We start from the raw sequence: 144179 nt of genomic DNA on the forward strand, positions 1-144179 counted from the left end.
GTTGCCATCTTGTTGCTCTGAGATCCGTTAAAAAATATGAAAGGAAAAATCATTGATGCCATATGTTTGCATGAAGAAGATAGACATAATGTCTTTCTAACTAAATTCTATTGTGTGTTGTAGGAAAAGTGACAAAATGTTTTTCCAAATAAACATTGCCACTACTTATTAAGTAGAGAGACATAGATACTAGTGTTGGCACCTTAGTCTGCGATAATCACTTGAGAGAGGGGGGATGTATTAGATGTTGGAAATTCATTAGTTGGTTGAGCATTTATAATAGTAGGACGCTCAGTGAGCTCCTTAGAATCAGAATCAGAAATTCCATATTTCTTAACCCTTTTCAAATGTGATAGTATATCATCCAAGAGAAAAAGAACATTCTTAAGAATGTGCTTGATATCCTCTTGACCTGCAAATTTTTTGTAATTGTCTACTTTCTTATGTCGAAGAACCAAAAGAGAAAGAGGGTATCCAACTATTCATGCACTATAATAGAGTGTAGAAAATGTGGTCTCCTCTTTCTAAATCTCCCAAGATTGGGAATCCATTTAAGGTCTTCAATTCTCACCTCTCAATCAGAGAAATAAGGCGTGTTGTCGAACTCTTTAGATTCAAGATGTAGAATCTACTTTTTGATCTCCAGAGGAACCAAATCAAGCAAATTTGCAACCGAATTCCAACCAAATAATTGTCTACATTGAGAAGTAGAGCTATTGGCACCCCCTCATCAACTCCCCATACTGTGTCTGTTAAAATTGGCAACCAGGGCAAAAATTCATGTGGGTCATCTTATTCATGGTTGATAATATTTTTATTATATTCCTCTCGTCAAGAGGTGTAGGATTGATATAACGATCATCCGATTCCGATAAGTATTCATGGAGATATGAATTTATTTTGATTATGGAATTATTATCAAGCCGACCTACAACTCATGTAGGCTCAGAAGCCCAACAGTCGCATCTATTCAAAGACCAACGTTGTGTATAAATATAGGAGGACTTTTCCTCATTTGGAATCACTCATCTCATCACATCTCCCTCTCTCTATTACACAGAAAAGAGTATCTTCTCTACTGCGCAGAAAAGGGTCTCTCCCTCACATGTTTGAAGTCGTAAGCTGCCGAAACTGACTCTGCAACTACCGAAGTAAAGATTGACCTGCGTGGACTAGAAGATCTCCTCATCTAAACTTCGTTGTAGGTTCATCTGAACCTCCTCTGAAAGCTGCAACTTTTGGTGGTGGAATCAAGTCAATCCGACGGACGGTTTGCAAGATATCGACTGCCCTACTTTGAAGCTGGAAGCTGCCGAAACTAAAGCTGCAACTGCAGAAGTAAATATTGACCTGCGTGGACTAGAATATCTCCTCATCTGAACTACGCTGCAGGTTCATCTAAACCTCCTCTAAAAGCCACAACTTTTGGTGGTAGAATCAAGTCAATCCGACGGGCAGTTTGCAAGATATCCACTGCCCTAGTTTGAAGCTAGAAGTTGTCGAAACTGAAGCTGCAACTGCAGAAGTAAAGTTTGACATGCGTGGACTAGAAGATCTCTTCATCTGAACTGCGTTCTAGGTTCATTTGAACCTCCTCTAGAAGCCGTAAATTTTGGTGGTGGAATCAAGCCGATCCGACGATCGGTTTGTGAGATATCGTCTACCCTAGTAGGATGATGAAGCCGCTAATGCTGATGCTGCTGATCTAGGGTTTGCTATTGCTGATATGAATCAGATTTATTGTACTATTTATCTCTGTTGAATTATTGAAGATAAAATAATATTTGATCAAAGGGTTTCCCCACACATTGTGGGGTTTGTCCCTGGCTAGCTGCCACATCTTGTATCTCTTGTTTTGGCTTGTTTTCTGTCGATCGTTTAATGTTCTATCTGCACTTTACTTTATGTACATGTGATTGCTAATCTTTGGAATATAATAAGAAAAAGAATTAAACTGTTATAAGCATAGAACATACCATAATCGAACAATGTCAAGGTGGCATAGTAAAAAAGAGGAGCGTATAAAAAAAGTGACATGACCAACAAAAAGACAAATTAGAAAATGCCCTAAGTTTTAAACCCTTGACCTGTGGATAAGTATGTCGTCACAAATGTACAGTAATTGGCTTTTATGGATGATAGATTGCAAACTATAAACCCAAATGACTATTGAAAGAGTAACACCAAAAGTTTTCAAAACACGACCTGAGCGATAGATATACCAAAATCTTGGACCCTTAGAGTAAAGACTCAACGTTTTTATGGGGATGACAAATTACGATAGGGTGCTCTTGGATACCCCTCATAGAATACGTAACATGTATGTATTAAAGTTGCAGAATGCCATGAACTAGAGACAAGTATTGGAAACAACACATAGACCTCAACCAACATGGACAAAGACCAAAAACATTAAACCACAAAACCCCCAATTGCCCTATTAAAATGTAGGAGTAAGAAACATTACTAAAACCATTTGAAAAAAAATTGAGGATACCATACCCCATAGACCAAGATAGGAAAATTAAATGATATACTTGGAGAATCAGTTTCTTCGAGTGTCAAGGAAGATAGAACCATGACCAATTCAAAGACAAGTTGTGTGGTAGTGTTGCTCAAAAAATGTTGTGGGCAAAAACCAACTTTCGCTCAAAAACATGGCGACTCGACAATTTAAAACGAGATGGATTCAAATAACCCCAATGCACAATGTATACCATGACAGAGGAATGTAATCGGTAAGGTGGGTAGCTCTTCTCTCCATCACCCCCAGTCACATCCTACCTTTTCCACCTTGTGGCCGATCCAATTCATTTATAATTGAATGACCAGAGAGAATGATGCGAGGTGGGAAAACTGTTTACCAGCTAGAGTAGGACTAGGAAATGACAAGTGTTGGTCCCGACATGCTTCTTAAGAAAAACATTCCTCACCTGTTGCAACCTTCCATTAATGATCTTAATTCATACATCAGCCAATTCCTTGGATGAAAGAGCCAAACCTACCATGTATACACCACCCATTATTACAGAGGAAACTAGGAATGCAATGAAAGGAATGTGATGCAAACTTCCACCAATCTCGCCCATTTATGAGGAAGCCACGTTGGTTGGTAGTCAAGAGGGAGATAATAGTTGCCTACTACCCCAAACAAAATGGAACTTCAAAAATAAAGAATAGAATTATAATGGAATATTTCGAAGTCATGATTCATGATCAAGAATTGTTTATGTTTCTTTGGGGAGAAGTTGGCAAGATTGTTTCCTACATTCAAATCCAGTGCCCACATCGATTTTTTTATTACAAGACTCCTAAAGAAATATTTACATGTGAGAGACCAAATGTTTAACATTTAATAATCTTTGGTTGTCCTATTTATGTTCATGTGCCCAAAGAGAAAAGGAAAAAATTGGAACCATCCAGAAAGAAGGGAACCTTTGTTGGTTACAGTGAGAATTCAAAGGTATTTAGGTTCTATATTCTAGGGAAACGATATATTGAGACTTAGAGGAATGGTATATTTGATGAGGATGTTTCATTCTTGAAGTCTAAGGGTTCACACTTGGATTTTGATGATGAATTACAAACTACTCCAAAGAATGTGAAACCAAGACCCCAAGAAACCCAATCTATGAATGAAGCCCCACTTGAAGAATAAATTGATCATGAACCTATTGAATCTAAAAAATATCATGTAGCTTAGGCAAGAAACATAATTGCATGGTTAAAGAAAACATTGAAGGAAGTGTAAGTAGAAAAATTTTCTCTAGTTCAACCATGTGCTCATATTCCCATAAGTATATGAATTTGTTCTAAATCTGATGGTGATACTATTCATAATACGGCCTTCTCAAACAGCGTTTTACAACAATGATGATTGAAAGTTTCTAGGTCATGGGTTATATTTCCGAAGGGCTTATGACCATCGAGGGATGTCGAAGGCATACATAAGAGCATTCTGGTAGTAAGGAGGAACACTAACGACGAATAGTCATTGTTTTAATGTGAACCTCATTCATATGGTGTTCATGGTAATTTTCACATGTGCTAGATGGATGTCTCAATAATAATTCATACATCAAATGTGATAGTCACTATTAATATCACGTATTTCCTTGCTATATATACCTTCACCTTACCCAACCTTTTATTTATTAGTCATGCCCCCTATTGAAGTTAGGGTAAGGTCCTTAACTAAAGAACTTCCTTTTTTTAAATAACCTAGGGCTTTATCAATAAGTTTGCAAAAATTATTCTTGATTATTATCAATATGTATCACAAAAACCGAATAAGGTCTTCAATGGCCGAGTGTGTACATCTTGAAATTTACAATAGTCACATATCTCTAAACTCGCAACAACCAAAATATTTACAAAACCATATACATTCCTATAGCAGTTACATTGTGTTTACATACACATATATGAATAATTATAGGAAACTAGGGAAGTACTTACAGTGACCCTATAAATGCAAGGTTGTTAGGACAATGTTCACATTATATATAAGAATGTACTATGACCAATACCATTAGCATGAAATCTGAATATTTTTGCAAGATGACAAAGTTCATTACAACAATATTATTCCCCTTGAGTAAGCGATCTTTATAGAAGGTAGAAAATCTTAATGGGATCATCCTTGAACACTAATTCCATTCACTCTCTAAAAATGAATAAGAAACTTTTAATATCAATCAAGCTAGATATGTCTAAGCTATATTACTAGTTGAATTGGCATTTCATTGAAATAATTTTATAGTCAGAGTAGATAAGGCCACAATCCATGATCAGGATCTTCTTATGATGTTATAGGCGGAGACATGTAAGACAACTATATACTTGTAGAACATGGGTCCTTACAGGGTGGTGTAGGACGTGACTCCTGAGGAGGATTTTACAAGAGTGAAACTAGAGGTGAGTAATCTGTGCATCTTCGGTAGTCTAGAATATGTGCACATTCCTTCAAATAAGAGGACTAAACTGGATCCCTCATAAAAGAGGGGAATTTTTTTTGGATACAACGAAACTTCAAAGGCCTATAGGGTCTACATTCTAGGATAGAGGAATATAGTGGTGAGGAGGGATGTCATATTTGAGGAGTGTGGGAATTTAGGAGGTCACATGGGCCAAATCTAGTAATGGTAGAGAATCAAGAGAAAGAGGCTTCGAAGGCTGAGGAGAGACTAGCAACACTAGAAACAGAGATGTAATTTTTCTATCAGGAAGAGGAGAAAGAGGTTCCTTCAAGATCTACCAGGAGAAGGATGAGATTGGCCAAGAAAATTTTTAAAGATGTTAAGGAGCATGTGGAGGTACTTGGAAGCACTTTTAGTGAGAGTATACCACCAACCAGATTTTCCAATTATTTGGACTTGATAAGAAACATCAGTGATTTTGATCCTTCTACCTTTAATGAGGCAACAGACGAGAAAGTTTAGAGGTATTCCATGTTGGATAGTATAGTTCCATCATGAGGAATGATGTTTGAAATATTGTATCAATGCATACAGAGAAGTCATTGATCACTTCTCAGTGGATCTACAAGATCAATCATGTAGTAGATGGTTGTACTGAGAAGTACAAATCAAGGTTCATGGTGAGAGGGTTCTCTCATAAGGAGGGAGTAGACTATGATGAGACATTTTCTCTTGTCACTAGATATGCATCTATCAATCAATGGAGGATACATTAGATGGATGTGAAGGTTTCCTTCCTCAATAGGTTGATGGAGGAATGGGTGTATGTTTAGCAAACTCAGGGATTTAACGTGCATGGGAGGGAGTCCCATGTATGAAAATTGAAGAAGGCCTTGTACAAAATAAGTATTAACCTCAAGAATTGTATTCCAAGATTTATGGGTACCTACTTGGATTGGACTTCACAAAGAGTGAGGTGGACTCAAACTTGTACTATGCACTTGTTGAGGGTGAGTCGTTCATCTTGGTCCTCTACATTGAAAATTTCTTCTTGAAAATATTCAAGAAGCTCAGAGGGATGTGAAAGGAGAACCACGCTTCAAAATTATAGATGAAGGAAAAGGGATTGATGCATTATTTATTAGGATTAGAGGTGTGGCAATAGCGAGGAGATATTTTCCTTAGGTAGGTAAAGTACACAGTTGAGATTTCAAGAAGATTCAAGATGGAGGATTGTAGGCCGATGTCTACACTTATGACCACCAACTTGAGAAAGCTAAGTGCTTCTAAGGGTGAGTTAGTGGATCCCACCTTGTACAAATAGTTGATCAATTCCTTGGTGTGTCTCGTCAACACTAAAATGTATATTTGTTTGGTTATTAAAACATTCAATAATTTCATGGTGGAACCAAGGAGATTTCATTGGATGGGAACAAATCATGTGCTCAAGTATATCCATGTAAAAGTGGAGTCTTGACTGATGTATGTCATAGTTCATGGAGTGGAGTTGCAATGTGTTACAAATTTAGATTGGGTAGGGAGTGCAATGGACATGAAGAGTACTTCAAGTCATTTTTCAGCTTGGGATCAACTATGATTTTGTGGTATAGCAAGAAGCGACACCAAGTGGTAATTATCTCAACATAGGTTGAGTACATGACAACGAGTTTGGTGAGTTGTGAATCCATATGGATTCACAAGATGCTCACAAGATTATTTGGTCTTGATATCATGCCCAAAGTGATTCACTGTGACAGAGTTGCATTGAGCTCACTTAAAATCTATTGTTTCATGATAGATATAAGCATATAAGGATCATATACCACTTCATTAGAGATAAGGTCTAGGGAGGTGCTATGAAAGTTTAGTACATCTCCACAGAAGAGCAGGTAGCAGATATTCTCACCAAGCCTATAGTGAAGGGAAAATTTGTGTTTTACAAAGACAAGTTGGGGGTGGTGGAGAATCATGTCCTTGCTAGGATTTAATGTTGATTTTGTAGTCTCATAAGGTCTTATACATTATCTTGGTGTATCAGCCCATCGAAGATATTTGATTGCATCTCTACATGATTACTTGATGGAGTATGTGACTTTATGATTTTTTTCCTAAGGATAACTTAGGAGGAGTACATTAATTAATTAAATTAATTAGTGGATTATTAGGTCAAATTTATAATGATAAATAATAAAATTATTTAAGTGATTTAGATATAATCTCAACCAATTATTTTCTCACAATAATCGATAATTTCTAATATTTTTAAAAAGCATTGATTTGGAAGCTTAGTGTGAGTATTTAGATACATCAAAACATGTTTCTAAAAACATAAACAAAATATACAAATACTCTTCGACCATTTCTAATGTTTTATGAATATTTTCTCTAAACATAATGGAGAGATTTCAAAATTTTCCCATTTACACTCTCCAAAATTTACCTAGCAAAAAGAAAATTGCACAATATTCTTTTAACCTTTGTGTTACCCATTTGGAAGTTGATCCACCTCATTTTTATTTTGGCTATCTTGCAATCCTCTAGTTAACAATGTGAGAAGAAATGTTGAATATGACACATATTTCAACGTGAATGTGTTGTGGTCATGTTTCCACACCCATAGGGGAATAAGAAGATATATAGTCACAAACTCTATATAACAACTATCTCCAAACTATCAAAACAGAATTAACAACAAGTATCTCCAAATTATCAAAAGAGAATTGTTAAATATTATTGGTAAGAAAATAAAATAAATTATCACAAACAAAATAAAATTACTAAATAAGTTTACACAGATAGAATTTTCCAGTAATATCTTCATACAAATACTATCAAATTAATATTAACTATCTCCAAATTATAAAAAGAGAATTGTTAAATATTATTTGTAAAAATATAAAATAAAATATCACAAACAAATACAATTATTGAATAAGTTTACTTGAGTTCAAAGAGAATTGTGCAATAATATCTTCATACAAACGCTAAATTAGTTTAAAACAACTATCTCCAAATTATCAAAAGAGAAATGTTAAATATTATTTGTAAAAACATGAAATGAAGTATCACAAATAAATACAATTAATAAATAAGTTCCAGGCAGTTCAAGAGAATTGTCCAATACTATCTTCATGCAAATAGAATTGTTAAGTATTTTTTCAAATATTAAAAAAGAGATACACATACTAATGAAATTTACAATAACTATTCTCCATAAAAATACTCAAAAACATTATCTACATACAAATACTTTTTTTTATCTTTATACATAGAGTACGTAACTTTCTAGCAGCTATTTCTGAATTACTGAAAGAAATAAAGTGTAACAAACCAATACAAACACTCATGAGTTTTTAAGAGTTAATGAGAAACATATAAAAATACCATTGAAATTTAGAACAGCTAAAATAAAATTGTGAAATACTATATAGGAATATTAAAAAATAAATACAAATACTATTTAAATTTAATTAAAATATATATATTAACTATTATCTCGATACAAATACTAAATGAATTTGCAATAGCTATCTCTAGATTACCTAAAAGATAAATCATCACAAACAAATATAAATACTGATGTACAGATGACTTTACAGCCCTTAAATGAGAATTGTTAACTATTATGTGGCACAAATAACTAATGAGTTCAGCAAAAGAGAATTGTCGTAAATGAAAAAAATGCACTATGTATGTATTACACGAGCATGAAGATGACAAAACACAACCAACTGAAAATAGTTCATGATTGATGAACACAATGAGACACAGAATAACTGAGCTATTGGAGCTTGCCCCCCTAATTATGTTTTCCTCCCTGCAAACAATCCAATAGAGATCCATGTGACATGATCTCGAATTCCTTCTACTTCAACTGCACTTTCATGTGTTCAAGCTCAAGTTTCCTCTTTTCATTTTCCAACTCCAGCCTCTTCAACTCTATGTCGTTACTGCTATACATTATCTTCCACTTAAACCGCTCCCTTTCAAGCTTAAGTGCGTGGTCTAAACCTCCACTTTCTGCTTTTTCACCTCGAGCAGTTACATTTGTATCCATCGTGGTCTTGCATTATCATCTTCAACATCTTCTCCGTCTTCATAATTCATTTCCCCACTTGCCTCATCATTCTCTCTTCCCTTAGAAGCCAATGACGACATACCAGAATCTGCCCCGATATGTAGCTTGGAATAAGAACACATTTCTTAATAGAATAAGTGCTTGGAATGTAGAAATTTGATCACATCCTTCTTTGTCCCCTCACAAATATGATCCATAGAATCAATGAGACTAGGATTACCAACAACCTTTGATGTGTGTGTGCCAAGCACATCATTCAGCGCCTTATACTTCTCAATGAGGTCATTAAACTTATCTTGGCATTGATGAGGAGAAATGTGAAATCCCTTCTCCTTCATTATTTTAGAAATATATTTCCACTTGGCCTTCATCACGAGAGCATGAGACTTGTTCCTATTTCATTCCTCAATCACATAACAAACCACTTCAATCAGAAGCTTCACCATGTGAAGTCTCCATTTCATACGTGACGAATGGTCATCACTTTCATCTTCATTTGTGAAACTGAGACTCTGACATTGATGCAGATCTTGTTGTTGTTGGTTCTCCTGTTGTGAAGGGGAACCCAAGTCCTGCATCCCCTCTACAGAAGCTATCATATTCCCATCCCATCCATTACACTTTCTTGCTGATGTCGCTGATGCTCTTGTGAAGAGGGACACAAGTCCTCCAACCCTTCTACAGAAGATGTTATATTCCAAACTATCACACCTCCTTCCATCCACTCTACTATGTTTTCTTACTAATCTTAGAGGTACGATGTAGAGTCTCACCTCTTCCCTTGTACCTACTAGATTTGTATTACAGTTTACCCAGAACCGATGGCAATCCTCTACTCTAACAAACAAAGATAAGCTACTATGTCAATACCACAGTAAACAACATAGTTCAAAACATATGTACGCTCCAACTTTCTTAACATAGTTCAAAACATATGTACGCTCCAACTTTCTTATAGTTCAAAACTTGTGTATAATAACTGAAATTTTACACACTAAGCAACATACCACTCCAAGATTCTTATAATTCAAAATATGTACATATAAACACTCAAATTTATGTGCTCAGGTAAAATCTATATGCAATCAGATATCCCTAAATCAGAAACCAATTAGGTATAAGCTAAAAAATTAGGCAAGATAGTAATCCAAAAGCTTCAATAGTTCCCAATTTACTTCATTTCATGCTTCTCATTTCACGGGATCTTAGGACATGTGGATGGTTTTCAATACAAAAAATAGAAATCATAAATAAATTACCCACATCAATTAGTACAACAGCTAACCCACACAATTTTAACCTTCATTTATTTCATTCAGGGCTTTGGGTTCTGTCTCGAGATTGCTCCTCTTTCTCCTATTTTTATTTCTTTCTTGGTTTTGGTTTTTTTCAATAGATTTATCTCTTGTTTCTAGTCTTTTTATGGGGTTTTGCTCTGTTATACTTAGCCCCCTAGTAGATATAGTGATTTCTACCACGTAAAATCTCTTGATAAGGTTATAATGGTGCGATACCAAACCTTGTTGCACAGGGGCATAAAATTGGGACTCTCTACACATTAAATTCAAAGATACAAAATTCTAATATTGTTGTTGTGAAGAAGCAGTTTACAAAATATTTATGGTGCAAAAGGCTTGGGCACATGACTGAAAGAGGACTGGAAATTCTTGCTAAGAAAAAACTCTTTTGTGGTATAAAAGGTAAATAATTTAAATTTTGTGAACATTGTGTTATGGGTAAACAAAAGAGGGTGTCATTTATGAGAGATGGTCATAAAATATATACACAAACATTATTTCTAGTATATTATAATGTTTGTGGTCCAACCAATATAAAACTTTTAGGAGGTGTTGTTTATTTTGTTACTTTTATTGATGACCCATCGAAAAATGTGTGAGTTTTCCCTATTAAAAGCAAGGATCAATTTTTGAAAAAATTTCAGAAGTTTCATATGGTTGTTGAAAAATAAGTAATAAATTATTGAGATGTATTAGAAAAGATAATGGTGAGAAATATTTCCCCATTTCTTTAGAAGAATATTGTAGAAAACATGGCATAAATAATGTAAACACAGTTCGTGGTACTCCACAACAAAATGAAACAACTTAGAGAATGAATTAAACAATAATGGAGAAGGTGAGAAGTATGCTTTCAAATTTTGGTTTGCCTAAATACTTTTGGGCAGAGGTTGTGGGAACAACTTGCTACTTAATAAATCGATCTCCCACAATTTCATTAGATAGTGGTTTTCCTAAAAAGGTATGCACTGGTAAAGATTTATGTTATGCTCATTTGAAAATATTTGGTTGTGAAGAATATGTGCATATTCATATAGAATAAAGATTGAAGTTGGATGAAAAGTCATTAAAATCCATTTTCTTAGGATACACTGATAATGAGTTAGGTTACACGTTATGTGATCCTTTGAAAAAAAAAGTTATTTGAAGGAGGGATGTTATTTGTAATAAAGAAAAAATGTTTAAAACCAACCACAAATATGTGGAGGAGAAAATAATTATTGAAATTCCAAAACAACACGAAAATCAACCACCATTACAAGAAGACACAATAAAAGATAATGAGTAACCATTGCAACAAAATGAAAGTGAGGAACAATAAGGAGAAGAACATGAAGAACATCAAAATAAAAAACTACATATTAGAACCCTTTAAGTATAAAATAGTCATAAAAAGAATTTGAAGGAATATTTTTAAGGTTTAAATTGGATTTGAAAGGTTCACAATTTTTTTATTTTCCTATATTTACAAATTAAAAATAAAATATTATTTTCTATCTTAGGATGAAGAACAATTTTGTCCCTAGGGGAGTCGAGCCATTTGCAATAACTATAACATGAAGCCTTTGTGAAGTACTCCTAATTAGTAGCCTTGTGAACAGTGAATTGGCGAACACATGGGTTCGCCGAGAGATTTAATGGTAGTTGTATGATTGGCCATAATTGTAATATGAAGTATTTTCTAAAATATCCTTGACTAGCCTTGTGGGCACTGTATTGGGGTACACATTGGTTTACTTAGAGGTTTAGTGGCAGCTATACAAATCGACTTCTATGAGCCAAACCCAATTAAATATTCCTCTACTTATAATTTAGCAAAATAGATACACAAGAGTTGAATCTATCTTAAAGAGGACCTACTCCTCTAACCTTATCACTTATTAGATGAGAATATAAGTTGGAAAAACATTTCAAAACTATTTGTATGAAGAAACACTACAACAAACTAAAGGAATTGACTATTTTCTTCTAATTTTTAGTTTATTAATCCTTATTCGACATATTGAATGTGATATTTAGTTAATAGCTCTATATACAAATCAATAACTTCTTTTAACCAACCACAGGTTATGATCGAGCATAGGCATAATGTTTTACTAACGATCGGTTGATCGATCGAGCTGCTTTATTCCTAGTGAATTGGTAGCATAACGCCATGGAAAATTTTGTAGAGATGAGGCTAGTATTTTGATTCAGAGAGTATGCTATGGTAGATATGGATAGGAATAGTGTTCTCTATGGTCCATTTTAATCCCATAGATGTAAAATCGTAAGTGAAACAAACAGTGCCCATTATGTAGGTGCTCATGTAAAATGGGGAACAATGTTCTCAGAAAAAAGTGTGCCTTTTCCTATAATTCAGGATTTGGGTACTTATGGTATCACACAAAATGGTTCCTGAATCCATAAAATAAGTATCTAAAGCAACATCAATTAAGGGTACCCATTGTTCTGAGAACTTCTAGGTATTAGAGTAACCAAATAGTCTACACATCATAGCAACTATATAACAGTATGGTTCAACAATGGAAGCGATAGTGTACATACCGTATCCTCACACTTGTGTTTGTTGGGATCCCTTCTCCATCCTTTGATGACGTGTCACTCATCTTTCTTTTCCTTCATGAATTTCTCCATAAATTTCTTGTTGTATTTCTTCTCGGGCGGTGTTAGCTGGTACATCTTGGACAAATCATTATTGGTGAATGAGGAAATGACTGTGTTTCACTTGGTCGTGAAATTTTTATATGCAATATTTAAATGGTCCATGACCCATTTAATCATATTTGTATAGAGAAGGATGTTAGGTCAGGTTGCAATAGTTTGAAGGAACAAATTAGCAACTTCGTTATATGTAGTTTCAGAAATAGGGAGAGAATCCTCGGCTATAAGGGTTTTCCATATGACCCTAGGTTCTTCATCTTCAAAGATCTTATAAATAGCCTCCCAAGAAGAGCTTCTACCATCACGGCTGCAAGTTGTATTTGAGAATAGAGTAAACATTTGAGTAGCCTCAGGTGGATGAGCGATTGGATATTCTTGAGCAACGAGTTTATTCATGGATTTAGTTTCCCTAGACATTTCTCATGAGTTTTTCTTATCGAGATTGGCCTGCAAAGAGAAATACAAGAATAAGCAAAAACTTTCTAAATGAAGAATTACTTAGAGCAAATAACCAATTTCATATGAATCTCTCTTTTATGAGAAAAATATTATGATATCGTTTCATAATAATGAAATCATTTACAACTTTGAAAATCATAAATTTATTACATTTGGACATTAAATGCTAAAAGGTGGATTCACATGGGATTTTGTACACGTCATCATATTATTGGAGAAATCTTATGGTTGTATCATTGAAACATGTGATATTCGCATCCTCTAATAAGCTTTTAGATTGTCACTGCTAAAACTATAACTACATGCGAGAAGAGATATCTGAGGTCTTGTATGTGAGGTTTGATATCGTTGGTGGGAAAGGGTAACAACAGATTGGAAGTACTCATATGAATGTTCTGATATAAGTAACGGAAAGTTTATGAGAGATTAGAGGTTGGGGAATATGAGAGATCGATGATCGGAGTATCGGAGATCTATGGGTATGGCAGTATGAGAGAAGTCACATATGAGAGGATGAGCCAGAAGGGATATCTGAGATGAGCGGATCTACAGATCAAGAAATCAGAGATGAGTGATATGAGCATCATATTGGAAACTCCAATATTTATAATCTCTCATCAAGCTACGTGGCAATCTTATGGGGTAGGGCCTTTATTATTATTTTCACAAGGAAGGGCTTTATCACTTTTTAGCTTAAAACATTTGAAAACTTCAATGGGGGAAGGTTTAATGGAAAATTATCCTAAAAGGACATGTTACAATGTTCCCATAAAGTTCTTTCGATTATAGATTCTAAATGAAATCCAATGGGTAGCTTATTCACAAATATGTCTTATGGGCCTAAGCTCCTATATAAAGGTTCTTATAAGGGATATTTCGCATTTAGTCAAGCTTTTTGGAAAAATAAAACTAAAATTATCTTATTTTATTGAAACTTGAAAGATTTTATCCTACATTTAAAAGGGTCCCCATTATTTATTAGTTCTATTAACCTTAATAGAGAGTTGTTGAATAGTACCAGAGACTAGAAGTTAAACCCTAATATTTTCTTCCACTATAAGATCTTTGAGAGCCCAAAATCCACATAAAACATTATTATATGAACACTTTGAATACACAGGAACTTAGCTATTAATAACCCAAAAACTATGGTCGGATTAGAGGGGCATTGCCCGAAGGTTCAATAGAGATAACTCTCAACAAGAATTGTGAAACATATAAAATAACAATAATATTTGAGTCTAATCACCAATCAATCCAAATTATAAAATATCCATGTATCCATGTGCGTTAAGTAAATAAATTGGGGTGTGGATATCACAACACAAAATAATTAGTAAATTATTCAATAATTGTTCATAAATTATTCAATGTGGAAATTATTAATAAGGAAGCAATGGAAACCTTCTAAGTGTTAAGTATAGCAAAATTATAATCTTGAGAGTATGAGTTAGGACTAAATTCTTGTGAGAAGGAAATATTTTTGTTTTTTACTTGGATAATTTAAAGGATGGGAGAGGTTACAAGTGGTATCATAGTTGAATGTTTCAACATTGTGACATGATTAAGGGAAAATGGTAACAAACTATGTTGTGTTCCCTAAGGTGAGAACTAGCACTGAACCACAAATGAGAAATCAAATAAACTTCAATGTCAAACAATGGGGTGATGAAAAATGAAGAATCCCATCACAAGTACATTGAAAAAGAAAAAAAAAATTAAGAAAGTTAAGTTAACAAAATACTAATTGAATTGTTGTTGGTGTAGCCTTAACTATGAGAACTGATATGTTGGTGCCTAAGAGAGCAGACAACTCTCCAGATGACTTAAGTATTAACACATGTTAATTAGTAATAGTGAATATAAAGGAATTTATGATTTGTGGCATTAACGAAATATATGGCTAAACAAAGCAGGAGAAACATGTGTAAATGAAGTACAATATTAGATTCCATACTGATAAACCATGAAACATCAGATGGTTATGTTAAGATGGCTAGGTAAAGAGAGAATGTGGGGTATTGAACATAGAATAACACTGAAACGTTTATGGTTATTTGCATGATGAGTATTTGTTTCCAGTTGCAAGACTCTCTAGTTAAATCACAAAGAATTACGATTCTATACATAGATTATAAAATTAATAATCATAATGAGATTGTAAACTAAAATCTGGTATGGATTGTTGAAAAAGAAGACAAATATGAGAAGTGGGCCAACCTTATCATTGGTGGCAAGTAAATTATATTTAATTTATTATACCAAATACATTGGGAAGCAATTACTTTATTGATATAGACTACCTCCATGCACACACATTGGATTTTGATGAAGAACATAACCGAGGCACTAAATTAGGGAAAAATTTCATAGTAAAATAAATTTTAACAAAAGAGTGATCCTACCAGAAAAGGGAATGAGACTATAACAATGTTGTGAAACAATCAGTGCTCTACAAGATATTGAAAACCTTGTAATACATAAGGCAAGAATATATGGTGTATTGGTGTATTAAGGAAAATATTTGACTATACCTAATGATAACTTTGCCAAATATTGAATGGGGCTATATAGCACTTATGATTTCAAAATGAATGAGTTAATTGCAATTATCTTAGCAAGAATGGTTGGAATCCCTTTTACCAAATTAAGACTTAGCTAATAAAATGGAAAACATAGACAGTGGTGACAAAAAAAAATTATATACAAAAAAATAATTACGTAGAAGTAAGTCCAATACAGTGATAATCAACCGGTATGAGTGAGAACAATTTTCATGACTGATGATAATAAAAAAGTAGAAGAATTAATGAACTTTTCCACTCAAAAGCCTCTTCATTCATGAAGAGAGTCACAATAATAATTAGGGACAGTGGAATAAATAGTGCAAAACATCAACATAAGGTTGCAAAAGGTAAGTAACTAAGAATTGTTTGTTTTTTTGTTTTTTTAAAGAAAAAAAACAAAATGGAGGCAAGAGGTGATAACTATTGTATACCCCTCAATGGAAGGATCCTAGTCTCATAAAAGAGTGACCTGAGTAGTGTATTTGAGATTTTTTTGTTTTGGTTGGAAGTGACATAATAATAATATTTGGGTCACTCCAAGACACCCAATAAGAATGGACATATTGTAGAATAATGTTGTTTACCCTCAAAACATATTAAATTTATAATATTAATAGAGCATGTTGGCTTTGTGGGGCCTGACCCAAGTTCAGCGTTAGTCAACCAAACAAATCCCTACACTACTGGCCCTTTCGGCATCAGCCCGCGAAACGCCGACTGAAGTCTCACCCGAAGCAGTATGGGGGGATGCTAGAACTAAGTTTCTGCACCATCAGATGGTCGTGATGTCGGTTTGTTCCCTCTACCCCTACTTTAGAGCAGGTCGCTAAGCCTTAGGGTTCTGTCAATTTACCCTTTATTCCACCCTTCAGTACCTCCGCGAAGGTGTACAATTGACCTTTGCGCAGCCCTAACCCATGGTCCAAGTACTTTCGCGCAGCTATGACAATGTATTGTATAGGTTACCAAGTGTCTTACTTATCTTACTAATCAATCATAGTTAGCGCCGCGTAAACTGATATCCTTACTTGCGCTCAATTAACTAATACAATTACATATATTCACACATCAAATAAGCATTATAAATTAAACCCAAAACGCAATATTGCATTATAAATAAGCAATATAAATTAAACCCAAAACGCAATATATTCACACATCAAATAAGCATTATAAATTAAACCCAAAACCCAAAATACCCAATGGGCAAGTTTGGGGCAATTGGGGCGAAAAAGCCCAAAGTTTTTGATGTGTCCCTCAATAAAAGAGAAAACCCCCTCAAGAAAATCTATAAATAAAAGAGGATAAGAATTACTTGAGCATCATTGGATTGGATCATTTTGTCCCTATTTTTCTGTGAGTCTGAGGTTCTGAGGGTTGAGTACCCCATTTTCCCATGGACTAATTTCAGTGGAGGTGATCCCACCCTACCTAGTCACCATCCTTTATTATCTGCTTCTTTGTTCTGGCACAAGTTTTGGATCCATTTTGGCCAGTATTTTGGTTTGTTTTGGTAATAGGGTTTATTAAGCTAAGGAGCCACGAAGTACATTTGATTGAAACTAGCCATCTCGTTGAGGCAAGGCTTTCTTGTGATAGCCAAAATCTCTGAGATCAGTAGGGTGATTTTTTTGTGCTAGCTACAACCCCCTCTGAGGTAAATCTGGAACGAACTGTCTAAAGTTAATTTTCTAAGACAAGACCAAATTCTTGTGGCCAAACCCTCGTGGAAACCTATCTAAAGCATGTTCCCAATACCTCAAGGCCAGATGAACTTTTTGTGACTAATCCCTAAGCAAGTTGAGGTTTTTGGTAAGGCAAATCCATACATTTGAAGCTAGATGTCACTCTATGAGGTTAAATTTGGAGCAGATTGAAGTTTTTGAAACTCAAACACTCGCAAAGTCGTTTTGTGGTAGAAAATACCCACTTTGGTGGAAGGTCGAAATAATCATAAGCCTCCAAATCAATTCATAGGTTCGGGTTTGGGGAATGGAAGTCACTTCAATGATTTTCTGAGAGTTCAAGGGTTTGATTGAGCCCTTTTAGCTAGACTGAGACCTACACAAAGGATAGAAGCCTATTGATGCTAATAAAACAAATGTCGAGGCAAGTTGATACTCTTGAAGCAAACGCAGGAAAAATCAGAGCAGTTGTGAGCGAGTTTGACATCGAATAACCTCTCAACACTCTCGTTGTTCCTTCGGGTAACACATGCCCCATTCTAAGTCACAGTTGAAATTGCAAACAACATTTGTAGCAAACTAAAGCTCGTTATGAAGCTAGTCTCTTTGGTTAAATTGATATAGTTCGGTCAATTTTTGGATTATTTGACTATGTTGAATTCCTGAATTAGTTTAAAAGTTTATAGAACCAAGTTGGATGAATTGAATTTCATCTCAACAAGTGGACTGTGTTATGTCATTACTATTGAATAATTGTACATTTGAATGGTAGTATGGTGTTATATGAATTGTCGTGTTGTTGAATAGGCATGATTTTATTCATAATGGTTACAATGGTGTTGGAGTAATTATTTCATTTTGAACAGTAAAAGAGTCTATTGAAAAACCCTAGTTGCCTAAAGAAACCCTAGATCAAAATTCCCTAGCTTACTACAATATTACAAGTTGAGACACAATTGTTGAGGCAGCAATTTTCTCAAGAACGAGAGGCTCAATTGGACTAAGGAGAAGTGAGAAGAATTGCAATGACAAATTTCAAGAGAAAATTTTGGGGAAGCCAAGGCAAGGAAAGAGAGAGACGTAGTTGGGGAGGCTGAATTATTGGAGGGCCAAACTATCCATATGCCAAATTTCTCGAGTGCGCAAGTGTCGTACAAGAGAAAAGAGGGGACGAATCGTTGGTCAGGGAAGCTAAATTTTCTAGAGGTCAAATTTCTTCAGTAGTGCCAATTTCCAGGCGCCAATTTCTTTGAGCTAATTGCTGGTGATGGAAGCTAAATTTTCTAGAGGCAAAATTTCTTCAGTAGTGCCAATTTTCAGGGACCGATTTCTTTGAGCTCGATCTTTCACAGTGGCACTGAATTCCAGGTTCCCAACAGTTGTATTTTTGTATGTATCTTGTATGGGTCTAGGCCCAAATTTTCCTGAGAAATTTAATATGAAGGAAAATTGTGTCAAGCACAAATTTGCTGTAGTAGTGGAATTGATCTTCCCACTTTATTTCTGTTGCATTTTATTCCTGAAAGTTGATATACCAGTGTGTTTGTTTTATCAGCGATTTAAAAAATGTTTGACATAAATATTTTCTGGATTTTTAATAAAAATGTTGAAGTAAATTAATTCAAATCTGGTATAAAAGAATTAACACCAATGAAAAAACAAAACAAAAGAATATGTTTCCAAGAAAGCTAAGTTGTATCTCAAAATGTGGATAGAAGAAAATTAGTAAAGGCAAAGGAGATAATGGATGTGACAGAAAAATGATTCTCAAGATGAAGCAGACATTAGTAGGCTTTGGAGTATCTCACTTTACAATGACAATTAATTTCGGAGAAGTAATCAAGGTGATAAAGCACTTGTCTTCTCAAAAGTTTATGCAAAATCTGATCTTCATCTGTGGGAAAAGTCTACGCAGACCTCATGTATTAAATTAAAAAGGTGTGGAATCTTACAGGCTTTTACTCAGTCCAAGACTCTTGGAGATGAGTCAGCTGAAGATGGAGAAACATCGAACTAAGATGGAGAAACATCGAACTACAGCAAGAATAACCCTCAAGATGAAACAGACATTACTAGGCTTTGGTGTCTCTCTACGAAATCACTCAATTTCCTAGAAGTTATCAAGGTAGTGTAGCAATTGTCAAAAAAATTATGCAAAATCTGAGCTTCTTCATCTGTGAGAAAGGTCTGCGCAGATCTTACGTAGTAAGTTAAAAAAGTGAGGAGACTTCCACACTTTTACTCAGTCCAAAACTCTTGATGATGAGTCAGCTAAAGATGGAGAAACATTAAACTGCAACAATACTAAGCTGACCAGCAGCAAAGAGCACCATGCAAACAATAAAGGAAATACAATGATATGTCCAAAACACAACTCAAAAATTCAATGAACTTGTGTTTTATGAAGTCCTTGTTATTAAGCTATCAACACCAGACTAAAGAGGACTACACAACCAGAGTAGAATTAGCAAAGAGGACACAAGAGAAATATGAAAAATCGATTAAAAATGGCAATTTTGTAATGCTTCGTGAGTATTTCAGGCTTTGGACATAAATTATATAAGTTTCTTGTCTGTCAAGAATAAGGAGGAGAAAATTCAAATATATGCAGGTATAAAATAAATAATTTGACAGTAATAAAGAGCTTCAATGACAGATATATGATTATAGATTAGACAATAGAAGCATAACATAAAGCATAACATTGAACAAATGGAAAATAAACAACAAAATCCACCACATTTTTTTCTGAAAATACATAAACATCCATAACTGTTCAAGCAAGTCAGAGACCTTGTATATTAAAAAACTTGAATTATAAAAACAACACACACTTCCAACCATGAAAGAAGTTCTTTCTTTCATTGCTAGTCCCTTAAAAATTCAGCCACTACAACCTAGACAGCAAAATTTTAAATCCAGCAAACACCATCAGGAAGAGAAGATTGACTTTAAGATAGCCTTACAAATTTTAACAGGTCGGGAGTTCAATGCCCTTGCTAGGAAACTAAAAACACACTTCGGATCCTATATATGCAGAGAGATGCTACTTCATTTGCTACCTTGCTTTTAACAGATACTAGTTCAGAATCACTGAAATGAAACTGCATTTTCTCATCTCCACAAAGTATCTTATTTTTTTTGCTTGGTAAGAGAATAAAGCTCTTAAATGAGCAAGAGAACAGAAACAAAACATTTTGACTGAATCTGCATGGCTAATCTGCATCATCAACTGAATGCAGTAATGCGACAACCAAAAGAAATTAAAAGTAGTGCAAGAAAGAAACGTGACACATATGAACCGTCTTTCAACCCAAAATAACCCACAAATGAAATGATTCATGATCCCTGAGGGCATTGCCTCCCAAACTGCAAGGCTCTAGCCAATATCGACATTCTAATTTTTTGCAATTTTCAGTGGTTGGGCAGGCTGTGTAGAATTTTCTCATTTTTCCCTGAATTACAAGTTATGTCTTTCGATATTTCAGACAAAAAAAATCATTATCAGTATGGATTGAAAGGACAATGCATACCCATACAATGTTGCTTAAGTAGCCTGCCCCAGAATTTGGCCCTTACATTATTGCTATAGAAAACTTGATGTCGGATAAGGGTTGAGAGAGCAATGCATAGCATTCAAACCAATGTTGCACTAATCGTTATCGGGATAATATCGGCGCGAGGAAAAAATCAGAAAAAATCGTACTAATCGGGAAAAAATCGTTTGGTACAAAAATATTCATTTTTTTCAATTTTTTTAATATCTAAACCATCTACAACATAAAATAAATACATTGACACATAAATATGATAAAAGAACTAATATATAAGATGTTTAATATCATTTCTAGTGCTAAAATCACACGTAACAATGAATCATGCCCTGAATAGTAAGTCTGACTCCTGAATCCCAACTCAACCTCAAAATATCAACAAAATATATAATAATGTATCTCATATCATGAGTCATAATGTCATATACAATGAAATGAACCAAATAACTAAAGTCTAATACTACTGATTTCCTTTGCCCCTCTAGATGTAGATGTCAATGGAGTTGGCAGGCCGCAGTAGACTATGGAGTCTGTTGTGCTCTAGAAGCTGAAGAACTAGGAGCTACAGGAAGTAGACCACGTCCTCTACTTGTGACAGGGGTAGTTTGGGTCACCTCCTCCTCCTCAGAACAAAACAAAAAAAAAAAAAAAAAAATCCCAAAAAATCTCAATTTTTTCAAAAAAAATGGGCAAAAAAACTTTTTATCCGATTACTATGCTCGATTTTATCGTTTAGTTGAAATAATCGCGATTAAGCGATATAATCGCGATTATTTCCCGATTAGTGCAACACTGATTCAAACTAAATATTTTATAGATTACTTACAATTAAAGATGAAAACAAACCTAACTTCACCAAGTAAAGATTAAATAAATCACAGAACCTGTCCCCAAAGTACGAATCAGTTTCTCCAACCAGCAAAAGAACTAGTGCTTTCAGTCCCACAGAGGTTTATATGTCATGACAGAAAATAAGTGATAGCATACCTATCTGAACTTCATGGATTAAAAAGCATAGGCAAAGGAAGATTTTACTTTAGCCTAGTTCTACGGTTCATGGAGTTAAAGAGAATAGGCAGAGGATTTAATACCATTGCCAATTGGTCTAACAACGCCTGATGGGTAACTGGCAAGTTCAGTCCGTACATGCTTAAAATGTTTGTTACGTTTAAATGAGAATATTTGAATATTATTTCCTCAAAATCAGAAAATGCTTTGCATCACTGAAATATAAAGTTTCTTTTGAATTAGTGATCGGAGAATCCATAGTTTGAACATCTTTATACCAACGTTTCAAATCCCAAGTGGGATCCATCATCAAGGTTGAAGAATGATGATAAAAGAAGAGCAATAAGGCAGAATAAATACTAATGAGGAAGAAGTTTAAGGAAGAACACAGACCAAATTCAAAGTCGGTGATTTATCAGAATAAGAAATGTTTAAGCCTACCATGAAGTTAGAAAGCAATAAAAGCCCACAGGATTTTCTCAACAGGTTGTCACCAATGTTGCTGGGAATTTAGCTAGTTCCATGCCAGCTGGCAGCAGGTGCCTAGTTTAAATTCCCAAGGTGAGGCGCATTAGTCAACGCCAACAGGTTTACTAGGGATGTTATCCACAAATGTGGGGAAGTATCCGCTGGGTTTCCCTGCAAGGTTTTCCTTTGAAAAAAAATTGAAAGCAATGAAGCTCGTCAAAGCATGCTCTCAGTGAAAAAAACATACAACAAGATTGTATATAAAAAACAGAACCAGCAATATTATAGTAAATACCACTGTGGAAAAAGTCCCAATAACATCAGGAATTCACAATTTATTAAACTCGCCAACGTTATCGGCCAAGTTCTTCACAATTTTTTCAAAAATGAAAAACTCGGGATAAAATCAGGAGTTTATCCAAAAACTCGTGAGTGAGGTGCCGAGCCACGTACAAGTTAAGAAAATGGCGACTTTTCCACTCATTTTGCACTCTAACCTTTGTGAGTTGTGCCTATGGAGAGAGGAGGTGTTGGTCACTTCCCAAGAGGAGGAGATTTACCAGTTTTGTTTAGTGGATTTGGAGGGGCAGAGGAACTGACTGATTAGTTTATGAAATGTAGATGACTCATGATCATGATATATATTTATTATATCTTTTGTTGATATTTTGACTCTTGAGACTAAGTCAGGACTCGAGATTCAGGACTCGATTCACTGTTGATATGTGATGTAGCACTAGACTTCTTATGCATCTTATATATTAGTTTTACTTTCATATAATGCATTTATCTGATGTTGTAGATACTTTAGATGCTAAACAAATTTTTAAAAATGAATATTTTTATACTTTTTAAATTTTGCCAAGTCTTAACTTTTTGCCTATTTTTTCAAAAACCTCCCTACTTCCCTACTTTAACGACTTTTTCAACTTCCAGACCCTTGCCGATTTATTCCTGAGGTCGACATTTTCCACATTGGTATATACCATAATAAAAGTAGATTGAAAAGCATAGAAAACACAAAACTGGAAAGGTTAAACACAATCAAAATATATTTAAATTAACTTGTACAGAGGCAGAATTCCTTTCAATCAAAAGATAGCCCGTGAATAGGAAAATATTGACATACTTAATGCCCCAGAATTCCACAGGCATGGTTACGCCTAATTTATATGGCTTTGATGTCTAAATAATCTCTAAGGTGTTCTACCTTAGAGATTAGGTTGACCTGTCTCCCTATTTAACCTTCTTGCTAGATCTGTTTCTTCATCGTGTCCTGAAGATGAACCACACTTGTTGGTTCGAAACGCATCGACCAAAATCTTCAATGTGACCTCTTCCGAAAAATATTTTATACATTATGTTCTACCTTTCTTAAATTTTATATAAAAAGGTTGGCCTTCCAACAGTTCTCACTTTTTTAGTAATAAGAATTATAACAAAAAAATGCATTCATCTTACTATAACAGCGAAGGATATAGCAGTTCACATGAATATATTTAAAATTAACTGGAACCAGCTACTGATTAGCTGGAGGGGCTTCTTGAGCCTGTAGGTCCTGCCACTGCTGTGGAGTTATTGCCTTCTTTATGGAAAGGGCATGAATTTCTTTTAATTCTTCTGCAAGTGCTGAATTTACCATACGATGCCGCTCAAGCAGTTTCTTCCCTTCAAATTGGGCCGAAACTACCTCAATTGAAAAGCTTGCACCACATCTGATAAAGTCACAAGTGATAAAAAAGGCATTCCATAGCTTAATCCGACTTAAAATACTTTTGAGCATACAAATGAAAAAAGATATGTTTATTTTATTGAACGAAAAAAGTCATTAAATATATGGTAGATGCTCAAGCCACAGCAGGGAAATCACATATCCAAGGTTCAGGAAAGTTACCCTCCAGATGTATCGATCACATTCTGCACCATACAAAATATATAATATGTAGTGAGTGGCATTAGAAAAGCTCGTGAGCATAATAATAATTAAAAAAAAAAATCTGCAATATTTTTTATCTCTTCATTTCCATTAATTATGAGCAGACAGAAAGGAGTTTTCAGTCGAGAGAGAAGGCTAGGGAAACCATAGAAGCTTTCTCTGACTTTAATTCTCAATAACTTGGGGACCTGGAATTCTAAACAGATTCAGAAAAATGCAAAGCAAAGCCACATGAGAATGTTAAATTTACTACATAATTCAGCATCAAACAAAATCAATAAAAAACCCATATTGTAATGCTTGGCAGGTACTCGACGCAGGATTCACAGTGGCAGAAATCATTTTGGATAACAATCCGAAATGCCAATATTTTATTGCCTAGGCCAATGGAGATGGATCTAAAGAAAGAGAAACCACAAAACTGGCCATTTCAGCCAGACAAATAATGCACAAACACAAGTGAAAGGCAAAAATTTGCTTCACAGCACACAGTATCTGGACATGGCCAGGATAAAATTAGCTTTTAGCACCACAAAATTAAATTACAGCACAAGAAAGCTTTTGGTCTTTGCCACACATCACAAATAAAAAAACAAGTATGTAGACTGACAACAACTTGGTAGCTCAATCGAAAGAATGGAGGGAGAGGACACAGAACATCCTTCCTGGTCCTCACCAGCTGATCCCAAAGATATGGAATCAATAATATTTTTTAAGGCAGTTATTGTGTGAGGCAATGGAGATGGATCTAAAGCAAGCAAAGCAAGTGTTGTGAACATCGTGATTAAGTCGCGATTTTTTCACCAAAACGATTTAATCACCGATTTTTTTGGCGATTTTTTATTTGCAAAAAATGCGAAAGAAATAACCAAAAAAAAAAAAAAAAAACGTGATTTTTTTATAAAAATCGCGATCCGATCTTGTTAAATTATGGTATGTTCTATGCTTAGAGCCACATTAACATACAAGTAAAATGCTGATAGAACATAAATAAAATCAACAGAAGACAAGCCAAGACAAGAGACACAAGATGTGGCGGCTAGCCAAGGACAAACCCCAATGCGGGGAAACCCTTTGATAAATTCTTCTATATTCTTCAATAATTCAGCACAGAGAGAGAGAGAGAGTACAATATCTCAAATCTGTGATTTACTACAGCAGCAGCATAATTCAAATCAGCAAGGTCAAAGCTGGTCAAACAGCTCACCTAAGACATCCTAGGAGAATTCGGCCTCCAACAGCAAGTATATGCAGCCCAAAACAGCCCTCGGTCAACAGTCAAACAACAGTCAATGAAAGTCACTGCCTGCAGTCAGCCCTAACCAGTCAACACTGGTCAACGCTGGTCAACATTATCCCCAAAACAGAAATCCACAGTCAAGATCTGGTTAACGCATCACCCAGCAGTTCAGTCAACAGTCAACAGTCCTGCAGCTCGGTCAAACTTCAGTCAACACAGTCAATGTTTGCCCTAACAGAAAATCCGTCCTCTTCTTTGCACGTGTGAGAGATCAGCTGCTCCTACGCTTGCCCAATCAGATTAGGAGAGAGAAGATGATGAGATGAGTGATGGTGAAATGAGACACAATGTCTCCTTTTATATGCAACGTTGAGGTTTAGCTGGGGGTGTGCAACACAATTTAACTTGCTAGCCGACCTTGACAAATTGTCAAGAAATACAAATAAATTCATATCTCCATGAATACATGTCGGAATCGGATGATCGTTAGATCAATCCTACACCTCTCGACGAGAGGAATCCAAGAAAAATATCAGCTGCCATAAATAAGATGACCCACATGGAGTTTGGCCCTAGTTGCCAATTTTAACACTCCCTCTCAACTAGGGAGAACTCCATCTGCTAATCCATCTGTCCGTCAGTACTATCTCTGCCATCAAATGCATTGCCTTGCACTGCTCTACTCTGCTGAACTATGAAGAAGAAATGATCGAGAATGTATCATACCATCCTCTACTGACCCGAAGTCAATCCCAGATAAAAGAGAGTGCCCAATAGCGCTCTTACTAACCCGAAGTCAATCCCAATGAAGAGAGTGTGTCATACCACTCTTACTAACCCAAAGTCAGTTCCAAAAAGAGAGTGAGCTATATCACTCTTACTGACCCGAAGTCCGTTCCAATTGATCCCTGATCAATGTCATCCTAGCATAGGGAGTACGGTAGATACACGATACATCCATCGATACTACTATGGTCCCTATCCTCATTTCCCTACTCATTGGCCAAATGAGAGCTACTTCCCATGAGTCCCAGACTGCATGGGTAGGATGTCTCAGCAGGAGAAGGATGAACCACTCATCCTGCCCACATGTCGCCACAGGGTATCACAGGGGAAGGCTAAACCATTCACCCTGCACACAACACACCACTAGGGGAGGGTGAGTCACCCTGTGGTCGCTCGTCGCTCCAAGAAGTACCCCAAGCCCCCCGGAGCTCCCAAAGCTCAAAGTATGCATCATAGAAGACCCTCATAAGAGGGTCTCTCAACAACTCCTAGTCGTTCTCGGAAAGTCAAGAATTTGACCTTTCCCAAGGGTTTCGTCAAAATGTCAGCAACCTGCTCATATGTCCCAATATGATGGAGCCTTATTGCTCCTTATTGTACCATATCTCGGATAAAGTGGTACCTGATATCAATGTGCTTGGAGCAATCATGAAATATGGGATTCTCTGATAAACGAATGCCACTCTATTTGTCGCAGAGGATCACGATAGTATCCAACGTGTGTCCAAACAGCTCATTGAAGAGCTTCCTCAACCAGACAGCCTCACAGGAGACCATACTCACAGCAATATACTCTGCCTCAGTAGTGCTCAAAGCCACTGACTTCTGCTTCCTGCTCATCCAGGAGATCGAGGCAAAACCCAAAGAGAAACAGCACTCGAAAGTGTTCTTTCGGTCCACCACACTTCCTGCCCAATCAACATCGAAATATCCATGTAGCCTCACATCCCAAGTAGTGTATCTCAAGTTTCAATCCATGAGTGATTGTGCCCCGAAGATATCTCAGAAGATTCTTAGCACCAATCCAATGTGAGTGATGAGGCTCAACTATATATTGGCTCAACGTGTTGACTGCAAAACATATATCTGGACGAGAGTTCACCAAGAACATCAATGCTCCTATGAGTTGATAGTACTTAGAAGCATTTCCCAAAGCAAGTCTGACAACACTACCGCATAACTTCTTGAAGTTAAGCTCCATCGGGGTAGTCACGGGCTTGCAGTCCACCATACCGAATCTCTCTAATATCTTCACCACGTATTTTCCTTGAGATAGGAAAAATTCTCATGGTTTTTGCCCGACTTCCCGCCCTAGGAAATAGTGCATTAGTCCTAGGTCCTTCGTCTCAAATTCGAAAGCCAACTCCCTCTTACATTTGTGAATGAGAGGGTCTACACCTATCAAAAAGAGGTCATCAACATACAACACCAGTATGAGAGGCTTATCATCCTCAACCTTAAAGTAAAGGTTTGGATCAGCTTCACTCCTAGTGAATCCTAACTTCATCAGGTAGCTATCGATCCTCTCATACCAAGCTCAGGGTGCTTGCTTCAGCCCATAGAGAGCTTTCTTTAACCTGCACATGTGAGATTCTCGATTATGAATCTCAAACCCCTCGGGTTGTTCCACATAGACTTCCTCTTTAACCGAACCATGCAAGAATGCGGTCTTGACATCCGTCTGATGTAGGTTCCATCCTTGCGAAGCAGCAAGGGCTATGATCGAGCAGATGGTGGTGTATCGGGCAACAGGTGCAAATATCTCGTCATAATCTACACCTTCCTTTTAAGAGAAGCCTCGAGCAACAAAGCGAGCCTTATATTTTTTAACACTCCCAAGCTCCATGCTTTATTTTGTAAAGCCATTTTGAGGTGACAACCGTTTTGTCCTGGGGTCTAGGGACCACATCCCAGAAATCATTCTTCATGATGGACTCGTATTCCTCATTCATAGCATCCTTCCATACTTGATGCTTCACGGCTTCTTTGAACGATGAAGGCTCATTTTGAATAATGGTGCTCATAATAGTCAAGTATCCTTGATACCTGGTCCGCTTCCTACTTTCACGAAAAGTTCCCCTACGGGAAATATGTCCCTCGGCATCATCAAGTGTCCCCCTAAGCCATGAAGGCCTCTTCCTAGAAGAGAAAGGCTCTTGCGCAGGGGGATCAATAGGAGCCATAGGTTCTTCCACATCGGGCATCGTCTCATCTTCCTTCTCATCCGGTTTACTAGTGTCGGCTTCTTTATCTTTCCTTAGAATAGGAAGATTGCCAACCTTGCTAAGAGCCATATCTTCGTCAAAGGTGACATTATCACTTATCTCGACTTCCCTTTGACCAACCATATAGATTCTATAGCCCTTGCAAGTTTCACTATAGCCCACGAAGATACCCTTTTTACCAAATGCACCAAATTTGCTTCTTTTCTCTTTCGGCACATGAAAATATACGGGACTTCCAAAGATTCTAAAATGAGACACATCAGGTTTCTTACCAGTGAACATCTCTTCGGGAGTCTTGGATTCCAATGCTTGATGAGAACATTGGTTTTGAACATATACGGTGGTATTCGCAGCTTTGGCCCATAGAAACTTCCGAAGCCTTTGATTGCGAAGCATGGCACGAACAACTTCCACAATCATACGATTCTTCCTTTCCGCCACATCATTCTGCTCAGGAGTGTATGGTGTTGTGGTCTCCCTCTTAATGCCAACCTCTTTGCAAAAGTCAGGGAACTCACTGGATTCATACTCAGTCCTGTTATCAGTCCTTAAGATCTTGATCCTCTTCTCAGTTTGATTCTCGATCAATGCTTTGAAGTGACGGAACCAGGAGAACACTTCATCCTTCTTTTTCAAGAAGTATATCCAAGTCTTGTGAGAATAGTCATCTGTAAAAGTGAGATAATATAAATATCCTCCCAAAGAGTTCACGAGCATCATACCAGATATGTCGGAGTGAACCAATTTCAAAATGTCAGAGGTCTTGCTATGGCTTGAGGGGATGGTCCCCTTTTGAGCTTTCCTTCGACACATCCCGAACATACATCTTCATGCTCTATTTTAAATTCAGGCATCCTTGTCATCATCTGTCTCACATCGGGTAGAGCCTTATAATGAAGGCAGGCAAACCTCCAGTGCCATAGTTCAGACTGTAGAGTTGTGTCGCAAGATATGACTCCCAACGAACTTCCTCCAACTTGATATAAAGAGTCAACCTGAAACCCAAGAGTGAAAGCATCTTTAAAATTCTTTTTCCACACACATACCTTGCCATCAATGAAGGCCACCTTGTAGCCTTTGTCTTCCATTGCCGAAATGGACACCAAGTTCTTCTTGAGATCAGGTACATATAAGACTTCTTGTAAATGGATCGTGTTACCCTAATTTAATTGAAGAGTAACATTCCCTACACCCTTTACGAGATAGGTGGAATTGTCACTAAGAATAATCTCCAAGTTTGTCTCCTTCTCTACCAGTTTAGAGAGAGATTCCTTGTAACCAATGAAATGCCTTGATGCACCACTATCAATAAGCCAATTGCCCAACGAGTCCAAAGGAGAGGTAGTGGCGAGGGCCGATATTTGATAATATTCATCTTGCTTATTGTAAACAACATTTGATTCATACCTGGAGTTCCTTGCTTTCTTGGAGGGTTGACCACTTCCTTGATTTCCGACATTCCTTTTTCCTTTACCATTGAACCTGCCATTCCTTTGATTGTGGTTGGAGTTGCCCCGGGAGTGATTTTGATCATTGTCATGAGATGTGTCCTTCCTATTTGGACACTCCCTCGCATAGTGGCCAAATTTATTGCAAGCGAAGCATCTTCCTTTTCTTCCACCCTTCGATCCGACCTTTCCTTTGAATTTAGACCCAGAATTATTTCTCCTTTTAGCATGAGAGGAGAAAGCAATGGGGTTGCCTTTGCTTGAAGGCATTTCTTGCTCTACCATCCTTGTCTCTTCTTGAATGCATCTCGCCATCAATTCCTCAAATCTCGAAATTCGATCATTGTTGAGAAGAGTGGTTCTAAATTCAGATGGGAGCCCTCCAAGAGTAGTGATAGTTAGTTCCCTGTTAGCAATGAATTCTCCAATTGATAGGAGATCATTCTTGATCTCAGTGATCCTTAAGAAGTAGGATTGAATATCCTCGTCCTTGCCCTTCTTAATATCCTTCAACTTATTTTTGAGGAGCAAAACTTGATTTGCATCACTAACTTTAAACAAGCTTACCAGTCTATCATAGATCTCCTTAGAGGTGTTCAGCTTGGCAACGTAGAACACAGAAGTTTCAGAAGTTTGTCAATTGAGTCCCGGGTGACTTCTTTGCTTTGACTTCACCCTTAGTGTACTTGTTCCTTGCAGCAGCCAGTGCATTTGATGGAGGCTCCGTAATTCTGCCTCTCCAATAGTCCAACACTTCTTGCTCTTCCAATGTCAGATCAAGAGACATCTTCTATCCGTGATAGTCAGACTTCTCAGGAGCTTGTCTTCGGTGAGGAAGTGTGATGAGGAACCCATGAAGCCTTTTGACTTTTTCCAACTGTCTTCACCTCAGCTCTGATACCATGTTAAATTATGGTATGTTCTATGCTTAAAGCAATTTAATTCAATTCTTCTTATTAGCCCAATGGCAATTCTCAGTATAGCAATCACATTAACATACAATTAAAATGTTGATAGAACATAAATAAAATCGACAGAAGACAAGCCAAGACAAGAGACACAAGATGTGGCAGCTAGCCAGGGACAAACCCCAATGCGGGGAAACCCTTTGATCAATTCTTCTATATTCTTCAACAATTCAGCACACACACAGAGTACAATATCACAAAGCTGTGATTTACAACAGCAGCAGCATAATTCAAATCAGCGAGGTCAAAGCTAGTCAAACACCTCACCAATGACCTTAAGACATCCTAGGAGAACTCGGCCTCCAACAGCAAGTATATGCAGCCCAAAACAACCCTTGGTCAACAGTCAAACAACAGTGAACAGAAGTCACAGCCTGCAGTCAGCCCTAATTAGTCAACGTTATACCCAAAACAAAAATCTGTCATCAAGATCTGGTCAACACAAGGTCAATGCATCACCGAGCAGCTCGGTCAACAGTCAACAGTCCTACAGCTCAGTCAAACTTTAGTCAACGCAGTCAACATTTGCCCTAACAGAAAATCCGCCCTCTTCTTTGTACGTGTGAGAGATCAGTTGCTCCTACTCTTGCCCAATCAGATTAGGAGAGAGAAGATGATGAGATGAGTGATGGTGAAACAAGACACAATGTCTCCTTTTATATGCAACGTTGAGGTTTAACTGGGGGTGCGCAACACAATTTAACTTGTTGGCCGACCTTGACAAATTGTCAAGAAATACAAATGAATTCATATCTCCATGAATACATGTCGGAATCGGATGATCGTTAGATCAATCCTAAACCTCTAGACGAGAGGAATCCAAGAAAAATATCAGTTGCCATAAGTAAGATGACCCACATGGAGTTTGACCCTGCTTGCCAATTTTAACACTCCCTCAAAACGGCTCCAGAAGTTCAGGACCTGAAAACCTGCCAAAAATAGTAGAATGTGCTATAATTAAGGAAACCGAAAAACTGAAAGAGACAATGTTGGGGGTCCAAGTGGAATAGGTGGGTGACCACCAATATCCACCTGGATCATTCCTCCCACCTTAGGAAGCAATGGTGCCCATTGCGTTGAGTGCCTCCATGAGATGGGGAAACTTTTGCTGAACTTGGTCCCTGGTGAGTTGTTATGCAATCTCTTATGTGTCCAATAATGGTAGGAAGCATGGTCGAGGGCGGTCCACATTGAACACTCAGTGCAAGCCAAGGAATGGGGGAATGTTGTGCTCCAAAGCATTGTTTCCCATAGCTTTGGTAATGGTGTAAGGACCATATCGGAGTGGTCTGAGTTTCTGATGGTCTGAGTTTTTTAAGGGCTCCTGTAAGGCATTCTTTCTACAAATGTAACCAGACTTGATCGCCCACCTGAAATTTGTGTGGCCCTTGATGTTGATCATGTCGGTATTTGTACTTGGCATTTTCCACAATGGAGCGGCGATATATCGGCCCGTTGGGTAGAGGTGCTCCGGGAGTCAGATCGAATGAATGCTTGACCTGACAGTGCAACGGTACCCCTGTGGGTGAGGAGAAGATGTCCTTGTATTCTTTCATGACCATATCCACCTGCTTCTGCTACGTGGAGGAACCCTTCCCGGGGGCCATGGATGTGGCTACGATCTTCCCCTTACTTTGAGAGCGAACCAGAAAGAAAATAAATTTCCTAGTCTGGGAGATGATCTTACTACATTTCTTGGCACAGGGCAAAGAGGTGGTAGTAGGTGGGGCTACCTCTAGTATCCTGTATAACGTATCACCCAAGGAAATAATCACAGAGCGAGGTCTAGACTCATATATAGCATGTCGCTTCCACAAGTATGGTTGTCCTAATAATACATCACAAACGTCGAGAAGAGCAACATCACATAATACCTCATCTGTGAAGGGCTTGATGCTATAGGGAAGGCGACACTGCTAGCTGACTCGGAGATCTCGTCCTTGGTGAAGCCACCCGATGTTATATGGCTGCGGGTGTGGAATGGTTTGTAGGCCCAGCCGCTTCACGACCTCTCCTGAAATGAGGCTCTTTTGGTTACACTGTCGACAATGAATTGCAGCAGCGAACCCTTGTCCCACATTTGTGAGTGGAAAAAGACACTCCCCCTCCTCTGGATCGTCAAGCTCATTCTTCTGGATCTTGGCGATGGCAACAATGATGTTGGGCTCCGCATCAATAATCTGCTTCTCTTTGTCATTCCTCTTGTCGGGTTCTGACTCAAGGTCGGAACATGCATCTGATTCTGAAGCCTTCAATTCAGCCACCAGCGACTGCTTGGTCTGACTCTCACCTGTGTTGTGAGTTGGGCTCTTATGGAACTCACACCACTTTTTTGTGTCCTTCTTGACTTCGTGGTTGTGTTCTTTTCTTGCAGCTTCGACGAGTTGTCCTCAGTAACCCCACCTTGGCTTTGTCCTTTGTTCTTCGAATTCGCAGATCCAAAGTCTCGCTTCTTTTGTTTAAACTTCTGCTCGATCTTGACAGTGTATCGGTATGCCATGCCAAATGAGGAGATGTCCAGGAACTCCATCTCGTCCTGGATGAACCTGTGTAGGCAGCCGCGGTATTTCAGTACCAAATGCCACTCTGAATCCTCGATACCCAACTTTGTGCGAACAGTATGAAAAATATTGGTAAACTCCAGCACGTCTTGGTCCCTTCCCTGCCGCAGCGTGGTCCACTTTATGTATTTATCCTCATAGCTTCCGACAGGATAGTACTGCTCCTTGATGGCATCCCGGAATGAATTCCAAGTGAGTGCGGCTGAAAACAGTGAGGTCGTACTTTCATCCTTCTGCTCGCAGTAGGTTTCCCATCATTCCTTGAAATGGAGGGCTGCTTTGAGAAGAGCGAAAATAATCTTTTTCTGGCTAGAAAAATCATGAACAGAAAAATACCCTTCTAGCAACTTTAACCATTTATCTACAACATCTGGCATCTATCTGACCCTCGAATATGGGGATTTCAAAGTTAACTTGTACCTTAAAGGGCGTAGCGTTTCCAGAGAAGCTATTAGATGTGTCGCCCCTTGGTAGCCGCTGAAAGATCTGGGCAAAGTTATCCATCATCGCATTCCTTTGTCGCTCGAGGGCTTCTTCGAGCAAGATTTTGATAGGATCTCCTGCCCCCTCGTCTTTCTTTTCATCTGCCATGGAGGTCGTCGCAATTTGCGAGGCTAATCTTGCAAAGGTTCAACTAGATCGAGCCCTAACTCCTTATATCTCAACCTCGTTGGGGACATGCAAAGAAAAACAGAGAAAGAGCAGAGTGCTCTAATATCATTGATCCGGATTTAAACAAGAACGCAACAAATTACAGATATAACCATAAATACAGAGATGCAGCAGAAATAACACTTCATTGATTAATATCAAATAATGAAATATGCTTACAAACAATATGGAACAAGACTAGCTCGACGATGGTAGCTTATCTCTGAGAAGAGATGTGGTGACTACATGCCTCTGAACTGCATTACAATGAGGCTCAAGGGCCTTTTATTATTGAACAATAAGAACAACCCTAAACAACCAAAACCCTAACCCTAGGAGATGTAACACCAAGAGTTTATGGGTCTCGTTGGGGTTAGTTGGGCAGCCAACTTCTCGAGGTCGTGAGTTGGTCATATTATCTCTGCTTGACGCGCATGATACCCTGTTGGAAAGATCTCTCCGAGGACTACGTTGGAAAAAACGTCGTTTAGGGCTTCAAAACGACTCCGAAAGTTTAGGACCCGAAAAACTACTAAAAATAGTAAATTGTGCTACAATTAAGGAAACTGAAAAACTGAAAGAAAAAATGGTGGTGGTCCAAGTGGAGTTGGCAGGTGGCCACCAATATCCACCTGGATCATTGTTGATGCATCTACACATATCAAAGATGCACAATTATTATGTGATTTTTTGGATGTGTTTATTCTGGAGGTGGGTCTAGAACATGTTGTCCAAGTCATAATGGACAATGCTGCAAATTATGTTGTCGCTGGCAAGATGCTTATGGAAAGGCATCCTACCTTATTTTGGACACTTCGTGTTGCACACTGCATTGATTTGATGTTGGAGAACATAGGAAAAATTCCTTTTGTCAAGGATATTGTTGACTCATCAAAAAGCATTACAAATTTATATATAATCATGCATTTGTGCTTCATTTGATGAGAACATTCACCAACAAGAAGGAGTTGGTGCGCCCTACCATTACACGGTTTGCCACCAGTTTCATATTTCTTCAATCCCTCTTGAATTCTATGTGGGACCTGAAGAGAATGTTTCTTTCACACGAGTGGCGTGCTTTGGCATTTAGCCACAAACTAGAGGGAGAGACCATATGCAGATTAGTTTCATACCAGGAAAACTTCTCGGCGGGAGTGCAGGAGGTGGGCAGCGTTATTGAACCTTTCGTAAAGGTTCTTCGATTAGTTGATGGTGACAAGCCCGCAATGGGCTACTTGTATGAGGCAATGGACAGAGCCAAAGAATCCATTCAAACCTACTATGATGATAAGGGAGTTGGGGGGTTTCAGAAACAACTCCTCCTATGGGAAGTGATTGATGAACAATGGAACAACACACTCTATCGTCCCATTCATGCTACAGGGATCGACCTGAACCCCGCATTTGCGTACTCTTGTGGGTTCTTATTTGATGCTGAGGTCATAGATGGATTCTTCACCTGTGTTCAGAGGACTGTGCCATCTCCAGCAGTACGTGAAGAAATCTCCAAAGAAATGGAGATATACAAGATGGTAGGTGGCACATTTAGCTTTGACATGGTTGTGGTTGATAGGAAGACTAAAATCCAAGGTATGTTTTAGTTTGTTTCAAATTTCATTCTCTTTAAGTTCATAACTTCACACTTTGCTTCAACTTCCAAATTTCATTTTTTTCTTATGTTTATCTTATTTGTAACTTTGTTGTAAATGCATGGTGGAGAAGCTATGGTGGCAGAGTACCCCATCTACAAAGGCTTTCCATTTGAGTGCTCAGCCAAACATGTAGCTCCGTAGGATGCGAGCGCAACTGGAGTGTATTTGGAAAAATACACACCAAGAAGCGCAACAGGTTAAAACTTAAAATATTCCAAATTTCCAATTAATTTTTTGAGTTCATTAAATAATATTTTTTTTATAATTATTATTTTATGACCCTTGTACAAGTTGGAGTCCCAGCGACTTAATGACATGGTCTACGTCTACTACAATCTTCGATTGTGGGTGAGGAAACTTGAGAGGACACTTGATGTGAAGGCCATCTCATTGGATGGAATTGACACCACTCTTGCATGAAGGGTTAACACCGAGAGGCCTTTCATGGAGTCTATCGCTAATTGGTTAAAGCAGGAGGTAGTGGAGGGGGTAGAGGAGGAGGAGCAACAAGAGGAGGTGACACCACCTACCTCGACTACCCTTGTCACCAGTAGAGGAAGTGGTCTACCTCATGTACCTCCTAGTTCTTCAGCTTCTAGAGCACAGCAGAGTCCACTGCCAACTCCACTGCCATCTACATCTAGAGGGAAAGCTATTGCATTTTCTTGCAAGAGGGGCAGAGGAAATTAGTATTATTAGTTATTTGGTCCATTTCATTGTATATGACATTATGACTCATGATATTAGATGCATTATTATATTTTTTGTTTATATTTTGAGGCTGAGTTGGGACTCGGGACTTACTATTCAGGACATGATTCACTGTTATGTGCGATGAAGCACTAGAAATGATATTACACATCTTATATATTAGTTCTTTTATCATATTTATGTGTTAATGCATTTATTTTATGTTGTAGATGCTTTAGATATTAAAAAATTGAAAAAAAAATAAATATTTTTGTATTTGCCGATTTTTTCCCTATTTTTACCGATTTTTCCCCTCGTCGATTTAATCTCGATGGCGATGTTGAGCAAAACCACAAAAATGGCCATTCCAACCTGAAAAATAATGCATAAACACAAGAGTGAAAGGCAAAAAATTGCTTCACACCACCCAGTATTTGTAGAAATAATTTGAAATTTGCAACCATTAAAGAAACCACACTGAAATCAATAGACACAAATTTCTTCTATTAAATTCTACGGAAGGAATCCTTGACAATAGAAACACATGCAATCATTCAATCACAATGCACAAAGGTTTTATTGGGGAACCCAACTGGGAAAAACCCCTCCTTTGTTTGTATTATATCAAATAAGCACAATGATTAATTACAATGACTGCTTCAATGCTTGAAGCTAATTCTGCACTACAATTCTGATCTCCTCCTGAGTTTGCTCTGCCCAATACTTAGGCAAAATAAGCCTCCTGCTTCCTCCTATTTCCTTGCACAATTCCTGCTCCTAAAGAATAGGGGAGCTCCTATTTATTTGAACATTTCCCAAGAGAAATGGCTCACCTGCTACATGCAAACACTGTACACTCATTAGTATACAATGATAATTACAATGTGGCTTTTCTCTCCAATTTCACTAGGCAATTCAAATGAAATGCATAACTAAGGTTATTTTTAGTAAATTGACTAGTTAACTGAGAGTTAGTTGACTTTACAACAGTTACAACTACTCACATGAACTCATACTGACTCTATTCTAGACAAGAGCTCAGATAACTGACTTTCACTAAAGATAACACCTCTAGACAACTAGATCTTAGCCACCAACTTTCACACAACTCTACTTCTAGCCTACAAACTTGAATTGACTGATTTAACTGAGTGATTTGGCCATGTCACTCTTGCTAATTGCCTAACAACTCATCCTGCTTGAAGTTGAATTCGAATTTCCTCATTTGACTAAGGCACAAGTCAAATAAAGTTTTTCTTGCTACAATTTAACACTCCCTCTTAGAAAGAAAAGGGTTTTGAACAACCCCAATCCTGCTCCAGTCGAACTCGAACTTGCCTCTTGACAAAGCCTTTGTCAAGATGTCTGCCTCCTGCTCCTCTATAGAAATGTATTATAACATAACAATCCTCCTCTGCACACAATCTCTCAGGTGATGGTACTTGATGTCTATATGCTTGGACCTATCATGAAACACTGGATTTTCAAAGAGTTTTATACAACTTTGATTATCACAGTGGATCAATGTAGGCTCCATCCCATGACTAAAGAGACCAACCAGGATCTTCCTCATCCAAATAACCTCACATGTTGCTTGACTAGCAGCCATATACTCGGCCTCTGCTGAGCTAAGTGCTACAGATCTTTGTTTCCTGCTGTACCAAGAAACTGTTGTTGACCCAACACTGAAGACTACTCCCGATGTGCTCTTCCTATCTGAGGGACTCCCTACCCAATCTACATCTGTGAAGCCTTGGAGCTTCACTCCATCAATCTGCCTGTACCATAAACCAAAGTATGTTGTGCCTCTGAGGTATCTTAGAACATGTTTTGTTACTTTCCAGTGAAGCTTGGTAGGCTCCACCATGAACTGACTAAGTTGGTTCACTGCAAAACAAATATCGGGCCTTGTGTTCACCAAGTACATCAAGGACCCCACCAACTGTCTGTAGATAGTGCCATCTACTACCTCTCCTATAGAATCATCCTCTTTCCTCTAGTTAGTACCTAGAGGAGTATCCATGGGTTTGCAATCCTGCATATGGAATCTCTGAAGGATTTCAGAGGTGTACTTCCCCTGTCCAACAAATATCTCTCCATCTCCCTGCCACACCTCCAAGCCAAGGAAGTAGTGCATCAAACCCATATCCTTCATCTCGAACTCTCTTGCAAGGTCCTCCTTGCAAGACTGGATCAACCTATCATCTCCTGTCAGTATCAAATCATCCACATAGAGAACTAAGATGAGCAGACTGCCATCTACCATAATGTAGTAGAGATTGGCATATGCTTCACTCTTAGTGAAGCCCAATCCACTGAGATAAGAATCTATGTGAGTGTACCAAGCACAAGGTGTCTGCTTGAGACCATAGAGGACTCCCTTGAGCCTACACATGTGTCTCCCTACTAAAGGTCTCGAACCTTTCAGGTTGTCTTAACATCCATTTGGTGGATTCTCCACCCCAACTGCGTTGTTAATGTTAATATGGTCCTGATAGATGAGTATCTTGCCACAGGGGAAAATGTCTCCTCATAATCAATCCCCTCCACCTATGAGAAGCCTTTGGCCACAAATTTGGCCTTGTACTTCTCAATACTGCCATCAATTGCATGTTTCACCTTATACAACCACTTGGAACCAACCACTGACTTGTTCTCAGGTCTGCATACCACCTCCCAAACATTGTTCTTCATGATGGAGTTATACTCCTCCACGATAGCATCTATCCACACCTGCTGGGAAACAGCCTCTTCAAAGGAAGATGGCTCAGAATCTATCAATTTTGTCATGAGTGCCTTATATCCTGTATATTTGTTTAATGATCTCCTTTGTCTACGTAAGGAGCTAGGAGGTCCAACCTACTCCTAGGCTTCCTACACCAACCTGCAAACCATCCTGGTCCTCTTTCTCCCTTCTCTAAAAGGCTTTGTGTGAGTGGGTGCCTCCACTCGACCTGCTCTCTACTCCTCCACATGTGGCTACTCCACATCATCCTCAAGTTCCCTTGCCTTTGAGCTAGAAGCTCCTCCTCTAGTGGTATGCTTAGCTCTCGCTCTAGAGAGCTCATCATGGCTTTCTCCTCACAATGCTCCTCATAATAGTCATCCTGAGTGAGGACATGTACACCCGGTAAATATGAGGTGTCCCAGTATAGCCCACAAAGATCCCCCTCTCTGCAGCGGGCTCAAACTTTTTCCTGTTGTAGGAATTTATAGGGTAAGTTCCTCAGACAGAACACCAAATGGCACCGCATACACCAGTATTTTTGACGTGGTTAAAACCCTCAAAGAGGGAAACAGTCCACGACCTGAGCCAACGCGACCACTTCAGGCAATTTAAAAGAAATAAAATTTACATAAGCTTCTCTCATGAACGGTCACCCTACAAATGGCCCTCCATGCTCTTTAAATAAAGATCATGGACCAATCGGGTGTTAAGCCACGGATCAAGTGTCGATAATACCGAGGAGAGAATGAACTGTCGGATCACTTCATGTCTAGAACATATCGTGACCGTCGGGTTGTAAGTTACAAATGTACATAATAAAGAAACACACTTTACCTAACTCTACACTAGACCAAGTTATACTTAACTATTTCCTATGTGTCGGAATATCCTAACATCCCCCCTTAAGAACAACTTGGGATAGGATTGAAGGATGTACAAATATGACACAATAGGAGAAGGAAGGAGGCATTAGAGCATATTCCCCCTTAGTGACAACCTCCTGAACTCCAACCATAAATCGAAGTTTAGTAAACTTCGCCTCTGTGAGAGCCTTTGTAAAGATGTTTGCAACTTGATCATCGGTTGAACAATATTGCACTTCAAGAACATGGTCATGAATGAGCTCTCTAATGAAGTGCATGTGTAGTTCAATATGTTTGTTGCGCTGATGTTGGACTGGATCTTTGCATAGTTGAATGGCACTTTGATTATCACACCAAAGTGTAGTCGAATGTTGTTGCTGAAAACCAAACTCTGACAGGATCTGACGAAGCCACGGGGCTTCCTTACTAGCTTCTACGACGCCACGATACTCTGCTTCTGCTAAAGAAAGAGAAATGGCACTTTGTTTCTTGTAAGCCCATGTAATAGGTCTAGAACTAAGAGTGAAGACATAACATGCAGCAGACTTCCGATCATCAGGGTCACCAGCCCAATCGGAATCAGTGAAACCAACCAATAGAGGAGATGCATCTGCACTGTAGTGAATCCCAAACTGAACTGTACCTCGAACATAACGATGTATTCTTTTAGCTGCTTTCCAATGACTTTCATGTGGATTTTGCATAAATTGGGCAATAAGGCCAACAGCAAAGGAAAGGTCAGGACGGGTATGGGTCAGATACAAAAGTTTTCCTACAAGTTGACGGTATAAGGCAGCATCAACTTCAAGGGAAGTACAAGTGACTGAAAGTTTGGCTCCAAACTGAAAGGGAGAAGGGGCTGGCTTACAGTCTTCCATGTGAAAGTGGTGTAGAAGATCACAAGCATACTTGGACTGAGAAAGGAAAATACCTTCCTTGGATTGCAAGACTTGAAGACCAAGAAAATAATGCAAATGTCCTAAGTCTGTCATTTCAAACTTCTTTTTAAGGTTGTACTTCACCTGGTTTATAAGGTTGGGATCACTCCCAATAAGGATAAGATCATCAACATAAAGGACAAGAATGATAAGAGACTTGCCCACTTTCTTGGTGTAGACATTAATGTGAGAATGACACCTAGAAAAGCCAGTATCTAAAAAAAAGTTATCCATTTTGGCATACCAAGCCCGAGGGGCTTGCTTGAAACCATAAAGGGATTTCTTAAGCTGACATACAAGATTGGAGTCTGTTTGTATAAAGCCAGTAGGTTGTTCCATATAGATTTATTCATGCAAGTCCCCATGCAAGAAAGCAAATTTAACATCCATCTGATGGACTTCCCATTTGAATGAGGCAGCAAGGGAAAGAACAAGGCTGATAGAGTTCATTTTGGCAACAGGGGAGAAGGTTTCAGTATAGTCAATGCCTTCAACTTGTGAAAAACCCTTAGCAACAAAACGAGTTTTATGTTTATCAACTTTTCCATCTGGTCCATACTTGGTTCTATAAACCCATTTGCATCTAACAAGTTTTCGTCCCTTTGGAAAAGCAACAAGATCCCATGTATCATTTGCCAATAATGAACGATATTCTTCATTCATAGTTGCGTCCCAATTTAGATGGCATGAAGCTTCTGCAAAGGTGTCAAGATCATAATTCGCTAAAGCTTGAGCCAGTAAAGAAGAGGCTCTAGCGAACTGAGAACGTGTACGTCGCTAATCTGTAGGATCACCTGCAAGAGCACCTGCTGCATCCCTAGTAGCACGGACCCATTTTGGAAGCTAAGGAGCTGAAGGAGGATCCTATGAAGGTGGGGGAGGATTATCATCCTCGTTGTCATCATCTGAAGAAGACATATTTTCAGAAGTAGAAAGGATAGAGAGAGGTGGCACATCCGCCGAACTAGGCTCGTAAGCCGATATATTTTCAACAAACTTTACATCTCTTCTAATGATAACATTTTTGGACTTCAGTGAAATAAGCCTATATCCTTTGACATCTCCATAATACCCAACAAAAATACATTTTTCACTCTTAGGTTCTAAAGCTTTATGTTTCTCATCTGGAATATGGGCCCATGCTTCACTTCCAAAAACACAAAAGTGACTTACATCTGGTTTAATTGAGCTCCATACTTCTTCTGGAGTGATATTCTTTAAAACCTTAGTAGGAGTGCGATTTACTATGTAATTTGCACAAAATTGCTTCTGCCCAAAAATTAAGACTAAGTCCTTTAGATTGAAGCATACAATTAGCTATTTCCTTTAAGGTGTGATTCTTTCTTTTAGATACCCATTTTGTTGTGGAGTATATGGAACAGTATGTTGCATTTGAATTCCATTCTCAGTGCAAAAGTTGATAAATTTGTTATTAACATATTCTCCGCCATTATCAGATCTTAGCTTAAGAATTTGATGTCCATATTGTTTTTCAACAAAGGCCTTAAAGGCCAAGAACATGTTAAATACTTCACTCCTAAGTTTTAAGAAGTATACCCAAGTGCATCTGGAGAAATCATCAATGAAAGTTAAGAAATACTTGTAGCCAGAGAATGAAACAACTAGAAGTGGACCACATAAATCACTATGCACAAGTTGTAAAGGGGTTGAGGCATGCCAAGAGGCACGTTTTCCAAAACTATTATGATGATGTTTTTCGAGTACACATCTGGAACAAACTCCATCTCTGTAAGATACCATAGGAAGACCTGTCACCGTATTTTTTTTACATAGATTTTGAAGGGAGCGACAGTTTAAGTGACAAAATCGCTCATGCCAAAGTTTGCTCACTTCATCATTATGAGCAACAAATACCGAGGGAAGAGTTGATGACCCAAAGTTGTTAAACTTATACAACCTTGTAGAATCATCAGCGATGCCAGTAGCTAAAATCTGTTTAGGATCTCTTAGGTCCTTCATTACAACATCGTGAGGTGAAAATTCAACAGTTTTACCTTCACCTGAATGAATTATCTGATATACAGATAGAAGGTTGCAGGATAAGGTTGGAACACATAATACATCACTAAATTGACCATTGTCTAGATGAACAGTTCCAATCCCTACAAGTTACAACACTAAGAGATCTATCATCACCAACATATATATTTTTGGTGTTACAATCATTTAAAGTATAAAACATGGCTTTGTTTTTGGCCATGTGATAAGAAACTCCAGAATCAATGAGACACTCATGAGAATGAGAAGAAGAAGACACATTTAGTGCATAACCAGACCGAGATGCTTGACAACCACATGCAGAAAGTGTTATTCATGAAGATGAAGTTGAAGTTGAAGTTGAAAAGTGCTCCAAATGGATGTTATGCTTCTTCATTGTTGCTTCCAAGGCTTCCATCTTCTTAAAGCATTTGGATTCTAAGTGGCCATTTCGATTACAAAAGTGGCAATGTCTATCAGTCTTCTTCCCTTTGTTTTTATTTGCCTTATCATTTTGTTGAAATGATTTTTCATTTTGAGATTGAAATTGATTAGGACCCTTGTTTGGTTTAGGACCATTCTTTTTAGGATACTGCTTCTTAGGATTCTTTGAATTTGATTGTTGCTGGGCGGCTAAGGCTTTCTTAGAAGAGTTTCCAAGATTAAGAAGACCAAGATGTAAGAGTTTTTCTTGTTCTCTTATTAAAGAATCACAAAAGGAATCAAAATAGGCGGACTTGTAGTCTTGTCCTTAAGAAATAAAGACTTCTCTAATAGAATGGAAGGTGGAAACAAACACAGAGTAGGCTGGTCCCAACTTAGTAAGAATGGAATAGATAAAGCTACCATCTTTTTTCTTAACTTAACACCTTCCAAGAGAAATCTAAGGGTCTTGAACTTGGACAAAAAATATTCAATGGAAGAAAAATTATTGGGGTCCAATGTAAGTAACTCATTTTCGAATTGATGGGCTCTAATTACATTTTTAATTCCAAAAACTTTAGTAAGCTATTTCATTGCTTCATTATGGGTATCAAGTTCTACGATATGGAATCTAAGGTCTGGAGAAATAAACATCCCTATCAACCCACGTGCTTGATCTTTCTTATATCATTAGGTTTAGTTTCTTGGCCTAAGGCTATTCTGTAAAGACTTTTACTTCTAAGTAAATCCACAATGTAGAACCACCATTGGAAGTAGTTGGTGCTGTCAAGAATAACTTGACATGAACTTTCCATTTTAACAGAAACTGAAGTTGTAGATGTTGAAACTAAGTGTTCCAATGGAAAGATCTCGAAAAAGTAGGCTGATTAAAAAAAACAGCTCTGAAAACGGCTTCCGGATGAAGAAGTTATGACTTTTTGAAGAAAAGTTGTTGAAGATGCCGACAAAGTGCGTGAATGTGCGAAAGTGAATGATAATGTTATACTTGAAAAAAAATCTCCCCCTTCCAAACTTAATCTATTTAGCTCACTTTAAAAAAAAAAAATTATGTGACCCACTTTTATAAATAAGTGAAAATCACTTTTACAATGGTACTTTATGAACTACTCACTAAATTGTAACTTAAATAAAAGATAAAGAGACTTTAGAATTATAAGTCACTCACTTTTTATAATGGGTGAGAACACTTTTACTTGAAGTAACTTTAAAACATAAGTTACATGTGATTTTGAAAAAAGCAACTCAACAAAAAGAAAGACTTGAACCCAAGACCTCTATTCTCATAAAGTAACTTCGGACCAAGTGAGCTAGTTTAAAAGGTTAGTAATCTTTGGAAAAGAGGAAGGGGTTTTTTTTTTTTTTTACTCACTGAAGCTTTGGAGTGTGTGCTTACTTGAAAAAGCTCTTTTTTCCTACAAAACAAAAAACCAAACAACCCAACACGGACATGCAAAAAAAACGAACCTTATGGCTTGAAGTTAGCTTTCACCGGAAACTATATCTTTTTCTCAATATTTCTGATTTTTCGACATCACACTAAGGTGCAGTGGAATACGCATGAGAAAAATTCTTCCTTTTTGTTTCTGATTTGCCTAGATCGCACAGAGTCGCGGGGCAATAAGCATACACAGAAATGAAAGGTATAGATACGGTAATAAAAAACAATGAACTGAATAAACCGAAATAAACAGAGAGATGAATAACTAAAACTGCAAATAAAGATTGTATACCTCCAAATCTTAAAAATGACGTAGCTAGGGCTACGGAAACCTTTTCACGTGAAACGAAAGGGGTTCCTCACTAGAACAGATGCTCCTAACACAATAGAGCAGTCCTCTCGGCCCGAAAGCAATCAGAAACAACATATCTATGAAACGACAGTCGAATGCAGTTGTATCGGCTTCGGATTTGGATCACCAACGAATGCGGCCCTCAAATAGCTCTGATACCATGTAAGAATTTACAAGGTAAGTTCCTCGGACAGAACACCAAAGGACACCGCTCACAAACAGATCACAGATCAATACACTAGTATTCTTGACGTGGTTAAAACCCTCAAAAAGGGAAACAGTCCACAGCCTGAGCCAACACAGCCACTTCAGGCAATTTATTAATAAAAGAAATAAAATTTACATAAGCTTCTCTCATGAACGGTCATCCTACAAATGACCCTCCATGCTCTTTAAATAGAGATCATGGACCAATCAAGTGTTAAGCCACAGATCAAGTGTCGGTAATACCGAGGAGAGAATGAACCGTCGGATCACTTCATGTCTAGAACATATCACGATCGACAGATTGTAAGTTACAAATGTACATAGTAAAGAAACACACTTTACCTAACCCTACACTAGACCAAGTTATACTTAACTATTTCCTATGTGTCGGAATATCCTAACACCTGCTATATTATGAGACATTCGGCTTCCTCCCAGAGAAAGCCTCTTCAAGTGTAATCATTCCAAGAATCTTGTGAGGGCTCTTGTTCTGCAAACAAACAATTGTATTGCAAGCTTCTACCCACAGGAATAGTGGCAATCCCTAGTCATGCAACATTGCTCTAGCAGCTCCTACAATACTTCTATATTTCCTCTCTGCGATGCCATATTGTTGTGGGTTGTAAGGTGCAATCAACTCCCTTCTAATACCCTCCTTGGCATATAATTCTTTGAAGGCATTATATACATACTCTCCTTCATTATCACTTCTCAAGGATTTAATTTTCTTTCCAATCTCATTTTCAATTAAGGCTTTAAATTCAACAAACTTTGAATAAACCTCATCTTTTTTCTTCATAAAATAGATCCAACGGTTGCAGGAAAAATCATCTATGAAGATCACATAATACCCATTCTTTGCAGTTGAAACTATGGAAAATGGTCCACACATATCTGAGTGAACTCACTCCAAGATGGCTCCAGTTCTGCTATCTCGACCCTGAAAGGAGGATTTAACATATTTTCCAAAGTGCATCCCTTGCAAACATCATGTTGATTCAAGAGTGCATTTTGGAATTCTAGTGGTGATCTCTTACATTACTTTCAAAGCTCCATGGTGTAGGTGACCCAAGCACCTATGCCAAAACTCTCCAACATCTCGGCCATATGCCAAAACTCTCCAACATCTCGGCCATGAACATGTTCTACCTTGCTACTCAATGCAACACATGCATCAACCTCCAGCTTGTAGAGATTTGTAATCCTAACACCAATTTGTTTAACTTGTCTAGTAGCAACATGCTTCAAATAGGCCTTCCCTCTACTGAACACCACATCATATCCTCTATCTTCAAGTACAACTACGGAAACTAGATTTTTCTTCAAACCAAACACATACATTACATACTTTAGGTGAAGATGGGAGCTTGACTCCCTCTCAAAGATGATAGTGTCAATCCCTTTAGTACTATATCTCCCATCATCTCCAAGCTCTATGTGTAATTGTAGGTCCTTCTCCTCTAAGTTGTTGAAGAACTCCTAATTTCTTGTCATATGAAATGAAGCACTAGAGTTTAGGTACCATACACTACCTCGAATTGTGATGTGAGAGCATCTCCTCCTGCTGTTGTTGCAGGCTTCTTACTGGATTTCTTGTGTGGACACTTGGTTGCATAATGTTCATACTCATGGCAGAGAAAGCCTTTAATTTTGTTGAGGTAATTCTTCTTGCGATGGTTCTGGCTAGATTTTGCCTTGTCTTGGGCCTTCTTGCCTTTGGGTTTCTTTCCTTTGCCTGCTAAAGCAAAGTTCTCTTCCTCATCAGTTCTGGATGAGACTCCATCTCTAGTGTTTCAACTTTCTTCTAATCTCATCCTACACCAAGTTAGACCAAAGCCTCTCCCAATCAGGGAGCTTGTCTCATCCATTAACTAAATCCTGATAGTTGTGTCAGGATTTTGGAAGACCAAGGAGTACTAAGCTCACAAGTTCAGATGGTGGCACAGTCTCTCCAATTCCTCCGAGCCCATCTCTCACCTGAGTGAATCTGGATAGGCACTGAACAATAGTTTCATTTTTACTCATTTGAATGTTCTTGAGCTTATCTTTCAACGCCAACTTCTTGGCATCACTGTTGTTTTTGAATAGCTCTATGAGGGTTTTCCACATTGGATAAGCAGTCTTCTTGCCATGCAAATTCAAAACCACATGGTCTCTGACTCCCTCCAAGATAATCCTCCTGGATTTTGCAGTACCTTTCTTCCACTAGCTAGCTAATGTGCATTTGATGTTGTTGGTTTTGATATATCAAATTGTGTGTACTCTAATACTCCATTGTCATCTGGCACAACTTCCATTTTGTCTTTCCAAGCACAGAAATTTGAAGTTCCCTCCAATGCATACTCAAGCCTCAATCCATTGAAGGCCATTGTTTCTGCACTGAAGAAATACCTGCACCATAATCTTTGTTATTCGAAATTTCTTTAGAGATGATCAGGAACCTATTTCTATGTAATTTTCAATAGCTCTGATACCATGTAAAAATAACTCGAAATTTGCAGCTACTAAAGAAATCACATTGAAATCAATAGACACAAATTTCTTCTACGAAATTCTGGGGAAGGAACACTGACAATAAAAACACATGCAATCATTCAATCACAATGCACAAAGTTTTTATTGGGGAACCCAACTGGGAAAAATCCCTCCTCTATTTGTATTATATCAGATGAGAACAATGATCAATTACAATCACTACTTCAATGCTTGAAGCTCAATCTGCAATGCAACTTTGATCTCCTCTGAGTCTGCTCTGCCCAATACTTAGGCAAAATAGGCCTCCTGCTTCTTCCTATTTCGTTGCACAATTCCTGCTCCTAAAGGATATGGAAGCTCCTATTTGCTTGCACAATTCCCAAGAGAAATGGCTCACCTGCTACATGCAAACACAGTACACTCACTAGTATATAACGATAATTACAATGTGTCTTTTCTCTCCAACTTCACTAGGCAATTCAAATTGCGTGCATGACTAGGGCTATTTTTAGTAAATTGACTAGTTGACTAAGAGTTAATTGAGTTTACAATAGTTACAACTACTCAGTTGAACTCATACTAACTCTATTCTAGACTAGAGCTCAGATAATTGACTTTGACTAAAGATAACACCTCTAAACAACTAGATCTTAGCCACCAACTTGCACACAACTCTACTTCTAGCCCACAAACTCGAATTGACTGACTTAACGGAGTGATTTTGCTATGTCACTCCTGCTAACTATCTGACAACTCATCCTGCTTGAAGTTGAATTCCAATTTCCTCATTTGACTAAGGCACAAGTCAAATGAAGCATTTTCTTGCTACAATTTAACAGTATCTAGCCATGACCAAAATAAAATTAGCTTTTAGCATCTCAAAATTAAATTACAGCACAAGAAAGCTTTTGGTCTTTGCCACCCATCACAAATAAAAAGACAAGTTTGTACACTGACAACAACTTGGTAGTTCAATTTGTCAAAGAAAGGAAGGAGAGGACACAGAACATCCTTCCTTGTTCTCACAAGCTGATCCCAAAGATATGAAATCAATAATATTTTTTAAGGCAGTTATTGCGCAAGACAATGGAGATGGATCTAAAGAAAGCAAAACCACAAAAATGGCCATTCCAGCCTGACAAATAATGCATACACAAGTGTGAAATGCAAAAAACTACTTCACACCACCCAGTATCTAGATATGGCCAGGATAAAATTAGCTTTTAGCACCTCAAAATTAAATTACAGCACAAGAAAGTTGTTGGTCTTTGCCACCCATCACAAATACAAAACAAGTTTGTAGACTGACAACAACTTAGTAGTTCAACCTATGAAAGAAAGGAGGGAGAGCACTGTTAATTTTAGGTATGTTCTATGCTTAGAGCAATTTATTTCAATTTTCACAGTTAGCTCAATATCTTTTCCAAATTAGCAATCACATCAGCATTAAAGTAAACTGCAGATAGAACATAACATAAATCACAGAAGACAAGCCAAGACAAGAGGACACATGATGTGGCGCTAGCCAAGGACAAACCCAATGTGGGGAAACCCTTAATCAATTCTTCTTTTATGTTCTTCAATAGTTCAGCACTGAGAGAGAGAGGGAGTACATTTACAACAAAAGTCAACACTTTGACTTATCTAGATAAGAGGATAGATCATCTCTAAGAAGATGATACAAGAGATCAGTTGAAGACATGTTGCTTGATTCTCCAAGGTGACTCCTTCACCTATCATTTTTTTGCATCTCGTCATTATGTTGCACCTCACCGTGTTGCACCCATCATCACAATGTTGGACCTCATGACCATGTTGTACACATCATACTGCTGCACCTTATGCTGCACTGTTGTCCCATGTTGTCATACAGCATGTCTCATGTGCTTTCAGCACCATGTTTGCCACTGCTATCCTTGTTGTCCATACTTGCCATGCTGCACCATACTTGCCATGTTGTCCATGCTTGCCATGCTGCACCATGCTTGTTATGTTGTCCATGCTTCACCATGCTTGTTGCTGTCCATGCTTGCCATGCTGCACCATGCTTGCCATGATGTCCATGCTTGATGGTGTCCCATGTACCTTTGTTGCCATGTCACAGTTGTCCCATGTATCTATACAACACTATGTACCTTTTTGTCCCATGCATCTATACAACGCTATGTACCTTGTTGTCCCATGCATCTATACAGCACTATGTACCTTGTTGTCTTGACTCCTATTTACTTTGCTGCACTAGTTAGGTGTTGTCCCACTTGTGCCACTGCTGCACAATTGTCATAAATGTCTTATGTCATTGGGTTGTCCCATCAAAGTTGTCGTCCCAACATGTTGTTGTCCCATTGTCCTATTTGTGAGTGACACTGCAGCTCCTATGTGGCAGTATCCAACACCTCTGTATTGTTGTTCATGGACAAAATTGGATCACTGGTTAGGGGCCCCTCCTGTAACCTACATGAGTCCAACAATCAGCCCATAACTCACCTTGAATTATGTGGCCTCCCTTTCTTTACAAGGTAGGTGACCTCGTTGTTTGAAGAGACACCTACAGCTCTATGTAGAGGGTTGTTTTGACCATCAAAACAATACTTACAGGCATGCGGCTTTCACACGGACCTTGCTACCTCTTCAAGTGGTCACAAGGGTGACCTTAATGTCCCTTCTCCTTCGCTGAAGTAGGCCTTGGATCGTTGCCTTCTAGCCCAGCTCCTAGGCCTTCCTAACAGCAGCTCAGTCCTCCAAAAGACCCATGACTTTGCGGCTAGGACCTATTATGGCAACATATATCCTTGACTAAGGCTAGGTTACCCTTGACATAGCGTAGGTTAGGGCTGCCTTAGGATAGTGTTAGGGTTGCCTTCCATCTGCGTCTAGGGTTGCCTTCCATCTACGTCTAGGGTTGCCTTCTATCTGCGTCTAGGGCAACCTCTTTTCCTCCAACGTCTAGGGCTTCCACTCCTAGATTTCTCTTCCACTAAAACCCAAGACAAGTGGAGAGAAATCAAGATACAAGTATGTGTAGAAATTACTATCAATTGTGAGGTATATTTGGTTGTTGGGCGACCTTGATGAATTGTCTTATAACACAAATAAATTCATAACTCCATGAATACTTATCGAAATCAGATGATCTTTAGACCAATTCTACACCTCTCGATGAGAGGGATCCAAGAAAAATAGCAGTTCTCATAAATAAAATGACCCACATGGAATTTGGCCCTAGTTTCCAATTTTAACACTCCCTCTCAACTAGGGAGAACTCCATCCGTTGATCCATATGTCTGACTATACTATCTCTGCCATTAGTGCCCTGCACTGATCTGCTCTGCTCTACTGAGCTCTGTTCTGCTCTGCTGAACCATGAAGAAGAAGAATTGATTGAGAATGTCTCATACCATTCTCTACTGACCCGAAGTCAATTTTATTGATCCCAGATCAAGATCACAAGAGAGTCTCAAACCACTCATATTGATCCCAAATCAATGGAGGTCATCCTAGCATAGGGAGTAGAGTAGATACAACGATGCGTCCATTGATAGTACTACTATGGTCCCTAACCCCATTTCCCTACTCATTGGCCAGATGAGAGGTACTTCCCATGAGTCTCAGACTGCATGGGTAGGATGCCTCGACAAGAGAACGATTCATCCTATCCCTAAGTCACCTCGGGGTATCACAAGGGAACGTTGAGCCATTCACCCTGTACACAGTGCACCATTAGGGGAGGGTGAGTCGCCCTATGGTCGCGTGTTGCTCCAATAGTACCCCAAGCCCCCCAAAGCTCCCAGAGCTCAATGCATGCAACATGCAAGACCCTCATAAGAAGGTCTCTCAACAACTCCAAGTCGTTCGGGAAAGTCACGAATTTGACCTTTCCCCGAGGCTTTGACAGAATGTCTGCGACCTGTACATCAATCTCAATGCGATGGAGCCTTCTCGCCCATCGATGTACCATATCCCAGATAAGGTAGTATTTGATGTCTATATGCTGGAGTAATCATAGAATACAGGATTCCTCAACAATCGAATCCCCCCTAGTTGACACAAAAGATCACAGTGGTATCCATCATGTGTACAAACAGCTCACTGAAAAGCTTCCACAACCAGGCAGCTTCACACGAGGTCATACTCATAGCTATGTATTCAGTCTCAGCGGTGCTCAAAGCAACCGTCTTTTGCTTCATGCTCATGCAAGATATCGAGCAGAACCTAAAGAGAATCAGCACTCAGAAGTGCTCTTACGATCCTCCACACTGCCTGCCTAGTCAGTATTCGAATAATCATGCAGCTTCACATTTCCGGCAGTGTACCTCAATCCATGAGAGATTGTGCCCTGGAGATATCTCAAATAATTCTTGGCACCAATCCAGTGAGGCTCAACCATATATGAGCTCATCATGCTAACTGCAAAACATATATCTGGACGAGAGTTCACCAAGAACATCAATGCTAGTATGAGTTTGTGAAAGTTAAGCTCCATCGAGGTAGTCGCAGGCTTGCTGTTCACCATTCCAAATCCGGAATCTAACTCCCTCTTACTTCTGCAAATGAGAGGGTTTGCACCTGACAGAAATAGGCCGTCCTCAGAAGGTGTCGGTATGAGAGGTTTATCATCCACAACCTTCGAGCAATGGTTTGGATCAGCTTCACTCCTAGTGAATCTTAGCTTCATCAGATAGCTATCAATCCTCTCATACTACACCCGGGGTGTTTTGCTTCAAGCCATAGAGGGCTTTCTTCCACTTGCATAAATGAGATTCCTGATCATGAATCTCAAGCCCCTCGGGTTGTTCCAAACCTGTGGACCTGCTACATGAGGGAAATGGTCCCCTAACAAGATTTTCCTTCGGTACATCTCAGACATGTACCTTCATGATATTTTTGAATTGAGGCATCCCTGTCACCATCTGACTCACATGGTGTAGGGCCCCATAATAAGTAGACCTCCAGTGTTATAGATGAGATGTGACAGCTGAAATGGTCCCCAATGGACCATCCTGCAACTTGATACAACCCTGAACTCAAAAGCATCTATGAAAAAATCCATTTTCAAATACGTACCTTTCCATCGATGAATGCCACCCTGAAACCTTTGACTTCCATTTCCGAAATGGTCACCAAGTTCTACTTGCGATCAGGTACACAAAAGAGATTCTTGTACATGAATCGAGTTACCCTCGTTCAATTGAGGGGTAACATTCCCTACACCCTTTCTGGGATAGGTGGCATCGACTCCAAGGATAATCCCACGATTGTTTCCATCTCTACTAAATTAGAGAGATCACCCTTCTATCCGATGAAGTGCCTTGAAGCACTACAATCAATAAGCCAGATTCCCACAGAATCTGAAGGAGAGGGATAATACAAGATAACGCTTCTTTATCTTATCAGAAACAACATTTGATTCTCCATACTTGGGGTTCCTTGCTTTCTTTGAAGAGTCGACTATTTCCTTGATGACCTGCATTACCTGTCATTCCTTCGATCATGGAAGATGTCCCTGGAATGATTGTTATCTTCATCAAGTGATGTGTCCCTGCCATTCGGACACTCCTTCGCATAATGGCCGAACTTATTATAAACAAGGCATCTGCCTTTCCTCCCACCCTTAGACTTGGACTTCCCATTGAAGTGATCTTTACGTAGGCCATCAGAAGCTTTCGCTGCGCCATTCTGATAATGTTCTCTGCTTCGATTTCACCCTTGGTGAATTTGAAGAGGGGTGAGGAATACATTGATCCTTTTGTCCTTTCCCAACCTGTCTTCGGTGATTGCTCTCACTCTTTCTTGGGCTCTGCCTTCACCTCAGCTCTGATACCATGTTAATTTTAGGTATGTTCTATGCTTAGAGCAATTTATTTCAATTTTCATAGTTAGCTCAATATCTTTTCCAGATTAGCAATCACAGCAGCATTAAAGTAAACTGCAGATAGAACATAAACATAAATCACAGAAGACAGGCCAAGACAAGAGGACACAAGATGTGGCGCTAGCCAGGGACAAACCCCAATGTGGGGAAACCCTTGATCAATTCTTCTTTTATGTTCTTTAATAGTTCAGCGGAGAGAGAGAGAGATAGTACATTTACAACACAAGTCAACACTTTGACTTATCTAGATAAGAGCATAGATCATCTCTAAGAAGATGATACATGAGATCAGTTGAAGACATGCTGCTTGATTCTCCAAGGTGACTCCTTCACCTATCATTGTGTTGCATCCCATCATCATGCTGCACCTATCATCACAATGCTGGACCTCATGACCATGTTGTACACACCATATTGTTGCACCTTATGCTGCACTGTTGTCCCATGTGTCATAACCATGTTGTCATACAGCATGTCTCATGTGCTTGCAGCACCATGCTTGCCACTATTATCCATGTTGTCCATACTTGCCATGTTGCACCATGCTTGCCATGCTGCACCATGCTTGCCACGTTGTTCATGCTTCACCATGCTTGCTGTTGTCCCATGTACCTTTGCTACCATGTCACAGTTGTCCCATGCATCTATACAGCACTATGTACCTTGTTGTCCTATTTACTTTGTTGCATTAATTAGCAACTGTCCCACTTGTGCCATTGCTGCACAATTGTCATAGTTATCCTATGTCATTGGGTTGTCCCATCAAAGTTGTCGTCCCAACATGTTGTTGTCCCATTGTCCTATTTGTTAGTGACATTGCAGCTCCTATGTGGCAGTATCCAACACCTTTGTATTGTTGTTCATGGACAAAATTCGATCACTAGTTAGGGGGCACCCTCCTATAACCTACATCAGTCCAACGATCAGCCCATAACTCACCTTGAATTATGCGGCCTCCCTTTCTTTACAAGGTAGGCGACCTCACTGTTTGAGGAGACACCTACAGCTCTATGTAGAGGGTTGTTTTGACCATCAAAACAATACTTACAAGCCTGCGGCTTTCACACAGACCTTGCTACCTCTTCAAGTGGTCACAAGGGTGACCTTAACATCCCTTCTCCTTCTCTGAAGTAGGCCTTGGATTGTTGCCTTCTAGCCCAGCTCCTAGGCCTTCCTAACAGCAGCTCAATCCTCTAAAAGACCCATGACTTTGTTGCGGCTAGGACCTATTAGGGCAGCATATATCCTTATCTTGATTGTGGCCAGGTTACCCTTGATATAACATAGGTTAGGGCTACCTTACGATAGTGTTAGGGCCGCCTTCCATCTGCTTCTAGGGCAGCCTTCCATCTGCTTCTAGGGCAGCCTTCCATCTGCGTCTAGAGCTGCCTCTTTTCCTCCAACGCCTAGGGTTTCCACTCCTAGATTTCTCTTCCACTAAAACCCAAGACAAGTGGAGAGAAATCAAGATAGAAGTGTGTGTAGAAATGACTATCAATTCATCTCCTTTTATACTAAAATGTTGAGCACATGTGGGATATATTTGGTTGTTGGCCGACCTTGACGAATTGTCTTATAACACAAATAAATTCATAACTCCATGAATACTTATTGGAATCAGATTATCTTTAGATCAATCCTACACCTCTCGATGAGAGGGATCCAGGACAAAAATCAATTGTCATAAATAAGATGACCCTATGGAGTTTGGCCCTAGTTGCCAATTGTAACATTTTTTAGGGCAGTTATTGCATAAGACAATGGAGATGGATCTAAAGAAAGCAAAACCACAAAAGTGGCCATTCTAGCCTGACAAATAATGCATAGACACAAGTGTGAAATGCAAAAAACTGCTTCACACCACCCAGTATCTAGACATGGCCAGGATAAAATTAGCTTTTAGCACCTCAAAATTAAATTACAGCACAAGAAAGTTGTTGGTCTTTGCCACCCATCACAAATATAAAACAAGTTTGTAGACCGACAACAACTTGGTAGTTCAATCTGTGAAAGGAAGGAGAAGAGGACACAAACATCCTTCCTGGTTCTCACCAGCTGATCCTAAAGATACAAAATCAATAATATTTTTTAAGGCAGTTATTGAATCCTAGTGAGCACTCAAATACGTGTTAGCAGGCATGGTCAATGACCTATCCATCAGTATGGTGGAGTTTGTTAGAGTCCTATAGTGATAGGGTTCATAATTTTGAATTGGCTGAGGTTAACTCTTGTAATATTGTACATACCTTTGCTTTCTACAAATGTTTTCCATATTAAAATTAAAAAATGTAATGAGGGTATGTCCTAAAAGAAATATCAAAGGACAAGAAAAATAAGAAAAAATAAAAAAATGAAAAAACATGAACCCAAAACAAAAAACAGATCATGAAAGTGTGCAAGTCCAAGTGCCACTACTTTTTACTATTAATGCCTTAAATAATGGTTGTGTGCAACTTGTCATACATGCCACAACCCATGATAGTCAAATTGTTTAATCTTGACTACTTCATGCTTTGAATTTCATGTTTATAGTTAGAGAATAAAAATCTAACCAAACAGTTTAATCTTGGTAGATCATTAGATAGGTAGAGAAATAAAAGGAGCTCATCAGTTTAATCTGAGCCCTTAGAAGATATAAGGTTAGAAGTAAATAGTTTGTTTCATAAAAGAAAAGGAAAGAAAAGGGTTTGCTAGCTTAAGTGCACCCACCAAAGTGAAGAAAAAATTTAGGGTAGGTAAAAGGGTAAGTAAAGAAAGGTTGCAAAAATACAAGTCATTTGGAGCATAAGCACTACTATAACGCTTAACTATGTGTTTCAAGTGTGCAAGAGCAGTTATCAATAAAAAAAAAAGCATGCTCATAAGTTCATTTGCCTAATTCTCCCTTCATTGCGTTTCACCCCCACTATATACTCACTAATTCCCCTTTTACCCCTTCATGACTTATAAAAACCCCTTCCCCCTCATTTTTACTCCTACCCCTTAGTTTCACACATTTCCCTAGTCAATTACTCCTAAAATCCATTCCCCTAAATGTGAAACCCCTTTCCCCCTTTTAAAACCATGTTTTCACTTCAATAATCACCCAAAACCCCTCTAAACCCTTTATCCTAACCCTAAAAACCCTCTGCCTCACTAACTCTGCCACTTAACCATTTTCCCGACTAAACTCGAGTTTAACCCGCCACCCTGGTGAGCTAAACTAACCCCACTACCCCTGAAACTCTGCAGTTTAATTAATTTGCACTTAAACATGGGTTAATTACTCTAAACGCTAATTAAAACCCATAGGCCCTGCTAACCTTCGCCCCATCACCCGACCGCACAACTTTCCCACGCGATGGTTGTCTGATCATCCACCCCCAGATCCAACGGCCATCACCCATATCGCGCTCGCGTGATGTCCAACCTTTAATGGCCCGAGAGCACGCGATATGGGTGGTTTTGCTCGGGGCCCATTTGCCTACGTGTCGGCCTCTGGCATAGATCACGTTCCCCCGACAAAATACCGCTCGACCCCCATAAGCGGTGCAATGGCCTCCAAAACCACCTCCCCGCCAAAATGAAAACCAACATTGTTCATAAAACATTTTTCCCTGCCATTTTTCCAACCATTTGCGGTTAAAAGCCTTCCAACCCCCATTCACTTTTTTTCACTCGAATTGCACTACTGAACCTCTGAAGCACCTGCGCCTTTCGAACTCCTATGACCAGCTATCAACTACTAGAGCCTTCCAACGCCACCACTGCACACCATCCTAGCTGTCGAAGCCCTCTGCAAACCCCAATTGAAAACCAGTTGTAGCCCCGACCGAAAATTCCAAGTATTTGAACAAGAACCAAGAATTACCCTCTCTTTAAAGAAAGAACATTAAATTCTTAAAATAACTGAAAGAATTTGATTAATTTCAATTTAATTGAGAGTCTCCCATTCCCAAAGTACCAAAACCCCAACCTACAAACTGCTCATACCCTACCCTGGTTATTCAATTACTCAAATTTCACTCCCAAAGCCATATAAAGCCCAATTTTCCACATTTTATTACAGAAATGGCTGCCCCAACCTCTCTGGATGTCAGACTAGTGACAACCCCTCATTTAGACATTGACCATTTGGCCCTGGCAGACAGGGATTTTCAAATCAAAGACACAGTCACCCAAGACAACCTTCTGAGAATCCATTGTTGGGCCAAGGATAGGTTCCTAAACCATGCTGATGACATAAACCTTTGGGAATCAAGTTTGCCCAAGTATACATTCCCAGAAGCCCATCCATTCCCAAACATTGTACATTTCTACCATGCATGTTACATCCCTAGCCAAAGGGCTATAATTGCCCCAAACTAGGACTTCTTGTTTTCAATTACTGCTGAGTCTATTAACCAGATGCTTCAAATCCAGCCTAGCCACAATTTGACTCCTTTGTCCATTGCAAACCTGTTGGACCTGTACACCACATTGGACCCAGCTAAGATCAAACAAATATTTCAGAATTTCATCATTGAGGAGCGCCATACTCCTAAAGACATTCCACCCTATGTTTTTGCTATTTTTTCAGAGACTGGCAGGAGAATAATCACCATGATCTCAAGCATCCTAGGATTCACATCAGACGAGTTTGTGGATGAGATAATCATGGCCTTCTTGTCCATTTTCACTCCAGGCTAGCCTCCTGCCATTATGTATGATTATGCCCAGTTCATTGCAGACAGAATGCATGAACAATTCACTAGATTGCCCACTGAAAGAGTCTTCAAATACTCTTCAGTGTTGTTTCATATGTTCCTGTATTATCAAACAGACAAGTTCCCAGTGAAGATTCAAAAAACAGATACCAGGGGAAAGGAAAGATCAGTCATCTACTAGACACCCTTGGTCCAGAGGTATAACACAACATTCACATACAAAGACTTCATAGATTGTTTTGTTCACCCTGTCATGAACATGCTGACTTCTAGCACTCAACCTAGAATCAGTACTGAGATCAAGAGAGTACTGCAACTGGCAAAGAATAGCAGAGTAGGAGACTGGTACCTCTACCAGAATCATACTGAAATTAGGATCTATGGTTGTGAGTTACCCCCCTACAAATTGCCTAAGTATCTCCCAATGAGAATATTTGCCCTGGAATACTTCAGGCAAATGATAGGTGCGGATGAGGTCAACTTCCTAGCTGCTAGGAAGAAAACACAGTTTAAGATGAAAAACCAAATGGGCCCTTTCATCTGCAACACCAGAGAGGTTGGGCCTGAAGCTGATAAGATACTCCAGCAATTCAAATTCAAGAATAGTTTCATCTAGCATTATGACCCTCATGGGGTTATAAACAAGCTCAGGCAAAAGGTCAAGCTGGGACCTTACATCCACTACCCAAGACCTGACATAGAACAATATGCTAATCAGTTAGAATGGGTAGAGAACACATTGATAGATATGGACAACACAGTGGTGGATGTGGAGAACACCATGATTGACTTGGAGAAACAATTTGACCAAAGCTCTTTCTTGCAGGCCCCGGAGTTGGAAAAGCCAATGAATATCCCCCCCATCATTCAGACCCCTGTCAATGAGGAGAAGAATCCCAAAAGAAACAGGGAGGAAGCTTCAAACTCTGTTATGGACACCACTGATTAGCAATTCCAACTAAGCAAAAGGCCCAAATTGACTCCTGTGTCTGAACAGGAGGAAAACATTGCATCAGCAGAAATGATTGATACTGATGCAATGGGGCAAAGGAGTAGACAAACAACTGAGACTACTGCATCAGCAGAAACCAATGTTTTAAAAACCGTTTTGAAAAACCGGTCAAACCGGCCGGTTAGCAAGCTGGCCGGTCCGAACCGGCCAAAAAACCCGGTCAGACCTTGCCTTTCGCCATTTTTGGGGCCCTAACTGGTGAAAACCGGCCGATTCCGTCCTAAACCGGCCGGTTTATGGCATGCCCACCGATTCATGCAAAAAGGCGTTGGTGGTTTGTGGTTTTGGGGTTTTGGGGGGGAGGTAAGGGTATTTTCCCTCCAAAAACACCCTCTCCAAGCTATAAGAGACCCCTCTCACTCTCATTTGTCTCACACAACTGATTTGGAGTATTTGTGAGTTTGTTTGTGAGCTTGGAGAGTGTGGAGTTTTTGCTGAAGTAGTCATCTTGGAGTTGGAGTTGGAGCTATTTTGGAGATAGTGTGTAGCTGTCAGTGGAGTTGCCATCTTCAAGAGGAGGCTAAGGGAGCTAGTTTGCATTTCCAGGTAAGGATTTGCACTTGATAATTCCTCATTTGAGTCTGCTGTCCATGAATTTTTTTTTTTATGTGTTATAAACTTCTCACTTCTATGATCTGTCATGTATGCTATAAACTCTCTAGCTCTATGCTATCAAATTTTGTAGCTTGAGCCTTGCATGTGCATTTGTTTTCCTACATTTATCTTTGGTTTTCCATTTTTCTTAGCTGCAATTTTTTTTTTAAATGGCAGATTTCTTTGCAAATTGTTATTATTTCAAGCAAACATGGCTCCAAAAGGAAAGGACAGGGCATGGGCTCATTGTGATGTAATTGATGGAAAAATGATATGCAAATTATGCCATAAATCTATTGGAGGTGGGGGTATTCTTAGGTTGAAACAACACTTGGCTGGGATAAGAGGCCAAGTAAAGCCATGTGATGCACCAAATGCACTGTTAGGTCCTATTAGGGCAGAATACATTTCCAAGCTTGAAAAATTTTATGAGGATAAGGCTAGGGAGAAGGCCATCCAAGATGACATTGCAAGGAAGAGGGAATTAGTTGAAGCCATGAAAGAGAGTGGGTATGATGATTATGAGATTCAAGACTCCACTTCTATCCCTTCCACCAATGACCCCTTTCACTATGTTCATCCTTCTATTGGCCAACCATCAAAAGGAACAAAGAGAACAAACATCCAAAGTTATTTCTCATCTTCTGCCAACATTGCCTCTTCTAATCCCATTTCCTCCCAGCCAAGTTCTCAACCCACTTTGGATCAACATTGGAAAAGACAATGCAAAGAAAATTCTCACCAATACATTGCTAGATGGTGGTATGATTCAAATATCCCATTTAATGTTGCTCGCTCACCTTATTACCAAGCTATGTGGGACTCTGTTATAGCTGCAGGAAAGGGCTTCAAAGGCCCTAGTATGCATGACTTGAGGGGAGCTCTTTTGCAAAAAGAGATATCTTCCATTGATGAGTATTTGGTTGATTTTAAAGATTCATTGCTCAAAACAGGTTGTTCCATTATGTCAGATGGATGGTCCGATGGAAAGAACCGCACTATCATTAATTTCCTTGTTTCTTGCCCTCAAGGAACCATGTTTTTGAAATCAGTTGATGCATCTGATAAGGTAAAGGACACAATCCTTCTATTTGAGCTTTTGGATAATGTTATTCAGGAAGTTGGGGAGCAGCATGTTGTGCAGGTCATCACTGATAATGCCTCAAACTATGTTCTTGATAGAAAGATGGTTGAGGCCAAATATAAGACCATATTTTCGACTCCATGTGCTGCACATTGCATAGACCTCATGCTTGAGGATATAGGCAAAGTGGAGTGGGTAAAAAACACTGTAGAGCATGCCAAGTGCATTACAAAATACATTTACAACCACTCATGGGTATTGAACCTAATGAGGAAACACACTGGAGGCAAAGAGCTTGTTAGGCCTGCAATTACGAGATTTGCAACTCACTTCCTCACATTGCAATGTCTCAATGGTCAACATAAAAACTTGCAGAAAATGTTTTCCTCTGATGAATGGTCTGAATCTCGGTGGGCTCGTAGACCAGATGGAAAAGACACCAAAAAGAAAGTGTTAGACACTTATTTTTGGAAAAGGTCTGTAGAGCTTGTGAAAATTACCGAGCCCCTTGTTAAGGTGCTAAGGTTGGTGGATGGGGAAAGATTGGCCATGGGCTACATTTATGAAGCTATGGATCAGGCAAAGGAGCAGATACAGGCAGCTTACAAGGACAGGTTAGCTAAATATGGCCGTATATGGGAGATCATTGATAACAGATGGAACAATCAACTCCATCGTCCTATACATGCAGCCGGGTATTTTTTGAACCCAAGGTATCACTATAAAAATCGGCTAGGAGATCAGCATGATGGGGAGGTCAGAGCTGGATTGATTGATTGCTTGGAGCACATGGTCCCTAACCATGTAGACCAGTTGGAAATACATAGACAGCTTACTATTTTCAATATGGCAAGTGGTACTTTTGGCAAAAACTTGGCAAAGATGGCAAGAGATGTGTACCAACCAGGTAAGCAATTCCAATTTCCATTTTGTTTTTCATTTCAAGTTAAAATTGTTTACGTTCTTGAATCTTTACAATTCAAATTATAAACTAAGTTACTAATTAATGTCTTCTTCTTTGCAGCACATTGGTGGGAGTCATTTGGTGGCCAGTGTCCTCAATTGCAAAGGTTTGCAATTAGAGTCCTCAGTCAAACTTGCAGTGCTTCAGGTTGTGAGCGCAATTGGTCTGTTTTTGAGCGCATACACACGAAGAAGAGAAACCGTTTGGAACAAAAACGGTTAAATGATCTTGTTTTTGTGCAATACAACCTTCGACTGAGGAGGAACCAAATGATGAGCAAATCACCTGATCTAGATCCCATTGTGTTGGACGATATTGATCCAACATCAGAATGGGTGGAGGAGACTGAAGATCCTGTGTTTGAGGCTGATTTTGATATCGACATGGCTTTAGCAGGGGATGAGGCAGATGATGTGGCAGCATCAGAACCAGGATCAGTAGCAGCGTCAAGGAAAGGCAAGGAACCAATGGAAGGCACCAGTCGTGCAGGTCAACAAACTCGTGCTTCCATTAGGTCCACTTCTATTGTCATTGGTGGCATTGATACTGAGGTTGCAGATCAGGCTGAGGCATCCTCAGACTCTGAACCAGATGATGTCTATGTAGCTCCTGATGATGATCCTGTGTCTAGTAGTGGTGATGGACTTGATGATTGATCATGTGTACACTGTAGACTTGTAGTAGGCCAATGGCCTCATAGCTTGCAGCATTGTTTTTGGACTTTATAGGCCATTTAGAGCCTCATTTCTTATGTATTTTTCTATTTTGTCGATGATATGTATTGTACTCGGTGCCATTTTGATATATTCACCTTTACATGGTATATAAATGAGCAAACTTTGCATATTTTGTCTCTATTGGCTTGGAATCATGGTTTTACATCTTAAAAATAGTTTTGTTTCATTAAAAATTAATTATTTAATGTATTTTTTTAAAACCGGTTCGTTTAGACCAAACCAGTCCCGGTTAGACCGGTTCCGGTCGGTAAACCGGTTCATTAGGTGGACCGGTCCAGTCACCGGTTCCGGTTTTAAAAACATTGGCAGAAACACAGCAACCCTCTTCTTTAAACACCGAGATTATACAGAGACAGAAGAGTGTGGAGGTGTCTTCTTTTGTTAGGCCAGCTGACAAGGAAGCAGATATCAAGGAAAGATTCAAGGAGATTAAAATGAGGAATGAAAAGCTCAAGGCAGACACTTATGCCAAGTACTTGCAGATGACACCACCGAATCAAAATAGATTGATGTCAGCTTTTGACATCAAAGAAGGAAAGATGCAGGTGTCTTTCCTACAGCCTACTGTACAATAGCCTAAAACCACAACAGACTACAAGAAGACCAACTTTGAGGTCTTAGCCAGGGATGTGCATCCCATAAATCAAATAGAATTTCACAAGAAGGTTGGAGAGATGATCTACTCCACCCTCACAGCAAAAGCAATGGCAGCATTCAAGCTCAAGGACTCATTAGACAATGTGACAGCCCAGTACAAACTGGAAAAAGCATCTTCCAGCACCAAAGACACAAGGATCAAATCCTTAGAAGACCTGATCATTGAGCTGGGCCATGACCCAAAGGACATCAAGGCTGCTAAACAGTTAATTAAGAAGAAAAATGAAGACATTGCAGCCCTTAAGAAGCAACTCAAGTTGCCTCAATCACAACACCCTCAAACAAAAGAAGTCTTAGAAAGCCAAACAAATCATGAAGAGATGATGGACTTGGTGTTGCAACTCAATGACCAGTTGAAGGAAATGGAAAAGGAACTAGATAGCTTGATCCAGCTCAAACAAGCTAGTCTAGACAGTGCTCCTCCAACTGTCATTCCTACAATGACCACAACTGTGCCTTCCACATTGACAGCATTAGCTCCCACTGGTCCAATGGCCACTGCATTGCCAGCAGCAGCAGCAGCAACAGCAACAACATCAGCAACAACATCAACAGCAACAAGTACCACAGGTGATGAAGCAAACAGGTTGGTCAAGGCAATGGAAGAAATGTCCATTCAAACCAATGAAATGAACAAGTTAAAAGAGAAACTTACCAGCCTGGAGACAGATTGCAAGTTAGCCCAGATCATGCATAAGGAAGAACAACAGAATGCTACCAGAATGAATGAGAGAGTGAAAGGCCTAGAGAAAGAGTTAACACTGAGTAAGCCTGTGGGAAAGGCCAAACAAATATTATGGGCCAATATCATTGACTCTATCAATGATATTTGGCCATCTATCCAGGTCATTTTTTAGCAAATAGACTTAATCAAACAAGCTACAGAAGCCATCAAGAATGTCAAAGAAGAGCTTGGAGAAATGTCAGAGGAAGCAGTAAGAATTATTCAATTCCTCAACTCCAAGAACAAATATGAGCTACAAGAACTTGATATCCCGACAGGATAGGTACCATTTTGGAAGTCAACGGTCCTAACCAAGAGAAATTTAATGTTAAATGTAGAAGATAAGTGTCAAACCATGCAACTAGCCGTTGACATGTTTCTGACCAAGTTTGAGCTTTTGAGAGAAAAGGGACTAACTAGTCCCTTGGTCATAAATGATAAATTGATGACACAGGAGAACTACAACAAGAAAAGTCAAAGAAGTAGCCAAAGAACAGGTCATGACTGCCTCAATGAGTGGTATACCAACTGGCAGAGTATTATACCAGACTTTTGAAAATCTGTTTTACCTCCAGCATGAGGTGAAACACTTATTTATTGATAAGCCTCCTTTTGCCAAATATACAGAGGCTGATGAAATATATAGGAAAATGCTCAACATCCAGTTACTAGATGAAGAAACATGGCAAAAACTGAATGATTTACTGCAGTAAATACTAAAAACACAGTAAATTATAAACAATGAATTATAAGTGTACAGTAAAAAGTATATGAGCATGGTAAAAGGATGAAGACAAGTCAGCACAGTCAAAGTGTATCAGATGAAAGATGAAAGTCAAACAAACTATCCAGCATGAAAGCCAAACAGCATAAAGGGCTAAAAATCAAAGCATAACAACCAGTAGAACCAAAATAACAGGGACAGCATGAAACAGTTCAATAGTTGTCTCTATCTTCTTGCAAGAAGATATTTTCCTTTCCTAGATTAATTCTCAAATTAGTTTGAGATATTTTGTAATAAACTTTTTGTATAAATACTTCACAATTCGAAGTATTGGGGTGGATTATTTTACATTTGTAGAGTTATTGTGATCTTGAGCCTAAGGGTGATTGTACTATTTTCAAGTCAACAGACTAGAGCAAGTAATAAAAGCATTTCGCTACAGGATTCATGAGATGAGCCATTTGCAGTGAAGTACTTTCTTTGTGTGATTGTTTTACCTTTCTTATGTGTTTTCATAATCTTAAATGTGTTCTAAAATCTAAATGAATTAATTGGAAATATCACTCAGAATTTGTTTAATTACACTCTGTTTTGCACAGTAATTTATTTACATGTTTTCTTCTAATACCCGGATTTGAGAACCCTTAATTGCTCTCCCATCCCGGTTGACTTCTTTCATTTCTTCCAAAGTCTGGCCTAGGGAACCCTTAATTGCTCCCTGGATCCGATTTGAAGCCATTCACCATTTAGCCTCTGAGATCTGCAATAACTTATCTATCTTGCCACTGTTTTTAGAACTGAATCCAGTTTTGTTTGTCACCCATCCAACTCCATAGCCCAATGGTATAAGCCAATCCTCTGTCCATCTAAGTAAAGAGATTCCACCACCAAATTTTCAAAACAAAACCCAAGTGCAAGCAATAACTAGCCTAAAATCATCTTAACTAAAAATAAGTTAAATTATAACGGGAAAGCCCTCTCTAAGCATCAGGAAGGCTAGGTCCTGATCTCCAAAAGTGATTTGTGGTTACCTTTGGTTTTTCTTTCTTCTTACTTCAAAAGAATTCTCAGAGTGATAACAGAGTTGAAAGATCAAGTCCAAGTTTTATCCCAGGCAAGCAAGGAGAAGGCACCTAATCCTAAGATTTCTGAGGAAACAGTGGCTTTCAGGAAGCTTCGGGTGCTGGAGAAGCATGTGGCTTCTAGATATATCACTATTGAGTACCTCCTACACAAGATAGGTATCAAAAGGCTGATGGGATTCCACAACAATCATGATGTGTTCCAGCAGTTTACTAGTAAGGAGTTCAAGCCAAAAGACACCAACTAAGAACATATATAAGGAGATAAGATTGCTGAATTTTCAGATTTTTTTACTGCATGTTGTTATAAGACTAGTCATACGTCAAAATATATCATGTAGACCTGTTTTGGCAAATCTCTTTTCGGATTTTTTTACTGCATGTTGTTATAAGACTAGTCATACGTCAAAATATATCATGTAGACCTGTTTCGGCAAATTTCTTTTCGGAATCCAGTGGTATGAATCCACTGTTTACCTCAAAACGAAAATCATTAGAATTTGAAAATGGACGATGGACCATATGACAAAAAACAGGACCCAGTGATAGGAATGCCATGCTGTTTGTCATAGATAAACCTCAGAGTTGAGATTATGCCTTGTCTTGTAAAGGAGGAAAGTCTATCACATGATGTGCTGGAGTAAGGACCAACTATTGAAAATCAGACCCAGTGGCAGATTCTGTAACATCAATCTACAAGTCTGTACATGGATTTTCTTTTAAACAGAAATTCCCCTTTTTTTTTACTGGAGTGGGGCCAATCCCTGGAATTCCCACATAGATGAAAGCGGATGCAAGGCTCAAGCACCGACACATTAAGAACTGAATTTTGTCGTGTGGAGATGAACACCCATCGCTCAGTACTGCTTGACCACAAGCCCAACCGACCTTTTCTAAGGCCTTAAGAAGAACATGAAGTGAGCTTGAGTTGATGATATTTAAATTTTATACATATCATGACCTGCAAGTGTCATGACTTGTAAGTTCAACCCCTACACTGCCCCCACAGAAGTATCCAACCTTGACCAACAGGGTGATCGCCACAGTTAATCTCAAAACCATTGTATAAATCAGCAGGCCTTAAGAAGAACATGGGGTGGGCTTGGATTCATAATATATACATGCAGGTCATGACATGGCATGTATATTATTAAAAGCTCTAATTTTTTACTTTAAAAAAAGCCAAAAATACAGCATAAATAACTTCTAGAAGTACCTATCAGGCAACCTCAAGCACTGAGTTTAATCGACTTCAATGAAAGTTATCTTTAGCATATCTTTTTTGCAAAGTGAAATTAGGAATTACCTTAATTTGCCTTGATTAAGACTTTCGGGGGCGAGTTAAATTTACTATCCAGAAGTAATCTGCTCCTCAAATGTCTTGGCAACTGCTATAACATATTCAGGGGCCCAATATCTTCAGCATATAACAGATTGCTTTGCAAAGCAAAAAGAGGAATTACCTATCTTAATTTGTTTGTCCTAATTCAAATTTCATGATAGAGGTTATATCCCGAAGCTATTTGCTCCTGAGAATGTCTGGCAAATGCTATAACATGCTCAGGACCCAAGGTTAGAAAAAAAATTATATTAAATAAAATTAAATTTTACTCCTCGAGCATTTTTATTAGTAAAAATGAGGACATGTCAGTATTAAGCCAGCAGCTATTACATTAATTGCAGCCTGCACCACTGATTGAAATATGGACAAAGCCACTGATCAACATACCGGCCATTTTAACTAAGACAGAACACAACCACTGATGAGCCACACCTGGCAATACACCACGCAATATGGGAGCATGCCAGCTAGTATTTGAATCTGGTTATCATTTGGTAACCACTACATGTTGCTGCTAGACCACAGCTCGATGGACAGAAACAATGGATGGTATTAAGACAGATGTGGAAGTGGACTCTGATACATGGGAGCGCAATGTAAACTTTACACCGACAACTACCTCTAAATGCCCCAAAGCACCTAAAGGGTTAAGATTTTAACCTTAGTTATCCCTAGGGCACCCACTCGGAGGCACCTAAGAGGCCGAAATTTCAACCTAGGTTATCCGTCTACTATCCAATCCAAGTTACCACAAGACCGCAGCCAGAAACCCACCACAAAAGAGGTTTCGAGATTGCAGAACATAAACTAAGAATGATTTTGAAAAAAAAAGAAAATTAAGGAGAATCGGCAAAAAGTCCAGTCAAATTTGATGGGTAGATCCATGGCAGCAGTCTTAAACCCGCGAAATTAACAATTCAGAACAGCCAAAGCGCCCCCAAATACTATCGAGGTGCATCTTATCAAATAGGGGATAAATGATTAAAAAAAAATTACGAGGAATTGCAGAAACCCAGCAAACAGAACAAGCCCAAACCAATATAGCGTGGAATTACAATTTATATTAAACCAGACTAAAAACAAAAAACTGACCAGGTAAGTTGGTTGCAGCTTGGTGGTCAAGGTCGCCTCTACCGTCTCCTTCGTGATGCCCATCTCTGCTATAAGGCTTTGACCAGTGCAGCTATACAGAGTCGATTAGTTAAACTGAAATGTCGTCATCGGAAAGGTTTCGATTCTATTTCAATTATACAACACTAAATCTTAACACTTGCAAGTACGTTAATAAAATTATCTCTTTACCAAAATGTTTCTGTATTGATAAAAAATATTTTTAATATATGATTATCGCTGTTACCTTGCAGTTTTTCTGAGTTCAGTTTTCCTAGTGTTTATGATTTATAGATGCATTTTATTAGAATTTATTAAATATTTAATCAGATTTTAAAAATTGGGAGATAAAAATAACAACACTATTCACAATTGGCGATGCTGCTCCTGCTAGGGTTCCTGCGCAAACTCTGATGCCCTAATCCTCTGTGCACATTGTATCGAAGCTCGGCGCCTTGGGCTTCTCCCGGCTCCACCCCACGGCCGCCCATGTTATCGATCCTGCTATCGACAATGTTGGCAACACTGTTGTAGGCTCCACGGCCACTAAAGACAAAGGCATAGACCAGAATGCCTCGACGTCACTGCCAAAGGCGTCCTCTGCTACATGCATCCCCAAGACTTCAAAAAGAACCAAAATAGATCTCCCCAGTCACCGAAGTAATGGCCAAATCCAAGATATGAGGGATCATGCCCTCATAGGCAAGTTCTTAGGACTTTGGCCTACTGAAAAGGCCTTGCAAGGATGGATCACTTCCAAATGGAAACCTAAAGGACAAGTTACCCTGCAGCTTGGTCCCAAAGGCTTCTTCACTGCTATTTTCAACTGTCTGGAGGATAGAACTTGTATCTTTGAAGGAAGCCCATACTTCTTCAACTCTGTAGGCCTGTACCTTCGTGATTGAATAGAGAGATCCAATCCAGACAAAGAAGATTTCAACTGGGCTCTAGTATGGATCCGTATGTACTCTCTTCCCCTGGAATTCTGGGACGATGAGACCTTAAAGGACATAGGCAATGGCCTGGGGGTTTTTATCAAAGTCGCTGAGGAAACTAAACATCGAAGATACACCTCCTATGCCAGGATCTGTGTACACATGCATCTGGCCAAAGCACTCACAGACTCGGTAAGTCTATCTCGTGACGATTTTGAATGGGTTCAAACAATAGACTACGAGCATGTTCCATTTCGTTACAGGAAATGCCATGAACATGGCCACCTATTCAGGGATTGCCCACTAAATCTTCAGTCTAAGGCCCCTGTCACTGAGACTAGCAAAGATGCCGATGGATTCACAAAAGTCACCAGTCGAAGAAAGCATGCCAAGAAATCTCTAGTCGCCCCAGATAATCTCAAGAAACTTGAAATACGAAACAGCTTCGAAATCCTGACCTCTCAAAATAACTTGGAGGATCACCTTTCTATCCCTTCTTCTGCAGATCCACCTCCTACTTCTTCCCCCCTCTTCCAAAATCTTCAGCTCCGCTCTCAGCCTCCTATCTCACCATCATCCCAGCCTCTACGTCCTCTGATAATAAAGATCAAGATACAGCCCTTCAAACATCCAAGATGGAGATAGATGCAGTATCCATCAAAAGCCAAACAAAGAAGAACAGAACATACCGATACACATGGATGAGGAACCTGAGAGTATAGATCTGGGAGATCTAGACATTCTCAGCCTGGAAATAGCGTGTCGACAGAAAGAATTCAGTGCTATACCCCCCCCCCCCCCCCCCCCGACAAATCGAAAGTCTTGAAGTAGTTTTAGCCAGAGCACAGCATAACAAATGTCTTGGTATTTAGGCAGGCAGTCCTTGGGATGGAAAAAAACACTGAAAGAATCGAAGAAACGCGGGCGTAAAACGGATCTGCAGAGGACCATTATTATTGGAGAAACGCTGGTGGAATCTGGTAGATTCCCCAAGCTCATCTCATGGAACGTGAGAAGGCTTAATAGCCCTGCAAAACACAGAATGTTAAAAAACATGATCCAGCAAGATAAGCCTTCATTAGTCTATCTACAAGAAACAAAATGCAATAGCACTGCACTGGAAAAGATCCTAAATAAAGCATGGTCTAGATATCGTTCAGTCTCAGTGGATGCTTTAGGGGCTTCAGGAGGGCTAGCAATCATTTGGAACCCTCAAGTTCTCTCCCTTCATGATTTTCACGCCTCACACTACTTTATTAAGACAACTTTCCACCTAATCGGGACCAATATCCATGGTCATCTCTCTAATGTGTATTTCCCACAAGATTTACAAAAGAAGTTGGATCTGCTGGACACTCTCACAGCTCTCAACTCTATCAAGAGCTTTCCCCTTTGGATTTGCAGTGGTGACTTCAACATCATCACAGCTTTGGAGGAAAAATCAGGAGGAAGATCGAGGCTGGAAGGAGACATCATCGACTTCAAAGACTTCATCCACAGAAATCAGTTAATGGACCTATAGACTTCTAATGATATGTATACATGGACCAATAAAAGAAGGGGACCACAGCATATAGCCTCCAGGCTGGATCGATTCCTTATGTCGGATAATGCCATTCACCTGGGTGGGGACTTTCATGCCTCTATCATGCCTCAAGTGGGCTCTAATCACTGGCCCATAATGCTACAGTGGTCGCGTCCGAGCTCTAGGTGTAATAGACCTTTTCGCTTCGAATCATTTTGGTTTTCACATCCTAACTTCAAAGAAGTAGTTAACAATGCCTGGAAATCCTTCACTCCCCCTGAAGGAGCCAAGATGTTCCAGTTTCAACAAAAGTTAAAACACCTCAAACAAGCTCTCAAATCATGGAATCGCACTCAATTTGGTAACATTTTTGACCATCAGAAAGCGCTGGAGCAGCAAATGAATACATTGCAACAGTGTATTATCTCTGAGGGAAGAACGGAAGACTATGCGCAACAGGAGAAGGCCCTCTTGACCAAGATTGAAGCACGAAGGCAACAAGAAGAGACCCTGTGGCGTCAAAAATCCAGGGTCAGATGGCTTAAGGATGGGGAGAAAAATACCAAATTTTTTCACAGGTCTACTATTCAAAGGAGAATGCACAATAACATCGCCTTCATTAATAATCGGCAAGGGGAGCGACTGGAGGTGCATGAAGAAGTGGAACATGAATTCAAAGAGTACTTTCAGGACATTCTTCAGGAGCCTCTGGGCTGCAGAAATCAGGCCATTCGATCTATTACATAGCATCTTCCAAAAATCATTACGGCGGACCACAACAATATGCTTCTCCAGCCTATCTCTATGCAGGAAGTGGAGGACGCTATGGCCCAACTTAAGGATGGCAAAGCGCCTAGCCTCAATGGGTTCACAGCCAATTTCTTTCATGCTTTCTGGGAGCATATCAAAATAGAGGTCTGGGAGCTCGTGGAAGAATCGCAGTCGATGCATTGGATCCTTCCTTCCCTTAACATGACCTTCATAGCGCTAGTACCTAAAGTGGAAGAATCCAATACACTTGATAAATATAGGCCCATCGCACTCTGCAATGTAATCTACAAACTCATTTCTAAAGTCCTGGCAAACATGCTCAAACCTCTTCTCCCTCTCCTCATTTTGCCAGAGCAGACAGGCTATGTAGAAGGGCGCCAGATTCTGGACGGTATCATTCTCTCACATGAAGTGATCCATTCACTCAGGATTCTAAAAAAGCCAGGTATGATTCTCAAGTTAGATCTTTCTAAAGCTTTTGATAAACTCAGCTGGACCTATATTAATCAAATGTTATTAGCATTTGGCTTCTGTGCTACTTGGACACATTGGCTTATGAATCTTATCTCCTCCCCCTGTTTCTCCATCCTTCTTAATGGTTCTCCTTCCTCGCCCTTTTGTCCCTCCTAGGGTATTCGTCAAGGTGATCCTCTATCGCCATTCCTTTTTGTTCTCATGGTGGAAGGCCTTAGTCACCTTCTTCATTCTGCTATCTCTTCACACTCCTTAAAGGGCATTTCTCTTCATGGTCAACCCCCCATCTCTCACCAACAGTTTGTCGATGACAATATGTTTTTCGGTATCTGTCAGTTAAAGAGGCCTTTGCCTTCAAGTCCCTGCTCAATCTCTTCTCAGAAGCTTCTGGCACCACCATCAATGCTTCCAAATCCCAGCTCTTCTTCTTCCACACTCCCATTCTCACTCAGAGAAATATAGCCAGGATTTTGGGCTTCCTGATAGCTATGCTTCCTTCGAAATATCTTGGAGCTCCCCTATTTGACTCAGCCATCAAACATGCTTCCTGGAGATCCCTCCTTGACAATTTAGAAACCAGGCTCTCTTCTTGGACCTACCGCTCGCTCAACATTGCTAGCAGGCTTATCCTAATCAAATCCATTCTCCAAGCCATGCCTCTGTACTTATTTTCTATATTGGCAGCCCCTAAATGGGTTCTTAAAAAAATTCGCAATCTTCAAAGAAACTTTCTTTGGGGTTCCTCAGGCCTCAACAGAAAATGGGCTCTTGTCAAATGGACTGAGGTTTGTCTTCCGAAGTCAGCTGGTGGGCTTGGTCTAAGGGATCCCCTCCACAGCAATAACACCATGGGCGCCCGCATCTGGTGGAACTGGATCTCCAAACTGCACACTCCTTGGGCACATCTCTGGCAGGCCAAATATGCTCCAGGCAGTCCACTGGAGGATCTCATCCGCATTAGCACGACCACCCCTGGCTCATTGATTTGGAATGCGGCCAAGCAACATAGTGCCTTTATTCAAGCGCACAGCTTCTGGGAAATCCATTCGGGTACCACAACAAGATTTTGGGAGGACTCTTGGCAACAACTTCCCAAACTCGCCTCTCTCTTCCACAAACCCAAGTGGCAAGCTACTATGCAGCACAATGATCAAATCCATGTCCATCAGTTTTGGCAGCAGCAATCCCCTCAAGGTTTTCAACTTTGGAGATCAGCTGGCACCTAGTAGGCTAACTGGCAGGAGGAAACTTATGAAGAGATCGATCAAGAGCTCAAACTCAGGAAAATTAAACTCTCTGATCAGAAGGACAAAGTGCGATGGGGATATACACCCAAAGGTATGTTCACTACCAAGGAAGCATACCAACTTCTCTATCAACCCACGCAGATAATAAAGGATCAGCTATGGGATCAGGTTTGGCAACCAAGCATCTGGCCTAAGGTCTCTACTTTCCTTTGGCTACTAAGCAAACAACGGATCCTCACTTGGGACAATCTACAAAAGCGAGGATTTACTGGGCCTTCCAGATGTCCCAATTGCAATCTTCACACAGAGACCATCTTGCATCTCTTGGACACCTGCCCATTAGCAGCACAACTTTGGGAGAGAATTGCATAGTGCAACAGAAGAACGGGCAGACATGTGGGAGATATTTTAAACACCATCAGGAACTGGCCTCGACATCCTTTCCAAAGTCTACTACTCAATTCCCTTTGGAACCTCTTACCAGGCTTTGTCTATTGGATCATCTGGAAGGAGAGAAATAACAGGATCTTTAAAAATCACAGTACGCCCCTTGACACCCTGTGGCTACTTCTCAAACAAAACCTTCAAGAAACTCTAGCTCTAAGACACTGGCAAGACTTGGATTTGCCAGCTTCACCCTAGGAATGCCTCATTCTGAAAAATTGGAACCTGGACCTCACATTTTTAGCTCAAGTCAAGCCCAGCTCCTCCATCCATACTGATTCTCCCCAATTCTGGTCTCCTCCTGCCACCCACTCTTACAAATTGAACTTCGATGGAGTTGTTAAGGGCAATCGTGGGCTGGCTGGTTACAATGGTATTTTCAAAGATGTTGTAGGCTCTGCTCTGCACATATATCATGGTTCGCTTGGAAGAGACACCAACAACGCTGTTGAACTTGAAGGCTTATGGAAGGGCATTTGTATAGCAGAAATATAAATTTTTTTCCCTCTAGAGGTAGAAAGGGATTCTCAAATCTTAATAGAGGAAGTTATTCAGATTCACTCAGGCACCTTAGCAGCAAAGATCGCTTCGAGCTGGCGACTTCTAAGCAGATTGGAACAAATTGAAGAATGGCTCAGGGCATCCCATAGCATTACCTTCAAGCACATTTGGCGTATAGCTAACAAGGTAGCAGACATATTGGCTAATCAAAGCGTTGATCAGCAGCTCCCATTCTTCTCTGGTCCACTAAGCAGTTCTAATGATGCACAACTCAAATAAGACTGCACTCTTCTGGTGCAACAAGATCTATCTCTCCCAGATACGGGTGTGCAACATTGCATTCTGTACATGGGCGGCTTGGTGGGTTGGCACGTGGCTTATTACCACCGCCATCCGGCCTCACGTGATGCCAGTCTTTAAGTCTTCTGCTAACATCTTCAATGTTGCGTTCATGCAGCTCGTCCCTCCACACCAGCGTGCAAGTTCATTTGTCATGGCACCCCTCCAAGAATTCATTCATGCTCCTCCCCTGTGCTCGTGTTGTTCCCTTGCTGCCGCAAAGCCTCGCTCTCAGACCAGCCCAGGGAAACGTTGTGCTCTGGAATGCTGTGTTGATTTATCGCCGGGATTTCATGTTTCACAAAGCCCATTCTACAAATTCAGTTGTCGCTCGTCCTCAGTCTTTCCTAGTGCTCCTCTGCGAGCTGAAGCTAGGCCCCTTTCAGTCCCCCCCTGCCTTCACAGTACTGCTGCCTATTCAGCACCTCCTGCTCTTTTCATTATGCCTAGATTGCGCCAGAGAATGCGCTGCAGGAGGGGAAGTTCCCATGGGCGAGTTATCCGCCAGCCCTCCTCCTCGTCTTATTCCTCAGACTTTTGCTCTGACCGTCATCCCGTTACCAGAAGTGGTCGTGGACGAGGTCGAGGGCAGCATAATTCAGTAGCACGCTCTCATAATTCTCAATCTCACACCGCTCGTTTTCAGTTCCCCTGTACACTCAGTAATTTCTCCTTCATAGCTTCAATCACCATTGAGCTTCGAGAGGATACTTCTGGTCTGGTTGTTGTGACACCAGGGGTGACTCTGGAGACGAGGGCGGAAGATAAGCATGGCACTTCTCAGATTGACAACAAGCAGAGTAAGGATCCTGGTGGCACTGCAACCCAGGACATGAACATTCAAGCTGGTCCGAGCGTCCCTACTGGTGGCGGTTCTTCAGGCAAAGAGGGCCATCCCTCTGAGGATGAAGATCCCTACAAATATGGGTGTCACATCATTGAAGAGTCGCCTTCCACCTCTCATGAAGCTTAATCAGGTTTGCGTTCAATGGTTTTTGATTCTCTGTTGCTCGAAGGTGCTCAATTCCCTCCTGTTTTATAGTCATTATATGATCTACAGTTCTCATGCTCAGACCTTTTTTCTAAAGTTAAATTGTTGGTTTCCCTTGCGTGGGGAGGCATTCTTTTGACTGTGTCTTTAGGTCTCAGTTACGTTTACAGTTGTTTAATAAGTCAGATTTCAGTTTTGAATTGGGCAGCGCTTCCCTGTTTATTTGTACGGGCCCAATCAACTTGTTTTGGTCTTTGAATTACCTCTCGTCAGTGTTCAATTTCGATATTGGCATATTCTGTTTCTATGAACTAGTCATGGTCATGGTCCTAGAAGCTCTTCTGGTCAGTCTTCAGCAAGTCTTTTTGGTCAGTGTTTAGCTATGTAATGTGAGCATGCCGCATCTCTGGGCTAGACTTCTCGAGGCCACTGCCTCTTTGTAAAAATATTTTTGTATCAATATAGACAAATTCAGGATATATATATATATATATATATATATATATATATATATATATATATATATATATATATATATTTTCTAAATAAGATTAATCTATTAACAGAAATGGGGTAAAATTACAACGTGACCGTAGTCAAAAACACTGCCTTGAAGAAAGGCAAAGTTGTCAAGATAAGCATATAAGGAGATTGCCCAATGACAGGGAACTCAGTCTTGAACCAGTTATCAGAACCCACGCAGGGGAACAAGTTATGATCTTCTTGATATTGCAGAGTTTACAGAAATTCAAAAATAAACAAAAATTCCACAAAGCAGTTTGAATAGAAACTTGCCCAATTGTCTGGGCCGCAGGGCATGATAACAAGGCAACAGTGAGAAAACTAATCATCTGTAGGCTCTTCAACTATATGACACGAACCGGTATCAGGCAGATCCCTTGCAAGAGCAGCTTCAAATTCGGAAGGACCAGGATCAACCGGCGCCATCACAACATCATGAGCACTGCGAGCTTGAGCATCCGGAACCTGCAAAGATGCGCTGCCAATCCCCATCTGGAGGTTCGAAGTTGAAGCAGTGACAAAGCCAAGGCCCTTCAGATGAGCGCTAGACTCCCCCAACTGGGCTTCCTCATGGAAGACCACCGAAATGTGAGCGGTTATCCTTGGGCGGTTCAGAGAGCAGTTGAAGGTGAAAAGCGCGGAGCCAGACAAGGGAGAAGGCACAAGATAGTGGTTGGAAGCATGAAGACGCCCTCTCCCACTGCGGGTGCGAGGGTAGTGGCCGGCAAAGAAATCACTGGAAAGGGAGGGTGAATCGGAGGAAGGGCTGGAAGGAGCGTGCCGAGGATGGCCCCTGCGGCTCCGCATTCTACGGCGCAGACGAGGCATAGGAGAGACAGCAACAGCGAGAGAAAAGCGAGGCTGAGCAGCAGCGATGATAGGGCCAGAGCAAATCAGATAAACGTCAAAACGAAGGCCAGAGGCCCAAGAGAAAAACCAGAGGATTAACAGAGGCGGCTCCGCAAAAAGACCAGAGCATAGCTCCGGGTTAGCCTCCCTTTTCAAGCCTCGAGAGGCAGCAGGGATGACGGAGCCAACACTATACAAACAGAAACCAGAGTTGAGGCCAGAAGCTAGATAGTAATGCGAGTGAATCGACGAAAGCGGCTCCATAGCAAGCCCATGGCTGAGCCTTAATTTATCTTCCCCTTTCACGCCTCGAGAAGCACCCGCCATTACTGTTGCATTGAAGAGAGCCGAGGTTTGAGGCAAGCCGGCGCGTGCGGAGGTATAAACTAGAGCGGAGGACAAGATGGGAGATCCAGAGCCACTTGAAATAAAGCAAATGAACCCTACGCTTCTCAAATGCCGAGATCCTTTGTTCAGAAGCCGACTATCCGTTCTGTATTGGGTAGGCAGGTGTCGTCCCACCTCGCCCCACCCTATCCCGTCAAAATTAAAGCCTGTCTATACACCCGCATCCGGGATTATTTATTTTATTATTATTAATGTATGTAAATTTTAATATACAGAGAAATTAAATATTTAAAAATTTAAATTTAAATATAAAATAAGATATAAATGAAATTAAATATTTATAAATTTAAATATAAATATAAAATAAGATATAAATGAAGTTCGTTGTTAAGTTAATATAAGAAATGAGACTCCAGGCTCCTTTCGTGATGCAGTCAATGGAACCAGCTCAAAGAATACAGGCTCTTACAAGGGCACGGTGAACGGTAAAGGGGAAAACATTCAACCCAAACCAGTACCAGCTCCAGAGCTACCAGGACCCTACATAGTGGAACAAACACTGGAAGCTCCAACTATCCAAGTAACTTCACCGGGGGTAAGCAATCTACACATTGATCTAGCCACTCATGCTGTTATATGTAGATTTAATGGGTTCTGGCCAAAATCAGATGCCCTGCATCACTGGATCCTCACAACATGGTCACCTGACTGTGAAGTTCATCTATGCTCAAAGGGTTTCTTCATAGTTCGCTTTACAACAGAACAGAAACGTGACAACATTATCAATCAGGGGCCATGGTTTTGGGGAAAGGCTGGCCTCTTCAACATCCCCTGGTTCCCTGAATTTGATGCAAATACTATGAAAGTAACAACCGTACCTGTTTGGGTGAGACTGCATAACCTCCCTCTACACTTCTTGCACAACAAAGTTTTATCAGACATAGGGAATTCTTTGGGGACATACCTCAAAACAGATGAAGAAAGAATTAACCAAGGAATATTCACCTATGCTAGAATATGTGTAGAAGTGGATCTAAGTTTGGGGCTACCTGATCACATCACATTGAACTATAATAACACGCAGAGGATACAACCGCTGGATTATGAAAATACAGCATTCAGATGCCTTAGATGCATGCAAACAGGGCATCTTCAAAACACCTGCCCTCTGGGCAAGAAGGACCCCAAAGTGAACAAGAAACAACCAAAAAAGCCGAACGGATGGCAGCACACCGATTGGAGGGAAAAAGAGGACATGCAGAAGGCAGAGCATACAGTGAACCAAGAGGAACCGGATACAAATATGGAACAGAACGGCACACAGGAAGAAAAAGCACCAGACCCTCAAATGGAGGACCAACTCCAGCAGCAGACAAATCCACAGCTGGAATTTAGTGGCAACAAAAGAACTCACGGATCTGAAGGATCAGAATCCGACAAAGAATCTCCAGTGAACATACAAGAGCACCCGCAGGCCATCATTATTCCCCCACCTGACTCACAGGGTTGGCGTAGGGTGGAAAAGAAGAAGGGCAGAAAAATATAGGCTTGATGTATTTGAAATTTTTTTATTTTTTTCTTAGTTTTTGTCCTAACCATGGACAGCCATATGCATATGCTTTAAGCATCTACAAAATGTAATTTATTTCAATCATGAATATAAATTACGACTTTTTTCTACGTGAAAAAAAAGTTAATATAAGAAATGATTTTTTGGGATATTTTTTTATTTGATTTTAATAAATATTTTTAGAGGTTATTAAAAATTTGAGTTTAATTTGTTTAATCTATAAAATTCAAATTCTTCAAAGATTTTCCAGGGTGTTTATTCTATTTATACGTTCAAAAAATGTATTTTAAATTACAACAACTCAAAATCTAGCTTGAAATTGTATTGTCAGATTTTAATGAAAAAAATTCATTTCTTCTATAAGTTAGACTACACCTAAATTAAATAGTTGGTAAAACCAGATAGGCATCAATCATGATAAGCATCAAAACACTTACCACAGTATACATTCCCACTAAGTGATGGGAATCGAAATAAAAAACAAGAAAAAAATTTATTTCTTTGTTATTTTTATTAGAGAGAGCTAGGGTTTGGGAGTGAATAGACATCTCCAACATTATCCTTCCATCCCCTTACATCCATAATTTGGGTGGCAAGGGGTTTTGAAAAAGTGAGAAAATTGTTGTCTTGGGTGGGGACGGAATGTGTAGCTCGAACCCTCTTTTGATTGGCGAGAGTTGAGGGGTAAGGGAGTTCAACATCCCTATAAATTGTGGTTAGGGAGTTAAACATCCCTATAAATTGTGGTTATGGATTTAAACATCCAAAAAAAATTCACTATTTATTTATTAATTTTGATTTTAATATTTATTTTTCAAAATGTTTATTATTATTTTAAAATTTCATCTTGTATTTTTTTTAAATATATATATATATATATATATATATATGGGGATTATTTTAATTTTTTATATATGTAATTTTTAGTTTATCTTTTGAGTAAGTCTAATGGTTAAGGGAATGCGTTTTCTCTTAAAAAGTTACATGTTCAAGTCCAAAGGTAGAGCGTATACACCTCGGTAAACTTTGGTAGTCAAATCATTGCATGGAGGTCGAATATTGGATAAAATATATAAAATCATAAAAATTAACTAAATTATAGCTTTGTTTTAAATTATTGTTATTATTTATTATTAAAAAATTAATATATTAGTTAAACATATATACATTTTAAAAAACATATGATAATATTCTTAACCATGGAGATTCACTACAACTTCAACATGGAAGTTATTAGTTTGCAAATAGCTCTTCTTGCAATATTATGTGCCAATACCGTGGCTTATCAATACCACATGTCTAATATTATATGCGTTGAAATGATATTTTTTTAACTAAATGATTTGAGATAAATTGATTAAAAGAGCATAACTAACTTGGAGTTAAATATTTACCCTTGATCTGTGAATACTATTATGAATATTCTAGCATATTTCATGGATGTTAAATCTCTACCATCCACCTAATAATTATTGATAGTTAAATTAAAATTGTAGAAGGTTTGTTTTAAAACAGACATTAACTTAGTTATTTTATTTTTCATTCATATCATTGTTTTATTTGTATATTTCTCGTGGAAAATGTTCTCCATGAATTTTTTTAGGCATTTCCTCACATCATGTGAATTGTGAGCAAGTACAACATGAATTGATCTAGGGCTCTACTAGATTTGAATCTATGATCTTTGAACAATGGACTTTACCTTTGATTTGATTAGTTCAAATTGATTGAACTCGCTTATTCGACTTATTTGTTACATGAGCATGTCTGCATTTGTGTGTATGTGTTTAGAGAGAGGGAGAGAGAGAGCCATGTTTGGTGTCCCCCTTTGTATTCCTTTCAGTAGTTGAAGGGTTAAGTAAAATGGAAACTTGTAAAAGAAAAAGACCAGTAAAGGGCATCAATATGGGAAATTCTATATCCATGTCTCAACTATTTGTTGTAGATGATATCATTTTTTTGGTGTAGGAATACTAAGGGAAGCCAAGAAGTATAAGGAAAATCTAGAGTTTTATCTCAAAGCTATGGGAATAAAAGTGATTATATACAAGCCTTCTATTTTATTCAATGGTTTGGTAAAGAATTAGAAAAATGGCATGAAGAAGTATGGTCGTTTAATTGGATGCCTTTTGAAGATGTGCTAAAATATTTAGGGTTTTGTTTAAAGTCTAATGATTATAAAAACAAATATTGGTATTGGCTCTAAGAAAATATTGAATGGAGAATAACAAAGTGGTTTTACAAGAGAGGTATATTAATTTTAGTAAAAATGTTCTAGAGTATTCTTGTCTATTAACTTCAATTAGCTCACATTCCAAAAGACATCTTGGAAGAAATAAAGAAAAAAATGTTTTAGTTTTTAGTGGACAAGAAAAAGAGAAAAAACAAGTGTACCTCTAGTCAAGAGGAAAAAATTGGCAAAGCTCGAGAAGGTAGAAGGTTGATCCGGGTGGATATTTGTGGCCACCAGCCTATTCCACTTGGAACCTCAACATTGTTCTTTCAGTGTCCTTAATTGTAGCACAATTTACTATTTTTAGCAGTTTTTCGAGCCCATAAAATTTGGAATCGTTTTCAGACCCTAAACGATGTTTTTTTAGAAAACGAGTAAACCCATACCTTAACATAGTGGTATACAACCCAAAATTTGTTTTCCTCGAATATATATTTCTAATGAGGTATGTACACATCAAACGAAGATCGTATGCCAAAGTTATGACCTTGGGAAGTTGATGTACCAACTAACCCCAATGGGGTCCACAAACTTTTGGTGCTTCATCTCTTAGGGTAGGGTTTTCAGATGTTTAGTTTTCCGTTGTTTATCAATTATAAAAGGCCTTTGAACCACATTGTAACAGAATTCAGAGGGCTTGTAGTTGTCACATATCTTCTCAGATATAAGCTACCATCGTCCGAGCTAGTTTGTTTCCATTCTACATCTAAACAAAATTTCAGTATCTGTTATTAATGAATTAAAGTTTAGTTTTCATTGTAGTTATGTGTTTTTGTTTAAATTTGTATTTTATTATGTTCTTGCATAAATCTGGATCAGTGGTATCGGGGCAGTCTGCTCTTTCTCTGTTTTTTGTGCATGTCGCCAACGAGGTCGAGGTATAAGGAGTTAGGGCTTGAATTTGTTGGACCCTTGCAAGACCAGTCTCACCGACCCCGACAACCTCCCATGGCGAAATAAAAGAAAGATGAGGGAGCAGGAGATCCTTTCAAAATGTTGCTCAAAGAAGCCCTCAAGCAACAAAGGTATGAGATGATGGATAACTTTTCCCAGATCCTTCGGCAAGTATCAGCGGGCAAAGCATCTTCATATGGCAGCGACCTCTAAGGCGCCACCCCCTTCAAGGTATAAGTTAACTTTAAAATTCCTATATTTGAAGGCCAGATAAATGCAGATGTCGTAGATAAATGGTTAAATCTGCTCAAAGGATATTTTTCGTTCCATAATTTTTCCAATAGGAAAAATATTACTTTTTCACTCCTTAAGGTCACCCCCCACGTCAAGTACTGGTGAGAAACCTATTGTGAGTAGAGGGACGAGAAGGAACCCTCATTGTTTTCATCCGCACCCACTTAGAATTGTTTCTAAGACGTTGTCAAGCAACAATATTACCTTGTTGGGAGCTATGAAGATAAGTACATAAAATGGACCACATTGTGGCAGGGAAGGGACCAAGACATGCCAGAGTTCACAAATATTTTTCATACCCTTCACACAAAGTTGAGTATCAAGGATTCCAAGTGGCATCTGGTACTCAAGTATCATAGTTGTCTACGCAAATACATCTAGGATGAGATGGAGTTCCTGGACATTGCCTTGCTTGGCACCACATACTAATATGCTATCAAGATCAAGCAAAAATTCAAATAGAAGAAGCAAGACTTTGGATTTGTGAATTCAAAGCAAGGAAAAAGCACCCAAAACTCAAAACAAAGGGTGAGTCAAGGTTGGATGACCCAAGACAACCCATCGAAGCTACAAGTAAAGAACAACACCACGAAGACAAAGGAGGACACAGGAAAGTGGTGTGAGTTCCACAAGAGCCCCACTCATAACACAAATGAGTGTCACGTGCAAACAATCACTATTGGTCTAGATGAAGGCTTCATAGTCAAATGCATGTTCTAAATTTGAGTCAGAACCTGATAATGGGAATGAAAAAGGGAAGTAGATTATCAATGTAGAGCCCAACGCCACCACTGCCACAAACAAGGTCCAAAAGATTGAGCCCGAGGACCCAGAGGAAGGGGAGCATCTATTCCACTCACAGATGCAGGTGAAGGGGTCTCCTCTATAGTTCATTGTCAACAGCGGGAGCCAAAAGAACCTCATCTTAGTAGAGGTCATTAAGCGCTTGGGCCTACCAACCACACCACACACGCAACCGTACACCATCAGGTGGCTCCACCAAGGATGAGATCTTCGCGTCAACCAGTAATTTCGTCTTACCTACAACATTAATCCCTTCACGAATGAAGTATTATGTGATGTTGCTCCTGTTAAAGTCTATGATATGTTACTAGGCCAACCATACTTATGGAAGTGACATGTTGTATATGAGTCCATGCCTCGCACTTTTATTATTACTTTGGGCAATAAGTTATACAGGATATCATAGGTAGACCCACCTACTGTCATCTCTTTGATCTTTGCTAAACAATGTAGTAAGATCATTTCCCAGACCGAGAAATTTATTTTCTTTCTGATTCACTCTCAAAGTAAGGGAAAGATCGTGTCCACATCCATATCCCCTGAGAAGAGTTCCACCACACAGCAGAAGCAGGTGGATAAGGTCATGAAAGAATAAAGGGACATTTTCTCCTCTCCCATAGGGGTACCTTTGCACTGTCAAGTCAAGCATTCAATCGATATGACTCTGGAAGCACCTCTACACAATGGGTCGATATACCACTGCTCTATTATGGAAAAAGAAGAAATCAAGTGGTAGGTTCAGGAGTTGCTGAAAAAAGGGCACATCTGACCAATTTCCTCACCTTGTGGGAGCCTGATTGTACTTGTATATAAGAAGGATGGAACCTAGAGACTTTGCATTGATTATTGGGCACTAAATAAAATCATTGTTAGGAAAAGGTATCCAATCCCACGGATTGATGACCTTCTTGAACAACTCAAGGGGGGTAAGTACTTTAGCAAGATCAATTTGAAGTCTAGTTATCACCAGGTTCCAATAGAACCCACAGACGTATGGAAGTTCGCCTTTAAATCCAAGGAGGGACTTTTTGAGTGGTTGGTCATGTCTTTTAGGTTGACAAATGCCCCTGCAAATTTTATGAGGTTGATGGATGACATCTTGCGACCCTTCATCAAATCATTTGTGGTTGTATATCGAGACGACATCTTCATCTTCAACAAGAATTAGGAAAAGCACTTGCAACACATTCGACAAGTCCTTTAAACCCTGCAGCAGCACAAACTATATGCCAACTTGGAGAAATGCACCTTTGGCATGAGTCAAGTCTAATATATGTGTTACATCATTGATGAGAAAGGTGTGCATATGGATCCAAGTAAGATTCAATTCATTCAGGATTAGCCATCCTCGACCTTTATAACAGAGCTTCGCAAAATTTTGGGCCTTGCCAATTTTTATCGAAGGTTCGTGTTGGGATTCTCTCACGTCACTTGGCCTTTCAGTCAAGTTACCAAGGGAAGAGCAAAAGCAAAGTTCTTCTGGTATGATTCCCGACAGAAGGCATTCATTGAGTTGAAGTACCGCCTTTTCTCTGCACCAGTACTCACCTTGCTAGACCTACAATAACCATTTGAAATTGAGATAAACACCTCTAACTATGTTATTGGTGTAGTTCTCACCTAGCAAGGGCATCTAGTGGCCGATTAAAGCGATATACTTTCTAATACATTTCAAAAGTACCCCACCTATGATAAAGAGAGGTATTGCATCGTGTAGGCTTGTCAACAATGGAAACATTACATTCTAGGGAGGGAGATGGTCATTCACACATATCATTGACCTCTTCCATTTATATACACAAGGGAAGTTATAGAACAATCACCATCATAAGTGGTCCACATATCTACAACAATTCCATTTGAACATTAAATACAAGAAGGACAACATCAATCATGTTTCAGATTGCCTCAATCGGCCCCCAGTTGTAGCACTGGCCATTTTTCTCAACTCTTGTGGCCATGAGACCTCTATATGGACGCAACTGTACAAAAAAGATCTAGAGTTCACCACCACATACTAGATGCTAGTGGATGGCAAGCAATACTTCCACCTCTAGGACGCATTATTATGTTACTTAAGCAACCTTTGTGTTCCTTCAAGCAAGCGTGCCAAGATGATTTGGAAGACACACTACAATTGGGTCGCAGGACACTTTGGTGTGGAGAAAAATGTGTTAGTACTTCAGAATTATTTTTATTGGCCAAAAATCTGACAAGATGTTGGAAAATATATCAGATCATGCATTTCCTTTGCCATCACCAAGCCAACCATAAAGAAGAAAGGCATGTACACTCCTCTGCCTACTCCCAGATAGCCTTGGAAATCCATCTCCATGGAATACCTATTTGTTCTCCCTTCTTCAAAGTATGGTAATGACTATGTATTTGTGGTCGTGGACAATTTTTCTAAGATGGCCATATTGGTTCCTTGCAAAAAGAGTATCACAGTAGAGGACATTATCAAGCTCTTCTTTGAACGAGTGTCAGTACATTTTGGGATCCCGCAGACCATTATATCAGATCAGGATAGCAGATTCTTGAGCACATTTTGGTCGAGCCTATAATCGTTGTTAGACACCAAGATAACCAAGTCAACTACATTTTATTTCCATACTAATAGTCAGAGAAAGGTCATCAACAGGATGATCATGCACATACTACGCATGTACAACTCTAAGCATCCTCAAACATGGGATGAGAACCTTCTCTAGGAACCTACTGTCACCAAATCACCACCTCCCCAGGTTAAGTTGGTACTCACTGTTGCACCAGGAGCTGTTGAACCAGGTGCTGAAGCATGAGTGTTTTGTATCCAAAATATAACAAATCTCTCCATATCTCGATGGGCCAAAACCCCTTTCAAGTGGGTATGGGACTGCACAGGCAGATCCACATATGTGTAGTCTAAGGCTGATAAAGCAACCGGGTTTATTGAACGCATCCAACACATTCGCTAGCAGGTTGATGACATCTTGGATAAATCAAATTCCAAGTACAAGCAATGACATGATCAACATCGAGTGCCACATAAGTTTCAGGTGGTGAAATTTTTTTGGTTGCATTTGTAAAAAGAATGCCTTGTTAGAGCCCACCGGAAGCTCTGGCCACTCTGATACGAGCCTTACACCATCACTAAGGTTGTGGGAGACAATGCTTTCAAGCTTAGCATTCCCCCATTCCTTGGCCTGCACCCAGTGTTCAATGTGGACCGCCTTCGACCATACTTTCCACCATTGTTGGACACATCAGACAATGTCGAACAACTAACACCAACAGAACTCAACCTAGACTACATGGAATTAGCCACGACTGATCAGATCATGGACACATAAAGAAAGCTGCTATCAAAGGATCCAACTGTATCGAGTTTTCAAAGTTGGCCACCTCCTGCACCAAGGCAAGTGGCTCACTAGGGACCAAGTTCAACAAAAGTTTCCCCATCTCATGGAGGCACTCAACACAATGGGGACCATTACTTCCTAAGGGGAGAGGATTGATCCTGGTGGACATTGGTGGCCACCCACCTATTCCACTTGGACCTCGAACATTGTTTCTTTAAATTTCCTTAATTGTAGTACAATTTACTATTTTTGACATTTTTCCCGGGTCCTAAACTTCCAGAATTGTTTTCAAGCCCTAAACGACGATTTTTTGGAAAACGAGCAAAACCATATCATTTGGTAGGTATTTGCAGTTGAAAGTTGTTTTCCTTAGATAGATATTTATAATGATGTATTGTACGTATCAAATAGAGATCGTATGCCAAAGTTACGACCCTGGAAAGTTGATGTACCAACTAACCCCAATGGGGCCCACAAGCCTTTGGTGCTTCATCTCTTAGGGTTAGGCTTTTGGATGTTTAGAGTTTCCTATTGTTTCTAAATAATAAAAAGGCCTTTGAGCCTCATTGTAACAGATTTCAGAGGGCATGTAGCCATCACATCTCTTCTCAAAGATAAACTACCATCGCCCGAGCTAGTTTGTTTCCATTCTACATGTAAATAGTTTTTCATTTTTGTTATTAATGAATTGAAGTTCAATTTCCACTGCAGCTCTATGTGTCTATTTAAATTTTTATTTCATTTCATTCTTGCATAAATATGGATCACTGGTATCATATCAGTTTGCTCTTTCTCTATTTTTCTATGCATGTCCCCAACGAGGTTGGGGTACAAGGAGTTAGGGCTTGAATTGGTTGAACCCTTGTAAGACTTGACTCGTTGACCTCGACAACTTCCCATGGCGAAAAAAAAGAAAGACAATGGACCAAGAGACCCTTTCAAAATGTTGCTCGAAGAATCGATCGAGCGACAAAGGAATGAGATGATGGATAACTTTTCCCAGATCCTTCGACAAGTATTAGCGGACAAAGCATCTTCATCTGGAAGCTGCCTCGGAGGAGCCACCCCCTTCAAGGTACATGTTAACATTGACATTCCTATATTTGAAGGTCAGGTGGATGTAGATGCCATAGATAAATAGTTAAATTTGTTGGAAGGATATTTTTCGGTCCATATTTTTTCCAATAGGGAAAAGATCACTTTTTCACTCCTCAAGGCCACCCCTAGCTTCAAGTACTTGTGGGAAACCTACTATGAGTAGAGAGACGAGAATGAACCCTCATAATTTTTAGCTACACCCACTTGGAATTCTCTCTGATATGTCATCAAGGAACAATATTACGAGCTATGAAGATAAGTACATAAAATGGACCACATTGCGGCAGGGAAGGGACCAAGACATGCTGGATTTCACAAATATTTTTTATACCCTTCACACAAAGTTGGGTATCAAGGATTCTGAGCAACATTTGGTACTCACATACCGCAATTGTTGTTAAAATTGGCAACCAGGGAAAAACTTCATGTGGGTCATCTTATTCATGGCTAATAATATTTTTATTAGATTCCTCTCGTCGAGAGGTGTAGGATTGATATAAAGATCATCCAATTGCGATAAGTATTCATGGAGATATGAATTTATTTTGATTATGGAATTATTATCAAGCCGACCTACAACTCATGTAGGTTCAGAAGCCCAACAGTCGCATCTATTCACCCACCAACGTTGTGTATAAATATAAGAGGACTTTTCCTCATTTGGACTCACTCATCTCATCACATCTCTCTCTCTCTATTGCGCAGATATGAGTCTCTTCTCTACTGTGCTGAAATGGGTCTCTCTCTCTCACACATGTGAAGCCGGAAGTTGTTGAATTTGAAGCTGCAACTGCAGAAGTAAAGATTGACTTGCGTGGCCTAGAAGATCTCCTCTTTGGAACTTCGCTGTAGGTTAATCTGAACCTCCTTTGAAAGCCGCAACTTTTGGTGGTGGAATGAAGTCAATCCGACGAACGGTTTGCAAGATATCGACTGCCCTACTTTGAAGCCGGAAACTGCTGAAACTGAAGCTGCAACTGCAGAAGCAAAGATTGACTTGCGTGGCCTAGAAGATCTCCTCTTTGGAACTGCACTGTAGGTTCATCTAAACCTCCTTTGAAAGCCGCAACTTTTGGTGGTGGAATGAAGTCAATCCGACGAACGGTTTGCAAGATATCAACTGCCCTAGTTTGAAGCCGGAAACTGCTGAAACTGAAGCTGCAACTGCAGAAGTAAAGATTGACTTGCGTGGCCTAGAAGATCTCCTCATCTGAACTACGCTGTAGGTTCATCTGAACCTCCTCTGGAAACCAAAACTTTTGGTGGTGGAATGAAGTCAATCCGACTGTCAGTTTGTGAGATATGGTCTGCCCTAGTTTGATAATGAAACCGCTAATGCTGATGCTACTGATCTAGGGTTTGCTACTGCGAATATGAATCAGATTTATTGTACTATTTCTCTCTGCTGAATTATTGAAGATAAAAGAAGATTTGATCAAAGGGTTTCCCCACACATTGTGGGGTTTGTCCCTGGCTAGCCGCCACATCTTGTGTCTCTTGTCTTGGCTTGTTTTCTGTCGCTCGTTTAATGTTCTATCTGCACTTTACTTTATGTACATGTGATTGCTAATCGGTGGAATATAATAAGAAAAAGAAGTAAACTGTTATAAGCATAGAACATACCATAATCGAACATGGTATCAGAGCTGAGGTGAAGACAAAGCCCGAGCAAGAGCAAGAGCAATCATTGAAGAGAAGATTGGCAAGGCTATCCTAAAAGAACTATGGGGTCCTCAACACTCTTTCCTGCCGAAGACAAGCTCCATGAGAAAGCTGACTATCACGGATGGAAGATGTCTATCGATCTAACCCTTGAAGATCAAGGAGTGCTGGACCATGTAAGAGGCAATATTGTTGAGCCTTCATCAAATGCATCTGTTGCTGCCTGGAACAAATGGAAAAATGGAGAAGTCAAAACAAAGAAGATCGTCCGCGACTCTATCGACAAGCGCTTGGTGGCCTACATCTCTGATCTAGACACCTCTAAGGAAATCTATGACAGACTGGTGAGTTTATTTAAAGTTAATGATGCAAATCAAGTTTTGTTTCTTAGAAATAAGTTGAGGGAAATCAAGAAGGGTAAAGATGAAAGTATGCATGCATACTTCTTAAGAATCACCGAGATCAAGAACGATCTCCTATCTATTGGGGAAACCATTACTGACAGAGAAATGGCACTCACAACTCTCGGAGGATTACCATCTGAATGGTATGTGTTCAGGACTACTCTTCTGAACAATAATGTAATTCCTAGTTTCGAGGAATTAATGGCTAGATACATTCAAGAACAAACAAGGGTAGAAGAGCAAGAAATGCCCATGCCTAAAGGTCCTCCTGCTGCCTTTTCTTCTCATGCTAAGAAAAGAAATAATTCCGGGATTAAATCAAAAGGAAATGCTAGACCTAAGGGTGGAAGAAAAGGATGATGTTACATCTGCGATAAAGAAGGTCACTATGCTAGGGAGTGCCCTGATAGAAAGGACTCACACCAGGATGATGATCAAAATCCCTCTGATGGCAAATCAAAGGAATGACAAATTCAACAACAAAGGTAAGAGGAGAGCTGGGGATCGAGGAAGAGGACAACCATTCAAGAAGGCTAGAAAGTCCAGGATGTATTAAACACACATGACCTCAAAAAGAATCTAGCGTCCATCTCGGTAATGGAAGACAAAGGCTACAAGGTAACCTTCAGCAATGGCAAGGTATGTATATGGAAAAATAATGTTATAGATGCCTTTACTCGTGGGTTTAGTGTTGATTCATTATATTAGGTTGATGGAAGTCTGCTAGGTGTCATGTCTTATGACACATCTCTTCAGTTCGAACTTTGGCATTAGAGGTTTGCCCCCCTTCATTATAAATCTATACTCGGTGTAAGACAAATGGTGACAGGGATGCCCGAATTTTGAGTAGAGAAAGAAGGTGTATGTCCAGGATGTGCCGAAGGAAAGCTCAAAAGGGGACCATTCCCCTCAAGCCAAAGCAAGACCTCCGATATATTACAATTAGTTCACTCAGGCATACCTGAGGTTGGCATTAAGAGGGAGACTACTACACCACATACTCCTAAGTAGAATGGAGTGGTGGGAAGGAATAACTGCATGATGATGGAAGTTGTTCGGGCCATGCTACATGATCAAAGACTTCTGATGTTTCTATGGGCTGAAACTACAATCACCGCCGTATATGTACAAAATCGATGCCCTCATCAAGCATTGGGTTCTAAGACTCCTGAAGAAAAGTTCACCGCAAGGTGAACAATCTTCCGACTTTGAGGAGCTCTCAAGAAGCCGACACCGGGGAACCGAAAGAAAAGGATGATGAATAAATGCCTGATGCAGAAGAACCCATGGATCTGATTGATTGTCATCCACATGAGCCTTCCTCTTCTAGGAAGAGGCCTTCATGGCTTAGGGGGATACTTGATGATGCTGAAGGACATGCTGCACCCTGAGGAACCTTCCGTCAAAGTAAGAAACTTAACAGGTATCAGGGATACCTGACCATCATGAGCACGATCATACAAAATGAACCTTCATCATTCTCAGATGTCATCAAGCATTAACTATGGAAGGATGCTATGACCATAGAATATGAGTCTATTATGGAGAATGATGTCTGGGAAGTAGTTCCCAGACCCTGGACAAGACAATTGTTACTTCAAAATGGCTTTACAAGATAAAGCATGCAACAAATGGAAGTATGGAAAAGTATAAGGTTCATTTTGTTGCTCGTGGTTTATCCCAGAAGGGAGGTATAGACTATGATATTTGCACCTGTTGCCAGATATACGACCATCTGCTTGATCATAGCCCTTGTGGCTTCACAAGGATGGAACCTACATCAGATGGATGTTAAGACCGCGTTCTTGCATGGTTCTATCAAAGAAGAGGTCTATGTGGAGCAACCTGAAGGATTTGAGATTTATGATTGAAAATCTCATGTATGCAGGTTGAAGAAGGCTCTCTATGGGCTGAAGCAAGCACCCCGAGCATGGTATGAGAGGATCGATAACTACTTGATGAAGCTGGGATTCATTAGGAGTGAAGCTGATCCTAACCTTCACTTTAAGGTTGAAGATGACAAGCCTCTCATACTGGTGTTGTATGTGGATGACCTCTTTCTAACAGGTGCAAACCCTCTCATTCACAAATGTAAGAGGGAGATGGCTTCTGAATTTGAAATGAAGGACCAAGGGCTTGAAGTGTGGCAGAAGCCAAGGTAAATTTTCCTATCTCAAGGAAAATATGTGGTAAATATATTGGAAAGATTCGGTATGATGGACTGCAAGCCTGTGACTACCTCGAGGATCTTAACTTTTAGAAGTTATATGGTAGTGATGTCGGACCAAACTTGGGAAATGCCTCTGAGTTTCAAAAACTCATTTGCATTGATGTTCTTGGTGAACCTCCGTCTAAACATATGTTTTGCAGTTAGCGTTGTGAGATCATATTTGTTTGAGCCTCACTGGATTGATGCCAGGAATCTTCTGAGATGTCTTCAGGACACAATCTCTCATGGATTAAGATACACTGCCGGAGATGTGAGACTACTTGGATATATTGATGTTGATTGGGCAGGCAGTGTGGTGGACTGTAAGAGCACTTCCGGGTACTGTTTCACCTTGGGATCTGCTTCGATATCCTGGATGAGAAGGAAGCAGAAGTCGGTGGCTTTGAGCACCGCCGAAGCAGGATATATTATTGCTAGCATAACCTCGTGTGAGGCACTCTGGTTGCGAAAGCTCTTCAGTGAGCTATTTGGATTTACATTGGATACCACTGTGATTCCCTGTAATAACCAGAGGTGGGATTCGATTATTGAGGAATCCCGTATTGTCAATTGCTCCAGCAGATAGACATCATGTGGGATATGGTAAGTTGATGAGCAAGGAAGCTCCATCACATTAAGATGATGTACAGGTTGATACACCTTGTCAAAGCCCCGAGGAAAGATCTAATTTGTGATTTTCCCAAACGACTTGGAGTCGGCAAGAAACCTTTGTACAAGGGTCCTGCATGTTGCATACATTGAGCTCTGGGAGCTCTGAGGGCTTGCGGTTCCTACTGGAGCAACATATGACCATAGGGTGACTCACCCTCCCCTGGTGGTGCACACTAGAACAAGATGATTTGCTCTCTTGTGGGACAAGATGATTCGCTCTCTTGTGGAATAGGATGATTCGCTCTCCTGTGTAGAAGGATGATTAGTTCTCCTATGAGGCCTGGATTGATGTGTTCTCCATGGCAGCCTGGATTGATATGTTCTCCATGGCAATTGTAGCAGGACTGATGTGTTCTCCTGTGAGGCCTGGATTGATGTGTTCTCCATGGCAATTGTAGCAGGATTGATGTGTCCTCCTGTGAGGCTTGGATTGATGTGTTCTCCATGGCAATTGTAGCAGGATTGATGTGTTCTCCTGTGAGGACAGGATTGATTAGTTCTCCTGTCGAGGCATCCTACCCATGCAATCTGGGACTCATGGGAAGTACCTCTCATCTGATCAATGAGCAGGGAAATGAAGTTAGGGACCATAGTAGTACCGATGGACGCATCGTTGTAACTACCGTACTCCTTACGCTAGGATGACCTCCATTGATCTGGGATCAATGATACTGGTCTGGGACCAGTGGTAGGAGTTGTACCATACTATGACGCTGACTTCGGGTCGGTTGAGACTGGTCTGGGATCAGTGGTACATACTCTGAGACTGACTTTGAGTCAGTGGAGGATGATATTGGTCTGGGACCATTGGAGTTGTACTCACTATGACGTTGACTTTGGGTTGGTTGAGACTGGTCTGGGACCAGTGGTACATACTCTGAGACTAACTTTGAGTCAGTATGATACATCCTCGATCATTTCTTCTTCTTCATAATTCTGACAAAAGCAGAGTAGAACAGAACAAAACAGTACAGATCAGTGCAAGGCAGAACAAGACTAAGCAGAACAGGCAAAATAGAGCAGAGCAGGGCAAGGGTCAGGCTGTACAAGGCAGTGCATTTGATGGATGAATAGTAACGACCGATAGACAGATTGCTGATGAAGTTCTCCATGGTTGAGAGGGAGTGTTAAAATTGGAAACCAGGGCAAAACTTCATGTGGGTCATCTTATTCATGGCTAATAATATTTTTATTAGATTCCTCTCGTCGAGAGGTGTAGGATTGATATAAAGATCATCCAATTCCGATAAGTATTCATGGAGATATGAATTTATTTTGATTATGGAATTATTATCAAACCGACCTACAACTCATGTAGGCTCAGAAGCCCAACAGTCGCATCTATTCACCCACCAACGTTGTGTATAAATATAAGAGGAATTTTCCTCATTTGGACTCACTCATCTCATCACATCTCTCTCTCTCTACTGCGCAGATATGAGTCTCTTCTCTACTGCGCTGAAATGGGTGTCTCTCTCTCACACATGTGAAGCCGGAAGCTGTTGAATTTGAAGCTGCAACTGCAGAAGTAAAGATTGACTTGCGTGGCCTAGAAGATCTCCTCTTTGGAACTTCGCTGTAAGTTCATCTGAACCTCCTTTGAAAGAAGCAACTTTTGGTGGTGGAATGAAGTCAATCCGACGAACGGTTTGCAAGATATCGACTGCCCTACTTTGAAGCCGGAAACTGCTGAAACTGAAGCTGCAACTGCAGAAGTAAAGATTGACTTGCGTGGCCTAGAAGATCTCCTCTTTGGAACTGCGCTATAGGTTCATCTGAACCTCCTTTGAAAGCCACAACTTTTGGTGGTGGAATGAAGTCAATCCGACGAACGGTTTGCAAGATATCGACTGCCCTAGTTTGAAGCCGGAAACTGCTGAAACTGAAGATGCAACTGCAGAAGTAAAGATTGACTTGCGTGGCCTAGAAGATCTCCTCATCTGAACTGTGTTGTAGGTTCATCTGAACCTCCTCTGGAAGCCAAAACTTTTGGTGGTGGAATGAAGTCAATTCGACTATCGGTTTGTGAGATATGGTCTGCCCTAGTTTGATAATGAAACCGCTAATGCTGATGCTACTGATCTAGGGTTTGCTACTGCTAATATGAATCAGATTTATTGTACTATTTCTCTCTGTTGAATTATTGAAGATAAAAGAAGATTTGATCAAAGGGTTTCCCCACACATTGTGGGGTTTGTCCCTGGCTAGCCGCCACATCTTGTGTCTCTTGTCTTGGCTTGTTTTCTGTCGATCGTTTAATGTTCTATCTGCACTTTACTTTATGTACATGTGATTGCTAATCGGTGGAATATAATAAGAAAAAGAAGTAAACTGTTATAAGCATAGAACATACCATAATCGAACAATTGTCTACACAAATACATCCAAAATGTGATGGAGTTCCTAGACATCTCCTTGCTTGGCACTGCATACCAATATTTTATCAAGGTCGAGTAGAAATTCAAACAGAAGAAGTGAGACTTTGGATCTGTCAATCCGAAGAATGGAAAAGGAACCCCCAAACCGTAGAAAAAAGAGCAGCGCCAAGGTGGGGTGACCTAGGACAACCCATCGAAGCTGCAAGCCAATAAAAACACCACGAAGACAAAAGACAAAAGACACAAGAAAGTGATGTGAGTTTCGCAAGTGCTCCACTCACAACACAAATGAGTGTCACGCCAAGCAGTCACTAGTGGCCTAGATGAAGGCTTCAGGGTTAGATGCATGTTTTGACTCTAATTCAATACCCAATAAGGGGAATGACAAAGGGAAGCATATTATCAATGAAGATCTTAGAGCCCCCATTTCCACCACCAAGGTCCAAAATATTGAGCTTGAGGATCCAGAGGAAGGGGAGCGTCTCCTCCACTCACAAATATGGGTGAAGGGTTCTCAGCTGCAATTCATTATTGACAATGAGAGACAAAAGAACCTCATATCAACAGAGTTCATTAAGTGTTTGGGCCTATTGACCACACCACACCCGTAGCCATACACCATCTGGTGGCTCCACCAAGGACAAGATCTTTGTGTCAGCGAACAATGTTGCCTTCCCTATAGCATCAATCCCTTCACAAATGAGTTACTATGTGATGTTTCTCCTCTTTGAAGTCTGTGATATTTCCCCTCTTAAAGTTTGTGATGTGTTATTAGGCCAAACATACTTGTGGAAGTGACATGTTGTGTATGATTCTAGACCTCACACTGTTATTATTACTTTGGGTAGTAAGTTATGCGAGATACTGGAGGCAGCTCCACCTACCACCATCTCTTTGGTCTCTGCTAAGCAATGTAGTAAGATCATTTACCAAACCAGGAAATTTGTTTTCTTTTTTATTCTCTCTCAAATTAAGGGGAAGATTGTGGTCATGTCCATATCTCTTGAGAAGGGTTCCACCACACAGAAGAAGTAGGTGGATAAGGTTGTGGAAGAATACAAAGACATATTCTCCTCTCCCACAGGGGTACCATTGCACTGTCAGATCAAGTATTCAATTGATATAACTATTGGAGCACCTCTATCCAACGGGATTATATACCACTACTATATTATGGAAAATGAAGAAATCAAACAACAAATCCAAGAGTTGTTGCAAAAAGGGCACATCCTACCAAGTTCCTCACCTCGTGGGAGCCCGATTGTACTTGTACAAAAGAAGGATGGAACTTGGAGACTCTGTTGTGATTATTGGGCACTAAATAAAATCATTGTTAGGAATAGGTATCCAATCCACAAATTGATAACCTTCTTGACCAGCTTAAGGGGGCCAAGTACTTCAACAAGATCAATTTGAAGTCTAGCTATCTCCAAGTTCCAATAAAACCCACAAATGTATGGAAGACCACCTTCAAATCAAAGGAGGGCCTTTTTGAGTGGTTGTTAATGCCTTTCGGTTTTAAAAATTCCCCAACATCTTTTATCAAGTTGATGGATGACATCTTGCGTCCCTTCACCAACTCAATGGTGGTTGTATATCTAGACGACATCTTCATCTTCAACAAGAACTGGGAAGAGCATTTACAACACATTCGACATTTCCTTCAAACCCTACGACAACACAAACTATGTGCCAACTTGGAGAAATGCACCTTTGGCATGAGCCAAGTCCAATATATGGGTTAAATCATTGATGAGAAAGGCATGCATGTGGATCCATCTAAGGTCCAAGTCATTCAGGATTGGCTAACCCCAACCTCTCTAAAAAAACTTCGTAGCTTTTTGGGCCTTTCCAATTTTTATTTGTGCTTCGTGTTAGATTCTCTCACATCACTTGGCCTTTGAGTCAAGTTACCAAGGGCATAGCGAAAGAAAAGTTCTTTTGGTTCGAGTCCCAAATGAAGATATTCATTGAGCTGAAGTACTGCCTTTGCTCTTCACTGGTACTCACCTTGCCAGACCTCCAACAACCATTTGAAATTGAGATAGACGTCTATGAATATGTTGTTGGTCCATTTCTTACCCAACAAGGGCATCCGTTGGCCTATCACAATGAAACACTTTTCGATATAATTTGAAAATACCCCTCCTACGATAAAGAGATGTATTTCATCATGCAGGCTTTCCGACAATGGAAACATTACATTCTAGGGAAGGAGATGGTCATCCACACAGATCACCGACCTCTTTAGTTTATACAGACATAAGGGAAGTTGAAAAATGATCACCATTAGAAGTGGTCCACATATCTACAAAAATTTCATTTGAAGATTAAATACAAGAAGGGAAGCACCAATCATGTTGCAAATTGCCTCAGTCACCCCCCAGTTACAGCACTGACCACTATTCTCAACTCTTATGGCCACGAGACCTCTAGATGGCTGCAATTGTAAAAAATGATCTAGAGTTTGCCACCACATACCATATGTTGGTGGATGGCAATAAATTCCAAGACTTCCACCTCCAGGATGCATTATAATGCTACTTGGGCCACCTTTGTGTTCCTTCAAGTGAGTGTGTCAAGCTTATTTGGGAATCACACTACAATCGAGTCGCATGACACTTTGGTGTGGAGAAAACCATGGCGGTACTTCAAAAGTATTTTTTTTAGCCAAACTCTAACAGAATGTTGGAAAATATATTAGATCATGCACTGCCTGTGCGATTGCCAAGTTAACCATTAAGAAGAAAGGAATGTGCACTCGTATGCCTACTCCCAGCCAACCTAGGGAATCCATCTTCATGGACTACCTATCTAGCCTACCTTCTACCAAGCATGGTAATGACTATGTATTTGTGGTCATGGACAAATTTTCTAAGATGGCTATATTGGTGGCCTGCAAGAAGAGTATCACAATAGAGGACACTGTCAACCTCTTCTTTGAACGAGTGTGGGTGCATTTTTGGATCGTGCAAATCATTATATCAAATTGGGATAGCAGGATCTTAAACACATTTTGGTTGAGCCTCTGGTCATTATTGGACCCCAAGCTCACCAATTCGACTGTATTCCATCCCTAGATTGATGGTCAGATAAACATTATCAACAGGATGATCGGGCACATACTATGCATGTACAACTCCAAGAATCCATGAACATGGGATGATACCATTCGTTATGTGTAACACAACTATAATAAATATCTCCATAGCTCGATGGGCCTCAACCCCTTTCAAGTGGGTCCAAGATTTCAACCATTGTGGCTGATTGATGTTGTCGTGCCTCATGCGACTACAAAAGCAAAATTTGTATATGTACAGTCTGAGGCTGATAAAACAACCAGTTTTATTGAATGCATCCAACACATCTGCTAGCAGGTTCATGACATCTTGGATAAATCCAATGCCAAGTACAAGCAATGACATGATCAACATTAGGTGCCACATAAGTTTAAGGTAGGTGACAAAGTTTGGTTGCATTTGAAATAAGAATGCCTTGCTAGAGCTCATCAGAAGCTTGGACCACTCCGATATGGGCCTTATACCATAACCAAGTTTGTCAGAGACAATGCTTTCAAGTTTAACATTCCCCCATTCCTTGGCCTACACCCAGTGTTCAAAGTGTACCACCTCTAACCATACTTTCCACCATTGTTGGACACACAAGACATTATCGAACAACTAATACCAACATAACTCAACTGAGACTGCATGGAACAAACCACAACTGATTGGATCATGGACACCCAAATCAAGAACACTCACTAACAAAGGATCCAACTGTATCAGGTTGTCAAAGCTAGCCATGTCTTGCACCATGGAAAGTGGATTGCCAGGGACCAAGTTCAACAAAAGTTTCCCCATCTCATGGAGGAACTCAATGCAATGGGAACCATTACTTCCTAAGGGGGAAGGATTGATCCACGTGGATATTTTGGCTACCTGCTATTCCACTTGGACCCCAACACTGTTTATTTCAATTTTCTTAATTGTAGCACAATTTACTATTTCTGGCATTTTTCCGGGTCCTAAACTTCCAGAGCCATTTTGAGGCCCTAATCGATTTTTTTATTTTTTATTTTTTATTTTATTTTTTTTAAAACAAGCAGACTCATTGGTTGTCATAGTGGATTATAGTTGATAGTTGTTTTCCTCACAAATATCTTTCTAATGAGGTATTGTATGTGTCTAATGAATATCGTATGCCAAAATTACGACCTCGGGAATTTGATGTACCAACTAACCACAACGAGGCCCATACACTTTTGGTGCTTCATATCCTAGGGTTAGGTTTTGGTATGTTTAGTGTTTTCCATTGTTTCTCAATTAAAAAATGCCTTCGAGCCTCATTTTAATAGAGTTCAAAAAGCATGTATCCATCACATATTTTCTCAAAGACAAGCTACCATTTCCTAAGCTAGTTTGTTTCCATTCTTCATGTAAACGACCTCTCATAGAGGGAAGCCTATTGTTAGTAGAGGGACGATAAGGAACCCTCATTATTTTCAGTCACACCCATTTGGATTTTTATTTTTTTTCCAAGGTGTTATCAAGGAACAATATTACCCTATCAGGAGATATGAATATAAGTACATAAAATGGACCACACTGTGACAAGGAAGGGACCAAGTCATGCCAGAGTTCACAAATATTTTTCATACCCTTTGCATGAATTTGGGTATCAAGGATTCTAAGCAGCATCTGGTACTCAAGTACCACGACTGTTTACACAAATACATCTCAAATGAGATGGAGTTCTTGGACACTTCCTTGCTTGGCGTCGCATACTGATATGTTGTCAAGATTGAGCATAAATTCAAATAAAAGAAGCAAGACTTTGGATCTGCAAATTTGAAGCAAGGAAAAGACACCCCCAAACTACAAAACAAAGGGTAGAGCCAAGGTGGGGTGGCACAAGACAACCCATCGAAGCCATAGGAAAAGCACAACACCACAATGACAAAGGACACAGGAAAGTGGTGTGAGTTCCACAAGAGCCCCACTCACAACACAAATGAGGGTCGCCCCAAGTAGTCACTAGTGGCCAAGTTGAAGGCTTCTGAATCAGATGCATGTTCTGACTCTGAGTCAAAACCCGAAAAGGGGAATGAAAAAAGGAAGCATATTATCAATGAAGAGCCCAATGCCATCGTTGCCACCACCAAGGTTCAGAAGATTGAGCATGCGGATCCATAGGAAGGGGAGTGTCTCTGCCACTCATAGATGTGGGTGAAGGGGTCTTCGCTACACTTCATTGTCAACAATGAGTGGCTCCACCAAGGATGATATCTCCGTGTTAGCCAATGATGTCACCTTCCCTACAACATCAAGCCCTTCACGGATTAGGTATTGTGTGATGTTTTCCCTCTTAAAGTCTGTGATGTGTTATTAGGCTAACCATACTTGTGGAAGTGACATGTCGTGTATGAGTCTAGGACTCACATTGTTATTATTACTTTAGGAAGTAATTTATATAGGATATCAGAGGTAGCCCCTCCTATCACCATCTCTTTGATCTTTGCAAAGCAATGCAGTAAGATCATTTCCCATATCGGGACATTTGTTTTCTTCTTGATTCACTCTCAAAGTAAGGGGAAGATCATGGCCACATCCATAGAACCCTAGAAGGGTTCCACCATGCAATAGAAGCAAGTGGATAAGGTCATGGAAGAATACATGGACATATTCTCCTCTCCCATAGGGGTACCTTTGCAATGTCAAGTCAAGAATTCAATCGATCTGACTCTCAGAGCACCTCTACCCAATCGGTTGATATACTGTCACTCTATTCTAGAAAATGAAGAAATCAAGCGACAAATCCAGGAGTTGTTACAAAAACAATACATCTGACCAAGTTCCTCACCTTGTGGGAGCTCGATTATACTTATACAGAAGAAGGATGGAACTTGGAGGCTCTACATTGATTATCGGGCACTAAATAAAATCACTGTTGGGAAGAGGTATCCAATCCCACAGATTGATGACCTTCTTGACTAGCTGAAGGGAGCTAAGTAATTCAACAAGGTCAATTTGAATTTTGGTAGTTTTTCAGGTCCTAAACTTCTAAAGTCATTTTGAGGCCCTAAACGACGTTTGTTTTTAAAACAGGCAAGCTCGTAATTTACCATAACAGTTTGTAGTCAAAATTTGTTGTCCTCAAATAAATCTTTCTAACGAGGTATTTTTCCCATGAAATGAAGATCATATGCAAAAGTTACGACCATGGGAAGTTGATGTACCCATTAACCCCAATAGGCCCACAAACATTTGGCGCTCCATCTTCTAGGGTTAAATTTTTGGATGTTTAGGTTTTCCATTATTTCTCAATAATATAAAGGCCTTCGAGCCTCACTCTTAGAAGGCATGTAGCTATCACATCTCTTCTCATAGATAAGCTACAATCATCTGAGCTTGTTTGTTTCCATTCTGTATGTATATAGTTTTTTAGTATTTGTAATTAATGAATTGAAGTTTATTTTTCACTATAGCTCTGTGTTTCTATTCAAATATATATCTCATTTCAGTCCTACATAAATATGGATCAGTGGTATCAAAGCAGTCCCCTCTTTATCCATTTTTTGTGCATGTTCATAATGAGGTCAGGGTATAAGGATTTATGGCTTGAACCCTTGCAACACTGGCCTGGTTGACCCTGATGGCCTCCCTTTGTGGAAAAAAAGATAGACAAGGGACTAGGAGATCCTTTCAAAATATTGCTCGAAGAAGCCCTCGAGTGACAAAGGAATGAGATGATGGATAACTTTTCCCAGATCCTTCGATGAGAATTAGTGGGTGAAGAATCTTCATCCAATAGCCACCTCTGAGGTTTTGTCTAGGCAAATCCTCTTTGTGAACAAAGATGATCCCTCTAGCCTAATGAGTGGGACTAGCACCCTATGTGACAATCTACAAGGACGCTTTCCTAAATTACAATCGAAATGAGAGAAGAGGAAGATAGCCTACCTCGTTCTGATGCTATAACGTACTCCTTTGTTGAAGACCTCGAATTGCTCATGCCTCAAGTTCTGTTGTAGACATGGGAAACACCATTCCACCAACCTACCCTCCATCTAATGTGGTCGTAGATGAAGGTAAGGTCCAAGGGTCTGAAAAATAATGAGTTCGAAAGAACTCTTTCCGTGAAGGCCCCTTGGAGGATGAAATTGCATTGATTCTAGCTGTAGGAGGGGGAAGGTCAAATATCAAAGAAGAGTACATCCCAACTCCTAAATTCTCAATAGGTTGACAAGGGTTATCCACCAATGGAACGGTAGAATCCAAAGTTGCACGAGAGTCACCTGGAGAATAATCTAACTGATCAATTTTAACAATTCTCCCCTTGCGAGGAAAACAGAGGATGCAGAAGATGAAACTATGACATCCATCTCGTAAATCCAATTCCTTCCTAAGAGGAGGTTGTAATCTAGGTTGGCATCAACAATTTCTACCTCAATACTGATGAGCCCCAATTTTTGGTACAATTTGGGCTCATTTGGCCTACTAGCTTTGCTCAAACCATTCATCTTTTACTGCTTATGCATTCATTTCTTGGTTTATTCGTGTTGTTTGTAGGAAGAAGGGTAGGCATTCTATCTACGTGACTAATACATGTTGATTTCAGGTTTTTGGCATTAAAAGGGAGAAAAGACCACGAAAAAGGAGACAAGGAGACAGTAAGGTGGCACTACTGGTTTTTAGGAGAGGATGTCCACAGTCTTGGGGACCTTCCTCGTGATTCCCACCATAGCTCCGAGCTCCAACCAATCTCCCCACCGAGCTTAGAGGCAGCCAACCGTTCTACAGGAACAACAGTTACAACTGTTCTACAAGATCAGCAGTTTAACCTTCAGTTGGACAGCCGAGCTCCACAAATCAAGGAAACCTGTTGGATTATCATTTTGCATAAATACTGAGGCCGTAGCCTTTGATAGGAGCTTTTTTGAACTTTTGCATTACTATTGTAATTTCGAAGTACGAGCTACAGCTCGGTGTTGGTTCTTTTTGTAAGCCAGTTTTGGCATGACATCAGATTTTTGGTTATGAATAAAGGCAAGCAGATTTTGATCTCATTCTGAGTTTCTAAGGGAGCTATAGCTCTCAGGTTAGGGCCCAACCTGAGAGCAATAGACCTCCTCTGTGTTGTAATGTTATTTGCCTCTCGTTCCAGCACTTTGTTTCTTTACTTTGACATGCAATTCGAATTTACAGTCTGCTGATTTAGTTTTCGTGTGATTGAGTAGGATTAGCTTATGGTTACTTTGCTTTCAGTTACTTAGATTCGATAGGAGGTTTTTAATACACAGGAGCTCCAAGAAAAAGGTTGTTAGAGATCACTGCCATCTCTGCTTAGGGATTGGGGTGCAGTCCATATCAACCACCAAAAAGAAACGCAGTTCTTTTCACGTCCATGCAAGCTGCAACAGTTACTTTAGTCGTAGATCCATCCATGCACCTTGGTCTTGATCATTACTTCTTCATTCCACTTCCATGCACGAGTTTCTTTCACAAATTGCACTGCTATTCATTGGTTCAAAATAGCACAGTTAACATAGGTTAAAGAGTTCTCGTTTTTGGTGACATTCATAGACAATTTGTTTCATCTACACTGCTCCACACCATTCCATTACCTTCCTCTTCTTGTCAACCACACCTAAAGCCACTCAACCGACCTCTGTTCAGCTCGTTTACCTTCCAGCTCTTCCATTACTCACGTAGCTCCATTTACTTAACCTTTCGTTGATCCCATCCTTCCAGCCATCAACCCACTGCATGCACTCTTTCTCCATCTGACTTCTCTTCTCCTGAGCCATCACCAGTTCCATCTCCATCTCATCTATCCTCCCATACCACTCCATCACTTCACCATCTCCCAAAACTCCCACGGTCGAACATCCTGTAGAATTTCACAGACTTCCTGTAGAACCCCTGAGTTTCCTGTAGGATCCCCTGCAGACTTCCTGTAGAAGCCTGCAAACTCGGTTGCTGAGCATCCGAACGTGGTAGACTTCTGTGGACTGATGCTAGAGATCCTCTAGGGCCTCTCCTAGCCCCCTGACCTTGCCCATGCTTTCCTTCCATTCGAACCGCTCCTGCACAGTCAAACCCTAATCAAAAGCATCATCACAATAAATCCAACCACTTAATGAAAAAATACAAAAACATGTCTTTTCAGATGCAAGTAGCTTAGATGCATGTATTTCAGCTCACTGCAAGTAATGGCATCATTGGTAGAAGTTTCATTCACAGTTTTGCATTGTAAGGGCCTAGCTAGTCAAATTAGGGTTTACTAGGGTTTTCATGCTTTGTTGGCTTTCAGTTTCTTTCTGCAAATAGATTAGCCTCCTTTGAGTTAGCTTTCGTCCATCACTCATAAAGCTTCTTCTGAGAGCATATAGAAGTTGGCTTGAGCCCTAGCGGACTTGTGCCAGCTGACCAAGTGACAGCTGCGACAAGAGCTAGTACTTGTGCATACAACACCGTCGCTTCCAAGTTTGTATGAACTACCGGTTGATAAAATTAGAGATAGGAAGCTCCAGTAGTTGTAGCATTATTGCTACAATACTGGAGCCCACCATCTTTTTGGCGCCGTTGCCGGGGTAGCGTCAGAGTATTAGTAATTGTTGCTTTTCTTCTATTTTCTTACTCTTGCCTTCTGCTAAGTAGTTTATTTCATTTCCATTCTGCAAAAGTAGCATAGACATTTCCTGCTTTCATAGATTAGCATTTCCTGCTTTCATAGATTAGCATTTCCTGCTTTCATAGATTAGCATTTCCTGCTTTCATAGATTAGCCTTTCATTTCTGCAAGCGTAGACTAGTGTTTCATTTCTGCAATTTCATTTGAGCAGAGTAGATTAGTTCTTTCCTGCTTCCAGTTTAATTCTGCATCTTTCATAGTTAGTTGTAGATCAATCTGTTTCAGTTTTGCAGGTACCAAAGGGAAAAAAGCAAAAACAATCAAAAGAAAAAGAAAGTCTTTTCCATTTCATGCCTCATAGGAACCGAGATAGATCAGGCAAATTCCTACCAAACACCCCCACCACATCACTGAGTCACCCTTCTCTCTTCTTTGGTGACAATGACCCAGAAGAACCTATAGGTGAACATCCTGAGATATACAAAGATCCTATAGTAGAAGAAGAGTTAGAGACCACTCCATCTGAAGCTATGGCTGACAATAGAAGAGAAGATGAGAGAATAGAAGGTGCCTTCCCCATCCGAGAGACCAATGGAGAAATGAAAATGAAGAACATTAGCCCCTCCGCCTTACCTCACTTCCATGGACTGACTACTGAAGATCCTGATACCTTCCTGTTTGAGTTTGCTGTCCTTTGTAGAACCTATGACTATACTGAAGATGAGCAAAAGCTGAAACTTTATCCTTCCACTCTTAAGGATGCAGCATTACGCTGGTTCATGGGCTTACCTGGGAATAGTATCACCACTTGGGCTCAGATGCAGCAAGCTTTCAATACCAAGTACCGGGATTATTGTAGGTCTAAGGAAACCAAGGGAGAAATCTTTCGGATGACCATGAGAAATGATGAGTCCTTAGAGGATTATGAGGAGAGGTTCCAACTAAGCTATAAGCGGGCCAGGTGCACACTTGACCCTGAATCCCTCCAGTTGGTCCTGCTCCGAGGAGTCCCTGAAGACCTCTCAGATACCCTTCACATGTTAGCTGGGGGGGACATTTACCAACTGTCTTATGAGGACATCAAGACTGTGTTTAGAAACCACTCCAGGGCAGCTAGGAAACGAGGTAGGGGAAACCTCCTCTCAACTAGTGTCCCTTTCTCCAAACATGAGCTTGCAAATCAATTAGAAGATCTCAAGAGTGAGGTGAGACAGACCATTGCCATGCAGCTGGACACATTCAGAATCCAGCAGAAGAAAGAAGAAGCTGAGAGAGCCTTGGCTGTCTTCTGCCCTAGGTGCACAAGGAGACACCCTAAGAACGAATGCCCATTGCATTCGGTTGAAGTGTGTTTCGTTTTTGAGGAGGACCATCTCACAAATCAGTGTCCAACCTTACCTGGGTTTAAAGCCATGTACCAAGGGACAAAAGCTCCCACCGAACCTCTTTATTACCTCAACCAAAGGAGGCCACAAGGATCTAGACCTTATCAGTAGGGGATGCAAGGGGCACCTCAAGCTTATTACAGCCCCAACCAATCGACTCCTATGCCTTCCTAGGGTCCCCCTGCTCATCCTTCATGGTCCATGCCTCCTCCATGGTCTTATCCACCTCAGTACCCCACTCAACCTACTTCTCATTCATATCATTCACAGGCCCAGCCACAGCCTCAATGGAATGCACCTCAATCGGGGTGGAGGCCCCAATACAACACTCCTCCCGCCATCTTGCCTCCACCACCAGTTCAACATCAGCCATTACCTCCTGCTCCTCCAAGGCAACCTCAAATGCCTACTCAACCGAACCCGAACCCCAACAATAGACAGGCCCAGCAGGTATACACTGGGGAAACCTCATGCCCTACCTATGCTGTGGAGATCCAGGAGATCAATCTTCGATCTGGAAAGACTCTACCAGATCGCCAACCTCCTCCCCCAGAGGATGAGGAAGATAAACAGGAAAGTGAACCAAAGGCTATTCCACCCTTTCCTGAGAGACTAACAGCCACCACACAACCCAACCCAGAGGAGGATGAGCTTCTGGGTGAGCTCAAGCAGTTGTGTGTAAAAATACCACTTTTCCAAGCCATCAAGGATGTGCCAATATACAACAAACTGGTTAAGGAAAAGTGCTTCAAACACCCAGGCAAGCGGAAGAAAGATGCTTCAACCATTAATGTCATAGGACAACTGTCTGACCTGATGCTAGGACAAGTCATCTGCCCAAAGTACCTAGATCCTGGAAGTCCTGTAGTAGATGTCCACATCAATGGCACCATCATACCTCACACCTTGATTGATCTGGGGGCTGCCATTAATGTGATGACCAGGGATACCATGCTCAAACTCAATCTTCAGGGCTCCTTGAGGAAGACCTCGACAGTACTGCAATTAGCAGATCGCTCCACCGTGACTCCCGAAGGGATTGTGGAGGATGTCTTGGTCTCTATTGACTCTTGGGAATACCCTGTAGACTTCCTGGTTCTGCAACCAAAGGCAAAGCTTACTGGGTATCCTCTCATTTTGGGAAGGCCTTGGTTAGCTACTGCAGATGCTTACATAAGCTGTCGTGCAGGAAACATGACCATCAAGAATGGTCCCATGTCCAAGCAGCTAGTCCTATACCCTCCTACCCAACCCTCCTTAGAGCATGACCTACCTCTCTGGTTGGAAGAAGGAGAGGAAGACGAGGTGTACTCAGCACCTCTGTGCACCTTAGAGACCACTAGAAGAGACCCCCCAACCGAGGATGACTTGATCAAGACCTTGATCCAGAATCCACCTTCCAGTGCACTACCCTTAGAGAAATTGGTGGAGGATGCCCAAGCTAGCACCTTAGTGGATCTTTGTACAACCAACCCTGTTACTCCCAGAGTCAAGAATGTGGAGTTCGGCCCTGAGAAAGCATTGAAGATCAGCTCCTCCCTATCTCCTTCCCAGGAAAAGGAGCTGTGTAGTCTGTTGGCCAACCACCTAGATGCTTTTGCTTGGAGCTATAAGGAAATGAAAGGAGTCCATCCTTCGGTCTGTACCCATCATATATACATCAAAGAGGATTGTAAACCGGTTAGGCAACCCCAGAGGAGAATGAATCCAGCTCTTAAGGACATTGTCAAGGAAGAATTGCAAAAACTGTTGGATGCAGGATTCATCTACCCCATCTCAGATAGTGAATGGGTGTCCCCTCTAGTGTTGGTTCCCAAGAAAAATGGGAAATGGAGAATCTGTGTGGACTACCGAGAACTGAACAAAGCTACCAAGAAAGACCATTTCTCTCTACCTTTCATAGATCAAGTGTTGGATGGACTGGCAGGAAAGAAGTTCTTCTCTTTCCTGGATGGGTTTAGCGGGTACAACCAAATCCAAATCAGCCCGGAAGACCAAGATAAGACCACCTTCACTTGTCCTTGGGGTACCTTTGCCTACCGAGTCCTTCCCTTTGGGCTATGCAATGCTCCTGCTACCTTCCAGAGAGCTGTCTTGAGCATCTTCTCGGAGCTGGTCCATGATGCATTGGAAATCTATATGGATGACTTTACTCCTTATGGGGCCAACTTCCAGGAAGCATTGTCCAATCTGGGAAAAGTCCTAACCAAATGCATCGAGATGAACTTGTCCCTTAGTCCTGAAAAATGTGAATTCTTAATGACTGAAAGGACCGTGCTAGGCCATACCATTTCTTGCCAAGGGTTGCAGGTGGATCCTAACAAAATTGCTCTCATCAAGAAGGTTCCACCTCCTCAAAAGGTAAGGGATGTTCGGAGTTTCTTGGGATTAGCAGGATACTACCGGAGATTCATTAAAGATTTCAGCAAGCTAGCCTTGCCATTGTTTGGCTTGTTGGCAAAAGATGTGGAGTTTAAATGGACTGACGATTGTCAGAGGGCTTTAAATGAATTGAAGGACAAGTTGGTGTCAGCCCCAATCCTGAGAGGTCCAAACTGGGCCCTACCTTTCCACATCCACACTGATGCCTCGAACAAAGCCATCGGTGCAGCTTTAGGATAGGTTGAGCAAAAACTTCCATATGCCATTTACTTTGTTAGCAAAAACTTGTCCAAAGCTGAGCTGAATTACACTGTAACCGAGAAAGAATTCTTGGTTGTGGTCCATGCACTGAACAAGTTCCGACATTATATTACTGGTTACCAGACCTTTGTACATACAGACCATGCTGCAATCAGATATTTAATGAATAAACCAGATGTGAATGCTAGTATTATTAGATGGTTACTTTTATTGCAGCAGTTTGATTTGACCATTGTTGACAAACCAGGTAGAGAAAATGTTGTTGCTGACTTTTTATCTAGATTGGATTTGTCTGCAGATGAGGATGTAACAGTGGATGACCAGATGCCCGATGAACATCTGTTTGCTATTTCGGTACTCTCTCCATGGTTTGCTGATATAGCAAACTACCTTGTTTCAGCACAGTTCCCTCCGCACCTATCTTCCAGAGAGAAGAGCAGAATCATCAGAAAAAGTGCCTCATTTACTTGGATCGAGGGCAATCTGTTTAAGCTTGGCCCCGATCAGATCTTAAGGCGTTGTGTAAGGGAGGATGAAGTCTTTGATATCCTCCTCACTTGTCATGATGGGACTTGTGGAGGACATTTTGCAGCAAAGAGAACTGCCTTCAAGATCCTGCAGGCAGGCTACTATTGGCCCACACTTCATCAAGATGTCAGAAGATATGTCAGCCAGTGTGACCAATGCCAAAGAATGGGGAAACCGACCCAAAGGGATGAGATGCCTCTCCAACCTCAAGTGACTCTTGAGCCATTTGAGAAGTGGGGCATGGACTTTGTGGGCCCAATCAACCCTCCTTCGAGGCAAAGGTCTTACATCATTGTGTGTACTAACTATTTGACAAAGTGGGCAGAGACTAAAGCAATCAAAGCAGCAACAGAAGAAAAGGTGGCCGAGTTCCTAAGAGAGAACATCTTCTATAAGTTTGGCTATCCAAGAGAGCTGGTCACCGATCAAGGGAGCCAGTTCACATCCAACCTGGTTGAAGATCTACTAGCTCATCACAAGATCAAGCATAGGACTTCCACCCCCTATCACCCTCAAGCAAATGGGCAGGTGGAAGTCACCAATAGAGCATTAGAAGGGATCTTGACTAAGGTGGTGAGCAGCAGCAGAAAGGACTGGGCAGATCGCCTGGTTGAAGCCACATGGGCTTACAACACCACTTGGAAGACCACCACCGGCTTCACACCTTATGAGCTGGTCTATGGGAAGAAAGCTTTGCTGTCCATTGAGTTTGAATACAACACTTTGAGGATGGCAGCTCAGCTGGACCTAGATCTCAGCCATGCACAGCAAGAAAGGTTATTGCAGCTGAATGGATTGGATGAGCACCGAATGCAGGCCCTCCTTCACTCAGAAGTGGTTCAACTTCAGAGAAAGGTGTGGCATGACCAACATCTCCATGACAAGCAATTTCAGCCGGGAGATTGGGCTTTGTTGTATGACTCCAGATACAAAGATTTCAAGGGGAAGCTGAGAACCAAATGGCTAGGACCATATGCAGTGGAAAAATGCCATGACAATGGATCTGTCCTTATTCGAACCATTGATGAGGAAGCCATTCCCATGCTTTTCAATGGGCATCGATTGAAGATCTACAGGAGACCTCTCTCAAGACAAGAGTTCATCACAACTATGGAGAAATCTGTATTGATCATAGAGAAGGGTTCTACCTCTGTTTTGGGCATACCCTGAAGGATTTAAAAACAAAAAAAGAAAAAAAAAAGAAGAAAAAATAATAAAGATCCTTGGGTGAAAACCTCTCTGAGGCGCCCAAGGCAGGTGGTAGGGGTGAAAACCTCATTGAGGCGCCCCTATTGTCTTTCAAAAAAAAAGAAAAAAAAGGAAAAGGTTTGAAAAAGATCCTTGAGTGAAAAACTCTCTGAGGCGCTCAGGGTAGATGGCACGGGTGAAAACCTCTTTGAGGCGCCCCTGTTATCTTTCAAAAAAAAAAGAGAAAAAAAAAAAAACAATAAGCAAAATATGGTAAAATTGCATGCAGGTTGCAGATGTTCTATGGAGGAGAGGAAGCCTCTCAACTCAAAGCCAAGGGTCCTTATCATGCTGTCAAGGGACCTCACCAGCACCTCCTCCAAGGATACCCATGTTTTTCGAGGTATGTGCAATTTTATCATGGTTTGAATCTTCTACAGGAAGATGCAGTCTTTCTACAGGAAGACGCGGATTTTCTACAGGAAAGTGCAGACTTTCTACAGGAAGCCCGAACTTTCTACAGGAAGCTCTGTGTTCTACAGGAAACTTCCTGTAGAAGTTTGGGACGGCCCAGAATTCATTTTAAAAGGAGATCTAGCGACTAAGGATCGGTTTGGACGCATGCAAGCCTCTGTTGGCACCCTTGCACATTGCTGTTACCTTGCTCCACCATCCTTGTCGACATGCAACCAAGTTCCCTGCACCAGCAAAGCAGATCGATGAGTTCTCGCGGGAAAAGCCATTTTCAAAGATAAACAAGTGCTGAGATCTCATACCACAGGCATCAAAAGCTCCGGGAGCGTGATCGAAAGGCCAGATCCTCCGTCGTGCAGCATGCACCCAAGGAGGAAGAACTATTACGAGACACCCCGCGGGAATCCTGTAACAGTTAAACCTGCTAGAGTGGATACCATTCACAGCACCGCCATCTGCAATGAAACGCGGGCGCATGCAACCAAAGCATCCACTCCATCGTCGGCAGCCTATAACCATGAGCCTCCGGGTCTGTGTAAGTTCACATGCAGCAGGTAGATCCACTCACCATCGTCCAAAAACTGGAAAAATCGTGTGCGGCCACGCAGGTAAGTGTCTCGACCCTTCCTTCCATCAAATCGCATGAATTTTACTTTGAATTGTTTGCACAACGTAATAGTGAATGGTTGAGCGGCCGTATGGCCAGTCGACTGGCCACGTCGGCTAGTTATGGTATAGTTGGATGTTTGGGTGGCGGCCACGACAAAGAGAATGAGCCGCACGCACGTGAGAACACTCCCGTCGGAAGCAATGAGTTAACAGAAAGAGGCGGCGGCAGATCTGTGGGAATGGATGCGGCAGCAAGTGAATACGCAGGCGAATGATGGATGACGTCGCCCAACGGTCCGGCGGGGACAGCTCACCCCTCGCGCCACGGATTGCGCCGATTCAAAATCTAATCGGCTAGATTGTGCGCATGCATTTATCAACCACCACTTCAAACTCGAGTGGCTATTCTGATCTCTTCTGCACTTTGATACGCCGAGCTTTTGGCTACCAGAACGCCGGTGAAGCACACCTTGAGCGCAGGCCAACTACAGTCCTCCCCGAAATTTGCGCACTGCTCCTACAGGAACACAGTTTCTACAGGAACACAGTCTCTACAGGGACGCAGTTCTACAGGAAGGCGGGTTCCCCACGTAAAAAAAGGTGGCAGAAAAAGGTAACCCTGAAACTCTTCATGTAATTGGTTTTCAAAGGTGGCAGGATCATCGTCCATAGTCTGGTCATAAAGATATCGGTGAAATTGTTGTTTGCTGTGCCTATACTGTCGTTCTACAGGATGTCAGTGTAATTAGACTGTGTTGAGATCCGCAGGGATAACTTTTGTGGATTATGTGCATGCTCTGTCTCAATAGACCAAATCTCTTTCGCACTTGCCACCTTTAGTTAAAACAACCGTGTTCATCATGCCGGGTGGGTTTATAAGACGGGAACCCACTGATTCAACCAAATTAAGGGAAACCAGGAAGTGGTAGAACTCTTCACACGGGTTCAATGGATATCTTTTTGTGATAAATTGCAGGGTTACGATGATGAAGTGGCCGAAGAATTTCTGCAAGCTCTAAGGCCGAAATCCAAAACACTGGCTACAGTAACCTTCAGGGGCCTAAGCCTCAAGCTCACCCCACAGTATATCAGTCGAATTACAGAACTTCCTATGGGTTTGTCGTGGGATAAGGAAGAAAGAAAGCTGAGCCAGCAGGCAAAGAAAGAATTCTTTCCACCTGAGGAGGAATTCTCAGAGGACAAAAATGGGGTGCGAAGAACGAGTCTGTTGCCACCATGGAATGAAGTCAGTCTGCAAATCATGAAATATATAACTTGTGAAGGCCGTTTTAGCATCGTGTATGCATATCACTTTCGGTTGCTCACTGAATTGAGGCACCGGATTGATCTTCCTGTAGAACAAAAACTGAGCATCCCTTATTTCCTATTGCAATCTCTAATGGAATGTGCCACAAAGCTAAAAGAGGGCATACCAGATCAGATAGCCCACCATGGGCTGATAAAGCTTCTTGTGGAGGATGCACTGCATTCATATAAGGTTCCCCTCTCATGGGAATCATTCCGGAATTTGACAAGAGATGGAGACATTAAAATGTTGATTGAAGAAACGGGGTCCTCCAGCAGTGAGGAACAAGAAGCAGTGGCCGAGGAAAAGAGAGAAAAAGGCCAGAAGACCCCGACCACAGTGCAGAAGAAAGAACAAAAGAAGAAGCATGAGGAAAAGGATGACAAAGAAAAAGGTGGCACACCTATCTTGTCAGCAAGAGAAAAGAGGTTGAAGAACAGAATGGACAAAGCTGAGGTAGTCCATGTCAGCCCAAGTACCTCATCAGCACCGGCAACCAAAGCAAAAAGCAAAACTCAGGCAGCTAAGCAAGAAAAGGTGGTGACACCCGTTTCTACAGGAAAGCAGAAACAGGCTTCTACAGGAAGCCCGAAAACAGAGACAAGGGCTTCTACAGGAAGCCCGAAAATCATTAAGAAACAGGCTTCTACAGGAAGCCTGAAGACAGAGAAAGGGTCTTCTACAGGAAGCCCGAAAATTACCAAAGCAGGGGCTTCTACAGGAAGCCCGAGAGTGGCTAAAACCGGGTCTTCTACAGGAAGCCCAAAATTGGTAAAGAAAGGATCTTCTACAGAAGGCCCGGAAGTGGGCAAAGCAGGGTCTTCTACAGGAAGCCCGAAATCTGAAAAGAAGGGGCCCTCTACAAGGAGCTCTGAGAAAGCAAAACGCAAGAAAGAGAAGGCTGGTATTCTCGAAAAGGAGGCAGAAGTTGCGCTGGCCGCCCTCAGTACACCTCCAAAGCCGAAGGAGAAGAGAGAGAGGGAGACCCCTCTACCATCTGAAGCCAGGAGAAGTAAGAGGATAAACAAGGGCAAGCCGCAGCCTCCACCCAGCAGCCAAACCATTTTAGGGGATGTCCCTACTTCACCCAGTGCAAGAACCCCCTCTAAAACATCAGCCACCCCCGAGAGGGGAAGCCCAAAAATAACTTCCTGGACACGAAAAATAGGCCAATCGCCTTCCGAAGCCCGGCTCAAGGAAATGGAAAAGGGGGAAGAAGCGCCACCCTCGTCACCACCAGGGGCAGAAAAGGCAGGGCCACCAAAAACAGGAAAGGAAGAGCATGCTCCGGGCTCTAGTTCTCGGCCAAAGACGAGGAGCCAGAGCAAAGTTGCTCAAGGATGAGCAAATAGTTTAGCTGGGGGGTGATGATGAGCCCCAATTTTTGGTACAATTTGGGCTCATTTGGCCTACTTGCTTTGCTCAAACCATTCATCTTTTACTGCTTATGCATTCATTTCTTGGTTTATTCGTGTTGTTTGTAGGAAGAAGGGTAGGCATTATATCTACGTGACTAATACATGTTGATTTCAGGTTTTTGGCATTAAAAGGGAGCAAAGACCACGAAAAAGGAGACAAGGAGACAGTAAGGTGGCACTGCTGGTTTTTAGGAGAGGATGTCCACAGCCTTGGGGACCTTCCTCGTGATTCCCACCATAGCTCCGAGCTCCAACCAATCTCCCCACCGAGCTTAGAGGCAGCCAACCGTTCTACAGGAACAGTAGTTACAACTGTTCTACAGGATCAGTAGTTTAACCTTCAGTTGGACAGCCGAGCTCCACAAATCAAGGAAACCTGTTGGATTATCATTTTGCATAAATACTGAGGCCGTAGCCTTTGATAGGAGCTTTTTTGAACTTTTGCATTACTATTGTAATTTCGAAGTACGAGCTACAGCTCGGTGTTGGTTCTTTTTGTAAGCCAGTTTTGGCATGACATCAGATTTTTGGTTATGAATAAAAGCAGGCAGATTTTGATCTCATTCTGAGTTTCTAAGGGAGCTATAGCTCTCAGGTTAGGGCCCAACCTGAGAGCAATATACCTCCTCTGTGTTATAATGTTATTTGCCTTTCGTTCCAGCACTTTGTTTCTTTACTTTGACATGTAATTCGAATTTACAGTCTGCTGAATTAGTTTTCGTGTGATTGAGTAGGATTAGCTTATGGTTACTTTGCTTTCAGTTACTTAGATTCGATAGGAGGTTTGTAATACACAGGAGCTCCAAGAAAAAGGTTGTTAGAGATCACTGCCATCTCTGCTTAGGGATTGGGGTGCAGTCCATATCAACCACCAAAAAGAAACGCAGTTCTTTTCACGTCCATGCAAGCTGCAACAGTTACTTTAGTCGTAGATCCATCCATGCACCTTGGTCTTGATCATTACTTCTTCATTCCACTTCCATGCACGAGTTTCTTTCACAAATTGCACTACTGTTCATTGGTTCAAAATAGCACAGTTAACATAGGTTAAAGAGTTCTCGTTTTTGGTGACATTCATAGACAATTTGTTTCATCTACACTGCTCCACACCATTCCATTACCTTCCTCTTCTTGTCAACCACACCTAAAGCCACTCAACCGACCTCTGTTCAGCTTGTTTACCTTCCAGCTCTTCCATTACTCACGTAGCTCCATTTACTTAACCTTTCGTTGATCCCATCCTTCCAGCCATCAACCCACTGCATGCACTCTTTCTCCATCTGACTTCTCTGCTCCTGAGCCATCACCAGTTCCATCTCCATCTCATCTATCCTCCCATACCACTCCATCACTTCACCATCTCCCAAAACTCCCACGGTCGAACATCCTGTAGAATTTCACAGACTTCCTGTAGAACCCCTGAGTTTCCTGTAGGATCCCCTGCAGACTTCCTGTAGAAGCCTGCAAACTCGGTTGCTGAGCATCCGAACGTGGTAGACTTCTGTGGACTGATGCTAGAGATCCTCTAGGGCCTCTCCTAACCCCCTGACCTTGCCCATGCTTTCCTTCCATTCGAACCGCTCCTGCACAGTCAAACCCTAATCAAAAGCATCATCACAATAAATCCAACCACTTAATGAAAAAATACAAAAACATGTCTTTTCAGATGCAAGTAGCTTAGATGCATGTATTTCAGCTCACTGCAAGTAATGGCATCATTGGTAGAAGTTTCATTCCCAGTTTTGCATTGTAAGGGCCTAGCTAGTCAAATTAGGGTTTACTAGGGTTTTCATGCTTTGTTGGCTTTCAGTTTCTTTCTGCAAATAGATTAGCCTCCTTTGAGTTAGCTTTCGTCCATCACTCATAAAGCTTCTTCTGAGAGCATATAGAAGTTGGCTTGAGCCCTAGCGGACTTGTGCCAGCTGACCAAGTGACAGCTGCGACAAGAGCTAGTACTTGTGCATACAGCACCGTCGCTTCCAAGTTTGTACGAACTACCGGGTTGATAAAATTAGAGATAGGAAGCTCCAAGAGTTGTAGCATTATTGCTACAATACTGGAGCCCACCAAATACTAACGACCTTTCCTCCAACACATATAGGAAAGCTCGGGATAATTCCGTGTGGCCTATGAGAATGTCCATCAAATGTTGTCAAGAGAGTCGGTGAAGGAACAACTGAAGGTGATCCAATGGCCTTCCAACATGACATAGAAATTACGCATGTGGAAGCTCCCTCATCTATAACTGTCGGAAAAATATTGGTTTTTCAGTAAGTGGACTTTATCTGGAAAGCCATATGATGAGGAAGTCTCTTTTTGACATTCAACATATCAAAAGTGGGCACTAAAGAATTCTTTGGATCCACTGCACCGGTTGCCGAAAGCAAAAGCACTTCTCTGAGCAAGACATGATTGGAGTACCTCCAATGCAAACATAGTGCAAGGACTTTGAGCAAGATCTTCTACAATTGAGTAGTTCTGGGCTGCCCTAACATTAGGGTTAATAGTCGAGCACTTTGTGAAACCTTTGGGTATTCGAGGTATAGACTCAGCATAGGGTCACTCAATATGAAGTGGGTTTGTGGTTTCGGGAATAGATTTAGCCTTAGATGTTTCTGTTTCACCATAATCACGTGCTCGTGGAGAAACGTCGACATGAGAGTTCATCATATAAACATTTGAGGAATTTTCCCCTTCTTGGTTGCTCCCTGCGGAGGTACCAACGTTCAAGTTCATGCCAACAAGTAATTGCTGCCCTAGGGGAAAAGGGTTAGTCAGGACAGCTTGGGAGCTAGAGGGCCCTTGCTACACTAACAAGTGCTGAGCATATTGAATATTAGGGCAAAGGTGAGTCAAATGATCTCCATTTCATAACTTGCATGGGAATTTAACCTTTTTCTTGGACTCTTTTCTACCCTCAGCGACACCATTGTCGGGCTTGTTCGCATTACCCTTCCCTTCCTGGTTCTTCTTCTTACCTCATCCCTCCCTCTTCCCATCGGATTGTTGATTTCCTTTGGGGTTAGAGGCCTGGACGACGTTTATAGAGGTAGGTTGGGAAGGCGAAGGTGTAGACGGTGCTACCTAGTTAGAAGAAGCAGTTTGTAGAGACAACTACTGCAATTGGTTCAAAAGGTTCACCGTATTTGTGTCAATTGATCCAACTATACCATTGGCGTGAGGGCTTGGCTTCGATTTGGCTAAATCAACCTTAGATCTAGGAGCGTCAAGTAGGATTTTTTGAAGAGTCCCACATCGAGAATATATTAGTTCTAATTGTTGGGCTCGAAAAATAGCCCGCTCTTCCGAATAAACACCGGAAAGAGAAACATCCTTTGAGATCTCAGGTTGTAATGATTTGAGAAACCATTCGAGATGGAACTCTGGTGGAATTTCGGCTTTGATAAGCCTTTTTCTCCTTCTCCATTCCTGGATATGATCCGAAATGTGAGTTGCTGTGTCTTGATGAAAGTTGGCCAGAAGCTCAGTTCCGGCTTCATAGCGAACAAGCAACTGAAAATGGTTCAAGAAAATATTAGCCAAATCAGCGAAAGAAGTATAGGTGCCCCCTAGCAACTCTATATACCATTTGGCCGCATTTCTGGTTAGGGTGCGCTGAAATAACCTCAACCTAATCAAATCATCTATCAGGGAGTTGGATGAGCACCATAAGTGAAATGTGGTCACATGGTCTCCTGGGTCTTCACCACTCTTCCCTTCGAACTTTGGAATATCCGATGGAAGTTTAGTTGGGACCGGAGGCCAAGCCGGATTGTACCTAATTAGATCATTTGTCAATTTAGTTAAGTCTGGAAAATTAAGCGTGGCCAGAAAAGGAAGTCGTGGAGGACCTTGGGAATTCCATCCAGAGCGGGCGGGGTTCCCAAAGGTCTGAAAAGAATGACCTGGATTTTGAAAGGCACCAGGTTGCCTGAAGTAACTTGTAGAGCCTACTGAACCAAAAGGTGATCCTTGTGGTCCAGCGAAATTCGAAGTTTGGCCAAATCTAGCCGAAAATCCTCCGTAACCAGTGAAGTTACCCCCTAACGAAGTATTGAAAGGAGCTGATAGCCGCTGATAAGGGTTCCATGCATTAGCAAAGGGTGAAAAACTTTGAAATGAATTAACCGAAGAATACGACATATTCCCTTGTTGGCCGAAAAATTGATTCCCAGCTCCTATCCCACTAACCGCAGGGTTTGTCCAACTCTGGAAGGGGTTACTACCTTGACTTGTAAAAAGAAAAGGCATTGACCCTACTATCGGATTGGAATGTGGTATACGACCACTTCCAAATGGGAAACCCTAAAAAGAAGCTAATCCACTCATCATGGATGTAGAGGCGGTTGATGGTATATTCAAAGGAACCGAAGGAATACCTTGAGAGGGCTTTCCAAAAGGGAAAAATCCAAAACTCGATGCAGTAGCTTGAGAACTTCCACTCGTTGACGGAATGGAAGTAGACCCAAATATAGTCGTGTTGGGAGTGTTAGAAGGGACGAAAATAGTTCCTCCCCCTTGTACAGATATGGGAGTCTGCATGCTCACAACACTCGTTGTGGATTCCATGCTTCCAACAGTGGTCATCGAAGGGATAGATGTATGTAAACCTGGGCTCGAAGGCCTGTGATTCAGAGGTCCAACGTATAACAAAACGTCTGGATGATCAGGAGGAAGAGGAGAATTCAGAGCCGCAATTGACTCTGAAAGCTCTTCTACTTCAATACTATCTTCCCACTGGAAGAGTACTCGAGAAAGAACTGGTGTGTTCCTCTCTAACTCTATACTGGTACCACGTCTATCTTGTGAACTAATGCCCCTAAGCAGAGGATCAATCTCTGATGCGCCTACTGCCACTGGTTAGAAACCACTAGAAGAATCGCTCATATGCCTTATAAGAGAAGGCTCCGGACTGGTAGGTGAAAGCCCATGAAGTCTTTGAGACCGTTGAGATGGTCGGTTAGCCACTTTGAATTATTTAAAAGATCTACTTAAAGACTCAAGAAAATTATAAAGCTAGGCCGACTAGGAGCACAAAACACTCAGTAAAATGTCCCTAAAGATATCAAGAATCAAACAACTCCCAAGTATTTCCACTGCGGGTGATTAGGACCAGACACCAAAATACAAGAAAGTTAATAATAAGGGCCTTCCGAAAATAGACTAGGGTAATTACACCCCAGGTCTACTAGCGAAGGTATCAGAGGTTGTTACGCTGACCTCCAGACAACATCCTTTGTCTGTGCAAGCCCCCAAGCTTCGCAAGGGTGCCCTCTAGAAGTACTGCTGAACGTGATACAACGTCAACCTTAGATGCCACGGGATTCCCCTCCGCAGCCACCTATGTGATTCCTAGGATAGGCAACTATGGTCACCAACTCATATCAGAAGTTGGGCGGAATAGTCGTGAGGTAGGATCCGCCAAGTAAGAGAGGGGGTATCTCTCGTCCTTATCTTCACTAACCCTTGTGCTTTACTCCCAGTCACGGAGCTTTCCTGGTCTCCCTAACGCTATTGGATTTCGCTCATTAATCAAACTTCTATGTTTTACAATTTAGAGTGGCCTTGGAGAGTTAACGCTCCTCTCGCCTAATCCAAGGCCCTAATAAACCTAAACTTTTTGGTGTATTCTGATGACAATACAAAAGTTCTAGTTTATTTTACTTAAGCGCTTGATTTTAATGGCTGTTCTTTTAAGTCAAGGGCATATATGGAAGTGAAATCAATGGTGTTTGTATGACGCAAAAGAAATCAATGAAAAACCAAGTACATGAATGCAATCGTTTGTTCTTCGATGAAAAGAGATCTCTATGCGGGTTCTACAAAACTTCTATAAAGCAAATTTTTCTTTTCTTTTCTTTTCTCGAAACACACTTCACACATACAAAAACTAAAAAGACTATTGATGCTTTAATAATGCAAACTACCCTAATGCAAGGTGTAATGAAGATGCATGATCCTAAATTACTCTAAAAAAGAACAAAAGCAATTGTTTATAACTATTAATAAGCCAACTTAAGTGTTGTAAAGAATACAAGTTTTGAATACCAAAATTCTCTCCAAACAAGAAGGATAAATTCCAAAAGATCACAATTCACTTTCAAAATATCAAAAGAACCAAAATCAAACTTGGCAAAAGAAAACAAAAACAATGTTTTTTAAGATCTTTTCTTTTTCAAGAAACAATCAAAACAATCTTTTGAAGGCACTCTAAATGCCACTAAAACTCAAAGATCGAAAAAAGAGCACAAGGAGCCTTTTCAAGTTACAAATTCAGCAACGAATGAAAAATTGAACAAAAAGGCTTCAACTTGTACTAAATGACCCAAACAGCAGCAAAGAGCTTGACAAACTGACCAAGAAGTCAGGAAAGAAATACTTTCAATTTCGTTAAAAAAGACTTTCAAAAAGCAAGAAAAGCTACAAGGCCACAAAATGACGGAAAGCAAAGCAAGTAGATCAATAGCCGAGATTGACACTAATATTGAAAACATTGTGCTGTTCTAGAGGATTAGAACAATCAAGAACCTTTGTACGAAGTCTTCTGTGCCAAAACACAAATCACAAACTCACTCAAAAGCAAACCTCGGACAAATATTTTCAATGTGGAAGAGACTTCAAAATAGTAAGCTCGCAGAATAATGAAATTCTTCAGACAGAAATTGACCACTCAGAGACTAAACAGACCAAGCAACAAATCTTTCTGGGTAGAGAGATTTGAAAAAACAATGCAAAAAAAGGTATACATGGCTGTGTTTAAGCACAGAGGCGTGTACACGCGCTTCTGATAGAGAAAACTCGCGTATATGTGGGTTCACTTCATAGAAACAAGTGTGTGTACGCTACTGTAAACAGAGTAAAGTGCGTATACAAAGCTTTGCAAGAAAAATAAAAAACAAATCCAGATCAAAAAGATTAGACTTAAGGTCTGAGACTCTACTAGGCCAAGTAAGACTGCAACAACAAGCTAACTAAAGACTGAGCCCTGATTGACACTGAACAACCCAAACTAGGAATAACAAGATTGTTATCCCCAACGGAGTCGCCAATTCTGTTACGGGAATAAGTACCTTAGGGCTTTGGGTTGGAAACCCAACAGAGCAAGAGCAAACTACAGTAAAAAACACTCATACAACTCAGGCAAAATGCTTATATAAACAAACTATGTGAGAGCGACCATACCTAGATGTCCTTCGTTTGGTAGATCTTGCAGGCTTTAGACCCTCTGCAACTCCTGATGTTCTCCAAACTTGAAAATTATTCAATTCGAACATATATAACAGTATATAGATAAAACATTTTAATGAAACTAACTTTATGTAGAAATTCCCACTGTAGATTAACAGACTATGCAATATACTAAAGCAAAATACAAGATCTACTTCTACAACAAACTTGCGGAAGCTTAATCGAATTGAGCAAGATCAAAGAGAACACATATAACTGAGAATGAGAAATCAATCACACATGAAGATAGAAGAATACTTTGGGGAAAGCCTTAGCTAAAAACCCCGCTATCTGTATTATCATACAAGTGGAAATATCTCAGGATTACACAAAGCTTTAGCTCACAAGCTATCCAGCTCTCAGTACAATCCCTCACTGCTGCTCATAGACAGAATAGACAACACATATGCCTTCCTTCAATCCTCCAAGCCTCCTATTTCCTTGCGCAATTTCTCCTAGGTCCTCTAGCTGCAACCTGTGTGATTCTCACCTCACACACAACACTGACCTCTGAAATAACTGCGCAATCCTGAAGGAGATAATTCTTTCTGCATGGATGAGTTTCCTTTATAGGAAAATTCCTCCAACTGATAGTACACTGTCCCTTCCTTTAGTCTCAACTGAGTCTTTCTCTGAACTGACATGCATGAGTTATTTATGAGAGAATATTCAGTTATCTAGAGAACACTAGTTGCATGCATGCATGGATTAACTGACTGAACTCACAATTAGTTCCTCCAACTGTTTGGAACTAACTTAACTCGACTTAACTCAGTTAACTGAGCTAACTAATTACAACTCAAAGTACAACTCATCCTGATCTCCTTAATTAAGGGATAACTTCCTCAATCAAAGGGAAAATTGTTGTATGTCTTCACATAGACTTCATGTTTGATTTTCTCCAACTAATTAACTCAAGATGAATTAATTAATTATTTTTCAAACAGTTGCTAAGATCAAATTCGAATTTTAATTCTCAATTTTAGTTCAGGGACTAACTAAAATTGGAATGTATCTTGAAATGCTATTTATAGCAATTCTATTTTTAGCATTTCTATTTTATCATTCCTTGTTGCTATTTCCAACACTGGTACTTGAAACACCATTTATATCAATGCTATTTATAACATTTCTATTTATAGCATTTCTATTTATAGCATTTCTTGTTGCTATTTTCAACACTTTATATCATATAAACAAATGATTAGTTATACATCAAAATAACATTCATATATGAATTACAACACTATGTGATGCATAAACACAGTTAATCTCGGAAACAAGATAGCGTTTCTTCTTATTGTAGAAAGCTATAACTAACACAAAGAGAATTCACCTGAGTCTTCTTCTTCCAGCTCCAAGCAGAACCGTCCTCCGGATCCGTCTAGTCCCAGCCTTCAACAACCTCCTTCCATAACCAATACCATGATATCTCAAGCAAGAGGGAGAATATCAACAATCAAGGAAACAAGGGTTTCCTGAAACTTGGGGAAGTGCATGAAGCACAGGGATACTTTAGACTCAGTTGGGGATAATCTCAGTATAATAACTCTATCTCTTCTCCTCCTTAAGGCCTTCCCATATAAGTCGATTTATACTTCTCCCGATTAGTTTTTTAGTTGGGAAACAGTTGGGCCATAGGCAATAGGAGGTAATCAACAGGTAAAAACCGTGAACTTCGCCCATAAGTAAGGAAACTTATTTTTTTAAGTGTTTTAACACATGTACGCGGGTTGGGTATTGACTAACACACGTGTACACACTTTTATCTCAGGGCAAAGTAGCGTACAGGGAATACAACACTGTTTTTAAAATATTTGGACCAAGTCTGGAAGGAGGGGTTACCCTAGGCCATAAACCAAGCAAACAAATACCAAGGGTGGTAAATGGTGCTATAACTGTTATACTGCTCACAACATTTGGATACCTGCACAAGAGATCAAAAGCACAACAAAGCATACAATTACAAATAACATAATAAAAATTAATCCACTTAACAGATCAAGGAGCATTAAGATAAATGATGCATTAACACAAGCATTTATGGAAAGTGAACTAGCAGTTGTATATATTAATAAAATAAAGGCAGAAGCATAAAACCAAGCCTTGATGTTAATAAGCTCTCCTTGAGTGAAAGTCCAAGTCCAAGCTCAAGATCTCCAAGCACTCCTTCTCCAAGCCAAATGAGTAGCATGTAAGCACTATCTCAGCATAAGGGTGCAAATGGCCAAAGACCAACCATTTGGGAATGGGAGAGGATGAATATATAGGTAGGGAAATGGAGATAGGATCTCTCCAAAGATAGGAGAAGGCCCTCATATTAAGGAGGTAGCTCATAGGGATAAGATCAAAGGGAAATATTGGGAGAATTCGACCACATCCACACCAAACAACCTCCAGCTCTTCATTCTGGAAGCCTCTAGATCACGAAGCTTCTTGTCCTCTTTAGGAAAACTTGCCTTTTAGGTACCAACAAGGGTATCCAAGCAAAAAGTGCACTGGCATCGTGAGGCTAGTATAGTGCAACTAACGATCAACATGAGTTTCTATTGTCAGGGTTGCGCTGGTCCTGAAATTAGGGTTTTATAGCTTGCTTCTTCAAGGAAGGCTCAAGGCATGTTTCCATCAGTGTTTCATGGAGGATATGAGATGTATATCAGGATGGATACACTACATGATTGCCAAGTTTCGGGCACTTCAGGGTATGATTTGAATTGGATCCTAAACACTCTCTAAGTTTTCATGACTGTTTCAAATTATGCCAAAAATTGTCTTAGAAAAATCAATCTATCAGAAGGAATCCTCGTGATAGTTGTAGTTGTGGCCAGAGTGGAGCAATGAGGACCCTCGGTTGAGCGCGCAGATCGTTGGCCCATGGTAAAGCGCGATGGCACAACTTTGGCAAAACCATAAGCAAATTCGAGAAACGAGGGTAGTTTCTAAGCACTAATCGCGTATCGCAAGGCGTCCCCCTCAGTGAAGGAAAGCCCTAAAGCGCCTGGACCCGAAATCACTATGAGATGTGGAAAAGTAATGCTTTCAGTTCGGTAGTGCGAGATTCCACAAACCGACAGGATATCAGAAGGCTTCAAGGTGGTAAGCAGTTTTGACTGAGTCCCGCCCGATGCCACACACCGAGCGACACACGTCCGGCAGATGAGACAGAAAACCGCCCGCATCGGACGGGTAAACGTCATGCAACTTACCTGCCTGATATGAATGATGACCTTAGGATTTGGGGGGCCCAGATCAACAACGGAGGTGCATCCCGGTAAATGACCGGATTTGACAGGCGATAAAGCAAGATTACAGGGGATTTGAAGTCCGACGTGGACAATGAGTTGGCTAAAGGTTTGTGTTTCGCGAGTAATCTTGAAGCAAACAGAAATAACTGCCATTAAAATATGATTCAAGGAATCTAACACTTAGTTCGTTAGGACAGGTGCCCACCTCCCTGTGAGGTGTTACACAGTGATGATGACGCAGAGCAGAGGAATTCGAACGGACAGAGGTAGGGAAACCAGAAAGACGGGAAGCGGAAATGAACAGTCAAAGAATAGACTGGCTTTAAAGCCATGAACTAACAGAAGAAAAGGACAAAAGTGGGAGTTAGTTAGCCGCAGAAGCTAAGAGCAGAGAACAGAAAGTAGAAGCCGAGCTGACCTGAAGGTAGCATCGAGCCAGACAGAGCCAGAGAGAGTCAAAGAGTCTGTGCACTCCAGAGAAGGCTTGAGAGGTTCAAGCAGACTCCTTGGCATAGACCTATCATGTATGAGACCCAGATTGGGTTTATACTATTGTGACCAATAGAGGTCGAGTTTTAGTAAGGAGAGTCTGTGTACTCCAGTCCTACTAATTTTTATCTGTTTAGTGAGACTCAAATTGAGCTCATTGTTGTAAAAACTCTGCTTGAAAACATAATAGAGAGGCCACCACTGAAGGCTGGACCAGGAGACATAACCTAGGAGCATTGGGTGAACTCCTTATTAAACTTGTTGTGTTTACATGTTTACTGTTATGTTTTCTCTAACTGCCTCAGTGTCTATGTATTCTAGCAATCTTATTGATCCATTGCATAAAGTAACATAGGCACATCCATGCACATGAGTCTGTAATACCTTTAATTCTTTGTCCTGGATAAATTCCAGATCAGGGTATGACACAGGGAAGTGTAGGAGGCATGACAAAATATTGTGTAACAGATGCCCAGTAAAGCATGAAGGCAGAACAGGGAGTGATGACTGAGATGCTTTACGAGCTTTTGCAAGGACGAGAACAAACATTGTCAGGAGACCTGCAAATCAAGGATGCATATACATATACACATCTGATATCAAAACATGAATCCATGGTATGGAAACAACCATCCAAATGAAAAGGATCATTTGTAAATCTAAGATCCAAGACATGGACACAACCATCCAATATAGAAGGATCATCATCATAAATATAAAGTCCCACGGTATGGTCACAACCATCTAATATAGAAGGATCATCATCATAAATATAAAGTCCCATGGTATGGTCATAGCCATCCGTATAGAAAAAACATGTGTACAATCATGAACGATACATAACTCCATGCAACCTGAGTTATATCAGACGAAACTCAGGGTCTTCCGCTCCATCCCAATCCGATCAAAGTAAAAATTCTAACATGCGAATGAATTTGCTGAAGTCGAACATGCTAGAAAACCACCTGATTATCGGCCAATAATGTGGGCCGTTAACAAGCACAAGAGAAACAACTAATAATGAAAATGGTTCTCAAGGCACGACAATACAATCCGTGAATGTGAAAATGAAGACGATGTCGAACACTCGTGGAATCATCCGATCGAAGGTCAATAGTGAAAACTTGTTATCAGATCAGAAGAACTTGCCATTAAGGCATGCAAGCTTTAAGGTACTGAAAGGGAGTTTCCAAGTCATCTTCATGGATAAGGAGATGAAGTCGAAAGGAAGTCACCCATCGAAGGAGGGCCATGATGATTCCCCCATCATCGACACGAAACAAGGAATAAACTGAAATGAATGAGTATGATCAAGATTGTAGCAAAAGGTCAGATAATGTATAGGTAACAAACTGCAAATAGGACTTCTCTTGAACATATCGGCGACACGACTCCCGAGTGTGGCGGCGTTTGACTCAACATATGACTAAGGATCATGATGACGAAGTGGAATAGTCAGATGAGAGGAAAAATGGATAACCCAAACTTTGGAAAGCCAAGTGATTGAGTGAGGATATCCCAAACTCGACACGAGATGCAGATGAGTGTCATGTTCAAGAGCGACATGCTACTACTTATACAAGAGATGTTTGACTTTCTTTTTCCCCACTATTTCTAGAGAGTACCCAATTATTTTTATCACAAGCTTGGAGGGGATAGCATATGCTTGTTTTATAAGTTCATTCTTCAAATGAATCCATCTTAGTAAGTTTTACAATTCCTAGGAAGGAGAAACTCGATCTCGTCATAGTGACAAGTCTTTCACCACTTAATTTTTTAGCAAGTCTGATGGAAGAATAACTCGGAGTATTTTTCATATTTAGAGGGTTTGAAAAAGAGACGAAAAAGAAAACTCCATCACGTCCCTTTTCGTAATTTGTCTCTCGAATCTGAAAAGGTAGAAAACAATATTCGAGATAACCTCTTGACCATGTTGACCAAGGTGTACCTTTTTCGTAAATAGTCAATCCCAACTTGAAAAAGGGGTAAACGTATACTGAGAAGACGTCAATTCATTTAATTTAATGAGTTCAAGGACAAGTACTCGAAAATATTTTCATTTTTAGAGTCAGAAAAGAGCTTAAATATGACTCTAGGGGGGTTCCCTTTTCGTTTATTTTTAACGAGTCCGAAAAAGAGATAAAACAATAACTCTTGAATCAATAAAAATAATCACTGTAACCACCGAAAAGGACTTGTAACTGCACAAAGACAACCACACATCATTTCTATCGAGGAAAATAATAAAATATTGGTAAAAATGTATTTAAAAGTTATAAATAGACTAAAAGTAAAAACATTTTTACCATTTTCACTTGGAGTAAATTGGAGAGCACATTTTGCCTTATTTTCCTCGATTCTTTAGGCAAGCAGTGTGGGAGATCCAGGGCATCATTTCACGAACCGTCAGCTGCAGGTAAGAGATCTTCCTTTTTCCTTGCTTTCTATTCTAATTGTATGCCATTTCTTAGGGTTTTTATCTTCCAAAAGAGATGATTTCAAAATTTTAAACTGGGGGTGATCAACGTAGGTTTGCTCATCGAGTTCGTGCTGATCACCTGTGAGCCCGAAAGGCTCTCGCGTTGCGAGCGCGCGATTAATTAAAAAGTCGTGATGGCCTTAAGGCAGAAATATTGAAGAGAAATCTTCACTTTTGAGCGAATTTTCTGAGTTTTTATCCCATGAAAAAGCATTTAATCATTGTTAATGGTTGTTTTGCAGAAGATTTTGACAACCTGGGCATCAAATGCAAGGAAAGAGGCCACAAGGTAGAATATTTCCAAGCTCCCCAAGATACTGAATGCATCAACACTTTGAGGAACTACGGGGTACTGAAATTCTTTTGAACCACAAGACTCAAAGCCCAAAATGAGCTACTACACTATTTGATCAGTTTATGGGATGTTGATCAGGAGATCTTCCTCATTGGAGACCAAGAATTGGAGCTAGAAGTAGCAGAAATTTACTTCATTACTGGATTGTCTAGAAGAGGGGAAAGGGTTCAACTTTTCGGACCTCATGTTGGAGGTGAGAGCACCAATGCCCTAATCGAAAGGCAATGCTTGGGTGCAGAGACAACAATGAGCGGGAAGGTGAAGATATTGAATGTTTATAATCTTCCTTTGAGGACAATTCTACACACCATGACTCATATAGCTGGGTCGCAGGTTGTGCATAAGGTTTTAAAATCTCAATTCCAGTATGCAGTAGACTGCCTTACTCCAACAGTGTTCAAGTGGTGCGATGGGCTGTTGGTCAACATGAAGAGGCAATTGACCAAAGGCAAGCAGGGAAACTTGAACCAGTTTGGCTTCGGTTCGATTTTGATCACTTTATTTTTGGAGTGCATGCCCCTATTTTGGTATCAGTGGACAGAGGTTCCGGATCCAACTCCACAAGATCTGAGGCTAGTCAGATGGAGTGAGCTCATACCTCGTGGAGGAGGGGTTAACAGATTCATTTTCCTCCACAGTTCTTCAGTTGGTTGCACCAACAACTGATCGTTGTGGATGACTATGCCTATGCAGGCACATATTTCAGATGGGATCCAAACCTACCTCTACCACTGGGTAAAAAGGGGACTGATGCAGGTAAAACTTGTTTTTGGAATTTTTTCAAGTTTTATGAGTTTTTATTAAAGTGTACCTCAGAGTTTACTTGTGATAAATGTGAAAACGTGGGACCATAAATGCCTCTTGCATGTCGCCAATAGCACAACAGGTAACACGTCAGATAGAGGATGCTCCATACAAGGAAGGAGCAGATCCTATGGTAGAGATGGAACGAAATTTGGAAGTGATCACTCGAGGGATTCCAGAATATGCAACTATAGATGACATGCCACTGTGATACCAGAGGCATACATTAGGAGTGTCTGTGAGACTACGTCGGCTTTTAGGCCGAGTGATCAAAGCGGTCTCGTGCTATTAAGAGCATCATGTGGGTGAATAGCCTCCTTTAGTCGTGTTTTTTGCACTGTTGCAAGCTTTGAAAGCCATGTGTCCCAGAACACTATTTTTTTGAGATTTTGATGAACAAACTTTGATATATATATATATATATATATATATATATATATATATATATATACACACACACACACACACACACATGTTTTATCTTCTACTTATGTGTTCATGTATCATGATGATGTGATCAGTTTTATAAGTTACGCAAATGTCTATCAAGAACATAATTTGCTAATGCATCTGTTAATGTATTCAAATTCCATGGAATGTGTTGATATGTGATATAATCAAAATTTCTTTCCAGTAATCGAACACGTAGAGATATACACAAAATTTGTGGATTTCTTACTGGATAATGATTATTTAATTGTAACAACGAGTTGTGAATCCAACTTAACAACTAAATTCCTAATGCCAAGAGCAATTGCTTATGATAACAGTTCAATAACTGCACTGTACTCGGCAATATTATTAGTTGTTCGTCCCAAGAAAATACATTGTAAATCGATCAAGTCGCCATTAGGGGCGTAGAGTGCCCAAGATGTGGAAGATAGGTTCTGTGTGCTACGACAAGCACCATCAACAAAACCAACATAATGGTTTGACGCCATCTGCAAACTGAGTGGAACACAAGGTAAGCAGAAGGAACATGTCTGTAAAGCAAACAATCACACCAAAAATCAAAACTGCACACCAATGAATTCACACACTAATGTACAAAAGTAATTACGTGAAATTCACGCATAATACTTTTTAAGATAAATCCCATTGTGGGGATATGATAATGCATTACCTTCGTAGTCAACTAACCCATATGCTCCTTTTTACAAGACATGTTTAACGATATATGGCCCATGCCACATAGGTTCGAACTTCCTAGCTCCCAAATTATCGTTGGCTTGGTCATACATGATGAGCACTAGTATTGCAGCAAGGATGTTGCAACTCCTGGGGCCACCAATTTTACTTCATCAACCTGAGGTTCATACAAACTTGGAGTTGACAGTGTTGTATACACAAATAGATGTAATGGGTCCACTCTTTGTCACTGCTGAGCTGGGGCAATAGACCACTAGGGTTTCTCAAGCCAATCTTCTATTGATTAGAAGAAGTTTGATTACCAATTTAGAGAGGAGAATTTTACCCTAATTAAGAGAATTGAAATGCCACTTACTGCAGTAATGAAAGACTGAAATAAATTCCTACAAAACACATAACCCATCTAGCTATTTGTTAATATACCTTGCTTGAAAAAGAACTCTAATTTAACACATGTGAAGTCTTAACTAGCTTAAGCATGAATTATGATCTAAACAAGCACTTAAATGTTGTGTGCATGAATAAATATAAAGACCTTTTTTTCTCTTTATCTTTTTGTAAAAATGTAAATGCTAATCCTTCTTGGTTGCATGGCAGGTGAGATAGGTGTGGAGGGAGATGAGTGCAATGGTTTATATGGCTTGGAAGGCAAGCAGGGATCTACTCCTAGCTTTAGTGATGTTTTTTTCACAATTCGGGCTCAAAACAGGCCACTACAGGTTTTCCTATAGGATGTCTACAGGATGTCCTAGTTCACCTACAGGATCCCCTGTTTTCCTACAGGATCCCCTGTTTTCCTACAGGAATAGGTCGAAAGCATAGGAAGTGGTTTGAAAGGTGGGATGGAGCTTGGAGAAGGTGAGTAAGGAGGAAATAAGGCAAGGGAGTGGTAGGCACTCACTCCAACGCTTTACGATGGTTGGATTTGCTCAATAAGCATGGCAAGTTTTCCTTGTAAAATGATAATTCAAATTGAGAACTTAGTGGCTTTTGGCGATCATGGGTGGATATGGTTTGGATGAGATTAATGATATGAGGTCTTCCTGTAATGTAGAAACTCCTGCAACATATACATTATTGTTGGCATTTATCCATAAATTCATCTCAAAACAAGAAGAGTTTACTAAAATAGAAGAAAACATAATTTTCATCATTTATTTGCCAAGTTCATGCATGTGAATGCTTGAAACCGTTATGAAAGCAACATGAAATTGATGCAATACCTAAGATATCAGAAATGTCAATTGAAACCTATCTTCTAAAACTGAAAGATGATGATCTAATTAACAGAAAAACCTTAAATTTCATAAGAAACTAGAATTTTGTCTTTTTTGGGCTGAATGGGAATTGTTCCTCATGCCATGGTCCCTAGAAGGGAGGAATGAGGTAAGATCCACTTGTTTTCAGCCTTTTCTGAATATTTTTTTTAAATCTATATAATGCTATTGTTAAAGCTATTCACAAATGGAAGCAAACTAATCAAATCTACCAATACTTGCAAATTAACAACACCAAAATCAATTTAACAACTAACTATGAGATAACCGAAGCATACATATACACTAAGAGGAACCTCTACTGTTAGGGTTGGGCCTTAACCCAAGAGCTTCAGTCCTCTGAGTCAACTTAGTGTTGGATTAAGGGAATGTTGCTCATTTTCATTAACATCTCAAAAATACATAAAAGTGTTTGGTCACAATCCTTCAACTCAAAAACTGCTTAACTATATTGCACAAAAAATATGAATCCTAATGAGGCTCTAGGCCTCTTTATTTATACAACTGAAGTTTCCAACAACTTCCTTAAATCTAGGGAGTCTTGGCTCCCAATCTTGAGATTAACTGGTTCTTAACTGTCACTAGCTTAACTGCCAATGATCCTCATGACTCGGTTGCTTGCAACTCCAAGCTGGTGTGATTTGATTAAGGGATCTTCGAGTGAGTGAGGATTTAAGGAGGGAGATCCTATCTCCTATAATCTCTCCTGCTTGTCTCATTCGAGTTCTTGCACCCTAATTAGCCACAATTTGCTCCCAAAACCTGCAATCAATGCACATTAGATCACTAGACATGGCATCTGACTTTTACTCATCTCATTAAGCAAAATATAATTAAAACATGTAAAGAGTTATGAGAAGAGTTGATTTTAATAAGCTGGAGGTGCATTAAGGTCCATATATTTTACCCATTGATGAGCCTCATCAATACAACAAGACCAAATCACCTTCAGTGAAAATACCTGGGGAAACAGTTTGATCAAAATGAGCTTTAACTCATTTTTTCTGTGCCTCGATCACCGTCATAGCAATACGGCAGGTCTTGTTAAGTCTCTCGAGATAAAGTAACCATTTCTTTTCATGTGAGGTATCGGGGAGTAGCTTGATAGCTAATTTTAACGAAGGAATTTCATACTTGATCGAGAGTGTTGCCTCTAAACCATAAACCAACTAGAATGGAGTGAAACAAGTGGTTGTCTTAGCCGATGTTTGGTAATCCCAAAGAGTCAAGAATATCATGAGATGGCAATCCCTTTTATGCTTCCCAATGGTTTGTTGAAGCGTAGTAATCAAAACTTTGTTAATTGCTTCAACTTGGCCATTAGCTTGTGGGTAGTACGAAGTTGAGCTATCATGGTGAAGACCCAACTGAGCGGTCAGCTTTGCCATCATGTACTGACAAAAATGTGATTTGTGATCAGTGACAATGGCTTGAGGGACGCCAAAACAGGCTATGACATGGCTAAAGAGGAATTGAGCAGCAGTGATACCGTCAACATTATATGTAGGCATTGCCTCGACCCATTTAGCGAACTAGTCGACGACATCGATGATATAGCCATGCTCCCCGGCCAAGCGAGGTTTACATTTCATGAAATCTATGTCCCATTGTAATGACTAGGTGTAAGGGTGTTGGTGGGGTGCGTTGTTTGCGGTTATAGATCTGACATTCATGGCACTTTTGAATGACCAGAATACAATCTTTGAAGATAGAAGGCCATAAATAAACGTCGAGAAGGATCTTCTGAGTAGTGGCATAACCTGACATGTGACCACCACACGCCCTAGAGTGGCATTCATTCAAGACTCGTTCAACCTCTTCGAGTGTTAGACATCTGCGATGAACAAAATCAACACTGAATCGATACAACATATCACCAATAATCTGATAGGGCTGAGACTGATGCCAGATGCGGCATCGGTCAGATCGAGACAACTCGAATTGGAAGGTTTGGGTTTGAAGATAAACAATGATATCTTCGTACCACGGGTCAAGAGTGTTGGTAAGAAACAAAGTTTCATTAGGAATCTACTCAGTAAAATCAGTGAAGGTGTTCGCGGAAGGAAGGGCGCAAATCAATTCGACAAAAAACGAGTGATTTCTTTGATTTGGCAGTAGTAAACTCCAAATCAAAATCTTGCAGGATAACAATCCATTTAGAGTATCTCCCCCAAGCAATTGATGATTCAAGATATAAGTCATGGGGTTATAATTAGAAATCAATATGGTCTTCTATAAAAGAATGTAATGGCGAAATCGTTGGATAACATAGACTGTTGCCAAGGCAAGTTTCTCTACATGAGTATATTGAGTTTCAGTGTCAATGAGATTTCGACTCAAATAATAAACCACATGTTCATTTCCATCGTCGTCATCCTGGACCAACACCATAGCAATGGTACTGTCAGCCGTGACTAAGTACATGAAATAATCGTGATGATAGTCAGGGGGATGCAATAAAGGAGCACTAATGAGCATTTGCTTTAGAGCATTGAAATAGTTTTGGGAAATTTCATCCCAAACGAATGGGATCCCATTTTTGAGCAAGCGAGTAAATCCCTTGGCAAGCTCAGCGTAATTCGGGACAAAGCGATGAAGAAAATTAGCCTTTCCTTGCAAACTTTGCAATTGGTGCAGTGATGAAGGAGAAGGTAGATTTACAATAGTCTCAACTTTCAGAGGATCGATTCAGATAACTTCTTTGGACACAAAAAAAACATAAGAGCTGACCAGATTCTACAAAGAAGACGCATTTATGCAGATTGAGACAGATAGTATAGTGTCGACAATGTAGAAAGATTGCTCGAAGGTGGTTCGGATGGTCATGACATTTAGCAAAAAGTTGGTAAGTCGTCTAGGTAAGGTTGAACAATTTGTTTAATATCATGAAAGGCATATGGCATTGCTCTTTGAAGGGTAGCACCAACATTTTTAAGACCGAAAGGGAGATTTTTATAAGTAAAAGTCCCCCATGGGTAGATGAAAGCCGTATTGTGTTGATCAGTGGGTAATATGTTAATCTGGTTGTAACCAGAAAAACCATCCATAAAAGAGAATATCTCACTCCCAACACATTCATCAATGATATGATCAATAAAGGGAGTAGGATAGTTATCTTTAGGACACACACGTTTGATGTCGTGGTAATCAACACAAAATCGAATAGTTCCATGTTTTTTAGTAACAGGTACGATATTAGAGACCAAATCTGTCAATGGGATAGGGTAAATAAAACCAACTTTTATAAGTTTTTCAAGTTCTCCCTAAATAACAATGACCTTCCTAGGATGCACGGGATAGAGTCGTTGACGAACGGCTTCACATCAGGATATGTGGATATTTCATGCACCACAATAGCTGGATCAATACCAGGCATTTCCTCATACTACCGAGCGAAGACATCTAGAAATTCTTTGAAAAGGTCAGTGTAAACCCTGATCTCATCAGGAGAACAAGAAAACCCAATGTGAATGTTCTCAACAATTCTAGGTTTAATGGAAATGGCGATTGGCATAGTTGCAATAATATTTCCCATGTTACCTTCGGACAAAACTTCATGCACCAGAACAGGTGTTTGAAGTGGGTGCATAAAGTTATGAGAAACAAAAGCTTCGATAAACAAAGGAATCTCACTTAGACTTGGAAGAAATGAAGAACAATGATGGACATCATTCCAAGGAGTTTCATCAACAGACATAACCTCAACAATACTCTCGTCGATGGGGAATATCTCGTTCAAGGGATACAAAGAATCCCAAGAACCAAGCCAATCCAAGGAGATTTCAAATAAGTATCTACGTACACACTGAGAACAACATGACTTTCTGAAGCTACCACTAAAGCTGAGATAATTTCATGATAAGCTTGTTCCAAAGGACTTAGAGGCATAATGTCACCAAAGGAATCAACCTGATATTGAGAGGGAATGATCCATGGGTCTGTAGAAACAGAGATCATGTTGATCAAGGAAATATGTGGAGGTTGGAGAGAAAAATTTCCCATTAAAGCAAAATCTTTGAAAAGACATGCCCCCATGCTCTCATATGGAATATCGGTATTTTTGACATATGGAACATTTCCATTTGAGGCACCGGAAGAGAAAAAGGACAATTGATCGACGGTGAAAATTTTTCCTTCATGAGGAAAACAGAGCACCCAGAACAAAGAGGAAACCACACAAAACATGGCATGGGTCCAACTTCGCTTGAGTAGAAGGTTGTAGTTTAGATTTGTGTCTACAACTTCCACTTCTAACTCAATAGTCTTCCCTTCCAAAATGATAGGCAAACTTGTGAGAATACCATAAGGACAGGAGCCTCTTCCATCAAAGGCCTCTAAGGTGTTTGGGGATTGGTTAAGAGGTGGAGAGCCAATAGCTTTCCAACAAGAAACATACATGATGCACATGGAAGCACCTTCATCAATGACAGTCCGATGGATTGTATTTCCTTTTATAATGACTTGAATAAAAAATGCAATATGATGAGGAAGAAGAGGAACATGGTTTTCAACATCGAAAGTAATCAAGATTGAGTCAGCAAGATCAATGCCTCTAATAGCAAACAATAATGATTTCCACCATGTTGGACAAGTTTGGAGAACTTCCAAAGCAGACATCACTGAAGGTGCTTGAGCTAAATCTTCGACAATGTTGTAATGTTGATCAGCTCTAGCATTTGGATTATAGGATGACTTCCAAAACACACCTTTGGGAGGTGGTCGGGCAATAGATTCTTATGTGGCCTCTTGATATGGAGAGGACAAGAACTGGGTGAAGCAGAGGTAAAAGGTATATCAGTGGCTTCTTTTTCCACTGCCTGTTTTGGAGGGGTTTGATAATATTTCGATCGAGTGGCTACAAAGATAGACAATGAACCCATCATCATGTAAACTTGAGAACCATATGAAGCAGAGGATTGTGGTTGGTCTATCAACTCAGTCTGTTGAGATGGGAATGGCTCTTTCAAAATAGTCAGGGTACCTTTCAATAGACGACTAACTTCTGCACATCAGGGACAATCCTTTGTATAATGATCTTCCTCACAAATGAGGCAAGGATATTTCGACTTTCGTTTGGAGGCATCATCAATAGATGACTTAGGAGGATCCTGTTTCGGGGTATTAGATTTTGCTTTATATTTACCCTTCTTCTTATCTTTCAAGGTTTTATCTATCGTGGTAGATTGAATGACATTGACCTTGGAGGTTTTACTAGGATTTGATGGGTTTTTCTAGGGGGACCTAGAACCAGTATTCGAAATAGATTTTTGCTTCAAAGAAGCTTTGGTGGAAGTTTGGGATACAGATCCAATTATACCATCAATAGGTGGTACATCAAGAGACTTCGAAGATGCCAGATCTGAAGATGGTCTTGGAGCATCAAGCAACATTTCATATAGCATGCCAGATTGGGAATAAACCAAATCCAAATATTGAGCACGGGCAATAGCCTAGTCCTCGATAACACAACCACCCATTACTATATCTTTAGCGATTTTGTTTACGAATGACTTGGTAAACCGTTCGATCAACAACTCATTAGGGATTTCAAATTTGATGAGGCGACACCAACGTCTCCATTCATGAATATGATCGGAGATATGGGGCGCAATATCTTGCTTCAAAGATATGAGCAAATGAGTACCAGTTTCATAACGAATTGGTAGCTGGAATTGGGTGAGGAAGGCCACAGCCAAAGTGTTGAAGTTTGCATAGGTACCTCAAGGCAACTCAACATACCACTTTGTGGCAGCACCTGTTAAGGTTTGCTGAAAGAGGTGGAGACGAAAAAAATGTCAACGTAGGAATTGGAAGAACACCATAAGTGATATGTCATCACATGAGCTTGAGGGTCCTCTTTATCTTTCCCATGAAATTTGGGGCAATCGCTTGGAATTTTAGTGGGAACTAGAGGCCAATAAGGTGAATGAAGAATCAGATCATTAGTAAGCCTCGAAACTTTAGGCGGTTTCAACATTGCTAAAAATGGAAATTGTGGATTAAAAGGCATATGAGGCCTTTGATAAGGCCCAGTCTGCGGGTTCTAACCTTGCTGGTAAGGATTCTACTGCAAAGTGGAGGATTTTGACCATAATGGACTTGATTTTGCCCCCACTGAGGGGTTCCTTGACCATAAGGTGGATTCTGACTAGGGTAGGGTTGATATTGACCTGCCATAGGCTGTTGGTAACTGTAAGGAGGATAAAAATTATGTGTGGCATATGGATTGGAGGTTGCTACACCTGCTGACCCTGGTAATAAAGTTGTTGGCCTTGCTACTGTAAGGGTTTACCTTGTGCCTGAAAGGTTTGACCTTGTTGATATACAGGTTGAGCTTGCTTCTGCAAGGGTTGACCTTGCAGATTCGAGGGTTGATTGGGATGTTGAACAAACTGCGTTTGTTGTTGCAAAGGCTGTTGAAATTGCTGCAAAGGTTACCCTTGTTGTAGTAAAGGTTTTTGGCTAGTTCCTTGAGGGATTCCCTGTGGGTATTGGTAAGTTCCAAATGGGATTTGACCATATGAACTGGGAATAGAATTTTGACCAGGTTGCACGTGAGGACCTGTTTGTGGAATGTAAGGTGGATTTTGTAGTGCTTGTGAACCATATGGAACATAAGATTGTTGGAGGGGTATCTAGGCTGTGTAAGGCTGTTGATACTGGATATTACTTGCCCCAAATGGAATAATGGGATTAGGAATACTACTAGGATTAGGTTGATTTACTCCAACCATGTGAGTATGTGATCCACTCACATGGGTTCCACCTGACACAAAAGGAATATTGGGATTCCCCCCCCGGGCTGTGAATGAGGTGGTGGTACATTATATCCACTTTATGGAGGGACTGAGGAACTTACAGGTGTATAAACTGAAACAGTCAGTTACACTAGAATGGAAGGTTGAAATGATGGTGATGGTTGTGATGGAATCGTCAGTTAAATCGGAACTAAAGTAACGACAGTTTGCATAGGTATCTGAGAGGTCATGTCAGGGATAAACGGACCAGAAGTAGGCCTAACATTTGACGACCAAATGTGATTTTGGTACAAATAGGAAGCATTGGGAGTTCCTGAAACTAATTGACCTAAGGTTGTATAACAAAGTCGAAGCATAGGCCCACTATTGATCAGAATCTGGATTAGGGGAAAAAAATTTCTCAAAAAAGTGCTCAGAATCACTGAAAACCTGAACAACCGCATCCGTCTCAGCGATACGATCCCAACACAACTCATTTCATTCAAAACAAAGCTCATATGAGAAAGATAGAGACTTCTATCCCCTTTGTCAAACAGGTAAAATTTTGGGTACACGCTAATTGGGATGTTGACTAGGCATCCATATAGACTAGTCAACAAAAATAATATTCTAAGGAATATTCCCATAGGTGGCTCCGTTAGGTTGTGACAAATGTCGGCATGTAATTGGTCGAAGGCATTTAGGAGGACCAATGAGAGGCTGACACGTGGCAAGCCTGGAGGCCGCCACGTGTCCTCTCAAAGGTCATGTAAAATTATTTGGAAGACTGGGGAATTGAACTCGTGACCTCGCCCCCACAAGTGCCATGCTTTACTAGTGTACCACAATTGTGTTTCTTAACATATGATGGACACATTTTCTATTTAAAGTGTAACATGTGCCAGACTGGGGGGAAGAGAGGGCCAGCTGCGCGAGCCAACCCTCTCCACATATGAGCATACACCGTAACTGGAGGCCAATGCTACGCGCTAAGCGGGATTAACACTAATTAAACAAGCTTATCCCCTAATTAATTGCAGGTTAACTTGGCGACAGTTTTGTCAGGTCCGACAAATTCAACATTGCTCCAAATTTGGTGGGGTTAACTGAAGTTTCTCCAGATTTGGTGGAGTTTTCCTAGGGAAAACTGAAGAGACCATAACTTCAATTTTCGACCAATTTTGGCTCAAAAAGAGTCATTCCTAGATGATTTGAATGCTCTGAACACAATGGAATAGGTTGCAGAGGTAGGAAGGCACTTCTATATGTGATTTTGCTATGTTGAAGTTTAAGGAAGCCTAGGGCCACTAGGAGAGGAGGTCAAGCCTAGATCAGATGAAGTCCAATTGCAGAGCTTAGATAGTCTTTTTGGGGTTTTCAGGTATTCTAAATCCAATTAAGTAGGTTGCAAAGCCATTGGAGCACTGAAGATGCATGTAGTCAGAGAATTGACCATTAATCCAAAGGGGGCCTAACCATTGGAGTAGGTCCAAGGAGATGTAGCCTAGGAGGGGTGAACTCCTTTATCAACTTTGTGTTATGAGTTTGTTGTGTTTTACTTCTCTAAAATTTTCTTGCCATATATGTGTTTTAAACAACTAATTAACCTCATAAATTGCTCATAAAAGACACTCAATACTTAACACATCATTCATCACATTTTGGTTAATTTGAGACGATCCTAAACACATTTTTTTAATACTTATGAGGGAGTTTGCATAGCATTGTTAACAAGTTTTCCCAACATTCATATCAAGTTGGTATCAAAGCACTGTTAGCTCATTTTAACCCTGAGATGGTTTGCCGAGGTTAGTTAGAAAATTAGTTATTGGTTTTGTATTTGTGCAAGGATAATTTAACTATGTGCAATTTTATGTGTGTAAGTTGAATTGTATGAGATGCTTCTTTGTTGAGAAAATTTTTGAAGCTTTGAGAAACTTTTTGATGCATTACAAGTGTGATGGAAGCTTCAACAAGTGGTGTTTCTAATCCATCTTCCTTAGCAAGACTCTTTGATTTAGAGATGTTTCAAGAGCTTATCATCATGAGATATATGATGCAAGAGATGAATGAAGATAGGAAAGAGAACACTATACTTCAAGAGGAGTTGATGGCCATGAAGGAGGAGAAGCAAGAGCTTCTTGAAAAGATGCATGAGATGAAGATTCAACTCCATGTTGCCAAGGAAACCCTAGCCAAGTATGTGCATGAAAATGAGGTATGCAATTCAAGTTTATCTTCAATTTCCTCTCAAAATGAATGTTTTGGTGCTTTTGAAAGGCACACTAGAAGAATAGGGTCAAAATTATTGATGAAGATGGGTTATGAAGGTAAAGGGTTAGGCAAACATGCACACAGCATAGTTGAGACAATTGTTGTTGAGGAAAGGCCTAGGTATTTGGGTCTTGGTTATGGACAACACGATGGAGAATGCTCCAAAGCCAAGGAGACACATGAAGGTGTTCCAAGAAGGACTTTCATCACATGTCCATTACCTCAAGCTTGTGAAGTTTGTGTTCATGAGGAATGCAAAAGTTTTATACCCACTTTGCAAGAAGATGCTCCTAAGAATGCAACTAGTGGAAATGGAAAACAAGAGGATGTTGAAAGCTCGAAGGTCATTGAAACCATTGTTGGTATTCCGAAGAGATCCACTACCTCATGAAATTCACCTCTTCAAGAAGGCGACAAAGGTGAATGTGAAAGGTATAAATCTACCTTTAATCAAGTTTATTTTGATTATGATAAACATGGTAAATCTTCACATAAGATTTGGAGAAAATTTACATGTTCCTTTTGTGGTTTGAGAAGCCATACCGTTTCAAGGTGTTGGAAGAGGATAGGCATACACAAGAAACTTTCAAAACAAAAGAGACAGAAAGCCAAAGGTCCATTGGATAATGGAAACTATGTTGAAAAGAAGATGCAATTATTTTGCACTCATTTCCATAAGTAGGGTCATCTTGTAGACAGGTGTTGGACTTTGCATCCAATAAGTCATCCATGACATTTGAAGAAGGTGGAGACAGATTTTAGCAAGAATGGAAAAGAGGATTCCATAATTGTTGTGGGTCAGGATGATACACATGATGAAGTGCAGTTGAAAGAATTACCATTTAAATGGTTTGTAAAGAGATGGTTAGATTTCTTAACCAATTAAGGCCTTGCATTTCATTTGATAATTGATGCAAATTTTTCCTTATTGATGCATTTCCTTGTTATTTAGATGCATTTATTTTCTCTTGAAAGTATGCTACATATTGCATGAAGCAAGATGTTGGAAAAGTAGAGTTATGTTGACACACTTAGATGCAACAAATATGGCAATTTGCAACTACAAATTTGCATGCATGTTTCATTCTTGAACTTGTATGTTTACGCCAGGAAGGTGTTGAAAAGTGGAGTATGTTGACTCACTTTATTGCAACAAATTTGGTCATTACAACTCTTCAAGTACGCATACATACCAATGGGATTATTGTACTTGTGAGAGAGCTGAGAATTGTTATACATGCATGAGAGTTTGTGTGTGTGAACAGTGGAATTTTTTATAGTTTCAATGTGCTTGAACATGCATGAGTGATTGACTTGTGTTGGTTGATTGCTTTGTTAACATGTGTGATGTCAACTTGAGAATGTTGATCATTTGCACATGCAAGAGTGTCAGCTTGTGTGGTCAATTGATTGTTACACGTATGTTAGATCGGCTTGGAAGAGTTTATTTTTTCTCCAAAGATGAAAGGGAGATGTGACGAATTGTTTCATGAGAATGTGGAATTCTTGTTGTAAATCGTCAAGTTGTTGTACATGCTTTTGCTTGACTTGAAATTCATTTGTTTGAAGAAGCATGTTTTGTAGACTTGTGTTTAGTCGATGGTTTATATACCAATATGTAAGAGTACATGGTGATGTTCACATGATGTGACATTTGTTGCTTTGAAGAAGCAAAAGGAAGAGGTCGCCAAGTTATATTCTTGCATGAGTGTTTTTCAAGGTTAATGGTGTCTCTTGTGACAAGATGTCGCAAGATTTTGGAAGGTCCACGCTTGAGAAAGAGGCTCATGATTAGCCTTCATTCCCAAATCATGACATGAGTAGTATGTTAATACTGGAGGAAGATGGAATCAAGAAACAAAAGTGGACAAAAATGACAAAAAAAATTGTAGCCATTGTAGACCATTTGATGTGTTGACACCAAGAAGCGAAAGAGATGGCGAATTCATTCTTCTAGATGTGGAATTTGGAACCGTGGAGGTAAAAGAATGGTCATTTCTTTTCTTGTAGGTATTGGAACTCATTGATGTAGTTCACTCAGATGGGCTTAACTTGGAAAAGTGGTTTCCAAGGAGAAGCTTGCATCGAATGTGTGTGTTGCAAAGGAGGAACATGATTCTCAGTGGGAAGGCCATCAGTCAGATTTCCAAGCACCGAGTGATCGCTTTGGTACAACTGGGTGTTTAATCAACAAGTAGCCAACAAGTGTTGGATTGGGTTGGCAACAAAAGGAGAACATTGGTTGAAGTGTCAAGCCATTTGCAAGGCAAGGCATGTCAGTGAACCCAAGTGGTTGTCAAGGATATTTTTACAAGTAGAATCAATTTATAAACTTGGGAAGGAGAAGAGTATTCATCTCTCATTAGATAACCATCTTTTTTGGGTCCAAAAGCCTGTCAATGGGAAGGAATGATCAGAACCTGGATTAGGGGCAAAAATTTGCTTAAAAATAAAAGTGATAAAAATCACTCAAAACCTAAATGACCGCGTCCGTCTCAGCGATACGATCCCAACGCAACTTGTTTCACTCAAAACGAAGCTTGTATGAGAAAGATAGAGTCTTTTGTCTACTTTATCAAACAAGCAAATTTTTTTATACAGGCTGACTAGGCATCTATACAACCCAGTCAGCAAAAAGAATATTCCAAGAAATATTCCTTGGAATATTCCCAAAATATTTCCATAGCTGGCTCAATCACGTTGTGACAAATGTCGGCATGTAATTGGTCAAAGGCATTTGGGAGGACTAATGAGAGGCTGACACGTGACAAGCCCAGAGGCCTCCACATGCCCTCCCAAAGGTCATGTAAAATTATTTCGAAGACTGGGAATCAAACTTGAGACCTCGCCCCCACAAGTGCCATGATTTATCGCTATATCACAACCATGTTTCTTAACATATGATGGGCGCACTTTCTATTTAAAGTGTAACAAGTGGTGGATTGGGGGGTAGAGAGGGCACGTCCCGTGGGCCAACCCTCTCCACATATGACCGTACACTGTAATCGGAGGCCAGCGCTATGTGCTAAGTGAGATTAACATTAATTAACCAAGCTTATCCATAATTAATTGTGGATTAACTTAGCAGTGGTTTTGGCAGGTTCGACAAATCCATCATTGCTCCAAATTTGGCGGGGTTAACTGGAGTTTCTCCAGATTTGGTGGAGTTTTCCTAGGGAAAACTGAAGAGACCATAACTTCTTCAATTTTCGACCAATTTTGGCTTAAAAAGAGTCATTCCTAGATGATTTGGATGCTCTGAACACAATGGAACATGTTGCAAAGGCATAAAGGCACTTATGTATGTGATTTTGCTACGTTGAAGTTTAAGGAAGCCTAGGGCCACCAAGAGAGGAGGTCAAGCCTAGATCAACTAAATTCTAATTGCAGAGCTTAGATAGTCATTTTTGGGTCTTCTAAATCCAATGGAGCAAGTTACAAAGCTATTGGAGTACTGCAAGTGCATGTAATCAGAGAATTGACCATTAATCCAAAGAGGGCCTGACAATTGAAACAGGTCCAAGGAGATGTAGTCCAAGAGGGGTGAACTCATTTATCATCTTTG

At 40.3% G+C, this 144179-nt stretch overlaps 1 protein-coding gene across 1 annotated transcript; it reads right to left on the reverse strand.

Annotated features, from left to right (window-relative positions):
- Positions 1 to 23726: 23726 nt before the first annotated feature.
- Positions 23727 to 69051, reverse strand: LOC149220126 (protein BOLA2-like). The gene is made up of 3 exons (XM_089384672.1): positions 68870 to 69051; positions 24595 to 24617; positions 23727 to 24415 (listed from the first exon to the last, which is right to left on the reverse strand). The coding sequence occupies exons 1-3, from the start codon at positions 68930 to 68932 to the stop codon at positions 24220 to 24222; spliced, it is 282 nt and encodes a 93-aa protein (XP_089240798.1). The 5' UTR covers positions 68933 to 69051; the 3' UTR covers positions 23727 to 24219.
- Positions 69052 to 144179: the final 75128 nt, after the last annotated feature.

Source organism: Pinus tabuliformis, chromosome Q (assembly GCF_031772625.1).
Source record: "Pinus tabuliformis cultivar Carrire ecotype Pingquan chromosome Q, CPIR1, whole genome shotgun sequence".
Taxonomy (NCBI): Eukaryota; Viridiplantae; Streptophyta; class Pinopsida; order Pinales; family Pinaceae; genus Pinus; species Pinus tabuliformis.

What these genes read in the sequence shown, in the direction of transcription:
- LOC149220126 (XM_089384672.1), bottom strand. Translation starts at nt 68,932, where the DNA reads ATGGGCATCACGAAGGAGACGGTAGAGGCGACCTTGACCACCAAGCTG. An exon ending in AGCTGCAACCAACTTACCTG is followed by an intron (nt 24,618 to 68,869) that starts GTCAGTTTTTTG and finishes TGTATGGTGCAG; the next exon opens with AATGTGATCGATACATCTGG. An exon ending in GTGATCGATACATCTGGAGG is followed by an intron (nt 24,416 to 24,594) that starts GTAACTTTCCTG and finishes TGACTTTATCAG; the next exon opens with ATGTGGTGCAAGCTTTTCAA.